Raw genomic sequence first — 144,179 nt, 5'->3', positions numbered from 1 at the left:
TTGTTGAGGGTAAGTTCTTTCCCTGATGTCATCTTCAAGATCACTTTTCCTTGTCCAGCCACAGTAGAAGTAGAAGAATTTCCCATGAAAAGTTGTTTACCGTTTGCAGCCTCATTGTAAGTTGTAAATATCTTCTTGTCCGCACATATGTGACGAGTTACCCCAGTGTCAACCCACCATTCCTTGGAATTTCCAACCAAATTAGCCTCCGACACCACAGCAGAGAGATTGATGTCATTTACCCCGTCAGAGATGCAATCTAATTCTGTCACATTAGCTTGATTGGTGGTCTCTTTGCTTGTACTTCCACGATCCTTCTTAGGGCGGCGGCAATCAGAAGCTTGATGTCCGGTCTTGCCACAATTATAGCATTTACCTTTGAACTTTTTATTGCCATTGTTGTCGCCTTGTTTAGGACCATCTCCAGTAAATTTCATCTTTTTGTTATGTGGTTTGTGCACTTGTTCAACCACATTAGCCTTAGACTCAATGGGATTTTTACCATTCCTCTTTTCAGCCTTTTGGTTATCTTCCTCAATTCTCAATCTTACAATCAATTCATCCATGGTCATCTCCTTGTGTTTATGTTTTAAATAATTTTTGAAATATTTCTAAGCCGGTGGTAACTTTTCCACTAAAGCAGCGACTTGGAAAGACTCGTTAAGAGACATACCTTCAAAATGAATATCATGCAAAATTATTTGAAAATTTTGAACTTGAGAAATTACCGTTTGGGAGTCTATCATAACGAAGTCTAGAAATTTATCGACAACAAATTTATTTGTGCTGGCATCCTCTGTCTTGTATTTTTTCTTCAAAGAATCCCATAATTCTTTTGCTATTTTCAAAGGGCTGTAAACATTATACATAGGGGTGGGCGCGGGTCGGTTGCGGCCACAGAATCTCCAATCCACCATCCGTCCGTCAGATTGGCGGATTGGAGAAAATCAATCCGCATCCGTCCGCCAATCCGGCGGATGTGGATTGAGCGGATTGGCGGTTTGGCGGATGGATGCGAATCGGTTTAGCAGTTTGAAATTTTATAAATTTTCAACATAGTTCAACTTGTATACTTCCTTAACCAAAAAAAAAAAAAAAAAAGTATTACAGTTAATGACTTAAAAAAGTATTACAATTACTGCATGCCTCATCCAAAGAAAGAAAGTTTGAAACTTTAGAATATCAAAATCACTACATGCCTTATCCACATATTACAATCACAGCATGCCTTATCCACATAAAGTATTACAATATGTGGTTCTTAAAATATAAAAGCAATTCAAACCACCAAAACCATGAACATAGCAGTAGTAGAGATTGTATGTCTTTGTATTGTTACATTTATATATGTTTTTGAAAACAAAAACCAACCAACATATATCATATTTTCTATTTATTACTTTTAGAGTTAGATTTAAAAACCAAAAATATAAATAAATAATACGTTTATTTTTTTCAATTCAAAAAATATATTCAAGTTGAAAACTTTTTTTCAACAGAATATTTAAACTCTTTTTCAATTGAAAACACAAACAAAATATTTAAATAAATTGAAAACACAAAGTCTTATAAATTATTAAGGGTGCTTACGGTTTGGCGGTTCGGTTGCGGCCAAAGGGACCTCAAATCCGCCATCCGTCCACCAAATTGGCGGATTGAAGAAAATCAATCCACAACCGTCCGCTCGTCATCACGCATCCGTCCAAAATGCGGCAGATCGGTATATCCGCTGCTCACCCCTAATTATACAGCATGTTGTCAAGGCCATTGAGGATGTAGTTTCTGCACAGGAAATCAGAATAATTCCAAGCGTCTACAGCGACAACAACTTGCCGATCACTTTCATCCTCTCTAACTACTGGAGTCTCTTCATGGAGAAACCGGGCCAAATTTAGAGTCATAAAATAAAACAGCATTTTCTGCTGCCATCTCTTAAATTCATACCGTTAAATTTTTTCAGTTTTTTTCCATGATTTATTGGAACTTGAACGTGGTTCTGAATAGAGACCGGAGTCGGTATAACAATTGGAGTACCACTTCCAGTTGCAGTTTCAGTTGTAGTAGCCATAATATCTTATTACAAAAATCAAAAAAAAATCCAAAACACAAATTAATTTTCTAGTTACTAAAATCAGAAAATAAATTATAACACAAAATAATTTTACTTTTCTTATTACTAAAACTAGAAAAATAAAATACCAAAATAATTTTCTGTAACACAAATTAATATTCTACAATTGTTAATGATACCAGTATATTACTACTAATTGTCAAAGAAAATAAACAGTATATTACTACTATTTGTCAAACAATATATTACTACTATTTGTATTTTCCAACAAGAATATCACTTTGTGAAAGTACAGAAAAATAAATACAATGAAGACACCAAAAATTAATCTGTCTTAAGATTGTTGGACAATCTTCACTGTATTTGAAAAATAAATTTTGTTTGCGTACTTAACAACAAATGGAATACAGAAGAAATAAAGGAAATGAGAAAGCTTGTTTGATTACAAAAATCAAACCATAAAATAAAATAAACAGATTTTTATTTTGTTACAAAAACAAAATGAAAATCTAAAACAGAAAAAATAATAAAACAAAAAATAAATTAATTACTTACCAAATTAATTTCTTGAACAAATTTTCTGATCAAGTCCAGTGTTTAACATTGTGTCCTTAAGGCAGATTCGTCCTCTCCACAGTGCTTTCTGAATGTGGACGTCTATCTCTCAGGATAAAATGATCAACAGTAAATAATAGCAATACTACAAATTGTTTGCACAACGAACACACTAATAAGTATATATGCTCTTTCTCACAGAAAATTAATGTAGTTAATGCAGCAAATATGCAGAAAGCAAAAGCAAAATTTTGGACGAAAATTGGAATGAAAAACCAAGTGAGGGACTGCCTATTTATATAGGAAAATGGTGGCTCTTTGGTTTGAATCCAACAGGTATGGTACCTATTCGGTTTAAATTACACAGATACAAATCTATTTGAATTTAAATTAAACAGGTAAGGGTTTTTTTTTTTGAACTAAAACTGTTCTGGGTTTGAAAAGATTCGGATCTGTTGGATAGAGGTGCAAACTAATTTGAATTCAAAAGCTGAAATTAAACTGGACAGAAATTCATAATTAATTTCAAATTATAGACAGATTTTATTTTACCAAAAAATTAAATTAAATTCAAATGTTTTTTGCCCAAAAAGATAAGTATTGGGTCGGACAAGCCCAACCCAACCTCACACCACGCACTCAAGCCTATGCCCACCCGACCGGACGGATGGTGACCACACACGCGTGTTTATTTTTAGGTCCAATGGATCTAGCCCAATTTACTCATAACCTCTCCCTTCTAATCCCAAGCTTTATAAACCCATAAATTTCTTCCCACCAAACTAATATGGGACAAACCTTTATTCAAACCTTAAGGAATTTCCACAAAAAACTCCATTTCCATGGAGCTCACTTTGGTTTCAATTTCTCATTCACCCGATAATAGTTTTAAGCAAACAAATATACCACGTGAATCACAACGCGGCATAGAACACGTTACCACTTAAACCCGCCAACTTTGGCGAATGGGTCCACCTAAAAAATAGACCAAATTTAAGGAAAAATCAGATTTTTCCAAAACTCCATAACCTTTTCCAACAATAAATACACACAAAAAGACTAAAAGATAAAGAAACAAAGAGGAGTATGAGGATAATTTTGGAAATTTTCCTGTAATGTAGAAAGAAAGAGAGAGCTTTCAAAATGAAGACTTTGAGAGAGAGAGAGAGAGGTACCTCAGGCTCAGACAAGGGTTTGCACTGCATGAGCTGTACACTCATCTTCTGGATTATATACAAGAAACGATTTCAATGAAGAAAACCAGTGATGGTTTTATTGATACCTAAAAAAATGGTGTAGAAGAAGATCTAATCACCAACCTAGATTTGGGTCAATATGCGAACTGCAGAGAAAGAGAGAGAGAGAGAGAGAGAGAGAGAGAGCTCGCAATCAGTGCTCCAGTTATCGGCAACCGTGAGAAGGAGTGGCGGAAGCATGGCTGTGGAGCGGCAGTGAGAGAGAGAGGGGGGAAGAGCAGCGAAAAGGCAGAGGGAGAGGTAGAGAGAAACGCTGAAGAGAGAGAGACAGGTGCTGGTCTGTTGTTTGGGAACCAAATATATATATATATATTGCACCATTACCGACTAAATATTTTTAGTCGCCAATTCATTTTATAAAATCCCTCCAAAATTTGAAATGTTTGGCTCCAAAAATTTTTGGTTTTTGGCGACTAAAATAATTTTTGGTCGTTGAAAATAAGGTTTTGATGACCAAACTTTTAGTCGCTAAAGATAAATAATAATTTTTATATTTCCATTCGAAATAATTTTAGTAGCCAAAAATTCAATATACAACGACTAAAAAAAATTTTTATCACTGAAACTAAAGTTTTTGGCAACCAAAATTTGGTTGCCAAAGATAAAAAAAATAATTTTTTACTTTCCATTCAGCGACTAAATGCTTTTAGTAGTCAAAACTCAATATACAATGACTAAATTTCTTTTTAGTAGCCAAAACTCAATATACGGCGACAAATTTTTTTTTTTTTGTCGCCAATTCTGGAATTTTTAGCCACTAAATTTTTTTTTAGTCACCAATAATCAATATTAGCCAACTAAAAAAAATTAGTAGCTAAATATTTTGCTTTTGCCAACTAAAAAAATTATTAGTCGCCAATTCCCCAACTTTTGACAACTAAATTTTTTTTAGTCACTAATTTTAGTCGCCAAATGTACATTTTGTTATAGTGACGTTCTTTTGTATAAATATTTTTATAAATTTTCAAGTTGTGGATCACTTTCCGTTTTTCTTTTTGTCTTTAATAAACAAAATAAAAATAAAAATAAAAAATTGAATTTTTTTTATGAATTTTTATCTTCATTTTTTATTGTTTGAGAGTTTCAATTTGAATGTCAGTGTAGTTTTATTATAGTGATATGCATGAAATTAAAATAATTTTAAAATATTGATAATTATTTTTTTTGTCAGTTTTGTCCCAAAGAAAAAGTACGACAATATTGTGCTAAACACCCAAACCGCCTTGTGTTAGGTTAGCAATTAGGGAGAGCTTACAATGTGCTCTTACACATTGTAGGAAAAATTATATTTTTTTATAAGAGAAGTTATATATTTTGTGAGATAAAAATTATGATTTTTGTGATGAAAATTATAAATTTTGAAGTAATGATGTGCACCTAAAAGTCATGTATAACTAAGGTTATACTTTTTATGAGAGAAATTATACGTTTTGAGAGAAGCAAAATATTAAATTTTTTGTGAAGAAAAAAATAATATTTTTTATAATAAAAGTTATATATTTTGTGAGACAAGTTATATTTTTCGCATAAGGTGCATATAATGTGCATATTTAAATATTTGAGTGTTTTGACGAATAAGGAAAACTTTTAGCAGTTTTATTGATTTGATGAATAATAAAATTTTTAGCAGTTTTAGCAGTTTTATTTATTTGATGAAATTTTGTAATTTGTTTATTTATTCATTTATTTTTCTATAGATTTAAAATTCAAACACAATTTTAAAATAGAATTGTATTTCGGGCTGAAACCCAGTTCATGGCCCAATCGTCCAGCCTCGGACCTAGTCCAGATTTACGCTAACGCTTTTGTTGGACCCTCAAATTTTGTCCCACTACCTTTTTTTTCTTTTAATAACAATAAAAAAAATAAAAATAAAAATAAAAATAAAAAATTGGGATAGTATATCATATTCTGAAATTTGGGCCTTACAAACTATGGGCCTTAAAATAAATGTATATGGCTAAACAGAGACGTTTATCTCAGCCCAATGTTAATGATTTGAAGGAGGAATATGCCTCAGTGATACCAACTATACAATTCTTTCAATTTTTTTATTAAAAGAAGAAAGTTTCATAACTTAATGGCCAAGTTGGGTTGGGAAAGGGACAATGAGTTTATCCAACAACATAAAATAAATTAAATTTAAAAAAAAAGAGGTTACATATTAATTAGTTTTGGCACTAACCATCTTCCCTCACTCATTTTTTATTTAAATAAAAATTTGAATAAAATCTTTAATTGATATGAAACATTTTAATAAATAAATTTGTATTTAACTATAAATTTAAAAATTATATTAAAAAAAAAAACGGTATCAAAAATTTTGAATAAATATGTTTTTCTCTTAATTTAAGTTAAAAATATATAGATAAAATTCAATTTGATATAAGTTTTATACATGAGGTTTATTAATAAAAATCCTTTTGATGAAAGAAGTATAGCTATTTTTTAGTAATTTTTACCTAAATTCAAATTTAGGACAAATTTTACTTCACTTAGCACCCTTGTGGTTTATCCAATCTAAAGTGCCCCATTACACATCGTCCAAATTAACAAAGTGTAAATCACATAGTTATATGTTCATTTTTAAATGTTAGATAAGTAAATTGTTATAGAGTAAAGCACAAGTAATCGATGTGAATTTACCTTTCAAAATACAAAAAACATGTCTATGATTTGTGCAAGAGAGTTTTTTTGATAAATCCACTTTCTAAGAACTTTATTCCATCCAACTCATATTCTTTTTTACTATTCCATTAGGTCCTATTTGAGATAAGAAGACCAAAATATCTTTTTCATCTACTTATGTTCTATTTAGTTCACATTTATTTTCTTATGTTTCAATAAGCCCTATGGGTGACATAATTACTAAAATACCCTTAATGTGAATGTTCACATCGTTAATATCAATATTCATATCGTCGATGTGTAGGGGCCCGGTGCATGTCGATCCTCGTGGGTGTCCGAAAAAATTCGAGTCAAGCCGGAGCGGGCCCGGAGCGTTGACAATGTAAATATTCACATTGACATGTTAACATTCACATTAATAGAAAGTGTAAAATTGGCCCACATGCCGTGGCAACGCAAAACCCGCCCACGGCCCATGGACGGCCCAGGGCAGGCCCGGTCAGGCTCGTTGACAATGTGAATATTCACATTAACATGTTAACATTCACATTGATAAGAGTATAAAATTGGCCCGCGGCCCGTGGGCGGTCAAAAGCCCGTCCGCGGCCTGAGGCGGGCCCGGCCCATTGACAATATGAATATTCACATTGACATGTTAACATTCACATTGATAGGAGTGTAAAATTAGCCCGCACCTCGTTGCTACCCGAAACCCGCCCACGGCCCGTGGGCGGCCCAGGGCGGGCCCGCCCCGGCCTATTGACAATATGAATATTCACATTGACATGTTAACATTCATATTGATAAGAGTATAAAATTGGCCAGAGACCTAGGGCGGGCCCAACCCGACCCGTTGACAATGTGAATATTCACATTGACATGTTAACATTCACATTGATAAGAGTGTAAAATTGGCCCGCAGCCTGTGGGCGGCCCGAAGCCCGACCGCAGCCCGAGGCAAGCTTGGCCCGACCCGTGACAATGTGAATATTCACATTGACATGTTAACATTAACATTGATAGGAGTGTAAAATTTGTCCGCTGCCCGAAGCTTGCCTGCGGCCCGGGGTAGGCCCGACCCGGCCCGTTAACAATGTGAATATTCACATTGACATATTAACATACACATTGATAGAAATATAGAATTGGCCCGCGACCCGTAGGCTGCCCGAAGCCCGCCCACGGCCCGGGGCAGGTTCGTTTGGGTCCGGGCCTGAGCATGTCCGAGACCCTAGGCTAGGGCCTAGGCCATCACTTTGAAGCCCGGCCCATCACCCCACTTAAGGCCCATTCAAGGCTCAGTCTGAGACCTAGCCCGCCCGAGCGCAATGTCTATTTTTGTGGAAAATAATAAAATTTTGGTAGAAAAAATTAAAAAAAATGGCCAGGCCCGCCTAAGCCCGACCTAAGCTCGAGGCTAGGGGCCCACTGGCCCGACCCGAGGCTCGATCCATCGGGCCGTCCAAAGCCTGAATACCCTTGTGCTAGGGCTAGGACCTAGGCCTAATTTTTTGGCCTGTAGGCCGGGCGGGGCTGGCCCGAATTTTTTCGAACACCCACGAGGCTCGATATGGGCCGGGCTAGGCCTCTACTCATTGACGATATGAATATTCACATTGACGATGTAAACATTCACATTATGGGTATTTTGGTAATTCTGTCTCCCATAGGACTTATTGAAACATAAGAAAATAATGTGGACTAAATAAAATATAAGTAGATGAAAATGGTATTTTGGTCTTCTGACCTCAAATAGGACTTAATGGAATAGTCAAAAAGAACGTAGGCTGCCCGAAGCCCGCCCGCGGCCCAGGAAAGGCTCGTTTGGGCCTGGGCTCGAGCCTAGTCCGAGACCCTAGGCTAGGGCCTGGGCCATCACTTTGAAGCCCGGCTCGGCCCATCAGCCCGGTTAAGGCCCATTCAAGGCTTGGTCCAAGGCCTGGCCCGCGTCTAGGCCTAGTGTCTTTTTTTGTGAAAAATAATAAAATTTTGATAGAAAAAATTAAAAGGAATTAAAAAAAATGGCCAGGCCTGCCCAAGCCTAAGCCTAGGCCCAAGCCCATCGGCCCGACCTGAGGCTCGACCCACCAGCTCAGGCCCGGACCCAAACGAGCCTGTCCCGGGCCGTGGACAGGCTTCGAGCAGCCCACAGGCCGCGAGCCAATTCTAGATTCCTATCAATGTGCATGTTAACATGTCAATGTAAATATTCACATTGTCAACGGGCCGGGCCCGCCCTGGCTCGCGAGCGGGTTTCGGGCCGTCCACGGACCAATTTTACATTCCTACCAATATGAATTTTAAAATATGAATGTTCATATCATAAAATTGCTAACAGTTCAAAAAATATTTATAAGGGTATCAAAATTAAATATAAAGGCATAAGTGTCCAAGAAAATAATGTAAATCAAGAAAAATGACTTTATGGAACAAAACTATACATACATGGGACTAAATGAGTTAAAAAATTTCTTCATGGATTTCTTGGATTAAAACACTTCTAAATGGGATTTATCAATAATTTACCCTTTGTACAATGAAATTATTTATGCATAAAAATATTTTAAATTTAAGGAAAAATATAAGTTTAGTATATGTTTTGAATTTTTTTTAGATCAGTGATAAATATTATTAATAATTAAAATTTTAAATTTTTTTTATGAATTTATAATTATTTTGTATTGTAATTTTTCCTAAATTTAATATTCAAGATTGAACACGCTTAGTGAATTTACACTCCGTTTGGATCGTGAGAGGAAATGAGAAAAGAAATTATTGTAATTTCTCACTTAGACAAGAAATGATTATGATTTTTCACTATTATGTTTAAATAAATAAAAGAGAAGAAAATGTGATTTCTCACAATTTTTTGTTTGGATAGAATAAATAAGAGAAAATAAAAGAAAGTATTGTACTTCAGTTTACCAAAATAACCTTTTATATTAATAAATTATATTTTTCTATAATGATAATTTTAATATTTTAGAAAACTTTCATTCAATCCAATTTTTTTTCTCACTAAATCTCACCATTTTTTTTTATGAGAAACAAAATATAATTTTGATAAAAATCATTTATCACAATCTCTCATTATTTTTCATCATTTATCACTTATTTAATTATCCAAACAAATAAAAAGATTTTCCGATTCTCACTATTTCAATTTCTTGTCTTTTATCACCAAATTCCTCCAACGAAACGGAGTGCTAGGGGGCGGCGTTTCACATACATACATACCAATACACAGAAACGTAACAGAGACTTGAGGGACGAAAGAGAGAGAGACTTTGAATTTGATTTCTGTAAAGGTCGATCTTCTTCCCCTTCTGATGGATCTAAGCCCTGTAAGTTCAATCAATTCTCTATTACTCTCTCTCTCTCACCTGTGTTGTGTGTGTGTGTGTATATATATGCGCATATTGTGTATATCGAATCTGCGTGATTTCATTTCCTGCAAATTGATTGCACTTTTACCTGATTTTATCTGAGTAAGAATGGTTAGGGTTAGCACAATTTGTTTTAATCTTCATATATCGGTGATTGTTAATGGTAAATCTCGTTTTCAATTCCAGTGTTTAGGTATTTCGATTTTCGTTTGCATACTATAGATCTGTGCCTGGGATTGCTTTTTCGTTGTCCTTGTGATACTTGTTGACCCTGAATATGCTGCCCCTGAACTAGACAGTGTTTTTTTTTTTTTTTTTTTTTCTTTCCCATTTAGTGCGAATGAAATCTTGAATTCTTGCATATAAAAGTTTGTAATTCAGATAGGATTGGGATGGTAATTAGTTTTTGGGTAAATTTTGCTGGAAATACTTTGCCCATTGTCATTTTGGTTCTTGGAGTTTCAAGTGACTCGATTTTGATCTTCAATTTCATATTTTGTTTCAATTTAGCCCATTCAAAAATAGCTGTTAGGGTTTTCGATGAAAAAAACACACGTGAAATGCCATATGTTGTGTTTTCAAGGGTAAAATAGTCCATTTTCTTCCATAACACATCGAACTCAATGATTTACTCTATCTCACTCAAATATATATACTAAAAGGTGTGCACACCCACATGGTTGTGCTAGAAATTGCAGTTACAGTTCTGCAGTTACAAAGCACATGGATGTATGTGAATTGGATGTTACAGGAAGGAAGAAGGGAGTTTAGGAATTTAAAAAACTATGACATTCATACTAACTCAAATGTTTGCATTATATAATAGAGAGAAGTAATTGGTTGGGGTTGGGGAAAGGAGAGGGTTTCAGGCCACTGGATTGCAGATTGAGAGGGCAGTTGATGGTGATTGGGAGGGCGGTTGATGGTAGTGGAGGGTGTTGAGATTGTTAGATGATAGTGGTGGGATGAGTTTGGGGCTGTTGGAAAGGGGTTTGGGGTGGTTGACAGGGGTTTGGTGGAGAAGGGAGTTTGATGGTGGTAGGGAGAGGGTTTGGGTAGGGCTATTAAAAGAACCAAGCTACTTGAACTTGACTTATGTTCAACTTGTTAAGAACTTGTTCAAGATTGACTCGTTATAAAAACAAGCTAAACTTAAACACATTTAAAGCTCTTCAGGCTATCAAATCAACTTACTACTCAGCTTGATAAACTTATATGTATTATAAAAAAACTAAACTACTTGAGCTTGACTCATTAAAAACTCATTTGAGATCGTCTCGTTATGTAAATAAGTCAAGCTTGAACATATTTTGAAATTCATTAAGTTTTCAAGTCAAGCTTGAACAACCTAATCTTTGGCTTTGCTTGATTCGTTTATAGCCCCAGGTTTGGGTGGCGGAAGTAGTGGTTTGAGTGGTGGAAGGTAGTGGATGGTGGTGGTGGCAAAGGTGGCAACAGTGTGTTTCCAGAGAGAACATAGACAGTGGTTTTGGTGGAGACTAAAACATTTGAATCTACCATTATGGGCTTGTGCCATTCACTTGCTCAATTTTTGTCCAAAACCCTTCCAATCATTTTTCATTGGACTAAATTGACACAAAATCGAAAATTAAACATCAAAATTGAGCCAATTCAAACAGTTTGGAACCAAAATGACACATGCAGCAAAGTATAGGGACTACCAGTGTAGTTTGCCCTTTGTTTTTTTTCCAGTTTGCAATGTCAAAAAATTGGAGTTAACAAACTCAATTATGCCATATTGCATGAGAAATTATGAGATTGCAGTGTTAAGAAGACAAAAAAATATTCTCCATCCTGACCAAGCTACTTTGTAAATAAATTAGTGGGGTAATTTTACCTAGATATCCACATTAATTGCAAGATGTATAGTATATTGATTGGTCATTTGTGCAATTTTATGAAGCACTTTGTTTTGCGGCCTCAATGGTGTTTTTCTTGGTTGTTTAAAAAAAATAGTTTTGGATTTTCCATTATGAATCACTCCAATGGATTCAATTTTTGAACTTGTGTCATCATAAAGCAAATAGCGTAGTGCTTTCTAGTGCACTTCTTTCATATTCCTGTTAAACTTCTAAACCATAAGTTTATGGAAGTCAAACTAGAAAAAACAATAGAAGGAATAATGTTCCTATAAAAATGCGCCATAAAAAATATGATAGCTAAAGTATTGATGAGTATGTCATCTAGTGAAGTAGGTGATAAGTTCAGCCATCAGTTTCTAAAACTAGTCCATTGTGGCTAATAAAAAAGATGTGGGTGGATCACAACACTATATGGTCAAGAGGGTGGGGAATGTATTGGGATCTCTTATTGTAGGAGAGTCAATGGCAAAGCAATAAATGGTCATGCAATTTATCCTGATAACCACATTGGAAAATTTATTATATTATGTTTTTCAAAGTTGAGATGGTATTTTCTCCATCAAATTTTTTTGTAGTTATTTTAGAGCTTTGATTATTATTATTATTATTATTATTATTATTATTATTATTATTATTATTACAAATGGTTGGATTTTGTGCTTCATCTAACGCGGCTTACTTTGTTTGGACGATGCCTTGAAATAAATGTTTAACTAAAGAGCATCATCTCATGGTTGAGTGGGTGGTGGATGAATGTGAAGATGGTGGCTTGGATGATTTTGATAGAAGTCTTTTTGTGCTAATCTCACTAATATATGGTGGATTATCTCTTGCTAATTGCTATACCGTAGTTTGGCCAAGGCTTTAGATTTCTGTTTCTAGTTGCAGTTCGTTCATGCCAAAGACCAATTTTAGATTTGTATAGTGACATAGGTGGTGGAAAAAGGCGAATGGTGTTTTTTTTTCTCTTTTATTTATTTATATATATATATATATATATATCTTTGACAACTTAAAGGTAGATGGTGGAAATAGCCAAATTATTTGAACATAGATCCTTTTTTGTCCTAATTGGTGTATTTGACACAATAGACTTTGAAAATTAAATTTTCAATCTTAGTTCGCAAAATAGCCTCTGATATTGTTCAGTTGACAATTGTGAGGAATCTTTTAATCCAAAATTATTTAATTTAGATTATTTGCAAGTTAATTTAAAACTTCAAGGTGCCAGTATGAAGCAAAATTTTTTTTTTTTTTTTGGTTCTTTCATTGTTAGAAAATAATTACATTGTCTCAAAGGACTGGATTTTCATTTTAGTAAAATGTAATGTTCAAATGGACTGTTACATTACAGCTATCTATTTCAAATGAATTTTCTTGTTTTATTTTTCTTCTTCCTTTTCTTTTTTAGATAAATTACTAATACGTCCTAATAGTTAGATTTAATTCCCATCAAGCCCTATTGAAAATAAGTCCTAGTAAAATGTTCTTAAAAATAATTTTTTGTGACGATTTTTTACACACGTCACTAAAAATTGACAATTAGTAACTTTTTTTTTGTCACGGTCGTTATAAATTGTTGCTAAAACTTACAGTGAGTGACGTTTTTCTGTGACGAATTTTTCAAACAATCGCTGAAAATTGAAAATTAGTGACTTTTTTTGTGATGATTTTTTTAAGCCGTCGCTAAAATTTATAATTATTGACATTTTTTGTAACAATTTTCAAATTGTCATTGAAAATTAACAATTAGTGACTTTTTGATAGTGTTTGATAAAAAATGTCACATATTGAACAGTAAGTTCACCTATTAGGACCTACACGTGAGGCCCCCTTTCTCATTTTTCTTTTCTTAATTTCTCAATTTTAAATTACTTCTTTGCTCAGCCTGCAGGGGAAAACTATGCCCACCCGAGGATATGTTTCTTTCATGTGATCTTCAAGGTATGTTGCATTGTATGTAATTATGATTTATACTAGTTTTCCTTTTCAATTCCATTTTGCTTCGTAATATTGCACTTCTTTGATTTGGCAGGCAGCAGCTTTGGCATTTTATATAGTTTCAGCTCTCTTTGTCGATAGCTTTGTTATCATTTTTGTGGTCACTGTTCTTCTTGCTGCTTTTGATTTTTGGGTAGTCAAGAATGTGAGTGGTCGTATCTTGGTTGGTTTGAGGTGGTGGAATGAAATAAATGAGGAGGGTGAGAGCGTGTGGAAATATGAATGCCTTGACCAAGAGGTTGGTGATAATGTTTATCACATTCTCATTGTTCATCTCAGAATTCTTTGGTAGAGATCTTCAGGCTGTCCTCGTGAATTTATCTCTAACGGTTAAAATATGTTTTATCCTTGTTTCTTCCAGTCATTGGCTAGGATGAACAAGAAGGATTCCTGGCTATTCTGGTGGACCCTTTACCTTACAGTAAGTAAATATGATTGAATTATATCATATAGATAGGGACATTATCCAATCTTGGTCTCCCTTACCAATTATAGCATAGGCATTTATTAATTAAAAGAATTAAAGGAAACACATGATGATGTGTAGGCTTTAAAAAGTTACATACCATGTTGAAGAACCTGGGACCTGGAAACTTGGTTCTGACTTTCCTTAATCTTTACTGTGTAGTATCATATCAAAATTGCTTTTAATAAAAATATTTATTTACTCGGACTCATTATGTCTAAGGCTGTTCTTTTGTTTTGTAGGCAGTTGCATGGATTGTTCTTGGAATATTCTCTCTCATAAGGTTTCAAGCTGATTTTCTTCTCGTAGTAGCAGTTTGCTTGACCCTCAGCATTGCAAATATCGTTGGCTTTACTAAATGTCGCAAAGGTTTGCATACTTTTTGTTTCGACCTTATGAATTTAGTTGCCTTCTGATATTTTCTGCCTAAGTCTCTTGTTTAGGTCATTGATAGTTTGATCTTCTATATAATTAGAAACCAGCTCTTCTTATCCATATGAGTTTGATTCTGATTTTATAGTAATGTGTATTCATATTACTGATAAATTTATCCACACACTAAAGAAAAGATAATTGAATTGATCTTACAGATATTCTATACGTTGGCTGTTTGTAACAAAATGAAACAAGAGCCCATGCTTCAAAGTTGAGATTTCTAATTATTTGTCTATTGAAGTAAATTAAAATGCTACAAGATAGTAATTTTTCTACTTTTGGGAAAAGTATTGAATTTTTCTCAGTTATGGTGTGTCCCATAATAGCTTTGGTGTCCTCTCAATTTTTAATTTTTAATTTTTGTGGGACAAAACTGTTTTGCATACCTTGTTTAGTTTCCTATCATGGTTTATACTGGGTTAAGTACTTATCATGGTATGTATGGTATTATTCATGGATATCCTGGTTGTTAAGTACTTATCAATCTTTGATGGATCATGTAGATATCAATATTGTTTTCCATAAATTAACATGTAGGCAATGCTGAATGAGGAATAGCATTCCAGATTTTTAAAAAGAATTTCATGTTTGTTCGTTTGGCTGTAAGGTTTAAAAGCATCTAGTTGCGTACCCACCATACTTAAGAGCTCGCAAACTAAAACTTTCCCTAGGTTGGATAGCGAAATAATCTGGCAGAGTCACAAAGACGAATTTGAGGTTTCAGTTAAAAGATATATTAATCATTAGTTCTATCTGATAATGTTTTAGGGATACTGTGATGATCTATGAAGCACCTACACTTCAAAACAAGTGTCATATCCGTGTCGGACACATGGACGCTTTATTTAATTAATTTATTTTAAGGGACATGGCAGGGACACACTAGAGACATGTCAAGTTGTCTTTTCTCCCATTTTATGTAGTGCTTTTGATGAATGTTGAATGTTTATTATTATTTTTTTTTAGATTTAAATTCTTAATAGATCATCCATAAAATATATATATATATATATATATATAAACTATAAGTGTTAATTTAAAAGTTTTTTTTTTAATAAAAAAAAAAATAGAATTAGAATTAATTTTTGTTAATATTGATTGTTTGTAGATGTAATATTAATCTAGGTAACAAATAAAGATATATGAAAACATATTTTATTGCCATGGCCGTGGCCGTGTCCCCATTTATTTGAAATCGCTGTGTCCTGTGTCCTCATCTGTATCTGTATCTGCGCTTCTTAGGTGATTATATTAGGAACAATTCCTGTAGCTTCCAGGGGTACTGACAATTTGAACACTCGCCACCTGGACAACAAGACTGGAAAAAAAGAAAAAACCCAGGCCCTGGCCCATGGTTTCTGTTGCTTTTGAAGGCCTACATATCATCCTTTTGAGTGAAATTGTTAATAACATAGTCCTGAAGTTAATTAGGGTTTAAATTTTGAAGCAAGTTCTGTACATGAATTCTGAAAAGATAAAAATGAAAATCCTAAAACCATAATAAGTAATTTCAATCCAAATGCTATAGAAACGCTATTCATCCTTATCATTTCACATGTAAGATGTCGCAACGCGATCACACTGATGTCAGTAGAAACAAATGACGTATTGCCGCAACATGACTTCTTTTTTTTTTCCTTATATTTACATGTACACAATTTTGTGCGTTTGTATGCACATATATATGCTTCGCTTTTAAATTTTTGGTGTTTCTCGTCAGATGCTAAAAAGCAGATTCAAGCATTTGCCTCCCAGACCATTGCATCTCGATTCTCAACTACACTACAGTCGGCATTTAGTGTAGTCTGAATTGTTCTTACAGAAAGATGTAAAATAGTGAAGTTGAAGAAATGCAGGCAGAAACACAGAGAACTGGTTGTGAAATATGTACTCATTGATCCCTTTACAGGATAAATATTAAAGTTGGATCTTGTTAAGCGGAGTTCATGCTCCGCATGACGACTTGAATTTTTGTTGGTTTTTACTTTGTATATTCAGAATACAAGAAAACACCTAGAAATGCCTCTCTTTTTTGCTTTTCTTTTTTTGCTGTCTTGTTTAGGAATTTAATTGTTTGGTTTTCTGTTGGCTCTATACTAGTTTTTTACGTGTTTGTTTCCCGCGAAAGTTAATTCGTTGGGAACTTCCTTGCTCTCCATCAGCATAGACAGAAGTTTGAAGTGGAAAAGATTCAGAAGAATTCTTGTTTCGACAGGAGCCTAAAGCTGTCTTTAGATCATGAATTTGCAGTTGGAAAAAATGAATGAAGCTAAACTTTTTTGTTTTTTGGTTATCCACTAATCTATTTAAGTTCTAAACACAACATAAATTTGTTTTCACTCCACTGAAAAATCAACTTATTTCATCAAAAGCTTGCCAACTTTGTGAAATTTGAGAGATTCTTATTTGGCAATACTAGAAATAAGTTGTTTATTTGTTTATTTGGGTTACATCACCTCGTTATTTTTTTGTATATCTTTTCGTAATAAGTAAAAAGGTTTAGTCATATTCAAAACAACCTGTGTTTTTTTCTTTTTTCTTTCATCTTTTTTCCTGAGAAGTTATTTCAAGTGACTTTTTTGTTGTGTTATTTGGACATATCTAATGAAAAGCAAAGTATAGATAAGTTTTAGCCATTCAAGTGTTTGGCTAACCGAAGCTAAGAAATGGAACACATAGCATACCATGAATTAGCTAAAGAACGTGGGTCAACATGTCGAAAGTTAGTTAAAGTAGGGACGGACAAGAAGGCACATAGACATTTTACCAATATCAAACCAAGCTCAAGCTTCCAAATCATGCCAAACCTAATAGTTCTTGTCATTTTCATGTTCAACATATGTTCTTGTTGCAATTTCCAAATTAGAATCTCCAAATTTCATTAGCTCCTAGCTAGTTTGTTCAATTTTCAAATGCTTCACCATACTTGGCCTGTTGCCTTGTGAGAGACGATCTGTCGAGCTGGCCTTTTGATTTGTGAGAGGTGATTAGTTAGGTCTTGAGCCTAGCAAAATATTGAAATAAAATTGAAGAAGAAAAAGGAAAAAAAATTAAAATTTTTGCCCGTTGGATTAAGGTTGTTAGCCAATTGAGCTTAAGATTGTTGGACAAGGTTTAAGCCTCATGTTTTGACGTATGGATCAAATGACTTGACTCATCAAAAAGTCTTCTAGACTTAGCTTACGGGAGAGCTTAGCTATTATTTTTACAAACTATTCCGACCTAATTTCAATCCTTATGTGGGTCTCATTGTGAAAGAAAATAATTTGAGATAAGCAAATATAAAATTTGACAAAGCTTACTTGATCATTGGAGAGTTCAATCTCAATTTCATGCTAAATTTTAACAACAAACCCTTCAATTTTTGAGATAAGATGGTAATTTTTCTACTTTCGAGAAAAGTAATTTTTGAGATAAGGTACTAATTTTTTTACTTTCAAGAAAAGTATTGAATTTTTCTCAGTTATGGTGTGTCCCAGAATAGCTTTGGTGTCCCTTCAATTTTTATTTTTTTCATTTTTGTGGGACAAAACTGTTTCGCATACCTTGTTTAGTTTCCTATCATTGTTTGTCCTGGGTTAAGTACTTATCATGGTTTGTATGGTACTGTTCATGGATATCCTGGTTGTTAAGTACTTATCAATCTTAGATGGATCATGTAGATATTGTTTTCCATAAATTAACATGTAGGCAATGCTGAACGAGGAATAGCATTCCAGATTTTTTAAAAAGAACTTCATGTTTGTCCGTTTGGCTGTAAAGTTTAAAAGCATCTACTTACATACCCACCATACTTAAGAGCTCACGAATTAAAACTTTCCCTAGGTTGGATAGCGTAATAATCTGGTAGAGTCACAAAGACAAATTTGAGGTTTCAGTTAATAGATATATTAATCATTAGTTCTAATTGATAATCTTTTAGGGATATTATGATGATCTATGAAGCGCCAACACTTCAAAACAAGTGCCGTGTCCGTGTCAAACACATGGATACTTTATTTAGTTAATTTATTTTCAAGGGACACAGCACGGCAGGGACACTTTGGAGACACATTAGAGACATGTCAAGTTGTCTTTTCTCCCATTTTATGTAGTGCTTTTGATGAATATTAAATGTTAAATCTTTATTTTATTTTTTTTAGATTAAAATTCTTAATAGATCATCTATAAAATATATATATATATATATATATATACATACTGTAAGTGTTAATTTAAAGGTGTTTTTTTTTTTTTTTGAATAAAAAAAAATAGAATTAGAATTAGAATTAATTTTTGTTAATATTGATTGTTTGCGGATGTAATATCAATCTAGATAACAAATATAGATATATGAAAATATATTTTATTGCCACGGCCATAGCCATGGCCGTGGCCGTGTCCTCATTTATTTGAAATCGCTGTGTCCCGTGCTATGTTACCTAGAACGTGAATCGTTCCGGTACGCAGAAAGGGAACAGGAACAGGAACGGAAACAGAAACGTGATACGCCACATGTTTTAAAATATGGAACGATAGGAGTAGACTTATATATATGTATGTTACTCTTAAGAATTTAAGGTATTTTTAGAATAATTTTCTTTTAACTATTAAGTATCCAATATATATATTTTCATGTAGCAAATCATTTTTATGAAAACTATGACCCATTTTTTATATTTTTGTCTTATCAAAATTTAATTCACTGTAAATTTTAATTCATAAATTTGATTTTTTTTTTCTCCTAAGGTAACATTTAAAGAAATATATTGGGAAAAAAAAAAATTTGAGATCATTTCGGATCACTAAATTTACCGTTTTAGAACGAAAGTGTAACCATGTTTCGGAACGTGCGTACCAATACGTAATTTATTAGGGTATTAACATTTTCTGGTAACATAGTTCCCACGTCCGTGTCCACATCTGTATCCGTATCCGTATCCGTATCCGTATATTCGCGCTTCTTAGGTGATGATGTTACGAACAATTCCTGTAGCTTCAAGGGGTACTGACAATTCGAACACTCACCACCTGGACATCACGACTGTGGAAAAAAAGGAAAAACCCAGGCCTTTGACCCATGGATTCTGTTGCTTTTGAAGGCCTACAAATCATCCTTTTGAGTGAAATTGTTAATAACATAGTCCTGAAGTTAATTAGGGTATAAATATTGAAGCAAGTTCTGTACATGAATTCTGAAAAAATAAAAATAAAAATCCTGAAACCATAATAAGTAATTTCCATCCAAATGCTATAGAAATGCTATTCATCCTTATCATTTCACATGTAAGATGTCCCAATGTGATCACACTGATGCCAGTAGAAACAAGTGACATATTGCCGCAACATGACATTTTGTGTTCTTGTATTTACATGTACACAACTTTGTGTGTTTGTATGCACATATATATGCTTCGTTTTTACATTGGTTCTCAATAAAAATTTTGATGTTTCTCCTCAGATGCTAAAAAGCAGATTCAAGCATTTGCCTCCCAGACCATTGCATCTCGATTCTCAACTACACTACAGTCGGCATTAGTGTAGTCTGAATTGTTCTTACAGGAAGATGTAGTAAAATAGTGAAGTTGAAGAAATGCTGGTCAGAAACACAGAGAGCTGGTTGTGAAATATGTACTCATTGATCACTCTACAGGATAAATATTAAATTTGGATCATGTTAAGCGGAGTTCATGCTCCGCATGACGGCTTGGATTTTTGTTGGTTTGGACTTGGTATATTCAGAACACAAGAAATGACCTAGAAATGCCATTTTTTTTTTTTTTTTTTTGGTTTAGGAATTTAATTGTTTGGTTTTTTGTTGGCTTTATACTAGTTTTTTCCGTGTTTGTTTCCTGCAAAAGTTAATTGATTTGTTGGGAACTTCCTTGCTGTCCGTCAGCATAGACAAGAGTTTGAAGTGGAAAATATTCAGAAGAATTCTTGTGTAAATCAAAACACAAAACATGCAGCGGAATAAAGTGTTTAGATCATACCTCGTTTGATCTAAAACCTCGTGGATAAATCACGTGCTTCCATACTCAATCAATCAATCCCAGCAGTGGGGTGATATTACAATGGTGAATATCACCCACACAAACCACAGTGCAAAATGACTTTGATCGTTATTTTTGGGAGAGAGTCAGTATCATGGGTAGAAACAAAACATACGTTGTTTCTCTCTTGGTTACCCATAACCATATATCAGATATATATTATATTTATCTCATTTATCCATTGGTTAAATGAGATAATATCTGATATCTATATCATCTATCCATATCATGATATGATAGATATATATCCTGAGTGGCTCATCCAAATAGGTTTGAATTTAAATTCAAAACCCATTTGGATGAGGTTCAAAAGGTTCTAAGGGTCATGCCACATGGGCGCCCAATTTCTAACATCTCCCACTCGGACATGAGTTGGCATGACACTGCCACGTCTCAATCTCAATCTCCCCAAAAATAAACAATCTCATACTAGCCACTGCACCGTGCGACTGCTGAGAACACCTGCATGTGGGAGCTCTATACTAGAAACTCAAAATGAGCCAGCATAGAGACATCAACCCAAAAAGAATAGAAATAGTGTCTCATATACCCCAGACCCATCTAATTACACCGGTCCAAAAAACATCTCTAATCCCTCAAAAAGAGCATGTTTGACCCTCTCAATTCTTGCAATATATTCACACTCAATTCGCCTCTCATACAGAGCGATGTGAGTTGCCGGCAGTGAATATACAACAGTGGTGTAATACTAGATGATCTTCCCTTTGCACTCATGCCATTTAGTTTAGGATTGACCGCTTTCCCAGTGATGTCCCTTAAGGCCGAATCATGCATGACCGCAGGCAACATACCAAAGTAGCAGAACATCAACCCCTTACCTTATGACATAGTCAAAAGTCACAAAAGGGTACATAAATGAAAGTCATATCAATAATGACTCGTAAGACTCACACGGTGAGGAAGCAGGGATCCATTCTCTCACCTCATTACTCGGTCGCTAAGCACATATAGTATGAATATATGTTATGGTGGAGTAACTCTTCCATAAAGAGTGACGTCATACTCGATACACCGTACAGATATTAGTCTAGTCGCTTTCTAGCGCCTAACCCGAATTCTCTATTTGCTCGCCTTCTAGGCGCCAAATGAGATCTCGAATCTGGCTAATCATAACAGGCACAACATGGAAAGTGGGTACTAACATCCATGTTTGGTCCTTAACACGACCTCATCTTGGTTATAACCAAGGCGACATACATAGTGGATGATTTAAGCCTCTCTTAGCTCCGAATAAAAATAAACCACCAGTCTCATCCTTGCTCGCTCCCAAGCGCCAAGGGCGATTGCTCGTGTGAGTGAGCCAATCTTGCCTGCTGACATCATCATTTGCTAATCATTATGACACAAACCATAATAGTGTCAACATCCCATCATCTCAAAATAAGTGATCGATTTAAAAAAAATTGACCACAGCTTGCGCAATTATAGATTCCAAACATAAGCCTTATCAGCACCTCTTGCGATAAGTATATACAACGGAATCCACCATGTGCGCCTCACATGAAATGATTTAAGATCACTACCTCTTGCGCAATAACCTCTCTAAAGATATTTTTGGTGACCAATTTGCGTTCATTCTTAATGCGCCCAACTAGCGCAGATGCGCCCAACTAGCGCATTGAATTTTACAAGGAGCAAATTAATATGCTTCTAATAAAGCATTTTATCCACAGTCTAATGAGCAAGGTCAATGTCTAAACAACTCAGTTAACCATTTATCAAAGATAAAACTTATCATGCCGAATACGCCCACATAGCGTACTTTAGGCTCCCACAACAAAGAAAAAATCAAGGAATATAGGTCATCTGTTTCTCCCAAAGACAATCTGAGGATTCACTCAATAGCTAAGGCTCTGGCTTTTACCGATAGGTAAGTCAATGGGTTTGCAATTTTGCATCTAGAATCGTTCTAGGATATTCCTTATGTAAGTCATCGAAGACAAACCGAGAATTTTCCTAAAACAATCCCTAAGGATCGTACATCCGAGCATATGAATTACATCACCCATGTCCATCATATCTAAAATGGAGGACTGCCCACCCTAGGTGGCGACAACCTTATAAATTCCTGGCTCATAATGACTAAGTAAGGAAAAACTTCTTTTGGACCATTGATCATGCCTCAGTGGTCTTCATCGATCATCGTTGCCCTATCATGGCTTGACGAAATCTAAGAACCACTGTTTGGATAACTGCTTTAGGCTGTAAAAGATTTATTGGAACTAGCAACCTTTTTGCGCTCCTAACTTTTCACCATAAAAGCAGAAGGTAAATCCCTACGGATCTACTTATCCAATTCTCTAATGAGAAATCGGGTCACAATGTCCACAAATCAATGTTCCGAACTTATGTCAATTATAGCCTAAGTCAAAATAACCTCACTCCCCAGGAGGAAGTCTTCTCATGGTCTACACTTTCCTCAATGGTGCGACCATTCGGTATCTAGCGAGCCTTATGCCTCAAAAATGACTATCCAAATTACGCATAACTTTATAACAGTTTTGCGTCATAATGGAAAGTCAACCAAATTATAAAAAATGGTTAATCCTCAAAGACTTTGTCTTAAACTGCGCAACATTGATCCACTTTCTAAAAACAGGAGACTAGAGCCTTTGGCATTATCCTAGGCTCTTTATCATCTTGCGGAGCAATCATGAATGTTTCCCTCTCAATCACCCAGTGATGACGTGGAAAATTTTCACATTTGCTACCACGCAACTAAGAATGTAGAGTATTCTGCTCTAATGGAGTAATCCATTAGTAGACACATCGCTCCCACTGTCCCTAGGATATTGGAAATTTCTTTCCATTCTCAACTAGGCTACATAGAGCGCTATGCTTGGAATTCTCCATCTTATAGAGTTCCGAAAACTCTATTCACGTCACCTTTACTAATAAAACTTTATGTGACTTAGTTACACTACCACAAAGCTGCTTACCTATATGCACATGACCCGGAGGGTTTGCATGACCGCATACAATAATGCGCCACACGACCCTTTGTGTTTACAAGACAGCATACAATAATGCGCTATAGAACCCTAGGTCTTAACTTCGCAATCTTATGAGAAGTAGAATAAAGATAAGCTGCTTAATGGTTACAGATCGCCCATAGATGGCTCTCTGCTAACCCATTACTCAAAATGGAGTGTAAAAACTGATATGGAGGGCACTTAGTTAGGGATATAGGCAACAAACTAGTGCAATTCCCAATTGGGAAACATTTTGCGCCATTATCTACCTAACATTAACAATATTTAATTCCTTATCTCTACTACACCAGTGTGTTGTTGAGTACTAGGAATAATCAATGTTCTAAGCATCCATCTCTCTTCACAGAGTTTTTCTGAAAAAATAACTCAAATAGATACTCGCCACCTTGGTCAAAACTAAAAGCACAAAAAACTCTTATCTAATTGATCTCGACCTCATATGTGCAATGTCAAAAATCATCTCAAAACTTTTGACTTATGGGAGATCAAATAGTCTTGACTCAGATGCGTATCGTAATCTATAAATGTGTCGAGATTGAGGCTTAGCTATTGTACCCTCACACATATCTAGTCACAAAATATCATAGTGGACTAAATGCGCCAAAACAAATGACCTTCTGCGGCTTTCCTACTTACTTGTGCGCACCCATTGCGAACAAAGTTACACATTCACATGAGAGTAGGATGTCATAAGCGAGTGGGCCCGAGAAGGCCTACTCAAACCATCGTGTCATCATCTCATTAATGTGATTAAGTATAATAAGCCACTGGTTCATGACCAATGTCATAAACTAATTCCAATCATCTTAATGTGTGAGTTCTCGAAGACAAGTTTTAAAAGTTTAGGCCCAACTAGGTAATGACTCACGACTAAGTCATATTCACTAGATCATAAAAAGGATGTCATGGAGATATCAACTGCGCCTAAGTCGCAAATTTAACTAGTAAGTGCTAATCCCCTGCACCTTCAAGTCAATTTTATTCTCCATACACTTTAATACATCTAGTTGAAAGATAACGATACTCCTGTTGCCATCTCTATTTCTCGCTTCATAGTTACTTGCAATTAATTCTACTATCCACAAGAAGGAGAGAATAAGCTATCAACTATGATAGCTCCTGAAGTAACTTAAGCGCGAATTAGGCTAAAGAGTCTAATTCAACACAATGCTCTTACAAGCGATGCGTTAAATTCTTAGAGTCATAACAACCTTGTCAGCCTTAACCTTTTCATTACTATGCTGCAACGTTTGCGCTTAGTGGTAAATGTTATTCAAAACGTTAGCCTAGTAAAGGAATCACACAAAGAAGCACCTCATCCATGTTTCACACTCAAGTGTGGAAACAGTAAGTGTCCACACTTAGACAAGTTGGCAATGCTAATAGATTTTGCAGCCACTAAGCGCTAATCTTTTCACTCAGTGTTAATAGATTTTGCAGCTTCTAAGCGCTAATCTTTTCACTCAGTGTTAATAGATTTTGCAGCTTCTAAGCGCTAATCTTTTAACTTCACGTGATATTTCAACGCACACTATTATAGTGCATGAAATTTCGCTCAATCCACTCCCAATAATTGGGTAGAGAGCAAAACACTGCTCGTACTGGCTACTCGTCTTACACTTAATGACTAATTTATTTAAGCTCGCATTTCTTGGATGACGTGACTCTTGAATGTTACTTCATCCAATGATGTAACATTATTTACAAGTCAAATTACAAAGTCAATCCGCGCAGCTCATTAGTCAAGATCATATACAGATCTATTGAGGGCTTACTAATTTCATAACTCCAAAACTCGCCAACCAAAACTATGTAGCGTGCCGCTAACTATAGCGCACACATTAGTTTTTATTGTGCCAAACAAGGCAACAAAAACACGGCGACTTTGAGTCATGTTTCCTTACTTTGGCTCAATTAAGGTTTGACCTAAAGTCTCCAAGACTTTTTCTCATCTAAAGAATGGGATTAGTTTGTTCACATTTGAACATCTCTACTAAGTTTAGGTCAACCAAATTAACTTCCATAAGCTAAATCAATTTAGAGAGAAATTCGCATTGGGATTAATTTGATTAGCATAATATAATTTTGCCGCAAAAATCTAAATTAAATAGTGACAATATTACACAAGTCGCAAGATCGAAAATCCGCTATGCTCGTAATCATCTCTTGCGCCACAAGTGACAATTATCCAAAATTTAGTTTAATTTATGCGCAAAATATTGGTTTTCGGGAGTTAATCTACAAAGATTTCTCTCAACCGAATAACCTCCCACTGACTATGGCATATACAAAGCATGATAAATTCTATACAATAGCATTTTAATGTAAATCTACAAATAACTCATGCTATATTTATTTAATAATGGAATTCTAATAAATAAATAAATAATCATGCTCTTCTAATTACAACATATTACAAACCCAAAAAAATATGCTGTATTCAATATTTAAATTATGCCATAACAGAAAGTACATCATCCTGAAATTTTCTGGTATTTTCTGGAATTTTAAATAACTAATTAAACACACATAAAATTAGAAATAAAAAATCCAGAAACTAGTAAACAGAAACAATATTCAGATTATGCCATAATTAAAATGTACATTGTTCTGAAATATTCTGAAATTTTTCTGAAATATTCTGGAATTTTAAATGACTAATAAATACACATAAAATTAGAAATAAAAAATCCAGAAACTGATAAAATGAGACAATATTACCAGTAGATATTAAAACATTTCAGAAGTCCACAATAAAAATTTCAACCCCAGAAAATTATTTATGCAATACCAGCATCATTTTAAAGCATAAAAAATGAATTATTAACACAGAAAAAATATTTTTTTATTTTCGTAAAATTTTCAAAATTTTATAGAATGTAGAAAAATTAATTCTGAGTCTAAGGGTACCAACCATGCTTAAAACAAAGCTATAACGAATAAATTATGGCCAATTAACGCAATTCAGAATTAAAAAACAAACAAACAGAGCCTTAGAGCCAAGCCAGGCGGGAAAAACGGCTCGGCTCGGCTCGCGGCTCAGCGCAACTCGGCTCAAGGAGCGGCTCGTCGCGCGGCTCAGCCATCGGCTCGGCGCTCGGCTCCAGCACGCGGCGCGCGTGCGGGCGCGGACGGCGCGCGTGCGTGGACAGCGCCGCCGACGCGCGCGTGATGGCGCGTGACAGCGCGTGCGGGGTGCGTGACAGCGCGTGGGCGCGCGTGGCTGCGGCGTGGTGGCGCGTGAATGCCACGCGCCGCCTTCCAGGGTACTGACTAGTCCGATTTTTGTACTTTCGGACTCCTTTTTCCAAAATAAAATCATTTATGCTCTTAAAAATGACATTAATGATCATAAAAATGAAATATTTTGGATCTCACTATCTTTTATAAATATACATATGATAAAAGAAAGCACGAAAATATCCATTAATGGCTCTGATACCAATGTAAATCAAAACACAAAACATGCAGCGGAATAAAGTGTTTAGATCATACCTCGTTTGATCTAAAACCTCGTGGATAAATCACGTGCTTCCATACTCAATCAATCAATCCCAGCAGTGGGGTGATATTACAATGGTGAATATCACCCACACAAACCACAGTGCAAAATGACTTTGATCGTTATTTTTGGGAGAGAGTCAGTATCATGGGTAGAAACAAAACATACGTTGTTTCTCTCTTGGTTACCCATAACCATATATCAGATATATATTATATTTATCTCATTTATCCATTGGTTAAATGAGATAATATCTGATATCTATATCATCTATCCATATCATGATATGATAGATATATATCCTGAGTGGCTCATCCAAATAGGTTTGAATTTAAATTCAAAACCCATTTGGATGAGGTTCAAAAGGTTCTAAGGGTCATGCCACATGGGCGCCCAATTTCTAACATCTTGTTTGGACAGGACCCTAAAGTTGTTTTTGGATCATGAATTTGCAGTTGGAAAAAATGAATGAAGCTAAACGTTTTTGTTTTTTGCTTCTCCACTAATCTAATTAAGTTCTAAACACAACATAAATTTGTTTTCATGCATTGTTCCACTGAAAAAATCAACTTATTTCATCAAAAGCTTGCCAACTTTGTGAAATTTGAGAGATTCTCATTTGGTAATACCAGAAATAAGTTGTTTATTGGTATATTTGGGTTATATATATCATATCGTTACTTTTCTGTATATCTTTTCGTAATAAGTAAAAAATTTAGCTTATAAATCATATTCAAAACAACTTATATGTTTTTTTTTTCCTTAAATGTTATTTCAAGTGACTTTATTGTTGTGTTATTTGGACATGTCTAATGCAAAGCAAAGTATTTAGGTAAGTTTTAGCCATTCAAGTGTTTGGCTAACCAAAGCTAAGAAATGGAACACATGGCATACCACGAATTAGCTAAAGAACATAGGTCAACATGTCAAAAGTTAGTTAAGTAGGGAAGGACAAGAAGGCAGATAGACATTTTACCAATATCAAACCAAGCTCAAGCTTCCAAATCATGCCAAACCTAATATTTCTTATCATTTTCATGTTCAACCTATGTTCTTGTTTCAATTTCCAAATTAGAATCTCTAAACTTCATTAGCTCCTAGCTAGTTTGTTCAATTTTCAAATGCTTCACTACAATTGGCTTGTTGGCTTGTGAGAGGCCATCTGTTGGGATGGCTTGTTGATTTGTGAGAGATGACTAGTTAGGTCCTGAGCCTAGCAAAATATTGAGAAAAAAAAAAAAAAAAAATTGAGGAAGTAAAAGGAAAAAAAAAATTAAAATTTTTGTCGATTGGATTAAGCTTGTTAGCCAATTGAGCTAAGCTTGTTGGATAAGGTTTGGGTCTCATGTTTTGATACATGGATCAAATGACTTGAGTCGTCAAAAAATCTTCTAGACTTAGCTTTCGAGAGAGCTTGGCTATTATTTTCACAAATTAATCCGACCTGATTTCAATCCTTATGTAGTTCTCATTGTGAAAGAAAATGATTTAAGATAAGCAAATATAAAATTTGACAAAACTTACTTGATCATTGGAGAGTTCAATCTCAATTTCATGCTAATATTAACAATGACAAACCCTTATACTAACATTTAGAGAAACTCTTAATATTATATATATATATATATTTGGAGACATCTAGATCCTAAAATATATCAAATTAATGGATAAGCCGCATTACGAGGGGAATTAAAAAACTCAAAATGGACGAGATCCACATCACAAGGTTTGATTCTATTTTAACTCTGCAATTTTATTTTTTATTTTTTTCATTACTGCATTGAATATCAAATTTTAGATTCTATTTAACAGCATCATGTGATCCATTAACAAAAAGGGAACCTATAAACAAAAAAAATCATTGCGAGGCTATGTTTGACTACGTTTCCGTAATGAGACTCATTAATTATTTTCTCTATTTTTTTATTTATCAGCTATTTATCTAATTTTGTAAAGGAAAAACGTGATTGATTTTTTTTTTAATAATTATAATTTTAAAAATTATTGACGTGCTTTCGTCATTTTCAATTAATCAGTGAGTTTGTATATAGTGTTGCTATTTGTGCCCACTTAATTTCTTGAGAGATTTCCGTGTAAATTTTAATAGATAGACTTAGTATCTAATAGGCCAAATGATAATTAATGGTATTTTTCATCCAACACTGTTAAATAGAATCACTAATTGTTAATTTTCAACAACAGTTTAAAAATTGTCACAAAAAATGTCGCTAATTATAAGCTTTAGCGACAGTTTAAAAATCATCACAAAAAAGTTACTAATTTTTAACTTCGGCAACAATTTGTGAAAGTCGTGAAAGGATCACTAATTACCAATTTTTAGCGACATATGCAAAAAATCGTCACAAAAAATTATTTTTAGCAATGATTTTTTTAGGACTTACTTTCAATGGAATTAATAGAAATTAAATTCAATTATTAGGACTTATTGATAGTTTATTCATAATTTCTTTTAGGACACTTAGGCCTATGATTCATTTATGAAACTTTATTGGTCGAAAAGTTTAAATCTTTTTGGCTAAAAGGATATTAATATGTCTAAAATGACATTTATATGATCAAAACTTACATATCTATTTATTTGTCCAAATGTCACATATATGTATAAATGTAACCTATTTATTCACTTATTCAAAACTTATATATGTCTATTTATTCAAATATCATCTATATGTATTTATTTATTTAATGTCACCTATTTGTCTACCTCACCATCACCTACCAGCATTTTTATCTTCTTTCTAACGCGTGTCCTCTTCATCAAAAAAAAAAAATTATATCCCGGGTCAAATAACATATGACCCCACCTTATTTCCAATTCTATCTTCATTCTTTTGACCCTAACCCTAGCCCCACGTTTGCCTCCGATGTCGATTTGCCCTTCAATGACTCTTTTCCTCTAGTATAACAACCCTTTGTTTTTTTTTTGAACAAGACCCTTTGTTCACTACCCCCACACTGCAACCTTCCTTCAATGACCCCTTCTCCTATTACCATTGTGATGCACCTCTTGTCACTTCACCCTCATATTTGTGGCGACCTGTCCTTTCTGTTCCTTGCACACCACCGCGACTTACTAAGGTTAAGTTTGGTATATTATAAAAAAATTAAAAAGTCAAAAAGTTATTAAAAAGTTAAAAAATTAACATTATTTATCAAAAGTCAACAATTACGGCTGTACAATTCCCAATTCTGATTTTTCCCTACAAATCAATTTTTACAATTTTTTATTACACATTTTTTCATAAAAAGTCAAAAAGTTAACCCAAACATCTATATTTTCTTCCTCAATTTTTTAGTTTAAAAAAACAAAAAGTACACTTATTTAAAACACCCTAAACAACCCCTAACTTTTTTCTTTTTCTTCTTCGCAATCTCTCACTCTCTCTCTCTCATGGTTGATTCCGCTCTCTCTCTTCTCTCTTTATTTTAGTCAAATGCAAGATGGCGAAGAGAGAGTGAAGAATGTTGAAAGAATAATGTTTGAGGGCCACAATTTTTGTGGCTCAAATGGTTCAAAACTGTCAAAACGACGTCATTTTGACATGTTTTGTACTCAAAACGACGTCGTTTTGATAATTTTAAACCATTTAAACCACAAAAATTATGACCCTCTACCATTGCCCATGTTGAAAAGAGATGACAGTAACGAAGGTAATTGGAGCTGAAAGTACAGAAAGAGTATCAATTATAGTAATAGGTGAAGGTGGAAGAAGAGTTTGGAAAGTTAAAATGGAGATACAATAAAAATTTTATATTAAGGTAATAATAAAAATAATAATAATAAAAAATAATGGGAGCTCAAATATCAAAAAAAAAAATTAAAAACGGACACTTTTTTAAGCGGCACTGTGTAAATATTTCTTTTCCAAGACAGTCTCTCTGCTTATAAAAAGGCACGCGCCATGAAATTCAGCCATTACTCTTCTTCTTCTCTCTCTCTCTCTCCCCCTTCTAACGTCAAAACAAAAAAGCTTAAAAAACTCTCGAATTTCCCAGATTATAATCACCTTAATGTACACAGATTTTCTGTGTATCTTTCTCCTCCTAATTCTGATTCTTTGTCATGCACACAACCACCTTCATGACCATGAAACCCTGTTCCAGAATCCTCATCCACCGCCGAAACACTGCTTTTTTCGCCTTCCCATCTCCCAAATGCCACCATTCCACTAATGTCCCATCAAATTCTACATTCAATTTTCACCAAACCCGTAAATTCCATCCCTTCTCGCCTCAAATTTTGCGTTTTCGATGCGTTTTCGATCGAACCCAGAAACCGTTTTGTGCCTGTTGGGACCAATCTAGTGTTTTCTCTAGCACTTGTAATGGTGGTATTGCATTGAATTGTAGAAATTTTTCAAGTTCAATTGGTACCCATGTGAATGAAAAGAGTTTTGACAGGATATATGTTCAGGGTGGTGTGAATGTGAACCCTTCAATAGTTGAAAATACAGAGAGAGATGAGGAATTTAGGGTAGAAAATGATGGTCAAAATGTGACTAATGAGAATTCAAAAGGTTTGAATGATGGTAAACAAGAGTCTGATATTGAGAGGGAGGCATGGAAGTTATTGAGGAATGCGGTTGTGACATATTGTGGGAGCCCAATTGGGACAATGGCGGCGAATGATCCGGCTGACAAGCAACCGCTTAACTACGATCAGGTCTTCATTCGCGATTTCGTTCCGTCTGCCTTGGCTTTCTTGCTTAAAGGAGAGGCAGAGATTGTGAGAAATTTCCTTCTTGATACCTTGCAATTGCAGGTAAATTATGTTGTTTGAATTCTATATTGTTATCTCTATGTATGTTTTAACATTTGGTGATATTTCATCATTTAAAAGCCTTGTAAATCTCTAGGTTGTGCACTATGTTACCCACAAAAAAAGAAGAAGCCAATATTGTTGTGATATATGTTTTGTTTGGAATGCACGTTTCCAAAATGTGGTATACTTATGTTCTAAACACTTTCTGGCCGAGTCCCATTAATTGATCATAACGGTATCGTGGAAATGTTGCATGGACCCATACGTATAGAAACCAACAAAGAATCACCTTGATACTAAACCGGATCAAGCCTGTGATCTTCTTAAAAATGGGAAGATCCAGAATAGGTGGCCAACCTTCTGGAGAGAGCAATGTGCATGGACCAGGTGAGTAGGGATGTAGCTCTGGGGACCACTCTCGTTGGGCCTGATATGTGGTCCGTTCTGCAAGGAACCGTACATGACACTCTTGCGACATATCCCGGAATAAGGATCCCCTTTCCTTTTGTTAGAATATTGTATAGTGTTTGCTTTCGGTGTTAGAATAGCTTTAGCATAGCTTTAGCATACTTCATTATATTGTTAATTGAGTAGTGTTTGCTTTCGGTGATAATGGTGGTATCCAATGCCCCTTTCTCTCTCTATAAAGAGAGCCTTCATCTCTTTGTAAATCACACAATATAATAAAAACATTTCAGAGTCTCTCTCTCACTCTATAGCTTCTCTCACTCTCTCAAACTAATCTTACATGGTATCAGAGCCCAGTGTTACATTTCTGGCAATTTTCAATTTTTGTGTTTAGTCCCGTACACAGTGGCATACATCAAAACGCTCGGAATTTTCTCACGATTCCAACGGCACCTAGCCCGTTCTCAGAACACCCTCCACGCGCCCACACGCGCCGCCTTTACCTTCTGCGCGTCACCAGCTCCGCCACCACTCTCACACGCGCCCGCACGCGCCATCTGTTGCCACTCACCTCCGCCACGCGCCTCCACGCGCCCACACAACCGCGGCTGACGTCAGCCCTGCCACTCCCGTACGCCGCGCCTGCTATCGTGCGCCTTTCGTGCGCCGCTTCACTACATTGCACCCGCGTGCGCCAAAACGGCTATTGTGCGCCGCGCCTGCGCCTGTTTCGCTACCGTGCGCCGCCGCCTTTCTGCTAATGTGCTCCTCCCTGCACTCTGCTAACGTGCGCCGCTGACATCATCGCTGACATCATCTCTGTCCAGCAGCCTTTTCTGGCTATTTTCGACCTTCCGGACTCACTGGTACACTCTGTTTTACCAAATTTTGCTCCTACAGGTCTCTTCCTGTTGCTTTAATCCTACTTAACTAGTATTATGGATCGTCTTGACACCTCCCATCCCATTTCCGTTATTCTGAATGGTTCAAACTATGTTCTGTGGGCCCAAGCCATGTCTTCCTTTCTTAAAGGCAAGAAGCTCTGGCGAATTGTCACCGGGGATGTGACTAAACCAGTCAAAGACAGTGCCACTACTGAAACTCCTGTTCTTACTGCTACATATGAAGACCGACTTGAGGAATGGGACAGTAAGAATTACCAAATCATTACCTGGTTTCGTAATACCTCTGTTACCTCTATCAGTCTTCAATTTGGCCGGTTTCAGCTTGACTCTGTAACTACTCCTGCGAAAGACATCTGGGATTTTTTGAAAGAACGATACCAGACTACTGGTCTTGCCCATCAATATCAACTTCAGAACCAACTTCACCGCATGCGTCAAGAATCCACTCAGTCCATTAATGACTTCCTTTCTCAAATATACTCTGTTTGGGATCAGCTTGCTCTTTCAGAACCAACCTGGCATGACCCCGAAGATGCAGTTTTATTTACTAACCATCGCAACCAGCAGAGGTTGGTGCAATTTCTCATGGCTCTTACCCCCTCTTTTGAGCCCGTACGTGCCTCTCTGCTTCATCGCCATCCCTTGCCCACTCTTGAACAAGCCATTTCTGAGTTGCTATCAGAGGAGACTCGTCTAGGTACTCTTCAAACTCATCATGTGGACTCTGTTCTTGCCACTCCTCCGTCCCGGCCATCATTTACCCAGCGGACAACTGCTTGCCTCTATTGTCAGAATCGGGGCCTTCCTTCAACCCATCTCCTGGTCAATTGCCCCGTCAGATCCTGCCGCTACTGCAACAAACTTGGTCCTGGACATCTGCAACAGGATTGTTTTCGCAATCCATCTCGCTCATCCTCCAATAGCCACTCCTCTCGCGGTGGCTCTTCCCGGGGAAGTTTTCATCGTTCCGGCAACCAGTCTCATCACACTGCTACTTCTGCTTCCGGGAATCAGTCTTATCACACTGCTGCTGCTGCTTCCGGGAATCAGTCTCATCACCCTGACACTGCCCCCTCTGTAGGGTTCTCTGAGTCACCTGCTCCATCTACCCCTCACTTTTCTCCAACGGATGTAGAGGCCATGCTCAAACAACTTCTCTCCTCATCTGGTACACCTCCTCCTACTGCTTTGTCTGTCATCCCAGGTAACTCTTCTTGGTATTTTGACTCTGCCTGTTGTAATCATATGACCTCCAGTTCTACTATCTTTTCTTCTTTATCTTCATCTCCTCATATTCCCTCAATACATACTGCTGATGGTTCCCTCATGTCTGTTCGTCATGTTGGTACTGTTTCCACCTCTTCTTTATCTCTACCTCACGTTTATCATATCCCTGCTCTTACCTTAAACCTTATTTCCATTGGTCAATTATGTGAACTTGGTCTAACTGTCACCTTTTCTGCTACTGATTGTTTGGTACAGGACCCTCAGACAGGGCAGACTATTGGGATCGGCCGTAAGCGTGGACGTCTCTATGAACTCATTCACCTTCATGTTCCTGCCTCTCCTCAGATTGCTGCTCCTACATCTACTTCCTTATTATCTCCCTTTCATCTTTGGCATTGTCGCTTAGGGCATATTTCTGTTACTCGTTTAAGGTCTTTGGTTTCTAGTGGACAGTTGGGTCATGTAATTCCCGATAATTTCGATTGTATACCCTGTCAACTTGCCAAACAACCTGCTTTATCATTTAATAAGAGTACTTCTGTTTCTCTTGCCCCTTTTGATCTTATACATTCGGATATTTGGGGGCCCTCCCCTACTACTACTATGGGGGGATCCCGCTATTTTGTTGTTTTTATTGATGATTTTTCCCGGTTTACTTGGCTTTTTCTCATGAAAAATAGGTCTGAACTTAAACACATTTATTATCGATTTGCACAAATGGTTCACACCCAATTCTCCAAAACCATCAAAATTTTTCGCTCTGACAATGCTATGGAATATCGGGATTCAGATTTCCTTTCCTTTCTTCAGCATCATGGTACACTGCCTCATCGTTCTTGTGCTGGCACGTCCCAGCAAAATGGCCGCGCTGAACGGAAACATAGACATATTCTTGACACTACTCGCGCTCTCCTTCTCTCTTCTTCCTGTCCTGAAAACTTTTGGGGAGAAGCTGCTCTCACTGCTGTTTACACTATCAACTGTGCTCCTACCCCTGTCATCCATAATCAAACTCCCTTTGAACGTCTGCATGGCACTCCCCCTCCTTACGCCAATCTCCGGGTTTTTGGCTCTGCTTGTTTTGTTTTACTTCAATCCCATGAACACACCAAGCTTGAACCTCGCTCTCGTCTTTGTTGCTTTCTTGGGTATGGAATTGAACATAAAGGTTTTCGCTGTTGGGATCCTCTCTCTAAACGTCTTCGTATCTCCCGCCATGTCGTTTTCTGGGAACACCAAATGTTTTCCTCGCTATCCTCCTTTCACTTACCCGGACTTTCCACTACTGCACTGTTTACTAATCCTTCCATCGATCTTTTCTCTGCTGAATTTGATACAGGTTCCTCCTCCATCGAGACGCCCTTGCTCACCCCTGATCCTGTCCAGCCTGCTCTACCTGAAGGTCTACCTCTGGTTGCCACACCTCCTTCTCCACCGACTCTTCCTCCCACCGATCCTCCTACGGGTCGACCCCGCCGGGTAACTCAACCCCCTATTCATCTTCGTGATTATATTGTTGGATCTGCTGCCTTCTCTACTTATGAACCTACCTCCTATCGTGAGGCTTGTACTAATCCTCTTTGGCAGCAAGCTATGACTGATGAACTCCATGCCTTGGACAAAGCTCATACTTGGGATCTTGTTGATCTTCCTCCTGGCAAGACTGCGATTGGCTGCAAATGGGTTTACAAAATCAAAACACATTCTGATGGCTCTATTGAACGCTACAAAGCTCGTCTTGTTGCCAAGGGTTTCAACCAAGAATATGGCATTGATTATGAGGAGACATTCTCTCCTGTTGCTCGGCTTACCTCTGTTCGCAGTTTACTTGCTGTTGCTACTGCTCGCCACTGGGGGCTCTTTCAGATGGATGTCAAAAATGCTTTCCTCAATGGTCATCTTCTTGAAGAGGTCTACATGCAACCCCCACCTGGGTCCACTTTTCAACCTCATCAGGTTTGCAAACTACAGCGTGCTCTCTATGGTCTCAAGCAAGCGCCTCGTGCTTGGTTTGCTAAGTTCAGTTCTACCATTCATGACTTCGGATTCACCTCTAGCTCCTATGACTCTGCTCTTTTTATACGGACTACTTCTCATGGTACTACTCTTCTTCTTCTGTATGTGGATGATATGATTATCACTGGTGATGATCAAGCTGGTATTCTCCACCTCAAACAATTTCTCCACCAACAGTTTGAGATGAAGGACCTGGGTACTCTTAACTACTTCTTAGGCCTTGAAGTCTCTCATGATTCTACTGGTTCCTATTTGTCCCAGGCCAAATATGCATCCGATCTTCTGGCTCGAGCTGGTCTTACTGATTGCAAAACTGCCTCTACTCCGGTTGATCCCCAGATTCGTCTCACTCCTCTCGATGGGACTCTTCTCTCTGATGCTACTCTTTATCGCCAGCTCGTCGGCAGTCTTGTCTATCTCACAGTCACTCGTCCTGACATTGCCTATGCTGTTCACATTGTCAGTCAGTACATGTCGGCTCCTCGCACTCCCCACTATACTGCTCTACTCCGTATCCTTCGCTACCTCAAAGGCACTATGTTCCATGGTCTTCACTTCTCGGCTTCTTCCTCTCTTGACCTACGTGCCTTTTCTGATGCTGATTGGGCTGGGGATCCTACGGATCGACGCTCCACCACGGGCTTCTGTTTCTTCTTAGGGGATTCTCTTCTTGCTTGGCGTAGCAAAAAACAATCCCTCACTGCCCGCTCTAGCACCGAAGCTGAATACCGAGCTCTTGCGGATACTACTCAAGAACTTCTCTGGCTTCGCTGGCTCCTTGCTGATATGGGTGTTTCTTCATCTGCTCCTACGCCTCTCTACTGTGACAATCAGAGTGCCATTCAGATTGCTCACAATGATGTTTTTCATGATCGCACCAAACATATTGAGATTGATTGTCATTTTATTCGCCAGCATGTCACCTGTGGAACTGTTCATCTTCTTCCTATTGCTTCAGTCGATCAACCCGCTGATATCTTCACTAAGGCTCATCCTCCTGGCCGCTTCAATGATCTTGTTTCCAAACTCAACTTGGTTGATGCTTTCCCTCCTTGAGTTTGCGGGGGGCTGTTAGAATATTGTATAGTGTTTGCTTTCGGTGTTAGAATAGCTTTAGCATAGCTTTAGCAGACTTCATTATATTGTTAATTGAGTAGTGTTTGCTTTCGGTGATAATGGTGGTATCCAATGCCCCTTTCTCTCTCTATAAAGAGAGCCTTCATCTCTTTGTAAATCACACAATATAATAAAAACATTTCAGAGTCTCTCTCTCACTCTATAGCTTCTCTCACTCTCTCAAACTAATCTTACACCTTTGACCAACAGGTCCTCAAACCAACCTATCCTCCCTTTCTTGCTCGTTTGCACCAAAAAAATCTCATTCTGAACGGTCGTAGGCTCTCAACATGTCCAACTTAAGAATGAAATTTCCTCAAAAATTTTTACCATGACCACAAGTGATTTATTGGGCAATAGAAATGTTGTCTGCAATATTTCTACCCTTGACAAATGCACTTGCTAAATTTAATTTATTTGAATTTCTATCCATATAAGAATAAGATTTACCTATTTATTTAGATGTATATCTATCAGACTGTGGCTTCATGTAAGGATCCAAAGCTATTCCAATATTTTTTTCTCCAATATACTTCCATTAAACATTTTCTTAGGAGGATAAAAATCAAATATAGTCATCTAAAATCTATGGAGTGGATTGTGGCATGACAAAATGTAAAAATGGGTTATAATAATGCTCATAAAATGTGTTGTAAAATGATTAATTAAAAAAAAAAAAAAAAACCACTATATTTTGTTGGATGTCTAATTGTTAAAAGAAAATTATTCTAGAACTACCTTAAATTGCTACTCTTATCGTATCAAATTTTAGATCATGTGGCAAACATGTTCCTGTTCCCTTTTCGTTTCACATACTGGAAATATATTGCTTCTATATTGTGTACTACTAGCATAGGTACTTAGTTGTAGTTCTTTAAGGACTTTCATAAGAATGGTAAGTTGGTCTTGGGGCTTAATAGCTCTTTTATCTCTCTAATTCCTAAGGTTGAAAATCCTGTTGGGCTTGCTGACTATAGACCTATAAGCCTTGTTGGCGCGGTATATAAAGTCTTAGCAAAAGTTCTGGCAAGCAGACTAAAAGTAGTGCTTTCCCACATCATCAGTGATGCACAATCAGCTTTCATTGGTGGTAGAAACATCTTGGATGGTATTTTAATTGCTAATGAAATTGTGGATGGTTGGAGAAAAACCAAAAGGAGGGGTGTGATTATAAAGCTGGATTTTGAAAAGGCCTTTGATTCTGTTAATTGGTGCTACTTATCATCTATGCTCTTGAATTTTGGGTTTGGAGCAAAATGGATTAGTTGGATTAAAGAATGTGTCTCCTCTGTCAAACTCTCTGTGTTAGTCAATGGGACACCAACAGAGGAGTTTTCCTCTCAAAAGGGCTTCAGGCAAGGTGACCCTCTATCTCCATTCTTGTTCAACATAGCGGCTGAGGGCCTCAATATTCTTATGTCAAGAGCTCAGCAGCATGGCCTGATTAAAGGGGTGAAGGTGGGTTCTAGTGGAGTGTTGCTAACACATCTACAACTTGCCGATGATTCGATTTTGTTTTGCGAAGCTGAGGAAATAGAGGTGTGCAATATTAAGAGGGTCTTGAGGTGTTTTGAATTGATCTCTGGGTTGAAAATAAACTATCATAAGAGTCTGGTGTGTGGGGTCAATGTTCCTGTGGAGTCTTTATCCACATTTGCAGCAAGATTACATTGTCAACCCAAGGCTCTCCCTTTGAAGTATTTGGGGCTGCCTTTGGGAGCTAACCCAAATAAGAAGTCAACTTGGAAGCCTATTCTTGATAAATTCAGAAGCAGACTTGCAGGCTAGAAAAGGAAGCTGCTATCATTCTCAGGAAGGCTCACTCTTCTAAAATCTGTGTCTGCTGCGCTGCCTTTGTTTTATCTATCTTTATTTAAAATGCCTGTAGGGGTAGCTAGAGATTTTGAGAAGCTGCAGGCTAATTTCCTTTGGGGAGGGTCAGAATCAAGAAAACCAATTCACTTGGTTAAATGGGATGATTTAACAAAGAATGTGAAGCAAGGGGGATTAGGTATTAGGAGAGTTAGGCTGGTTAATGATTGTATGCTACTAAAATGGTGGTGGAGATTTGGCTCAGAGAAAGACACGCTTTGTGGAGAAAAATTATCTGCAGCAAGTATAATATGGATGATAACAGTTGGTATCCCTCTTCTTTCCCTACCAGCAGGTTCTCTTGTGAATGGAAAGGTATCATATCTATACCACAGAGGAGGAATAGTCTGATTGTGTTCTATCTTAATAATGTTCATATCAAGGTAGGGGATGGTAATAGAACCATTTTCTGGAAGGATAAATGGTGCAGCAATTCCTGCTTGAAAGATGCATTTCCAATTCTTTACAGATTTGTGGTGGAGAAGGAGGAAACCTTGAGATCAATGTATGACAGGAGGGTACACTCAGGGGCTTGGAACTTTCATTTCAGAAGAAGGTTGTATGAGTGGGAAGAGAGGGAAGTTTGTAGGCTCAATTTGCTCCTGGTTCCTGCACCTGATCCATGTTCTGTTTTGGAGGACAAAATAGTCTGTTTGGAGGACAAAATAGTCTGGTTGGCTGAAGGATTTGGCCTATTCTCTGTCTCCTCTGTTTATAAAAATGAAATTGAATCCCTCAGTCCCTCTCTTATTTCTTGTTAGTTTGTTTGGAACTCATTTGCCCCTCCAAAGGTTCAATTTTTCTGTTGGCTAGCATGGAAAAACAGAGTTAAGTCAGCTGAATTTCTACAGAAAATTGGAGTGATTCAAGCTACTGCTCCTGCTCTCTGTGTTTTCTGTAAAGCTGAGCCTGAATCATCCACTCATGTCTTGCTGCATTGCTATTTTGCTTGGAAGGTTTGGGCTGCTATGATGGAGTGGTGGGAGTTGCAGGGAGCTCTTCCAGGTTCAGTCGAAGATTTACTTCACTGGTGGGATTGTGTGAGTTTGAACAGGAAAGAAAAATGGATATGGAAGGTCATTCCCTTGGCTGTCCTATGGTCTCTGTGGAAGCTTAGAAATGAGTGCATTTTCGAGTCTGCTATGCCTCAGTTAGTGGACCTGTGTGAGTTGATTAAAATCAGAGTTGCACTTTGGCTGAAACATAGATTCAAGGATTTTCATTTCTCTGTACAAGACTTTTTGACCAATCTGAGGCAAATAAGATCGAGTTTGGGGAGTAGATCTGTTTTGGGCTGCTGATAATGATCTGGTCTGGTTATGTTTTGGGTTCTGTTATGGGTTGCTGTTCTGGGTTGTTGTTCATCTTTATCATTAAAGTTGCTCTGGCCTGCTGCTGGGATGCAGTTGGGGTTGTAAATCTTGGTGTTCCATGCTTTCTTCTGTGTTTGGCACGGCTGGTCCCATCTGTCATGGGATGGTTCTGTTCTGTCCTGTTCTTTGCTGTCATGGGCTGGTTGCTGTTGCTGGTTTTGTTCTCTTCGGGGCTGCTTGTTTGGTGTTTTGGGAGTCTAGGTGTTCTTTGCTTTCTTCTGTGTCGGTGCCTTACCAACTGCTCTCTGTCTTTTTATTGATTTTGTCAATGTTTTTGCTTGATCATTATCAATAAATTTCATCTTTGGCTGTTTCAAAAAAAAAAATAGGTACTTAGTTGTAATGTTACATGAGCTGCTATTTATTCTATTGCTTGTGGGATATGCCATCTATTCATTCTTCATATTTGCTTGTGGGATATGCCATCTATTCATTCTTCATATTTGTGGAACTTTAGTGTTTTCCTGTTTTTTTGTTAGAGTTGGGAGAAAACAGTGGACTGCTACAGCCCAGGGCAAGGGTTGATGCCAGCAAGTTTCAAAGTTAGAACTGTGCCTCTTGATGAAAATAAGTTTGATGAAGTTTTAGACCCAGATTTTGGTGAGTCAGCTATTGGCCGTGTTGCACCTGTAGACTCTGGTAAGTATATCTTTCCTTTATAAAAAGCTACCAATTAACTCATCTCTTATGAAGTAAAAGTAGATGCTAATTTATTTATTTTTTATTTTATTTATTTTTTGTGCTGTTCATTTCATGTTGTGCATCTATAGGGTTGTGGTGGATTATCTTATTGAGTGCTTATGGGAAGATCACTGGTGACTATACTCTACAAGAAAGGGTGGACGTCCAGACAGGCATACATCTCATTTTAAGCTTGTGCCTGTCTGATGGATTTGATATGTTTCCTTCCCTATTAGTCACTGATGGCTCCTGCATGATAGACCGACGGATGGGTATCCATGGTCATCCGCTTGAGATTCAAGTGAGTTGATGTTTCCTTAGTTGTGTAAAAAAAATTGCCATATATAGCTTGTATGTAAAAAAGTCAAGGATTACTATCTACAATTATGTGTTGTAATTATGTATATGCCATTTGCATAAAATGGTTAGTTTCATTTTTTTCTTTATTTTTTGGTTGCTTCAAATAATTACCAGTTTGTTTTCTATGTTTGAATTACTGAGTTAAGTATATATTTGATTTGTTGGAAAAGTTGTTAGGTCTTTCACTCTAGCTCGGCTTCACTTTTTTGGCTTGTCATAAAACTATATCACCATTAGTTAACTAGCTTGCCCTGCATTTTTCTAATGTAATACGAAGAATATTAATGGGGTTTCTCAATTTTCTTTGAGAGTTCTTTCAAACTTTTGTCTTGTCTACTTTGTTAAAAATTGAAGGTTGGGACAGGCTGTAAATCATGACAGCATGTTTACTATGTTGTATCCATATATAGTTTTGAAGCAGTTACCTACTTTCTAAATATACTTGCGCTCCTTTTTAGATTTTAATTGTTTTATGTGCTCTGGATTTATCTAATGCGTGCCAGCTTTGATTTCACAGGCTTTGTTCTACTCAGCTCTGCGGTGCTCCCGGGAATTGCTCTCCAAAGATGATGGATCCAAGAATTTGGTGACAGCCGTAAACAATAGACTTAGTGCGTTATCATTTCACATTAGGGAATATTATTGGGTTGATATGAAAAAGGTCAATGAGATTTACAGATATAAGACGGAGGAATATTCCACTGATGCCACTAACAAGTTTAATATTTACCCCGAACAAATCCCTCATTGGCTAGTGGATTGGATTCCAGAGGAGGGTGGTTATATGATTGGCAATGTACAGCCAGCTCACATGGACTTCAGGTTCTTCACACTTGGAAATCTCTGGTCCATTGTTTCGTCTTTGGGTACTCCAAAACAAAATGAATCTATTTTGAATTTGATTGAAGCCAAATGGGATGACCTTATGGGGCATATGCCTCTTAAGATATGTTACCCTGCTTTGGAACGTGAAGAGTGGCATATAATCACGGGCAGTGACCCAAAGAATACGTGAGTTCTCTATACAACTTTTATGCTCTCTCTCTCTCTTTCTCTCGCTATATATTTATATGACTAATGTTATACAAACAGAATTTTCATACAGAATTATGTGGCACGTCATTTTCAATCAAAAAACCACCATTATTCTTATAATTTCACAAATACCACTGTCACATCATTTTTGTTATGAATTCTGTACAGAAATTCTGTATAAGCATATCATTTTCCTATATATATATGCATGCACCCTTATGGAATCGTGTAAATCATTAATATTGATTATCATTTCATTGACTCTTGCAGCCCTTGGTCTTATCACAATGGGGGATCTTGGCCAACCCTTCTATGGCAGGTAATTTTGGATTTGATGCTAGTTTATATGTATGGTGGGATTTTTCATTGAATGCTAATCTTTTTTATATTAGGGAGTTCACAGCAACTATTATGGTGCCCCAATAATTAATACACCTGTTTTCCTCATTGGGTCCACTTTCGTTAATCTATCTTTTTGCTTTTGATATCAACCTCTTGATGGAAAATGATTCATGCTCGAACTCTGCCCTTCCATTTTCGCGGTAGTTTGTCTGCTGTATGATTCATTTTTATCATAAACGAAACAGGGGCCCAATATTGAAAAGGGTCATGTTAATGGTTCGCTGATTCCAACTTTCTGGCTTACTAAAGTAAATAATGTGATGAAATTTAGGGTAAAAATGGAAATACATTAGTCTCAAAGAATAATCATGTACCTAAAAAATAGGAAATAATGAAATTTAAGAAATATTATATTCTTTAAACATTGTGAATTTATGATGTTTGGGATAAAAGTATGATTATACAGGAAATTAACCATTTTCAGGTGCATGTTTGTATATACCTATGTTACATGGACTCGAGTATCAGCATCGGGTGTGGGTGTGTGTTCAAGTGTCCGATCTTTATAAACCCAATTTTTAGGATATTGGGATATGCATCAAAAAGTTGGATATGGTATGGGAATACATGGTGGCCACATATATTGTATATTTTATAATAGTCATGGATAAGATGTTTTAAATTATATATAAATGTACTTGAAATTAAATAGGATTTTGAAAAAATATAGAATTTCTCTCTCATTTAGGTGAGAGGCTCGAAATGTTTATTACTACAAAATGTAAGTTTCTTCTCTTTTAAACATTGTAAAAACTTAGACAATGAAGTGTCTAAATTGGGTAGAGGTGTCAGACACATCTCGCGGAACCTTCCTTACATTGTCATATCCAGTAGACATGGGTACTTTGAAAGAAATATAAGAATCCATGTAACACAGGTCTATACAGAGAAGGGATGAGAATATAAAAAAGAAAATGCATTTTCAGTCTATTGTGACATGCCAAATTTGAACCAAATAACTAGTTAAACCTAATTAGAGATGGACATTAACCTGCTTAGTTTAAGAAAATGCTTTCTTTTCCGCGGGTAGGTCTTGGGGTGGCAGGTTCATTAGCCCTGTTTTAGCTCATAATTCTTTTCTAACTATTCTTTTTTCTTTTTCTTTTTCTTTTTCCTTTCAATAATTATTTTCAGTTCACATTAGCCTGCATGAAGATGGGCAGGCCGGAACTTGCAAGGAGAGCACTTGACTTGGCTGAGAAGAGGCTTGTGGTGGATTGTTGGCCTGAATATTATGACACAAGAAACGGAAAATTTATAGGAAAGCAAGCTCGACTTTACCAAACATGGTCAATTGCTGGGTACCTGACTTCAAAAATGCTTTTGGAAAATCCAGAGATGGCTTCTCTTTTATTCTGGGAGGAAGACTATGAACTTCTAGAGATTTGTGTATGTGCTCTTAGCAAATCTGGCCGCAAAAAATGCTCTCGAGGTGCGGCAAAGTCTCAAATTCTTGTTTAAAATTCTTTTGTACAAACCCCACTGCATAAACATAGGGAAATAAAGTTTGTCGATAGCATTTTCTTAGCAGAAAATTTCACATAAAAACCGTCTGTTTTTGTAACATTTTAGTGTAGAATATTCATTGATTTGTTGCCTGATCAATTACACAAGTTGATCAGTGCTAGAAGATTGAATAACTGTTTTTCGGAGAGCCAAAAAATAGTAATGTGGCTCCTTTTGATCATCTGTATGTATAAATATTACGTAACAGTTACTACACATTTACATTTTCTCCAAAATTTTGATGCAGCTTCTGCTCTTTTTTGATATGTTGTCTAGCAAAGTAGTTTTTGTGGCCGTATTATGTTTGTGGATAATTTTGCTTCATTTTATTTCTCTTCTGGATAAATGTTTTTTTGTTAGTAGTTTCTGATTTAATTGGTGGATTTATTCCACCTCTACCTCTGCAAACTCTTTACCACCGATACTGTCGCGAACCCTATTCCTACGGAACCCATATTGGTTCGATGATTGATGTTCGAGCAAATCCTATCCGTTCGATAGTTGGCATCTACGCAAATATCATTACACTACAAAATATAAGAGTTATAGAAATCAAATTTTTTGGTCTCTTTGTTGTAAAAGACATTTAAGGATTAATTTTTATCATTATGAGGATAGTTGCTAAAAGATCATTCAGAAAAGTCAAAAATAAAGCTTTTAACAACAAAATTTTGAAAATGTTACTAATGAATACACTTTTAGGAACAAAATAATTTGATCACAAAAGGGTTTATTTTTTGAGATAAAAAATTTGGTTCGAAAAAGATAATAATTCATCACGAGTGTCCAATTTTCGTTGCTAAAAATATAATGACGACACTTTTTGCAACAAAAATATTTGGTCACTAAAAAATAATTTTATCCCTAAATTTTGGTTTCTAAAATCTTAAATTTTTGTAATGTTGGTTTAGTGATTGATATTTGAATCGGGACGATTCTTTCAACGCTAGTAGTTCTAACAGTGAGAAATTGAGTCTTTCTCCTAGGTCTTGAAACCTTGCGAGGGTGAGAAAGGTGGTTGGATCATTGTAGTGGAGGCTGGGAAATGAGGGGTCATGGAAGGGCAGGGCCAATGGATTGCGATGTGTTTAGGGTTAGGTTTGAAGTTGGTGGCTAGGGTTAGGGTTTGAAGTTGAAGATAGGGATATTTTTGACCTTATTGGTTGTGTTATTGAGCAAAACTTGATGATTCAAAATTGTTTAGTGTGTGCATAAAATTTTTGGTGTGTAGAAATAGAAGATTGTTTAAATGTTGGTTGTTGGACTTATGTCTCTACTTCCAATATGTAGTTATTGAACACTAATTCAATACGTTGGTAGGGTGTTTTTAAATTAATACGAATAGTAATCATGAAATAAGTAGAGTTGAGCTAACTTACATTAGTGAGTTGAATAAAATAAAATAGAAGGTTTATTTCTTAATATGAAATAGATATTTTCTTTATAATAATAAATAATAGTTCTGTTTATAATAAAATAGAAAAGTATTGTTATTCAAGACAAAAAATTATATTCAATTTTTAAGCCTAATGATGTGGTAATCAATTAAGATATTAAAAGTAACATTCTTTCTCATATCTACTCTAATTATCAACCAATTATGTCATTTACACGTCATTAGGTCTAAAAATATATATATAAAAAGTAGACTTATATATCATTTTTCATGTTAGAATATATATGAGACTGGTTACCTAATATCAAAACCTTCATGTATATGAACGATAAAAAGACCAATAATTTTGATTTAAAAAGAAGAAACATTATGTCGTATCAAGAATTTCCTAGTTACATAATGGCCCCGTTTTGTAGAGCTGTGAAAAAGTGATTATAGCTTATAACTTAACAGCTTATAGCTTATAACTGTGAACATAAGCTGATTTTTGACTAATAAATTAAGTTTCTCCTCCCCCACTCAAAGAATAAGTTGATTTTATAAAAAGTTATAAGCTGTATTGTTAAGCTGAACCAAACACATCAAAATAGCTTAAATTAAGCTAAAAGTTAAAATAAGCTGAAAATAAGTTCTACCAAACAGGACCAATATCAACTTGAATAAATTCTAAGCTGTTTGCATCAGATCATTCTATTAAAAAACTAACAAATAATCATTTTATTCTTACTCAAAATCATTTCAACTAATTAAACACTAGCTTATAATTCAGTAATTGGAGAAAACAGGGGAGTTTGCAAATAGAGTGAGCCTATTGAGTGCTAGATAAGGGAAATTTTTTTAACATAACATGATAATACAATTCAAACCATATATAAAATTAGTGGCTTAAGATTGACTATTTCTTAATACAAATACATATATAATACGACCTAATAATGTAAATATTAAATATGCTAGGCCAATATTGAATTTGTATAATACAATATAATTAAGAATTAATTATATATTTTAATATTATTTCGATTAAGGGGTGCCACCACATTTTTGAATCTCTTATTTAACTTCATCAAACTTATTAAAATAGTATGTAAAATAAGATTTTAAGGCTAATACATGTATTGTTTTTATTTTTAATTGAAGATTATATATATATATATATATATATTTTTGTCTACTATGTGAGTTAATCTAGTAAATAATAATAATAGGATATAACTTTTTATACATTAAGAAAATAAAATTGAACTAAAACCAAATGTTCTTATGAATTAATAAATATTAGTTTCATTTAATTTAACTTGTAAAGAAAAAATTTTAAAAAAGTTTCATACACTTACATTTTTGATTAATGATGAAATTTGGAAATGATACGTTAACACGACAAATCGAATACGAATTAAAAATAATATAATACAATAAAATGAAATAATTGGAACACAAATTTAAAATGACACCACACAAATTTAAAATGACCCACCCACTCTTGGTGGTAGGTGACGGTGAAGGGCTGAGACATTAAGGCTGAATAGTCGATGCGAAGAAAATTCATTTGGTTGTTTAGAAAAAGTTTGATCGGAAAGTATAGGTTGCCGGATACAATTTTGGCAAGCATTGGAATTCGCATCGATAAAGTGTTTCAGTTTGACTGAGCAAATGAAGATTATGAAATTTAAAGCATTAATTACTGGGATTGGGTTGTGAGTTACCCGTTTTTGATAATCTAAATTATTTATTTTATAAAAATTTATATATATGTTATTTATAAAAAAAAATTTAGTTGTATATGATAATTGTAATACTATTTATTTTATTGAGTTTGTCTTAAAAAAAAAAATGAATTCTTATCATCCTTTTTTTTTTAAGATAAATTCGATAAAATAAAAAAATTATAATAATCAAATTATTTGATTTTTTTATACATAAAAATTTTACAAAATGAACAATTTATATTATTAAAACGAGATTCATAGTAAATCTCACGTACCCCACAGGTATTTTCAAATTCAATCCCAAACTGTTGGGATAATGTAATAAAGATGCTCAAAGCAAGGGCAGGGACTGAATGTGCCCAGACTTACTCGTTTGGGAATAGATTTTTTAATAATTTTTGGACTTTTTAACTAAAATATGATATAAAAAACATTAATATGTTTATGATGATCTTTTAATTTTTTATGAAAAATTTTGTAAAAAGTAGAGAGAAAATAAAATCTTTGACTTTTTAAAATAAGTTATTAGCTTTTTGATTTTTTTATTGACTTTTTAACTTTTAGATTAAAAAGTGATATTGCCAAAGGAAGCCTTAGATGAAAAAACTTACTCAATTAATACATAACAGTTACACATTAATCATTGCATAATTGCAATAATAATTTTGTAACCGCCTTACCAAAAATAATTATAATAAAAATTTTGTAACCGAAATGTTTGAAATTAATATTAATATTGTAATGGCAAACAAATTTAATAGCAATAATAATTTTACTTTTATTAAAACTGTCCAATATCTTGTTTGATGCCACCTTTTTTTTAAAAAAAAATTATTTATTGTTTTTTTGCATTCAATACCCTTTTTTCTGAAACGTCTTGTTAATTGCTTTAACTCAATTTGTTAATAAAATTTAAAATAATTATATTACATTGGCAAAACTGTTCTATAAAATTTCAAAAAGCTTGCCTAATTAACAAACCTTGCTAAAACATTGATCTGTTAATTCTAGCACCAATAAAAAGACAAAATTAAAAAATTAAAAAAAAAAAAAAAACCCTTCTAAACTCTAAAATTAATCTTAATCATATTAGGAGTAACACATAAAGGACGAGAGCATTGGAACAACACACCATGAAATGGAAATCATTTAACCACTTAAAAACAACCTCTCATTACTCAAATCAAACTTTTCTCACAAGGATATAGCCCTCTAGTAGTTGGTATTATTAATGCTGATAAACCTAAACACAGAAAGATTTCACAGAATAAGACAGAATATTTTGTAAAATCTTTTCGTGTTCCTAGAACTGCTGTAATAATAACGTTTACACCTAGTTCACCACCACATTAGCTTCCTTATTCACCTCCTCCTTCCCCTTGGTGGGTGGCTCCACCTCCTCGACTTCAAAAGCCGACACCGGGAAGGTCTTCGACAGACCTGCAGGGGTCTGGAAAGTGATCTTCCCGGTGGGTGGGTCATTGACATAGACGTCGCTGGGCGAGACCCAAATCAAGAGCTCCTTGGTCTTGACACCTGTCAGTTTCTTGATCTTGTTTGGCTCAACAACAGCTGTGACCTCAGTTGCATAAGTGACTGGTTTGCCAATTTTCTCAAATTTGTGCTCAGTCTTCTTCTTCTGTTTGAGCCACACAAAGCCAGTCTCTTTGACATACCCACACTCAAGCATGTCCTCCAATGGCAAGAGGCCATTGGGCAACTTCATTTCTTTGAGCAAGAACTTTGATTTCTCTTGACAGATGTCATTTCCATAGTATACCTCTGCTTTGGCTTTGATCTCTTCTGTGACTAGAGACATGGCTTGGCTTTGTTTTTTTTTTTTTTTGCTTCTATTGGGTCATAGCTGATGAGACAGATCAAATGGGGAGAGGTGGTGGTGTTTATATAGTTGTGATGATATGTATTTGCCCCTTGAATGTGGGGAAATTGCCAAAATGCCATCAGGAGGGGAAGTGGAATGGACTTTGAGTTTCTTTAATTTATTTTAAGATAAATTATAAAAATAATTTTTTTTAAATTTATTTAAAATACAAATTAATTTTTTATAATTTTAAAAAATTACATTTCACCCTTTTATGTTTCTAATTGCTAACAAATTAATCTTTTTATTAATAAATTATTAAGTCAATTAATAGTTTTTAATGATATAGGAAATATATTTTAATTAATAAATTAAATAATTTTATTCTTGTATAAAAGACTAGTTAGAATTTTATTTTTTTATGTTAAATAAAAAAAATTGACAAAGAGATATTTGTAATTTTCAGAATTACAGAAAATAATTTATATTTTAAGTAAATCTCATAAGATATATTTATAAATTATCATTAGTTTTACTAGGGCCACATACTCTACAAAACTCAATACAATCCTCCCATATGGAAAATTATATATATATATATATTTAATGGTTCTTACTTTATGTAAAAGAATTATATTTAGAAAAAAAAATACACATCTTTAAAAAAGTGTGTATCATATATATAATTATCATCTTTGTAGTATTGATGATGACCTATTAAAATATTAGTTATAATTGAGTTATAATTCATTGTGGTGTTATTTATAACTTAAATTCTTATAAAGTATTATTTCCTCTCATTTAAAAAATAACTTCAATGCATTCATAATATCATTGTATAATAAAAAAAATTATCATATTTACCGTCAATTTGAACATTCTTTCGTCTTATTCAAAAAGTAGTTTGAATACATTTATAATTGGAAAATTTTCATGTCAATGTATATTTCACAAAATATTTACAAATTAATGATAAACTTTACAAGTGTAAGAGATAAACCTTTTCATTAATTAGTAATTAATTTTTTAAAAACCCACAGTAATTTTCCCTTTATAATTTCACTATTTAATAAAAAAAATTACCATGTGGAACGTTTATTCCATTAGTAATAGCAACTTGATGTAGCAAACCACTCAAGTTTTTTTTACGAGGAGTGGATTTAATTTTTACTAAATCTTATTAAATATTTAATCATATTCTGTCGTGTGTATATGAATATTCTTTCTTTGGTTCAAAATAATGACTTTTCCATATTTTGGCAATTGTTTTTTTTCTTTTTTTTTATTTTGCTTTTTAGCAAAAAATATTAATGATTTTGCAATAACTTTATTTTTTTTTTAGCATCTTGTCACAACAAAGCATTAGCCTTTAAGGAAAGATAATAAACACCTTTTTGGTGCCCTCAAAAGAGTTCAGCTTGTCTTAAGTTAAAATTAAGATTGGACTATTCAATCCGATTTATAGACTTATTTTTACGTTTCGTTTTAATAATTCGAACCGTTAATGTGTATAACTCGCTGAGTACTATATCTTTGTAACCAATCACGTTGATTGGATATCGATAGCTATTTGATCGGATCAGAATTGTATTTAAAAACATGAACAATAACAAATAAATGATTGACAAAATTCTGGTGCGATCAAATAGCCATCGATATCCGATTAACGTGATTTTTTTCAGAGATATAATACTCGATGAGTTCTATATATTGAACGGTTTGAATTATCCAAACGAGACTTAAAAATAAACCCATGAAACGGATTGAATAAATCTAGCCTTGATTTCAGGTCAAGTTTGACAAGTTGAAAAAAGTCAAAAGTCAAAAAGTTACTCAAAAAGTTAAAAAATTATCACTATTCACCAAAAGTCAAAAATTACGGTTGCACAACTCTCAATCCTAATTTTTTCCTACACACTAATTTATATAATTTTTTAATACACATTTTTCCATAAAAAGTCAAAAAGTTAACCCAAATAACCATATTTTTTTCCTCAACTTTTTAATCTAAAAATTCAAAAAGTACACTTATTTAGGACATCTCAAACATCCCCTCAATATAAGATATGCTGAAACCCAGAAACGGAAAAGAAAAGAGAAAGAAAGTTGTAGTGGAGTGAAAGTTGTAGTGGAGTGAACCAACCAAAGGAAGCAGTATATTGTAATTTTGGCAAAAAAGGGGTAATTTTAGGCCTTGTTTGGTTTGTTTATCAGAAAAATTTTTAGGAAAAATTTTCTATAAATAAATTTTTAAGAGCAATCAAATCAAACAAATTTTTTTAAAAAAAATTCAAAATTTTGTTTGGTTATCTACTTTCTAAAATCACTTTCTCTCTCATACACATTAAGGCCAAGTTTGGCAACTTGAAAAAAACTCAAAAAGTCAAAAAGTTACTCAAAAAGTTAAAAAGTTATCACTATTCACCAAAAGTCAAAAATTACGGCTGCAAAACGCTCAATCTTAATTTTCTCCTACACACTAATTTATACAATTTTTTAATATATATTTTTTCATAAAAAGTCAAAAAGTTAACCCAAACATTCATATTTTTTTCCTTAATTTTTTAATTCAAAAAGACAAAAAGTACACTTATTTAGGACATCCCAAACAACCCCTAAATCAATCATTTTTTTTAAAACTCTCTCTCTAAAACAATTTTCTAAAACTATCTTTGAAAAAAGACAAACCAAATAAATTTTCATACTTTTTATTTCAAAAATTACTCTACAAACACAAATCAAACACACCCTTAGGCCCCGTTTGTTTGGGTTTATAGGAAGGGGATTGGGACTACTAATATCTTGGTATTACTAATGCCTTATGTTTGTTTGGGTGGACATGAGCTTGGGATTGGACAAATAGTCCAATAAAATTATTAATCCGATATTTGGTTAAACAATTGAAGTACGGACTAATTTATTTTAAACTTGACTATTAGTTAAGATAGGATACATAATTCAACGGATTCGTAATCCTAAGACTATTAGTCATGGGAATGCTAATCCAATCCGCCCAAACAAACATAGCTGAGAGATGGCCTTGGAACTATTAATAACTTGGTATTACTAATACCCTTGGAAGGGGGATTCATAGTGAGGAAGTAGAGATGGTATTAGAAAAATAGTAAGAGGATTATAATTTTTTTTACTTTTTTTATTTTTTATATATTAGGAAATTTTTTTAAATATTAATGTTTAATTTTTATATTTTTTTATTATTTTATATAAAAATAATTTAACAATTTTTCACTATCAACCTCCTCCCTTCTATCTCTGAAAATAAACGGGACCTTAGCCTCTCTCCTGAACTGAATTAATAATGCAGTTGGGTGGGGTGGTATTTATAGCAAACTGGTGGTTGGAAGGAGCAACCAATAACCACTTCCTATGTAGTACGTCAAATAAATTTGGTTTGGGAAAGTACGATGTAATCACGGTTGATATTTAGGTAAATAATTATATGAAATTAATAATATTAATTTTATTATTTTTAACATTGATATAGATCGTTTCTTTTATTAAATCACATCAAATTGAATCTTTGTTTAGAATTTTTTAAACTTAAGTTACTTTTAAATATATTTATTAATTTATATAAAAACATTAAATTAGTTATTTGTCTACTATTTTAAATATATCCAATTCATCCATTTAATACATACTTTTCAATTTTTAAATTAACAAAAATAAAAACAAAAAATGGTTTGAAAATATTAAGATTTCAAGAATAATGAATTAGAATTAAGATTATATATAATAAGAGTTTACAAACTTAGGTTATAAAGATGATAAGGTTAATTAATTAAGATTAATAATTTATTATACTTATTAATATCATTATATTATTAGATTTTATATATATATATATATTATAAATACAATATATGTTGAAGCGGTTGGTTTCGGTTTAGATCGGTGCACAGTGTGTTTAAACCGATACCGAACCGAAAATTGAAAAAAAATCAAATTTAAAAATTGCATAGACCGATTCTTGTTAAAAAATAGACCAAATATAACTGGTTGGTCCAGTTTAATCAGTTTGGTCGATTTTTTCGATTTTTCTTACATCCTAACAGGGAAGGGTAACCATCCTAAATAAGTATGGTTATTAATTAATATCTATAGGTGGTGTTGAGGTTTCATATTTAGGAAAAAAAAAATTATATGTTAATAGGGTATCACGTAATACTATATTTCACCAATCACAAATACATATGTCATTTATTGTTTACCAAACATCCAACAAACATGTTGTAGATCCTACTGTCAAAATTAATTATAATAATAAAAGGCATCTCATAACATATATCCCATCCGTATACAAAATTTACTCCGTATTTAGGTTTATATCAAGGTTGTTGACTGTGTTCACATCTCATATTTAGGATTTTTCAAATATTCTGATATTAAGAGAAAGATATGACTCGAAACTAAGATCATGTGTTTAACAAATATGACATGTACCTCTTGAACAATTCATACTATTTTTATTTTATTTTTTTGTCATTATTTTTATATTATTATCTTTTTTTTAATTACACTGTTTGTGTCAACCGTTAGTATATATATATACACAGAGTAGCTGTGCAAATGTATGTAAAATTTTGAGGATTTGAATAAAAAAATTTATAAAAGTAATTTTAAAATTGTCGTGGGCATTTTAATAAAGGTAAATTATGTCACATCTACTATTTGAAATATCATACCATTTTCACCTAGCTGTCTACTAACCTATCCTGGCCTTGTGTCCATTTATTTGTTTACGTATTCACCTGTTTGTTCGTAAATGTTTTGGCAACTTTTCGCTGACCAACGGCGATGGTGAACCACAATTGATAGTAGGGTGACAATAAATAGTGAAAATAAAGATAGAGAAAGTATAAGAATAAAAATGAAAAAAAAAAAAAAAAACAAACAAACAAACAAGTTAAAACAACGATTTATACATCTTACCAATATATTTCATTAACTATTTTTTTAACCAAAACAAATCAATTGCTGGACTATATATCCTATTCGCGGAATTTATCACTAGTTTTTTTGTTTTTTTAATAAGCACTAAAACGTTTTCGTTTGAGAAATTAGTTGACTTTTTGGCTTTGTGACTTTCTGGTTATTTTAGTCTGTGACTAAAAAATCTCATTTGGGATAGATTTTTTTAATTTTTTTGACTTTTGTAAGAAAAAAAATAAAATAATTGTAGGTTAAATGTGATGTTTTGTCTTATTGGACTAAAAAGTCTATTTTATTTTTTTCTGATTAAAATAGTCCCAAACCAAACCCAACCCAACCCAACCCAACCCTTCTTCCCAAACAAGTGCAATAGGGAGAATAGTAACATCTTTAACCAAAATAATTGCTACTGTGATTAGTTTACTACAAATCTTATGTACTTAAAAAAATATTCAATTTATGATATAGATTTAAACAGTGGTACCTGTCGCACTGAAAATTAATAAAATTGATATATTTTAAATTTTAATTATTTTGTAAGAAATATTTTTGTGAATACATAGTGCCATTTTGGAAACATAGTAAAAAGTCACGTTTTTGGACAAAATGTCCAAAAACGTGGCTGCCAAAAACGCAATAAAATCCCTTTGGAAAGTGCCAAAAACGCAGTTCTAAAATTACAAATTAGGGCCAATAAAAAAAAAATAAATCTCTTATGTTGGGTAAGGGTATTTTGGTCATTTTAATTTGATTTGATACCATAAATAAATATTAAACTAAAAAGCAAAAAGTCAGGTTTTTACCAACTTCCCAAATCACTTCCAAAAAAGCCAAAAAGCTTGGTAAAAAGTCAAAAGTCAACTTTTTACCAACTTTCCAAAACAACCCATAGTATGGTTGTTTGTTTACACTGTTTTAAGTCCACTTCTTTAACAATACAACAATGATAGAGACCACTAATTTTAGAACTCTAAAAATACCACTAATGACATGGCACTCAATAAAATAAAAAAAAAATACAACACCAAGGCCAAAACATCAAATCATTCATGGTGAGACCCACTGCCACATCATTAATAATAGCACTAATTAGTGCTCTCACTCATTTTCCTTAACAATAATCATAGCCATCTTAGTTCTTTTCTCCCCTTTTTCCTTTCACATCACTTTTCAGATTCTACCTAAAATGTTAACCACAATTGTTGAAAGAATTTAGAATTATGAAGTTTAAATGAATAAAATTAAAACTATGAATCAATATAGCCATTAAAATTTTGCAGACATTCAATTTGAAATTTATTGACAATAAGTGAAAGGACTTTTACACTATATCAATCAAATTCATGACAATATGAAATTCTAACAATGGTCAGATAATATGGAAATGAGAAATGAGAGAAATAGACTGGTGTCTTAGCCAGTGAAACCACCCAGAACTGAGTTTTGATAGAAAATCTTGAAGATATCTAATTCAAAATAAATTAACAAGTTTAAACAATATAAATCAAGAATGAAGGACCTAAAGAAACTATACAAAACAAATTTCTTTTTTCTAGATGCGCATAATGAGATGTGGAGGATCTTGATGGGTTCACGGATCCTAGCTTGAAGAAATGTAAATGTCTTGTGACATTCGGCAGAGTATAAATTTGAAAGCCATATCTGTAATCAGTTGAGTGTTGAAAGATATCAAGTATGAGTTGGAGTACAAGTAGCAAAGGACATGAATTACATCATTATTCTCGATGAGATTTATTTAAAATTTAAATGTGAAAAATTATAAATATTTTATTGTCAAAAAAAATTATTTAACAAAATTAATTGAAAAAAAAATAAAATTTCTAACTTTTCTCCTATATAAAAATAAAATTACATAAATTATTAATTAAATAAATTTATAATATTATTAAAAACTGTTAATTGACTTGATAATTTATTAATAAAAATAACAATTTATTAATAAAAATAACAATTTATTATGAAATTAAAAACTTCAAGGTGAGGAATGTAATTTTTAGAATTATGAGGGATGATTCGTATTTTAAACAAATCTCAAAGGTATATTTATAATTTATCCCAAAAAAAATTATTCTCATTTATATGGAATGTAATTTTGTTTCGGGGTACCTGTAATTTTATTTTTTTAAAATTATTTGGTACAAGTATTCTACGGATCTAAAAAAAAAAATTACACAGGAGGTACCCATTCTTTTTAATTGTCTACTGATAAAAAATAAAATAATTACATTTCAGTAAAAATATAATTACACTATAGATAAAATCTTTCTTAATGCAAATTCCATATTAAACAAAAAAAAACAAACAAACAAACAAACATACTATGCGCAAAAAAAAAAAACTTACATGTGTTTGAGAAGGATTTTTTTGGTTTTTTTTGGTTTTTTTTTACTAAAAGATAAATTGGTTACAAAATTAAAAAAAACAAATTCAAACAAAATATCATATCAAACCTCATAATCATTTCATTTTTTCTCTTACAAACATCACATCTAACTACAAAAAAACCTAACTATCTTCTCAAACACAAAAAAAAAAAAAAAAAAATCTAATAATATCTTAAAATTAAAAAAACCTACAAAAAAATTCACTTCCCAAATACCTACATTAAAAAAAAAAAAAATTGTAGAAATTAATTGCACACCTACTCACGTCTCATCTCACCATCAAAAGCTAACACGCAACTAACTAATAAACATCCTAACCCACATGAATCCGGATCACCTGTCGCCCTTCCCTGTCGCCATCCCCTGTCGCCCCCAAAACGACGTCGTTTTGGGGGCAAATTTTCAAAAAAAAAAAACGCAGAGAAGAGGGAGGAAGGAGAGGAAGAGGGAGAGGGAGGAAGGCGAGGAAGAGGGAGAGGGAGGAAGGAGGGAGGAGGAGGAGGAGGAGGCTGTGAGCTCGCCGTCCTCGTCCATCGCAGCCGCCGTCGCAGCCGCCGTCCCACCTCGTCGCAGCACCTGCGACCGCCGTCGCCTCCGCCTCCGCCTCCGACCGTCTCCACCTCCTCCTCCTCCTCCCCTGTATTTAAGGCCCCCTCCAGTCCGGCCCTTCCTCTCCTCCTCCTCCTCCTCCTCCTCCCTCCTCCCTCCTCCCTCTGTCTTCCTCTTCTGCGTTTTTTTTTTTTTTTGAAAATTCGCCCCCAAAACGACGTCGTTTTGGGGGCGACAGGGGATGGCTACAGGGGAGGGCGACCGACGATCCGTTTCCCTAACCCACATGGGTGGTGATCATGTCATTTGTCCTGTCACCTCTTTCTAAATTAGATTTTTTCTTTCTTGGAAAAAAAATTAGGAAAATGCCTTAGACCTCTATTGGGGCGATCTCAGGGTCTCCAGTGAATTGTGATTAGTCTATTTTTTTTTTTTTTTTTTCCAATGACCAACCCCCACGTGTGTGTAGAGGTGGTGGGAGTGGTTGGCAACTGAAGATCTCAATCAAAGTTGAAAAAATTATTTGGTACTCTTTGAGTATCACATGCATCATGACTATTTTATTCACCTATCATCAAAAATTAGAGAAAATTGATCTAGGGTCCCTCTCCCACTTTTCGTAATGGAAGAAATTCACAAAATTATTTTTTGATGTCTAAAGTCCCTAAACATATATCAAAGAAATTTGACTCTTTGTCTCTACTCTACTCTCTCTCTCTCTCTCTCTCTCTCTCTCTCTCTTCTCTTCTCTTCTCCTCTCACCCACTGTCTTCCAGATCCAAGGCAACAAGCTCTGCTCCTCCACCCTTCTTTCCACCCTCCTCTACGACCTCTTCCTCAACACCTTCTCCTCCAACTCCTCCCTCCGCTCTGCCACCGTCTCAGACCTCCGCACCGTTCAAATCCTCGACCCGGCCTCATAACAGGTCGCTACTATTCTCTAAACCTGAGATTCATGCATATATATATATATATATATATATATATATATATATACGCATCTAGTTGAGTCTTGAGGTTGTAAAATTGAAGCGATAAAATATGCAGATCTGGTATTCTTCTTGACTTCCAAGTTCTTGAAGACAATTCCTCAGGTAGTGTTTATTAATCACTCACTGAAAATTTTGATGATATACACTTAATTTATATATCTTATTGTAAGTATTTATAGTAGGTGCAAGTGTGTTAATGAATTTGAATTTTTGTTCAGGCTGCTGCGACGACTTGTTACGTTGCTACGCATCCGAGGCTTGAAAACGTTTCTGAAAAGTACTTTGCAGACTGCAACGAAGCTTCAACATCCAAATTGGGATCCAACTCTACTGAAGCTGCAAGGTTGTGGTCTGTCTTAGAGCTCATGCCCCAAGAATTTCTCAAATTTCTCTGGATTCAACCCAGAGAAATTTGAATTTTCTCTAGATTCAACCCAAAGAAAATTCAAAGGATCATACCAACATTCATGTTTATCCTGATTGGGCAGCCATGCAAGTTTTTCATTTGATGCATGCTCTTATGGAACACAAAAAATTAAGTTATCATGTTCCAATGAATTTTATGTTTAAGTAGTGATTCAAGATAGTTTGTTACATCTACGTTGCTACCCCGAAGTCCTCTTGGTGTGGTTTTGCATTGGAGCTTGGGGCTAGCTTTTAATTTATATATATATATATATGTGTGTGTGTGTGTGTGTTGCTATTGTTGTTTATTCACTCAATGGAGTGAACTGTTGATAACTTTTATCTTGCTTTTAAATCTAACCTGACAATAATCCCAGTCATAAACAAAATTGACCAACCAACTGCTGATCCAGATCATGTTAAAGCTGAGCTAAAATTAGAGAATTTCTCTAGATCAACCCAGAGAAATTTCAGTTCAAACCAGAGCATTTCTCTGGATCAACCCAGAGAAATTTCAGTTGAAAGCAGAGAAATTTCAGTTCTAACTTGTGATGCAACTTTAATATTGATTAAGTTTACCTTCTTTTCTAACCATGCAGCCAGAGAAATTTTGAATTTCTCTGGAGAGAAGGGTGATATTGCCTCGTCGGCATGTTAGCTGCTCGGATCATCCACCAACTGGTCTGTTCATATAAAGAAGGAAAGAGAAAATAAGAAAAACTAGCAGCCCGCCAAGAATACATCCAACCATAATCAAGGTAATCTTCTTTGATGATTTTGGGTTATGTTTCTTTGGTGGCAAACTAGCCACAATCTTTTTTGGGGGATTAGGCCCAACAAGGTTTCCATCATAGTTGCTTAATTTGAAGATTTCAGCTCCATTTAAAATGACGTTATAGTACTGAGATTTTGTTTTCGTGTTTGGGTGTAGCTCTAGCCACAGGTCTTGCTTCTCCCCATTGTTTACTTTTGGAACAAAAACAACATAGTCTCGGTACACTGGAACTGCGTACCCGTTGCTCCAAGCAATAACATCAGCTTTAACTTCGGCTGTTTCATTGTTGATGAATATGTCAAACACCCTTTGATTTACATTTTTAATCCACCGATTCACCTCGCAAAAATGCAGCTGAACAAGGTAGAAGAAACCAGAATCAATGGGGAAAAACCAGCTCAAATTGTAAAGCACATTGACGTTGGAATATAGCCCCATGGCTCTAGCTGTCTTGTAGACCATCTCAGGTGCAATGTATAGCAAGGAAGTGAGTTGAGGTAGGGGAATTCTTATGTTAAAAAAAAAAAGGGCAGAGAAATTTATAGTGGGAAGTTTAGGAAAGTTCAGAGAAAATTTCTCTGGAAAGTCTAGAGAAATTCTTCTCTGGACCAATTTTCTCTGACTTGAATTTTCTCTGGACTAATCTTCTCTGGACCAATTTTCTCTAGATTGATGTTGAGGGACCTTAGATATCATAAAAATATTTGATGTCCTTTATATTATAAAATCATAATATCAGGGACCTTAAAAAAAATACCCCCAAAAATTATGTCTTTACTATTTCAAATTTTTTAATACAAAATTATAAATCTTACTCTTTTTACTGATTACAACCTAAAACCACTAAATTATTTCTCATTTCCAAGTGAAATCACAACTCCACTCCCACAAATTTGATTCTTCAATAAAAAGTGGCATCTTTTTTTCTTTTTTTTTTTTACCTGATAAATTGGCATATCTCTCTTTTTTTTAAAAAAAATATGAAATAATTTATCAATAATATTAGGTATTATCTAAAGACAACCTAAGAGAGGGAGTGAATGAAGTTTTTACAAATAAAAATAATAATACCCTAATAAAAATTATGACTAGCACAATAGATAAAAATAGTTAATGAAATAAAAATAATTAAAACAAGTGTTCTAACAACTATGTTAGTTAATGATTTTAACACAGTGAAAATGTGAAATATAGCTATAACAATTTAAATAAAATAAAGAGATAAGGGAGAGAGAGACAAATAAATTTATAGTGGTTCGGTTTCAACTCGGCCTACGTCCACTCCTCAAGTTTCACTTGAGATTTTTCACTATACTCTAACTTCACAGGATGCTAGCAACCTTTTCACAGATGGAGCAATCCTCCACAGATTTTACATAGACTTTCTAAGTTAAGAATACTGAGTGTACTACACTCTTACAAGGTTAAAAAGAAGATGTTTTTGCTGTCACAGAAAGTTACAAGAATTATCTCTCAAAGATAGATATAAAAATGAGACTTTGATTTTTCTATAATCCTCACACAGGAAAGATGGGCTTAAAGCTATACAACTTAATGTATAATTTCTGAGAGAAGATGTAAACAAAAATTGAAGAACACTTCTCAGAAAATTTTCAGAGAATAGATGAGAGTGATTTTAGATCAAAGAATATTTTCTGGTTTCTGTAACTTGTTTGTAGTTGCTGTCACTTGTTCACATCAGAGGCTTTAGTATATATAATGAAACTTATAGCCGTTTATAACCGTTGTATTCATTTGAATATCTTCCACTCCATCATTACAAATTTGAATATCTTCCACTTGAACTTTTTGAACGGCTGCTGTGTTGGGCTGTTTGAATCTCTATTTTGAGCTATTTGAACTCCTGATCTTATCAAATATTAAATACATTCTAACAACATTTAGGATAAAGGTTTAGGTGAGAAAGAATGGGACAAAATAAATTTTGATTCTATTTTTTTCTTTCAAATAAATCATCAAAATAAATTTTGATTCTATTTTTCTCTTTCAAATAAATAAAAACACAATTAAATAAATCATCAAAATAAATTGTAATTCTATTTTTCTCTTCCAAATAAATTAAAAATAATTAAATAAATTATCAAAATAAATAAGTCTAACATTAAGAATACAAAAACTAAACACAGAATTGATTCCCTGTGCAATTAAACTTATTGATAAATTTATGTCTTTTTGTGACATTTTTATTCGTTGAGATGGGACAACTTTTATAATTTTTCGGTGTAACATAATCAGAATATTTTTATTAGCCTAATATTATCTAGAATCAAATACGGTGTAATTCTGTGTCACTCCAAATTAGTTGGTTGTCAATATTTTCTCCGCAATGAGTGGTCTTTTGGGAATCTTCACTTAAAAATATACATATATATATATAAATCATAAATAAAAAAAACTCCCCTTAAATAAAAAAATATAAATTCACAACTTTTTTTATAAATTTAATTATTAATATTTATAGAGTTTCTCATTAATTTGTAATTACTTTTTTTACATTTCACTTACTCAATATTTTTCCTTAATTAAAAAATCAAATATGCTAACGTGTGCATTTTCTCCCCCCCCCCTATTTTTCTAATGTATTTGATGAGACTTAATTGTTATAATTAAAAAATAAGGATTAAAATAAAATTTAAATAAAAATTAGACGGTAAAATGTGTAATTTATCTTTTGATTATTATTCCATTTAACATTTGAAATTCAAATTGCACACTTTAATAATGGAATTGACCAAATTAAATATTAAATAGCACAAATAATGCGAAATGCATACTTCAAGAAAGTCGTATTTTGTACTATCATTGAGATAAATTCATAAAATTAACAGGTTAGCTCGATTTATCAAAACTTTTGTACCTCATTAAAAAGTTAGGGTAACTTTATTTATATACCAAAAACTGTCTCAGTACACACTAATTACTTATTGCACATCACACTTAATTTTGATTTTCTATTTTTGGGTAAATTACACTTTGCCTCTTAAAATTTCACCCATTTTCCACTTTGGCCCTTTAAACTTGATTTTTTTCACTTTGGCCCTTTATGTTTAATCCTTCCCACTTTAGTCTTTTATGTTTGCAATACTTCCCACTTTAGCCCTTCATGTTTGTAATCCTTCTCATTTTGGCCCTTCATGTTTGCAATCCTTCTCATTTTGGCCCTTCATGTTTGCAATCATTCTCACTTTACTCCTAAATTAATTTCCATAAAAAAAAAAGTAACAAAATTTGTCACATCACTAACCCATCAGCTCCATATGTGATGTAAAAAATTCACTAAAGATACAAAAAAATAAAAAATAAAAAACAAAAAATTTGAATTTTTTTTTAGTCTTTAGTGAATTTTTTTTTTCAAATTTATTCATAAATATTATTACATTATAGATGCATCTAAATTATATGCAGCTAAAAAAATAAAAACAAATTTAATTAAAAAAATTCACTAAAGACAAAAAAAAAAAAACAATAGTAAATTTTTTCTTTCAGAATTGACAATAAAGGTGTTTGAGTCAGTATATTTTCATTTTTTTTATCTTTAGTAATTTTTTTTCTTTTTTTAGTTAAATTTATTTTTATTTTTTTAGCTGCATCTAATTTAGATGCATCTATAATGTAATAGTGTTTATGAATAAATTTGAAAAAAAAGTCCACTAAAGATTAAAAAAAAATTCCAATTTTTTTGTTTTCTATTTTTTATTACATCACACATGAAGGTAATGTATTAGTGATGTAGCAAATTTTGTTATTTTTTTGGATGGAAGTTAGTATAGGAATAAAGTGGGAATGATTACCAATATGAATGGCCAAAGTGGGTTGGGATGGATTGCAAATATGAAGGGCCAAAGTGAAAAAGATTGAAAACATGAGAGCCAAAGTGAGAAAAATTAAACTTAAAGGGCTAAAGTGAAAAATGAGTGAAACTTTAGGGAGACAAAGTGTAATTTACCCTCTATTTTTCACCTAATACACACTATCAATTTTTAAATATTCCCAAAATATCATCGTCTTTTGTAACCATAACCTTAACTCCCCTAACCCTAACCCTAACCCACCGTTGCCACCATCAACCGTTGTTGCCAAGCCTCCCACCTCCTTCTGTCACTGCCACCCTCCGACCAACACCATCCCCCTCTTCTGTTTCCCTTCATTTCCATCCCCAATCCATTTTTCTTCTCTTCAAATTCCACCATCATCAACAACTACCATCGCTTGCCATCACCAACAACCATCGCCACCACATTTTTTCCAACCACACCATCACAACCTCCATCTCCAAGCACTGGCACAGCCACTAAACCCCCACACTCATTGCCTCATCCCAACACACACTCACTCTTTTCTTCTTCTTCTTCTTCCAGCCTTTGTCGATCTGAAAACCCTAGGCTTCTCTCTCTCTCTCTCTCTCTCTCTCTCTCTCTCTCGCTCTGTGCGATGAAGGAAATATGGATTGTGATGGAGAGATGGATCATGATGGCAGGGTTGGTCATGACGATAAGGGTGGAAGGTGAAACTATTGGCAATGGCGTCGGCAAAGAGAAACGGGGTTGCAATGGTGGCTGGTGATGGTGGTCTGTTAAGAAGAAGTTTGCGATGGAAGTAGAGGCTGGCGATGGTGAGGGAAGAGGAGTGTGGAGAAGATTAGCTGGAAAAGGAGGAGGCAACGACAATGGACTATAGGCAGCAATCAGCGAGCAACGACTGCTAGGGTTAGAGTTAGTGCTGTTGGGGATGGGGTGGCGTGAATTGAAAAATTTATGTCGATGTTAAAAATGTAATTAACTAGAAGGATAAAGAAGTAATAAAATTTTTTAAGGAAATGATGTGTATTGAGATGATTGATGGTATGTAAATAGAATTTTTCAAAAAGTTAGGGTGTGTTAGGTTTGTGTTTTGAGATAAATTTTTTTTAAAAAAAATTTGGAGAGAGAGTTTAGAATTTTTTTTAATTTGTTTGGTTGTATATTTTGAAAATAGTTTAGAGTTAGGGAGTTTCGGATGATTTTATATTTTGTTTGGTTTGTTTGGCTATGTTTGGTTTATATTTTAAAACATGCTTTTGGAAGGAAATTTCTAAAAACATGGTTGGTTACAAATTTTCTCAAAAAAAAAAATTCAAAATTACTTCTTTCTCTATTACACATCAATCAATCACTTTTTCTCTCACATATATTTACTTAACTACAACAAAATATTAAATCATCCTAAACTCCCAAACTCCAAAACTATTTTCAAAATATACAACCAAACATACAAAAAAAAAATCTAAACTCTCTCCTCAATTTTTTTTTTTTTGAAAATTTATCTCAAAATATATACCAAACACACTCTTGATATTTTGTTGTAGTTGAGTAGATATGTGAGAGAGAAAAAGTGATTGAAAATGAGAAAGAAGAGAGAAAAAGTGATTGATTAATGTGTATGAGAGAGAAAGTGATTTTAGAATTTTTTTTTTAATTTGAAAAAAACAAACTTTTCAAAAAATTTCTCAAAAATTGAATCTTGAGATATAAACCAAACAAGCCCTTAATGTTTTGAATCTTTTCACTTGAGTGCGAGTCTTATTCGGGGTATTTATTGAAATTTCTCTCTATCCTATGGAATTTGAAATATCATGGGTCATTCTACAATACACACCCCTTTTTGGAGTGTAATCATAACCAAACATCACTTCAAGTATAACAAAAGACATTATAATCAAAATAATAATTATAATACATCATAACTAAAGGTTATAAATAAATACTACTTAAAGTATAATTAAAAATATTTTCAGTCATAACCAAAATAAAAACAAAAAGAGGTCATAATTAACACAATAAGTCATGACCAATCTAATAACGGTAAATCATAACACAATATCACAAAAATTATAGCCGAACATATGGTACCCACAATTTTAAAATGTGTATTATAATTTTTTTTATTATATTATGATTGTAGCTTAATAAGTTTAATTCTAATAATATATATGAATCAAATAAATAAATAAGCAATTGAGATGAGTCCAGGTCTCTTCTAAGAGTGTTTGAAAAATTGATTATGTTGGAGAGAGGGATTAGAATAGAGACTAGAGAGGAAGAGAAGAGGTTTCCAGAAGAGTAATGATACGGTGGCTGGTTGGAGTTGGGGTGCCCCCAACGACAATCCTTTTGCCAGAGTTTTCAATGTTTTTTTGTGACTGTCTCCAAAGTGAACTTGGTTAGGCCAACAACCCCCAACCTTCCAAATTCAAGTTCTTTGTTTTTAGTCATCTATTGTTCCATCCATTGCCCACTTATGGTTTTCTATTGTGATAATTTAAATTATTTATTTTATAAATAAAAAAATTCAGTAAAATATTTATATAAAAAATTAAATTAAATTAATTGGATAACCAAAATTACATAATTATATCACATTTATTTTTAAAAAAATAAATAGTCCACTATTAAAATCGTATTTTTTTTTCTATTTTTAATAACATATTTGATATGATTATATTGTTACACTTCTTAACAAACCAATTTGATTTTCCTGTAGATAATCTATTCATAGGGCTTTTCAAGATGAATAGTTCGGATTATCAAGATAGAATTGCATAGTTCTAACGAGAGGTAATCATGCAATCTCTAGCCAATTGTATTGTTTCAGATATGTTAATGTCATATTTTAGTATGTTACCATATCAAAATGTTATATTTTGATAAATCCGCGCTAGTAGTGTATATATATTCTAAAATGATTGAGAGTTTTAATTTTGAAGTTCTATGAGAAGCTCTAATTTTGAAGCTCTAATAGAAACTCTAATGGTAGGACCCACCATATGATGTGATGATTATGCTTGCGAAAAATGATTTAGACCTCTAAAAAAAGACCTCTAATGGAGTTCTAATTTGTCTTTTTCTTCTCTCTTTTTTTGTCTTTTACTTCACTGTTTTTTTTTTTTTTTTTTTTTTATTGCTGGACAGCTCATTGGAGCTGTACTGCAGAAGCTATAATTAGAGCTCTGCAGCAGCTCCGTTATGCTTGTTTATTTGTTTATTTATTTATTTATGTCACATCACTAGAGTTCAAATTAAAATTCTAGTTTTAAAACTCTTAATCACTACTCATATATATTATAGTTAGCACAATTTATTTTTTACTATACAATGCGATTATATGTATTTACAATATATTTGAATAATAATTTTAATTAAAAAAATTCTAATTCGATAATTAATATGTTTAAACTTCAATTCATTAGCTTAATTGAAAATTACATTAGATAAATTAAACAAAATATGATGGTTAGCATTTTCTAATGAAATTTCCATTTGTATTTTGAATTAAAATTATTTTAATTTGACGGTTATTATTATTTTTAAAAAGTGAGTAATATTAAATTCTTTACTAACTAATTAATTTTACTGAATTTGTATTTTAAAAAATGCGACATTTTTGGATGACAATATAATAAATTTAAAGAAATTAATGATCAAACATTCATTATTTAGAAATTTAAGATGATGCACCTATAGCGTGAATTTTGGCATGATGGATAATAATAATATTGTGATTGTAGGGACATATTTTTAGGTCGTCACGTGGCCGAGGCGATTTGCCGAGGTGTCATGTTGTCGAGGTTATTGTGATATTACCGAGATATGGTGCGGTAATATTAAAATTCGAGATATTTAGATTGAGAATTACAGTCCTAGATAAGTTGAGGTGCTTAATTCGGATATAGATGAGACTCTTTAAGGGGATCATTCTTGTTTAATATGCTTGAATCCAATGAAGTGAGACGGGACGAGGGCACTAATTATTGTAAAAGCAAGGCACCTTGAGTTTAAGGTATGTTTTTTTGGGTGAAGTGTTTACTTGAGTTGTTATTTTGTGAGATAAGTTTACTGGCTTCAGTATCGGAGTGTCCCCAGGTGGACAAGCCACCGTAATATTTTTACCTTATTATATGTAAGTGTTTGGCTTAAGCTATTTTGTCGCGTACTCTCCAACTAAATTACCTAAATCTCTACAAAATGATCTATTTAGTTGTGAGGTCAGAAATTAACACTTACAGTGATAAAATTCTGTGAAGTTTCAAAGAAATTCAACAAAGTTTAGTCATAAATATCATCTCAGTTCAGCTTAAATTTAATCCACATATTTCCTCTATTATGTCATATTGCAAAGTTGCCTTTCGTTTTTGTTATTCGTTTTTTTTAAAACCAAAAATAACGAAAAGTTCTAAGAAACACCTCTGTTTTTATTTTTATTTTTATTTTGGAAAAACAGTTTTTGAAGATTCATAAAACAAATTGAAAGTGTTTCCTAAAAAACGCGTGGTTTTAGAAAAAATAAAAAAAATAATTTGTAAAACAATATTTTAGTATCAATTTCTGTTTTCAAGAACAGAAAATGAAGAAACACGCTTCATCTGCTCTCTTTTTAAAAAAAAAAAAATGTTTAGTAGTTTGAATTTGAGTTTGTTCAAATCACCCGAATTTGTGTATGCAGTTCAATCGCTCGGATAATCGGTGTAACACTTGTCTACTGTGATTATCATTCTTGTCGACTGCGGCTATTACTTTGTTGCTGGTTGACAGACCGGACAACCGGTCAGATAATAGGCCGAACAACCGGCAAGCCAAAACTTAGGCCATTTGGACAAATACAAATTCAAATTCAATCTACGTAACATTATTGTTGTTTTTTTATTTTTTCTCTGCCTATTCTGGCATTCTTGACACTAACTAAAATTTAATCTCTCTTCTGTAACAATTTTTTCTTAACAATAGCACGGTTAGTCAAAATTCTTGAGTGATAATTCGATAATATTACCAATCAGGGACGGATCACTGCCCCCTCTAAACTTTCAACATTTACTATTACCCATATATATAAAGATTAATTATTGTTTATCCCTTATAAAATTATAATATTATCCCTCCTTAAATCATGTAAAATTTCTTGTATTCTTAAAACTTTAAAAATGCTCTATTCTACTTTTTTGGTTATTCTTATACACTTTTAACTGACAAGTGCAGTCAAGAATTGAATTAATTGATAATTCATTTTCCATTTAAGATCTGTTTAGTTATTTATTTCTCTTCATTGCATGGCTCTTTAGTTAATATGATTGAACTTATTAATTATAGATTTAGTTATTTGTTTGTCCATATTGTGGGTTAATAAAATTTTAGTTATTGATTGTGGATTTAAAAGTCACGTTATTGTAAATTTCAGGATAATTATAATATTGTACTTTACGAATTGAATAAAAATAAAAATAAAAATGTATAAGTTTAATAAAATCTCATTATTACTTGGTATGGGAAAAAAATTTAATATTGTAATTAATGTGTGTCCCTCTACGTTGAATTTTTGGTTCTGTCACTGTTACCAATCCCCCAACAATGTAAAAAATCTAGGCAACTAAGTGAGCAATCAGTGATTTGAGAAATGAAGGAAAATTTCAATTAATCACTCAAAAAAGTAAACAAATTAATGAAGACTTATATCATCATTGAAGCAACACTAGAGAGATATAATTTCACTTTCATACTATAACAATTCTCGAATAGAGATATAATTTCACTTTCATACTGTTAATATCGGTTAATATTTATAATTTCACTTTCATACTGTTAATATCGGTTAATATAATAAGTAATGTATTAATGTATGTATACAGCTAGCTCAGATAGATAGGATTCTTTAGATAGGATTCCTTTTTTTTTCTTTTCTTTTTCCTGCTTTTGGTCGCCCGTCTTCTTTCGGCTTCCTTTTCATTATTATATTACATTGTATCATAATGCTGTTTGTTGTTGGACAATCTTCACTGTATTTAAATAGATTAAATTCTGTTGTGTACTAAACAACAACCAGAATATAAAGAAATAAAGAAAATGAGAGAATTTGTTTGATTACAAAAATCAAACTCGAAATAATAAATAAATAAATAAAACCACAGATTTTATTTTGTTACAAAAACAAAAATAAAATCTGATTAAATAAACAAATAAAAACAGAATAAAATTAAACAACTTACTTGGTTAATTTATTTGAATAACTTTTCTGATCAAGTCCAGTGTTTAACACTGTGTCCTTAAGACAGATTCGTCCTCTCCACGGTACTTTCAGAATTTGGACGTCTATCTCCCAGGATAAAATGATCTTATCAACGAATGAAAGCAGCACTACAATTGTAATAACCCTCACGCTATCCTAACCATACTTATATGCATTCATGTGATTCTGTCTTGTAAACTTGCATTTCGAGTCTTGTCCTTGTTCGTTTAAATGTTACAGCATGTTTTGTACCCTGCTTGGTGTGAGTTTAGCCGATGGCGTCTTTAGTCTAGAACTTCCTTGGAACCACTTTGTCTGACCTCTACCTTCGCTTTGACATACTAGCCGAGATGTCATTATCTAGGCCGAGGTGTTCATCACCAAGACCGAGGTGTGAATTATCTAGGCCGAGATGTTACCTTTGCACCAAAGTGATCTTGTCCCGGAGAGGTATGACCTAGATCGAGGTGTGGTACATCTAGGCCAAGGTGTGACACAGCTTAGTCAAGTATTGTCCTTCCTAGCCGAGGTCATTGTTCCCTATTTGCCGATGTCTTGTTCTTAGCCGAGATCATTACTTGCCAGAGTGCCTATGTTGTCTTGCTTGTTGAACACACTTTGTCATAGTTTTGTCTTGTCACTCAGCCATCTTTCTGTGTAGCACCAACCAGCCGCTACCACGTGCCTCTGTAGAGGGTTAAGTCAGCCAGCAGACTTAGAAATGTATCATTTTACTATATGCCTTTGTTTGTGAGGAGAGAGAAGCTCTAGAAGAAGAAGAAGAAGTTTAGAGTGAGAGAGTGGGTTTTTGAGCTTGATTCCTAGAGATCAAACCATTAGATTCGCGTATTGAGGTTAGATTCTTGATTTACTCTTGTCATTCTTATTGATCATCTAGCTGCATTGCACGATCGAACCCGTTTTGCATGTCATACATCGATTTAAAAGTTGGTTTTAGAAAGAGAAAATGGTGTTCATGTGTTCTTGAAAGAAAAGGTCTTGTTTGATCTGAAAGTTTGCATTAAGATTCATGTTTTTGTGTTTGTTCTCACAAGATTCTTGAATATGGGTACCCAGGTCCATGTTTTTGAACTCATAGCATGAAATCTCAGATTTTGTAATAGCAAATCACGATCTTTGCATTCATCTTCCTCATGTTCATGTTCTTCATGTTCATCATGTTCTTCAAGAAAGAGAAACCCAGATTTTTCCCCGACTTCATTCCTTTGACTGTGGCCATCGAGACCACACCTCGGCAAGGGGGTGTGGAACCTCGGCCTAGACCTGGTAGTTGCCCAACATGTTTCCCCGAGATAAAGAACTGTGTTTGTTTTGATTTGACTTAGTCTTGAGGAACGCCGAGATCATCTGCATGCATGTGAAACTTGTTTGAAAGTGCATTTAACAGACTTTGCTATGTGTTTGTAGGGTTTGGACTTGCCTTGACCCCGACGTTTGAAGAACTAAGTGAGTGGTATTTTTAATAAAGCTATGTTATAATGCTTTGATAAAGTCTTGTTTTGCTTCGTTTTGGAAAATATTTGTAAGCATGAATGGTTATTCCTAATTGGAAAATATATATATATATATATATATCTTGTTTTGATGACATTCTTGGAAAGTCCGTACGTGCTAAGGGACTATAAGCATTTGTAGCACAAAGTTTGGAAGTTCGTACGTGCTAAGGGACTATAAGCATTGGTAGCACAAAGTTTGGAAGTCTGTACGTGCTAGGGGACTCTAAGCATTAGTAGCACAAGTCCTTAGTGTCCGGGGACTATAATGCAACGACACCATCGAATTGAGATATCTCCCTTGTCTTGCCTTGTCTTGTCTTGTTTGCCACTAACGGTTTACCGCGTGGGTTTTGTTGCCGAGATGTCATCACTTGTATTATAATGATGTTAGTAAGCATCCTTTGGAACTTGACAAATTTGCTAGATGGACTTGGTTCATCCTTTGACTTGCACTAATTATGTATGTATTGTTTGATAAGGATCTTGAATACCAGTCATGCAAACCCCTTTATTTCTTATACCATTCACTGAGTATCCAAGCTCACCCTCTCTATATATATGTAGGTGATGAGCAGGAAGGCGGTGACGCCTAGGTATGACTCGCGAGCTTGTTTTGGGTTTTGTTTATGTCGGCCTAACTTGTATTCATGTCGTCAGTCTTGAAAACTATGCTTCTCGGCTTATAATGCTTGTAATTTACATATGTCGGCTGGAGAAGCCTTTTGATCAAGATGTAAAATGTATTTTATACTTTATTGTATTTTTGTATCCAAGTTGTAATATTATGTAAAGTTGTATGCCATTCCATGTAACTTACGCACTGCTCTTATAGACCACTTGTATTTTAGGATTATTGCTTCCGCACTTGTGAGCCCCATATATAATTATACTCTGTCTGTGTGTGAATTTTGAAAGTTGGCCTTCGGTAATCTCGGATTACTGGCCATCACGACACTAAACTACTAGGAGCGGTTTGGGGTCGTGACAACAATTTAATCGTTCGTCGAACACACAAAGTGTTTACACTCTTTCTTTCAGAAATAAAATGCAACAAAATGCAGAGATTTAAAACAGAGGATGGAGTACGAAAATTCGAGATAAATCCAAATGGGAGGCTAGTCTATTTATAGATGTAAAGGTGGCTCTTGGTTTTGAATTGAACAGGTATGAAACCTGTTAGTTTCGAATTTAAACAGATTTTGAATCTGTTAGGTTAATAATTCAAACAGATAAACGGGAAGGGCTCTGTTTGGATGAACAATAAATCCAAACCAGTTTAATTCTGTTTGAAAACGGGAAGGGTCCTATTTGGATGAACAGTAAATCCAAACCAGTTTAATTTGAATTCTGGATTTTATTTTAATAAAAAATAAAATTAAATTGCCCAAGCCCAGCCTGGACGGCGCGCGTGTGTGGTGATTTTGGGTCCAATGGGTCTAGCCCATTTTGTCCATAACCTCTCCCTCTAAAACACTTGGGTACCCCTTGGGGCACACCCCAAGTATCTCACCCAAGTCTTATAAACCCTTTCAAAACTTCCCACCAAATCAATGTGGGACAAGCCAATTTACAACCTTAAGGAATTTCCACCAAAACTCCATTTCCATGGAGCACACTTTGGCTTCAATTTTCCATTCACTCGGTAATGGTTTTGAGCAACCAAATATACCACGTGAATCACAACGCGGCATAGAACGCGTTACCACTTTGACCCATGTAAATCGATGCACGGGACCCACCTAAAAAATAGACCAAACTTGAGAAAAAATTCTGGCTTTACCCAGAATTTTTCTACCATTTCCAACATTTGTAACACAGCTCCTATATAATGGAGCCTCTATTTGGTTTCTGATATATATTGAATCAAAGAGTTTGTTCTCTGTCAATATCCCTATCTCAACTTGTTTTACACATACTATAATAATACTATAATAATTCTCGAATATAAATATAAAACATATTTACAGACGAAAGAATGGTAAATGATCTTTAGCCACTCCATGTGTTTATTGTCAATCAGAGGAAAGATCTATGGAGAAGCAAAAAGAAAAGGAAGCTAATTATTTTTAACCTCTAATAATTAAAATTCAATATTTATTCATTAATATTTTATATTTTTTTGAGAAACAAACTTCCTCCTATGGTAGATAATTAATAATTGAATAATTTAATGTGTAATCAAGTTTTGAAAAAAAAAATATTAATATTATTATTAATTATTAGGTGTGAAAAATACACATAAATGTCCACATACTTATTAGATATTGGTGGTTGGGTCTGTGCATTGCAAGTAACACATAATTTTTCATCAACTGTTAGTATTGTAATTATACGTGTCTCTTAAATTAGTATGTGATATGTATGTAAAATATGGATATTTGTAAACAAATCTTTTTCTATCAACTTTCTACTTTAATTTTTCATAATCCGTACCTGTAATATAATTGAAGGTATGATCTCATAACACAAATTCATTGAACCCACTAATGCATATTATTGGTAAGAATGTATTAATATCGATATGTAATATCTATATAATAAGACACAATAGATTTTGAAAATGTATAAAATGTATAAGAGATACATTTGATATTAACGGTACAGATCTTTCCAAACAAAAATAAACGGCTGAGATGATTTTTTTTCCCGCCCGTCTCTCTGTCTCTCCTCTTTCATCTCTGTCCCCCCTCTTTCATCCATCCTCTTTCATACGCTCTTCTCTCTCTCTCCCTCTATTCTCTACCTCTCCTCCCACGACGACACTGCCACTCACCGACTACCGACCACCTCTCCTCGCCTCTTGCTGTCCTTTCTTCTCTCAACCACCGACTCTCTTTTCTCACCCTCCTCCTTCGCTGATGCCCTGTCCCGTCGCCGCCGACAACGAAGCTGTTCTTTAACGAAGCTGTTCTTCATAAGGTAAAAAGCCCCAATAATAGATTTGAAGAAAGTTAGAAGGTTGTTAACAAGTTGAATTTGTTAAATTTTTCAAAAAATTTGTTGAATTTGTTAAAAAGCCCCAATAATAGATTCTTCAACGAATTTGCTAAATTTTTTTTTTTTGGTTATGTTCTTCAATTTTTATGTAGCTTTCAGCTTAATGTATTGGGCTTCCCAGTGATGGTATAGTTAACAATGATTTAATATTTCTGTTATTTTTCTTGGTTTGTATGACTTCAATTCCTGGTTTTCTGCTTGAAAGCTAGGTAAAAATTGTGCATTGCTGCCAATAAAATAGTGCACACAAGACCCATATTGTTAAAATTAATTGTTGCCATAATAATAAGATAAATGGGTAGCCCTGGATTGAACAATTGGCATAAGGTGCAACGGTTACAGAACCAATCCCTTGGAGTGGACCCACAGAATTTGATGTAATCAAGACCCACGAGCTCGAAAAGGTTTTCTTTCATTTGTCTATACACCACTATTCTATTGCTTGCATTAGTTGAGTGGATACCAAATTAACAAGTTGGGTATTCAGTAATTGGCAGTTGTGGGATTGCATGAGAGCCAAGAGGAAGCAGTTAGCAGGGAGGAAGTTAATAAATTTATTTTAAAAAGTTGAATTTGTTGAATTTGAATTTGTAGTTTAACTTTGTAATTTGAATTTGAATTTGTTAAAAGTTAAATTACAACAAGTTAAATTACAGAAAGTTAGAAAGTTAGAAGGTTGTTAACTGCTAAATTAACGAAGAAAGAAAGTTTGAAGAAAGTTAGAAAGTTAGAAGGTTGTCGCAGGAAAGTTAGAAGAAACACCATATGTTGTTAACTACTAAATTACAGAGAGAAGGTTGAGAAGCATTTGATTCTATGTGGGAAAAATATGAAACTTAGAGGAAATGGGTTATATTGGCATTCTGGAACTATTAGGAGTAATTTTAAACTTTATGACTTTAGAGATTTGAGTAAAAATTCAGGTAGTCCTCCAAAATTATAACTCACATACCCTTAGTTAGTTTCCTTTTATTTAATTTGTTCTTTATTACTTTCTAATTTTTCCTTGATACATTAAATTCATTTATAGAGTTCCAAAATACATTACTTTTTGAGTTAAAAGTAAGTATAATATACTTCTCTTCCAGGTTTAAGCTAAGTGATTAGATAAGACTGACGCTTTGCTTAAAATACCTATAGAATGTAATCTAAATGTAGACCAAGACTAAGATTAGGTTAATTTCCAAACATGCTATTCCAAGTTTGGTCTTACAATGCTCAATTTGGGTCTAAAGTGCCTCTCTAATAGTTATATCTGATACTTGAGATTGCATAAAACTTTCTTCATAAGGTAACAACATAGATTTGAAATAAAAAGCCCCAATTTAGATTCAGTTTAAATGGGCTTCATTTTTTAAATGGGTGTTTATTCTAGTTTGATTCCTGACATGGTTTTGATTTATGAAATGTTTGATTCTTTTATGGGAAATGGGTGCCAATTCATGAAATGGGTCCTAAATACTTTTGAGTTTTCTAAATATTGATTCTTTTTGTGTTTTTCTATTCTTTCGTTCTTTTTTTCTTTATTTGGGAGTGGGGATTGGTAAGCTATGATAAAAAATAAATATAGTTTCAGCATTGCCTATTACTTTTTTAAGACCCTGTAAACAATTGTCCCCTTACTGTATGTTGTTCATTTGTTGTTTTATCCATTGAATTTTATTGCATCAATTTAGTCTTATAGTTTATTTAGTTTAAATCAAAATTTTGTTTTTGTTGTGGCGGGGGGTTGGCTACTGCCCATGAGCTAACCAAATGGATTCAAAAGGGGGTTGATTTGATATTTTGCTTATGGTCATATATTGCTTAACAAATATTCCAAATTTATTTAAGGTTGGAAGCAAAATGAATTTGAATGGGTGTAGGTGAAGATTGAAGAAGATGATGGAGTGTTACATACACAAAACTGATGGGACTAAACTGATATAATAAATGGGTTTAGAGTTCCAAGAAGGAAGAGTTGAAAAAAATAAAACCCAAGAAAAATATGGATTGATTTTTGTAAATTAATGTTTTTATGAGTCATTACTTTGTATCTGTATTGACAATGTGTTGTGTTTGTTGGTAGTGTTTCCATTGGGTAACCTATTATTATTGTGCAACAATGTTTGTGTTTAGTTTGAATTGGATGGTCTATGAAAAACCTTTTATTAGTGTGACAATGCATGTATTTGTTTTGAATTGGGTAGTCTATTTTAATTTTCATATCTTTTCTGTATTTTATAGGTGGATGAAGACTAGAAGCAAATTGTAATATCGGCTCCCTTTTTACAGGTCTACATTATTTTAAGTTTTTTTCTTATCTCTCTAAAGATTTTGTATTTATTGTTGTGGGAGTTAAAATATTGCTAGAGATGTCTAAACTAAACGTGCACTTTGTGCATACTTTGTCTAAAATATTGAAAGAGTGGAAATCTCGAGTGAGCAACAAATTGTGCATACTTTGTTCAATTTGTTTGAAAATATATGATAACTAGCGTATGCCCGTGCCTAAAGGCATGGTGTAAATAATTTTAAGATTAAAATGTAGTTATAATTTATAAAGTTTGTGTCATTTTTTGTTAAAGATACTGAAAAAATATATTGAAATATTTTTCTTCTTAAAGAACTTATAACAATTTTGTTTGTATTACACGCTCTAGAAAACTCAAATAAAATAACAACTCTCCCTAATCTTAATGCAAATTAAGAAACTCACATATAAGATTTAAAGTTATATTGCATATCAAACTATAAAAGGCAGTAAAAAAAAGTGTAAACACTGAATAAAAAACAGAAATAAAGTTATACTGTCATACACCAAAAAGGTAGGTTAAAACTTTACAAAAAGTGGGTTAAAGCTTTACAAAAGATATGTCACTAACATGTCATACACCAAAAATTATATTCTCATACACCAAAAATATGTATGCTTTACAAAAGATGTGTCAATAACATGTCTTTAAATATGCGTTTGCCCAAACTTCCTCCTCATTACTTTCCAAAAAGTCTTTGTATCAACTTTTATGTATCCCCAATGAGGAATATGCACAACAATCTGGTAATTTGTGGAAACAAAAAAAAAATATAAATTAGTACATTTGTTGGAAATATACATGTAAAAATACTTTCAGATTGAAATTACCTTATTACATCCCCATCGAAGCAAGGTAGTCGTATTTCTCCTTTTAAGCTCCATGGATTTTTCGGTCCAATCCTACAAAAGTCCAAATTTCAAATTATTATTAAATTGAAATTTTTTAAAAAGTTATATAATCAACAAAAATAAATCTACGTGGTTACCTTCTAAAAAAACGTCATTTAATCTGCATAGAATACTACAGCAATACTTCAGGATAAACAATATTTGTAGTAGAATCCAAATTATCTTTCGGGAGGAGAATACTTATACGATCAAAGGATGTACATCTAGACAATGCCACATATAATTGCCCATGGCTAAACACTGGTATACGCAAATCAACCCCAACAAATTTCACAGATTGTCCTTGAGATTTATTAATGGTCAAGGCATATGCCAATCGGACTAGAAATTGACGTCTTGTCATTTGGAAAGGCATTTTTGAAGAAGATGGTGTCAAAGATATCCTTGGTATAAATGCCAAATTGCCAAACTTTTCTCCAGTTAAAATTTGAGCTTCAATTATGCGAGTGCCGCACCTAGTAACCATCAATCTTGTACCATTACATAGTCCATCTTTCGGTGCAATGTTTCTCAACAATATTATAGGACAACCCACTTTCAACTCTAACTTAAAAGTTGGCAACCCAGGAGGATCCAATGAATTTAAATATTCATTAGGATATCTATTTGTAATGGTAGGATCAATTTCATTATCTTCGGACATTTTATCTGCTGCAAGATAAGTATATAATCTCCCTGGAAAGATATTCAACGCAGTAGTATTAATGTCACTGACATCATCGTTACGCGCAGACAGAATTGTGCGTTCAGTTAAAAATGTTGAGGTTGACGTCTCTATCATATTCAATTGTGGATAAACTGTAGAGAGTAATTCATTCAAATCTTGACATTTGTGTATTGTTGATGGAAGGTTAACGATTTCTTGAGGATTAGTCCCAATCTAAAAAAAAATGAAATCAATAAAAAAGTAAGTGCAAACACTGTAACGCCCTCAAAAAAAAAAAAACATTAAACCCATCAATATAAACATACATTTATATACATAAGATCCACATTTCCTCAATTCATCAGAGTACTTCATTACAAAAGTATTACACGTTAACAACAAAAGTAAATGCCCTACGGGCTTACAGCTTTCCAAGTTAACACTTGGTTACAAAGAGAGTATTGACTCGGTTACACATTAAGCCCTTGGCATTGAATTTACATGTAACACATCAAACGGAGATAAGAGAACAAAAGTCTATCCGCCTCTAGCCTCCCAAGCTATGTCCTTGGAGGTGGCATGCTACCTGAACCTGAAATGATGTTCCCATATAGGGTGAGCCACAGCCCAGCAGAGATATACTAAACCAACTATGAACAATGATTAAAAGATTAGCAACTGATAGATGGTCGATACTTACACTTCCATGACAACCAAACCTATGTTACAATTCACTTTTCATTTCTTATTCAACTTTGAGCTTGAAAACAGGGTTCAGTACTCTGGCCAAAACATTTTGATGAGATTATAGTTCATCACTAGAACACCTTCGAAATTCACGGTGGATACCCATTTTGATGTTATATCAATAACACACAAACTACTTCCATACTTCACAAACGATGATGATATACATTTTAGTGTTATATCAAATCAACAGACTTTTCAATAGATAAGCATATGAGCTATATCACTACTACAACAGATAAGCATATGAGCTATATCAACATTCCAATAGATAAGCATATCACACATCAACAGATAAGCATATTAGTTGTATCCACACTTCATTAGACAAGCATATGAGCAGTATCTACACTTCACTAGACAAGCATATGAGCTGTATCTACATTTCACTAGACAAGCATATGAGCTGTATCTACGGAGTTCATCCCCCATCTCCTCCCAATCCTATCCGGTTTAGAGGTACATCCCCCATCTTCCCCTAAACTGCGGAGTACATCCCCCATCTCCTCCTCTACACAATGCATATAAACACAAAGGTTCTATACACAATATAACGTATGTAAACACAGAGTCACATATGCAATCAATCAATACATAAAGTTAATGTATTCTACCAACCGTCTACACATAATGCATATAAACACATTGGTCATATACACAATCACTCAATACATAAAGTTAATGTATTCTATCAACCGTCATACTCTATGACACATCTGATTGATTAGTTTTAGTTTGCCTAATCATCATGCATTGTCTACAACAATCAACACTACCCTCCACCGGTAGCCCAAAGCAATTATTTCTAAGCAGGAAATAAATGCACAAATGGATAATATATCAACATTTCAACTAGATGAGCAATAAAAGATTCATCTACACTCTTTAGTCACATACATTCCCAATTTTAACATTCTCAATTCAATTCCTCATTTTCTTCAATTAATCGTATGCATTAATTAATTAACCCAATTAGGGCAAATCACCATAGTTCACAAAACAACCCTAAGGTTCCATTTCCATCAATGTCCCAACATTAATCTCATTTCTCTATGCCTAACATGCATATAGGTTTATATATTTAAAACCCCAACTTTTGTAAAATTACACAAAGGCCCAAACTTTCTCAAAATTACCCAACAACCCCCAACATATCAAAATGCTAAAATTCAAAGACAAAGCTCATAAGATGGAGTAGGTTATCCCTACCTCGAATGATGGGGCTCAACGAAGGAGATGAAGAAACGGAAATGCTCCAAATCCCGAAATTTTCAGATTAGAAGATAGCCCTCGACGATCAACACAACTTTTGTAAAGGCCCAAGGTGAGAAAATAACTCCTACTAGATCAATCCTAAGAGAGAAGTTAGGGTTTTAGTGAGAGGAGCTCTCAAAATAGCTTTTTTGGAAAAGTAAGAGAGAGAAAGGATGTTGAAAAGTGAACAAAAAGGTGATTTCACGAACTGATATAAAACAGGTCCACTCGAGCATACAACACCCCGCTCGAGCGTCAGACACAGGTTCACGCTCGAGCGTCCCAAGATCCGCTCGAGCGCCGGATGCACTCTCCCAGAATTTGCTGCAGATGTCCAAAATGCTGAGAGAAGGAAATTCACGCTCGAGCGTCCCAACTGCCGCTCGAGCGGAAAGGCAACAACAAAAACCCGCTCGAGCGTCAAATCGCCGCTCGAGCGTAGAGACCAAAACCTGGGCAAAAATTCTAAGTTTTAAAACACAACCAACTTATTCCCAACTTGCCCAACACAACCCAAAACTCTAACACAACGAGTAAGGGATAGAAATGAGAATAAAACAACAATGAATCCACGGAACCGAGTCCGGATTACGGTTAAACAATAGCAGGGAATACCGGGATCGCTATAAACACAATTTATTAATTTAAAATAATCTATATAATACAGGTTAAAGTAGTGTTACCTCCATCAAGAAATTTGTAAAATTAGCATTTTCATGGCCTTCATGATTCAAGCGCATATTCAAATCCAAAGTCAAGATATATATATGCTTCCATAGAACAGAGTGTCTTAATGATGCATTCACAATTTGCTCACGAACTCCTTTGGGTATAACTGGTAAGATTTGTCGAAAGTCTCCTCCAAGAACAACAGTAATACCCCCAAATGGCTTTTCACTATCACAAATATCCCTCAATGTACGATCAACCGCCTCAACACAATGTCTATGTTGCATAGGAACTTCATCCCAAATTATGAGTTTTGTTTCTCTAAATAACTCAGCTTGTAATGATTGTTTGCTAAACCCACAAAGTGAATTTTCCAATACATCTAACGGAATGGAAAATGTAACGCCCTCAAAATAATAACATTAAACTAACCGCATTCCTTTCATTCATTAGAATTCCAAGACATAAGTATTACATGTTAACCTCATAACAAAATGCCCTACGGGCTTACAGCTTTCCAAGTTAACACTTGGTTACAACAAAGAGTTCTAACTCGTTTACACATTAAGCCCTTGGCTTGAAATTACATGTAATACATCAAAAGTAAAACGACAAAACTATGCCCGCCACTAGCCTCCCAGCTATGCCCTTGGAGGTGGCATGCTTCCTGTACCTGAAAATGATATTCCCATATAGGGTGAGCCACAGCCCAGTAGAAATACACTAAACCAACCATGGACAATGACTAAAACATTAGCAATTGATAGTTGGTCAACACTGATTCAATCACATAAATTACATATTTATGTCAACGACTTACAAGTCCCAATTACTTTTCATTTTCCCTTTTTCAACAGATAAGCATGCTAGCTCTATCATCATTTCCACAGATATGTATAAAAACTATATCTCACATTCAGATAAGCATAAAAGCTATATCCACATTCTCAACAGATATGTATATCAACAATATCCACAGATAAGCATACAAGCTGTATCCACACTTCACAAAGATAAGCATATGAGCTCTATCTTCACTTCTCTAGACAAGCATATGAGCTCTGTCTACGGAGTACATCCCCTATCTCCTCCAAATACCTATCCGGTTTAGAGGTCCATCCCCTATCTTCCCCTAAACCGCGGAGTACATCCCCTATCTCCTCCTCTACACATAACGTATATAAACACATTGGTTCTATATACAATCACACAATACAAACAATTAATGTATTCTAGCAACTGTCAAGTTCCATAACACATTCCATTGATTAGTTTCAGTTTGCCTAATCAACATACATTGTCTACAACAATCACGACTATCCTCCACCGATAGCCCAAAGCAGTTATTTCTAAAACAGAAAATAAATGCACAATTGGATATTCAATCAACATTTCATTTCCTCATTTCTCATCAATTAATTATCCCAATTAATTAAACAATGCAATTAGACCATTTTCCATAATTACCATTTCAACCCTTAGGTCCCATTTTCTTCAATGATTCAGCAATCATTCCATTTTTTTCATGCTAAACATGCATCTAGGTTTATTATGAATAAAACCCCAACTTTTGTATAATTGCACAAAAGCCCCAAACTTTCACAAAATTACCAAACCAAGCCCAACATCTCAAAATACCAAAATTTAAAGACAAAACCCATAGAGAGGAGTAGGTTATCCCTACCTTGAAGTTTTAGCCCAAAAGGAGATGAAGACTCCAAGATCAACTTGCTCCAAATCCAAACTTTTTCAGATTAAATCGAAGCTCTCAACGCCCTCTATCTTTTTAACAAAGGCCCTAGGCTAGATTCACACCCTAGGGAGATCAAATCTTAGAGAGAGTGCAAGTTTAGAGAGAGAGGGTGTCGGATTTAGGGTTTAATCAAAGAAAAGGACTGAAAAAGTGATGTTTTAGACGCTGCTGTCCGCTGATATAAAACACCCTCGCTCGAGCGAAGGATTGGTCGCTCGAGCGACCAGACACAGAAAACTCTCGCTCGAGCCAAGAAGTTCTCGATTGAGCGAAGAAAAACCCAGACCGCTCGAGCCACGAAAAGCTCGCTCGAGCCAGAAACTACAACTCTCAGGTCCAGAACCAGGTGCAACACAACGCTCGCTCGAGCGACAAACTCCTCGCTCGAGCGAAGGACCAAAAATCTGGGCAGCAACACTAGGCTCCCAAGCACAACCAACCTGTAACAAACCTGCCCAACACATCCCATAACTCAATATACAAAGTAAAGAGGATGCAAACTAGAAAATAAACAACTACCAACATTCACGGACACATGTCCGGATCATTGTACAACAAGGGTAAACCCGGGATCGCTATAGAAAATGTTGAATGTGCAGTGCGACCTCCTACCAGTAACAGTGATGCAATTCCAGACGAAGCCACCGTAACAACGATATGCCCAAGGCTACGACATTTTAATGCAATCGTATTGTATAGAAATGTTTTCCCTGTTCCTGCACCCCCATTCAGAAAGAAAACAGTTCCATTATTTTGGAAAACTGAAGAAGTGATTGTATTATAAGCATTTCGTTGTCCATTATTGAGACAATCAATAGTAATTTGTGGATCTGCATGTTGTGCCTCACTCTCCAGTTGTTGATGTTCAACTATCAATCGATTACCAACTACTGCACTCCAATTTGCGGTAGGTTGTGGCATGGGTGGGAAGTCAATTAAACTTTTGCCTGATTCATGAAGCATTTGATTCAAAAGATGGAGACCATAATCTTCAATTTGAGCCTCAGTTGGTTTAGAAATGACAAACAATGTACAAATCTTATGTGCAAGATCATCACATATATGCGTTGAAAATTGATTCCATAATGCACATGGATTTAGTGGAGAACACTGGGTGAGAATAATACTAAACAATCTCCTCAATTGATATCCAGTTTTTATGACTGCAGCCTCTTTCAAGCATTGTATCCATTCTTCATCATCTTCTAAAAGCCCCCTTGCAACACATGCTAATTTAAATGTATCATGCACAACATTATCGACCGTGCGTAAAGACTGAAACGACTTTGGTCCTTTGACAACGGTTAGTAACAAACGTAGATAAAATCTTTCGCCACAATTAGGGCTTGCAAAGTACATTCTACCAATTGCATATCCCCTTTCTCTTAATTTCCATCTCTTTTCTGACTTGAGCCAAACAAAATGTTGTTGAAATTCTTGATAAGTGAATGGACATTCATCTTCACTGGCAGCACAATATGCAAAGAAGCCAGTAAGAGTTGACATTTGTTGACCAGCTCTAGATTGAATCGTTTGTAATGACTCTTCTAGGTTAAAAACAACACGATGCATTCCAGGTAAATGAAGTGCCAATCGTACAACTGTTGGCATCTCTGCATGCAAAGGATGACCAAATATTCGCCAAGCAGCTTCTGGAGGTCCAATATACCTTGCATCGAGATATTGTTGAATCTCATTTATCATTCCTAACACCATCGTTGTACGATCATAACCCTTATAAATGTACTTATGTATGTACTTGACACATCTCATTCCGGCACAAACTTCCACATTTATATGACAGTTGAAAAGTTTTGAAAGATATGCATTGTATGGTACGACATCCCTGTTATCAACTTCTTGCCCTCTTACAGTATGTACTTGACCATTATTGCGACGACGATAGATAGGGTATCCATCTTGATCCATAGTTGTTGTTTCTGTGAAAGCTCGAGGGTATCTCTTAGTGCATCTACCATTTTCCATACATGGTGCTTGTGGATTTCGAGCACCACATGGTCCATGTACCATACAACATTTGATAGTTTCAAAAAGCATTGGATCGTCTTTTGGGTCTGGAAATTCTGCACACACCAATTTGTCTACTTGAGCACATGTCCGAATTTTGTCTGGACCCTTGAGAAATAAAAGTGCATGCATATGAGGGAGGCCTCGTTTTTGAAATTCAATTGTAAAAACATGTGCAACTTTATTTCCAAACACTTTATTTGTTTCTATCTCCTTCATCAAACATTTTCTCTTCAACTCAAAAACACGGGCAATTAAATCAGGACGATCAATAGGTTTTTGATATGGTAATAATGCTGAAGTAATTTCTGGCCAATTGGGATTTGCAGTCATGGTAAGAAAAATATCTGGGTGTTGGTTGTATCTTGTGATAGCCATTGAATCTTGAAAGATTTCAAACATATGTCTAGGACTACCAGTAAATGAAGATGCAAAACAAACCTTTGACCAATTTGTCCAGGTCGCACACAATCTGGATCCATATCTGACAACTCTTGGTAAAGCTCAGCTCGAAGTTTCCCTTGATTAAGCTTGTAATATGTCAATCGATTTTGCTCAGTTGCAGCCCAAGCATCTACCAAAAACTCTTGAAATAGTTTCCCACCTCGCAAAATTGTTGAATACTCTGTGGGTCGTTCAAACAAATGATAACTATAAAAATTCATTTGAGTAAGTCGATCAGTTGAAGGTCGATCATACTGAACATTCCACAATTTCAACTCAGGTTCCCATCCAAGCTCACCATATGGAAATAATAGAACATAATGTAATGGCAAGTATGCTGGGTGACATTCATTAATTTGCATCAACTCATTATTTCCTCGGAAATGTAAAATAATATCTCTCATTCCATTTACCTCTGTTCCATCACCTGGTATTACAATTGCAATCTCATCTGTAGTTGGTAGGTTATACCGACGTCGATCAGTTGTTGAACTGTAATGAAGATGAGCAGGTAGATTGTGTCCTGCCGAGTCTAATTGATGTAAAATGGCATGAGCCTGGCGATATTTATCTACAAATGCATTGACTTGCAACAAACTATCCTGAATAGTTTTGAGAACATCCCTTCTCAAGTTAGGATTTCTACGATTACGAATTTCTAAAGCTGAATAAGGGTCATAGATATACAGCTGAGCATAACTCGCATCCTGCCCTAGTTGTGGTTGTAGTGATCCTGTTCGATGTCGCAATTCTCCATGAATTGTGAATGATGTAGGGCCCCTTCCACGGAGTACTCTAGGATCCAATATAGCACCAAGACTCGTAAAAGCATTGGCTGCATTGTACACTCAAGTATAACTTCGAAAAGATTTTGATTGATCATTATTCCCATCATACAATGCCTGAAGTGGTGGAGGGGGTGTAATAAGTAAAGGTAGCCTAATCTTTCCTTCCAAACAGCAAGTTCCGAATAAGGGACGCTTTATAGATGATTTTGTCAATTTTTCATCCATCCAATGTAAGGCTGAACAATAAGGACATAATACATCCATCTTGCCAAGATAATGGCGGCAAGAATCTTTGTGTGCCCGGGCCTCAATTGATATACTCGTAGGCAAATCTTCTAATTCATCATCAGTACATAGATCTTGTTGAAAAAATCGATTTATAGGAGTAGACCTACGAATATTTGTGTATAAATAAGATTTTGTAAAACAAAACGGTATGAGTAAAAGTATATATTTCAAGATTAGACATAGTAGTTTACCGATTCCTTTGTGAATTTGAAGATGTGCTTGGCATAGAAAACGAACATGTAGAATGATGGGTAACCATTGATCGTTTTTGTGCCGACTGAGAATCTTCAGTTATTGTTTCCCACTCCAAGTGAGTGCGATCGCGACGAATTGGTGTTAAAGAATGTTGTCTTAGTTGAACACATTCTTCTAATCCCTCTTGCTCTCGTTGCAAGCATTGAAATTCAATTTTTTCACGCTCTCGCCGTGCCCGTTGGGCCAATGCAGCTTTTGATATTACATTATCATTTTGTGCCTAAAAAGAAAATTTTTTATCATTGAAGCAAAAGATGTGAATATTTTATGCTTAAAATGAAACTATCTTCTTATTTCTTCCTTTTCTCTTAATTTTGTTTTCTATTTTATTTGTTTTATACCTTTAATAGTGTTATCTTTATTTTTATTTTTTTCTTATTTCTTCCCTTTCTATCTTCTTATTTCTCCCTTTTCCCTTTCCCTTTCCCTTTCCCTTTCTTTGTTTTCTATTTTATATATTAAATAAGAATTAAAAACCTATCTTAGTTAGTTTCTCCTTTCTTTATATATATTTTTTTTATTTCTTCGTTTCTTTTTTCCTATTTTCTTTATATACGTAGCAACTTATGGACGGTACATTATAAATGCACATGTATCCATGCAAAATGAGAATAAATAAATTTGAAAGACACATACAAATAATAGCAAGTTACAGGAAAACATATTACAATCATTCTACAAAAACAACATAATACAATAAATTCATTTTATACACTCATATATTTTAACTATTCAAAATTTTGATTAGTTTTGCATCATATTTTTAAAAAAGAATATATACCACATGACATGTATTTGTCATTCTCTTGCCGGAAGGAGCCATCTTTTCTTTTCCTTTAGACATCGGGTTGACATTTTCTTTATCTTTTGCCTAACAAATATAAATAAAATATTGAAAAGATTAAAAAAATCTTATATAAATAAAATAAATATAATGTTTGACTTGATTTTGTACTTACCACACGAACACGGATAACATTAAGGTCGTGCTCATCACGGATGACCACACCAACATTTCTACATGGAGTTGTAGGAGGAGGCCTACAGAAATAGATTGTGAAAAAATTAAAATCTATATAATAAAGTGGTAATAGTAAGAGTAAAAAATTCAAGATTGTCTTGGGTAAAAAATTCTTTTTATTTTTACCAATTTGGTGTTAAAGAAGGTTGTCTTGGGTTAATACATTCCTTCGATCTTTCTCTTTCTCGTTCTCGTCGCAGGCGTTGTCCCAATTGGTATGCAGAACATGGCTTTTGATTTTTTTCACGTTCTCGCCGTGCACGTTGGGCCAATGCAGCTTTTGATAACACATTATCATTGTGTGCCTAAAATAAGAATATTATAAAAGAAGGTGCATCAAATGTGAATATTAACTAACTTGCTTCCCTTTCATCATGTATTTTTTCTTCCTTTTAACTAACTTTTTCTCTTCACTCGGTTAAGTTGTTAGTCATATAAGAACCAATGCATGTATTTATGAAATTTAAAAAGGAAGGGAAAAATAATTTGAAAACACATTAAGCACACAAAACTGCAAACTCACTATGCACGCACTTATTGGTTTTAAGACACTACCCATCTCTTTACAAAATGTACGTTAAAAAGGTAAATATTAGATCATTGGGTACATAAAATATGAATATTAGCGTGTAATGTCTTGTACTTTCCTTTTCTCTCTTCTTGTTGTTTCTGTTATATTAAAATACATTTTTGTCTTTTTCTTCTTTCCTTAAGAACTTCTTATAAGAAAAATAAAAATTAAAAAAAAATTATATTTTGTAGTTTCCTTTTCATCACATATTTGTTCTTCTTCTTATTTTCCTTTTTCGTTTTCTTCTATTATATTTTTATTATGCTATGTTGTAGATACAACATATTGTACAAATGCAACATATTTTTATCATACAAATAGACAAGCATATTAAAAATTCAAATGAATGTTCATACAAATGCATTAGCATGTTGTACAAAGAATTGACACTACGCAATAAAAAGAATTGAATAAATTTTTGAAAAACATGCTTCAGAAAATACATGCATTGGTTTAACATGCTTCAGAAAAACATTTCACATTCAATAAAAAGAATTGAATAAATTTTTGAAAAAGAAACTTTTGAAAAATGTACATAAAAAATAGTATATGACACTACGCAATTCCTAAAAAAATCTATATAATATTCGAAAAAGAAACTTTTAAAAATTGTTGAGAAACCATACCATGGGATGTGCATTTTCCTTTCCTTTGCCATAAGGAATAGCTTTTTTTGTTTCATTTAATATTGCTTTGTCTTTTTCCTTTGCCTTTGCCTGTAAAAAATAAGTAGAATATATTTATAAATTATTTTTAAAATGATAAAAAAATACATGTCCAATGTTTAAGTGACTTTTATGCTTACCTCATGAATGCGAATAGTATTAAGGTCACGCTCATCGCAAATAACAACATTAACATTTCTTTCTTGAAGAAATCGAACCTATACATACAAAAACTTTAGAGTAATAAATAAAACTTCATACACATAAATAAGAAAATTAGTAAAGGGAGGAGATATTACGGTTCGGTGTAAGTCCCTATCCACCTATAAAGCATAAGGAAAAAAAATAATTAGAATAGTGATGTTGTCCATAACTGTTGTACTTAAATTTATTAGAGAGGTACTTAAATTTATATTAAGAGAAAAAAGAAGAAAAAAAACTTACTTAACCAAAAATAGTGATATTGTTCATAACTGTTGTACTTCAACCTAAAAATTTTAGACACAAAGAAACAAAAAATTAGCAATAATAAAAGTTAACATGGATTTCATTGGCAATGAAATGTTATTTCCAAATATGTTGCTACCAAATCGAATAATAAAATTCAAAATTTTATTTAAATAAATAACTGCCATGAATAGAAAACACTTAACGGGTTACAATCAAGAGGAAAAAAAAATAAAAATAATAGCAAAATTAGAAGGGTACAATTTAGAAAAAGGTACGTGCCTTCTCTATTTAGAAAAATAAAAATACTCGGTGAATTTAGAAGGGTACAATAAGAGCAAAAATAAAATTAAACTTCTAAGAAAAAGAAAAAGGTCAACAGATACCAGAGGCACGTGCCTTCTCTATTTAGAAGGGTACAATTTTTTTTAAAAAAAATTTTATAACAAAATGTTAATACATTTGTTTGGGTTAAGTTAAAAACTCGGTGAATTTGATTCAAAACAAAAATCCTTATGATAAATACTTGTGTTAAGTTAAATACTTGTAAGTTCAATATAGATTTTTTTTTATGAAGACAACTAAAGTAATACGCACACACATAAGGATTGACCAAAATTATATTCCCTTAAAAAGGTGCAAAAAAAAAAAAACATAGAATGTTAAATGAAAAATAGAATATTACACATAGAACATTCTATGTTGTGTTCATGAAGAATATTATGTTGAGTTTATACCAACATAGAATACTATACTCCCATAAAACGGTGCCAAAAAAAAATAAAATAAAATAAACTCTCTCGCCATATTACACATAAATGTTAAAATGCCAAGTCTTTCAAATTTTTCTTTTAATTAGGAACTCTAGATATTCACAAAAAAATTAAATGAAAAATATTTATCATCTATACATTAGAATTACACAGCAAATAAATATTACATTTGAATGGTACAACTAAATAAATATATTACACAGCAAATAAAATGTTAAATAAAATTTTCTAAGTGTCAGTTTAATTTTTTTGTTGCAGGAAGATCAATTAAATAAATCACCCTTACTTTCTTTTTAAATAGCTCCAAACGAACAGTCCGTTCCCCCTCCCCCTCTCTCTCTCTCTACATTCTTTGCGAAACCCATAATCAAACTCACATTTTCTGAGTCAAACCAGCATTTAGAATAGATGTTTTTTAACAGTCACATTAAAATGATAAATTAAAAATGGAGCACAATAAAATGGTCTAAATTTGAACTTTTCTCTTTGTTAACTGACTTCAATTTTATAAAGATGAAATTAAAACCAAAATCACACAACAAATATATTACATTTGAATGGTACAACCAAATAAATATATTACACAGCAAATAAAATGTGAAATAATTTTTTTTGAGTGTGAGTTTAATTTTTTTGTTACAGGAAGATCAACTAAATAAATCACCCTTAATTTTTTTTTTAAATAGCTCCAAACAAATAGTTCCTTGCCGTAATAACCTATCTCTATATCTATCTCTCTCCCTCTCCCTCTCCCTCTCTCTCTCTCCCTACATTCTTTGAGAAACCCATAATCAAACTCACATTTTCTGAGTCAACCTAGCATTTAGAATAGATGTTTTTTAACAATCACATTAAAATGATAAATTAAAACTCGAGCACAATAATTGTCCGAATTTGAACTTTTATCTTTCTTAACTGACTTCAATTTTATAGAGATGAAATTAAAACCAAAATTAAAACCCATTATAATCATAAATATTTTGAAGTTCACCATTTATGACTTGGAAACTCCAAACATAAATTTATGCCAAAAAAAAAAAAATCACCACATAAGAAAGCCATTTTATAAGCAATAAAGTAATACACATATATGCATTGACCAGAATTTTTGAAATGCAACATATTCAATTATACTCCCTTAAAAAGGTGGAAAAAAAAAAAGAAGGAACATCTACTCTCTTGCCATATTACACATCAATGTTAAAATGCCAAGTCTTTTTAGAATGGTACAATTTTTTTTTTTTTTTTACATTTGAATGGTACAATTTTTTTTTTATAACAAAATATTAAATGCTTGTGTTAAGTTAAATACTTGTAAGTTTAATACATTTTTTTTTCATGAACACAACTAAAGTAATACACACATATATACATTTATCAAAATTTTTTGAAATACAACATAGAATACTATACTAAACATAAACTCTCTTGCCATATTACACATAAATATTAAAATGCCAAGTCTTTCAAATTTTTCTTTTAATTAGGAATTCTAGATATTAAAAAAAATATATATGCAAAAAACAGTCTCTTTCTTTTTATAATCACACAACAAATATACTACATTTGAATGGTACAAATTTCTGCTTAATAGTTCAAATAATTGACAGTAATTCTTTGATGAAAAAATAATTTCTGCTTAATGTTTTTTTTTTGATTAAAAAAATTGGCAATAATTCTGATTAAAAATTGACAGAAATTTGGAGATGAGAGACATTTCCTCAATGTTTCATAGGTCTGAGAGAAATTTGGTTCACAATAATTATGCTCAATGTTTAATCAAAATTGACAGAAGGTACGATGTAAATAATTTTAAGATTAAAATGCAGTTATATAAAATATATTTATTTATTTTTTCTTAAAAAACTTGTAACATTTTTGCTTGTATTACATGCTGTACAAAACTCAAATAAAATAACAACTCTCCCTAATGTTAATGCAAATTAAGAAATAAACATATAAGATTTATAATGTTCACCAATATTGCAAATCAAAATATAAGAGCAAGTAAAAAAAAAATTATAAACACTGACAGAAACTAAAGCTATTGTATACTAAATCTATATACTAAAGCACATCAGTATAATGTAGGCATTCAACTCATCTTGGTAATGAAAAAAAGAAAAGAAGCAGAAATATGTGATATTCTACCAAATTGCTATCAAAATGCTAGCACATATTATGTCTATGATACCAAGAACCCTTTTATTTACTCTCCATTTGATACTGTCAAGTGTATTAAGGGCCTGAAATGCAGAAAAATTTGTAGAGTAATTCCAATTTCAAGTGTAAACATAACAAATTGGTTAGACCAACTCCCCGAAGCTATTTGAAATGAAAATCATCCAAAAGCACACAACCCATTTAAAAAATAAAACCCATCAAGTATTAATTCAAATTCAAAACCTTTTAAAAAATTAAATCCATTTAAGAAACATAATGTTAAGATTAAATTGGATAAATTACATTTTAATCTAGATTATAAATTACATTAAACTGGATAAATCTATTATTGCAGATTAATCTATCTATTATTGTAAAACATTTACAAATGATAATATTAATTTTTTTTTAAATAAATCGTAAACTAAAAGCAAATTGAATAATTTAATTCCCAATGGAAGGCAATTTTCTATGAACAACAGCTGATTAAAAAAAATAAATCAAATAGATCTTTGTGTAAGATCTATGTGTAAAATCAAATAGAGAGAGGAGCACTAAAGATCTTTGCAATTTTCTTATTTGTATAATCAATTTTACTCCCCAAAATTACTATATGTGAGAGAAAGATTTCAGTCACCACTATTACAATGAGCACACAACAGGTTCTAATTTCTTATTTGAAGTCCTTTGCTGTTCTAATTTTACGTGCACTGAACATATAATGAGCTAAATTTATAGCTAGCTAATTTCTTATTTCAAGCATCTCCTTAAATATAGCTAGCTATGAGACCTAGGATGGTTTTGAGTGGATACTATCATGAGCTAAATTTATATTAAAGAACTGGTAGTTTTGGGTCCAAAATATAAAAATACCATATGGAGGTGGAGTGTGATCATAGAAAGGGAAAACATTATGGAGTAAACAAACAAATCAAATTAAGTAAACAAACAAATCAAATTTTTTAAAACTGAATTTATGCACAATTTGTATACAGAATCTTTTTATATAATACACCTAATATTTTCTTAGTTGATGATTCAAATTATTATTATTATTATTATTATTATTATTATTAGTGAATAAAGATCAAATACACCCATATTGTAATAAAGATCAAATCACATGGTGCATTGTAGCTAAGGGGCTGGGTGACTCATCATGTTTATTACCTACATGATTCTCTCGGTAAATTAACAAATCTTGGGAAATTAATAAAAAATAACACACATTAATGATTATTTTTTCTCTCTCAATTTACTTAACAATGGTGAGACCCTAGACTATTTTAAAAAGATAATTAAAAGTCATCTTTTAACTTTTAATGCGTTTTGAATCATATAATCTCTCACAACATAAAAATAAAAAATATTGTCAAATGTCATAAAAAATGTCATATTTTTTCAAAAACAACATAAAAATAAAAAATAAAAAATGAAAATCTAACTTTTAATCATCTTCTCAAAAGAACTCTTTATTACTTGATTAAGAACTTTCCATAAATATTGTCAAATGTCATTTTGAAACCACTGAATAAGGGCCTTTGGGTTTTTCAAGCTCACTAAAAGAGTTGTCCTCCAACTTCTGAATCTTTTGGATGGTGAATATCAAAGTAAAAGGAAAGCATTTGAGTAACCAAAAAAAATAAGCAGGTGTAACGCTGGATAAATCTAACGTACTTATTTCACTAATCCCTCAAACTTATTTCAAAATACATAAATATCAAAACCGAAATCATACAAACCCATTTCAAAATCAAAACCAAAATCATTCAAACCCATTTCAAAATCAAAATTAAAACTGAAACCATGTCATTGGTATTTATGGTGGATTGATCAGCCAAAATTCTGCAGAAATCATATGGAGAATTCATATGCAGAATTCTTCTTCAGTTTTATTCAATAGCAAAGCAATATATATTAGTTGGCTCAATATCAAAGCAAAAGTCAAACGTTACCAAAGCAATAACAAAAGAAAAACAAAAAGAACCAAAGTAATAAACTAACCGAGCAGCCGAAGTGAATAGCCGAGCAGCCAAAGTGATGAAGGCAAAAGCTCTGATGAAGGCAAAAAAAATTCAAGAAGAAGAACAATTACCCGAAGAAGAAAAATTCAAGAAGAATACTAAAGTCATGTTTTCAATAACTCTATTGAACCCAGCAATATCATGTTTTCAACACTAAATAATATCATGTTTTCAAAACTCTATTAAAGTCATGTTTTCAAATATCATGTTTTCAAATAATATCATGTTATTGAAATTCTGAAATTAACATGAGATAACACATGAGTTATTGAAATTCTAAAATTAACATGAGTTATTAACATGATTTATTAATTGTCCATGAGTTATTGAAATTCAATTTCCTTTATTTTAGCATGAGTTATTAACATGAGTGATTTAACAGGAAATCAACACCTTACACACCATGTATCGAGCAACAATTGTATAAATACCCTTAACACTAATTACACACCATCTTGAAGAGAAAAATCTACAGATGATGGTTAGTTTGTTACAAAACAATTACTTACCAAGTCAACGTGTATTGTTTTATTCATTGTTTAATTACTAATTTTATTATTGGTGCTTTTTTGCACTTGCATTGTGAAAGGAAAGCACAAAATAAACTCACTTGTAAAAATAATTGAACAATTTAGCAAATATAATAAACGTATGTTCATCCAACTTCAAAGTGGAAAAAAAAAAGAACACTTGTTATATGCCAGCCCACCAAAGTGGCTCATACACTATACTTTTATATCTATACTTCTATCCTATCTATCTATCTATCTATGGTATGAACACTTTTGTCACAATTTTTCTCACTTCTAAACTGTCCTTCTATAACTGTAATTGTCAAATTCAAACAAACCTATGAATTCTTTTAATATTTTATATATATGGGAAACCATCTAACCTAATACCAGTGGTGATAGACTCAGATAACACACAATCAATCAGTAAAGAAACATAGATGGGTCATCAAAATCACCATTACACTTACAAAGTGGACAACACTTTCTTGACAGAACATAAATATAATACCATAGATAGATAGATATAATACCAGTGGTCAACACTTTCCTATTTTTTTTTCATGGCATGCTAAACAATAATGACTAATTAATCTATCTATGGAAAAGAATGGAAAAGAATAAGCAAAGTGATGATCAACACTTTCCAGAGCAAAGTGATGATCTAACATAAATATGACAGAACATAAATATGACAGAGCAAAGTGATGATCAACACTTTCCAGATTTTCAAATTATATATAAAATTAAAATAGACAGAACATAAATATAATCTATATAAAATTACACACAATAATTACACACAATAATTACACACAAAATTGTTATATATAAAATTCTGAAACACAGATTTTCAAAAATAAAATCTGCATTTTAGTAAATAAACTCTGCATTTCCATACAAATTTTCCACACAAATAAACTCTGGATTTTAGTATATAAACACAAATTTTCCACTCAAATTGTTATTAAATAAACTTTGAGAATTTGCTAATTTACTGCCCTTTTGTTTGGCAGATTTGGTGGGATGTTCAGGGTGCTTTACCAAGTTTGGTGGATCAACTATTGGTTTGGTGGGTTGGAGGGATGATGAAGAAGATGGAGTGGAAGATCTGGAGCTGCAAAATGAATGAGCTGCAAATCCAAATCTGAGTGAGCTTTGTGAGTTGATTAAGATTAGGATTGCTTTGTGGATGAGTGCTTTGCTTTCCGTTAGTTGTACTGTGGTCTGTTCCGTTATTTTCATTCTAAGACAAATCAGGAAGTGCTTGGGGAATTGGCAAATAGTTAAGATAAATCAGGTAAACTCTGAAACACAGATTTTCAATATAAAATCTATATTGAATCAGATTTTCAAATCTATAAACTCTAATTAATAACATTTATCTAAAAATCTGTAGTTATAATTTTAAACTCTGATTTTTTAAATAGTATTTGATGATAATGCAAACTATATATTTAATAGTATTTTTTAATAGAACCTACAAACTATATATACAAACTATTAGAACCTACATGACCTATTTATCGCAAGCAACGCTCCATGTAACGCCCTCAAAAATAAACCCATTATATATATCATCGACATGCATTATTTAAAGAAAACACTTTAATAATTCATTATAATATCCATCAGAGTCTTACTAAACAAAAGCATTACATGTAACATCAAAGTAAATGCCCTACCGGCTTACATCTTTCCAAGCCAACACTTGGACACAAAGTATGAGTTCTAACTCAAATATAAATAAAGCCCTAGGCTTGTGTGTTTACATGTACTAACAATGAAAAACAAATAACTAAAATAGTCTTCAAAATCCAAGTCCTTCCAAGCTAAGTCCTTGGAGGTAGCTTATCACCTGAACCTGAAAATGATGTTCCCATAAAGGGTGAGCCACAGCCCAGTAGAAATATACTAAACCACATATAAGCAATGAATAAAGCAATAGCATTCAACAGATGGTTAACCAAGGTAATCAATTACTTCATTTTACAGTCTCATGACACTATTGTCTAAGACACGTTTTACTTTCCAATTTTATCAACATGGCTCAGAACCTGGCCAAACTTACAACAGTGAATTACATATATCATATTCACATCCTTCCAATATCAACAAACAAATGAGACTCAAGCTCAAATCAAAACACTTCATACTTCCAGATTGATACACATTTTAGTGCTGTATCAATAAAACACTTCTATATAAATAAGAACACATAAAAGTGATGCTAATGGAGTCCATCCCCTATCTCCTCCCAAACAAAATCCGGTTTAGAGGTCCATCCCCTATCTTCCCCTAAACCGTGGAGTACATCCCCTATCTTCTCCCACACAAAACAATGTATGCAAATGCAATGCTCAATCAATACACATATTTTCTGTATCAATGCAATAGTCAAAATTAATGACTTAACCAATGTGATTAGTTTCAGTTATTCCTAATCCACATGCAATGTCTACAACAATCACGACTATCCTCCACCGATAGCCCAAAACAGTTATTTCTAAACTGAAAATAACTATGTCAACAATTCAATAGACAAATGATTCAAATTATCCAACTACGCCATTTAATCCATAAATTCCCCAATTCCATGAATTTAACCATCTTTTCCCAATTCCATGAATTAATTATACAAATTAATTTAATAATACAACTAGGGTTTTTCCCAAAATTTTCCAAAGTATCCCCAACATATCAAAATACCAAAACTTAGAACAAAACCTATAAAATGGAGTAGGAAATCCCTACCTCGAAGAAAACAACCCAAATGGTGAAGACAGAGATGAGTGCCCAAATACCAATGTGCTCCAAACAACCAACAATTCAGATTAAAACGAAGCCCTCGACTCACACACTCTTTTTAATGAAGGATCTAGGGTAGAAACACACCCTAAGTAGATCAATCCTAAGAGAGAAGGTGTGTATAGGGAGAGAAAACTCGTAACTAGGGTTTTGGAATATGAAAGTGTATGAAAAACAGATCTGAAACACGCTGCTGCCTATTTAAACCTGACAGCCTCGCTCGAGCGAAGACTTGGTCGCTCGAGCGACCAGACACAGAGAAGCTACGCTCGAGCCAAGGAAGCCTTGCTCGAGCCAACAACCCAAAAGCTCGCTCGAGCGAAAGAAAACTCGATCGAGCGAAGAACTCAAACCCTCAGGTCTGTAACCAGACACACGCTCGAGCGAAGGAACTATCGCTCGAGCGAAGAACGAACTAACACGCTCGAGCGAAGAAAAGCTCGCTCGAGCCAAGAATGCACAGCTACAGGTCCAAATCAGACGCAACCTCTCGCTCGAGCTACCAAACCCCGGCTCGAGCGAAGAACCGAAAATAACAGCTCGCTCGAGCGACAAACTCCTCGCTCGAGCGAAGATCCAAAATTCTGGACAGCAACACTTGGTTTCTAAACCCAACCAACCTGAAACAAACCTGCCCAACACATCCTATAAGTCCAAATGAGCAAATAAGGGACAACAACAACAATTATACAATGACAGAATCTATGGAACCTAAGTCCGGATACAATAATCAAATGGGAGAAGACCGGGGTCGCTATACTCCACAATCATAATGCAAAATTTAAAAGTAAATATATAAAAATTTCAATAATTTAACAATTATATATTTCACTAATACAAACTAAATAATTCAATTTAAAAGCAATATTCAAATATAAAGTTTAGAGAAATTCTATTCATCACTATTTTTTTCACTACTTTGTTTCACTTCTTAACTATATTGATACAATCAAAGTCATGTACATGTGCAGGATCCATATCTATTGTAGTTATTAATTAGAGTCTATAAATCTAATTCCAGAAGGCACAGTTAAAATATTTAACAAATTAAGATAAATCAGGTAGTTATAATTTCCAGAATTTATCAGCACAGTGCAAAAGTCAATGTTGATGATCACAGTGCTGATGCTCATGAATCAATTTTTCAGAATGATGAATCAATGTTTTAACAGTGCAAAAATGAAACATTGATTTTATCATCTGATGAATCAATGTTTCATTTTGGTCAGAGATCACAGCATTCAATGTTTCATTTTTCAGAATTTAACATTGATTTTTGCACTGTGATAACAAAACATCTATCAAAAACATGAAATCTCCAGGTCAAAAACAAAAACATGAAATCAAAAACAAAAAACTAAAACAGAACCCTAAAATAACAAAACATCTATGAAATTAAGATAAATCTAATTATAACAAAACATCTATCAATCAGTTAAAATCTATAAACAATCTGAAACACAATCAGTTAAAATTATGACTACAGATTTTCAGATAAATCAGGTAAACTCAGTAATGGTGAATGAATGCTATGGTTTAAGTCTGGTGCTCTATTTAGTTCTGTATGAAATTGAGAAGGTAAACTTTCTTAAACCATAGCACTTTCTTAAAACAGGGCACTTTCTTAAAACAGGAAACAGTGAGAGTGAACTAACCCAGCAGCCAATAAGCAAAGTGATGATCTAACCCAGTTGGCAAAGTGATGTCGAGCCGGAGTGATGAACTAACCCAGCAGCCGATAAACTAACCCAGTGCCAAAGTGATGAACTAACCCAGCAGCCGAAGTGATGTCGAGCCGGAGTGAACAATGGTGAGAGTGGAACGGTGTAAGCTCTGATGAAGGCTCTGTGTAAGCTCTGATGAAGACTCTAATGAAGGCTGTGTGTAAGCTCTGATTTGAACAACGGTGTAAGCTCTGATGAAGGCTGTGATGAAGGCAAAAGCTGAGATTTTCAAAAAAAATCAAGAAGAAGAACGGAGAGGAATAGAGAGGGTAGGCAGAGAAATAGAGAGGGAAGGTGGGTAGACAGAGGGTAGATGGGGAGGCAAATCAGATACAGAGGTCAGATACTGAGAGAGGAGTGGAGAAACAGCCATGTTGGGCGGGAATTTCTGTTTTCTGTATAACCTCAGCCATTGGATAGATATTACAATTGATCTAGACCATTGGATCAAATGTATCTCACACACATTTTTAACATAAATTCAAAATCCTTCTTGCCTTATTATATAGATATCTGGATGTACATTTCTCTTTCATCTTTATCCTAAATAGCATTCTAAGTGACACAGTTGTCTTAGTAGTTTAAATGAATTTTAATGTGTACTATTTGGATGTTGTTTTTATATATTTTTGAAGGGTAACACTTTTGCTAAGTAAATTTTAAATTTTCTACTTTTTTTCCAAGAAAATATGTGATGTTCCTAAATACTTCTATCTAGACTTTATATTCTTAAGTAATTTTTTGAAATATGTCATGTTCCTAAAGTAATTTTACTTTTTTAATCTTCTTCCTTATTCATGCTAAATACTCAACCATTGTTGGTTGGATATGCTCATTTTCTTTGGAAAAATTCACATTGATTGAAGTTTGTAATTTTTTATTTACCAGTGTCAGCACTTCCAAGTTGAGGGATGAGTTATAGATATAAAGGTAAATTCATTATTTCATTATTAAGTTACGTTGGAGGGTTTATTTAATATGATTTGAATTAGGACCATAAAATGATTGCTGATGTCCTGTAGCTATATTTAATTTTACAGTTTAGATTGATGGCAGTTAATTTGTGTATTGCGTCTATTCTATATGTGAATTGATAGATTTAGTGTTAATACATTAAAAATTCACACCAAAATGGCTGTTTGATTTTTGTACAAGTGTAACATTTGAATATGTATTCTGAAATTTTATTGGAATTCAATTGTGTGATTTGACTTAGATTATCATTGTGGGTGTTCTTTGTTATCTTGCTACCATATTTGAAAGTGGAGTTTGGTTTCACGTTTTGCTTATGGGTGGATTTGAATAGTTTGAGCTATTTTATTGTTTTATTTATTTATTTTTATTTTTTTTTTGCAGCTGCTCTTCTCGGGAAAGAGGTTGCAGTCCACCTGATGAATTTAGATTCAATTTTGGAACTAAAATATGGCTTCGATGGCTTCTACTGGGAATCATTTTTTTTTTTTTTTGGTGGGTGTGGCAATGGGTTGGCTGCTTCCCATGAGCAAATTAAATGGATTCAAAAGGTTCGTTTCATATTTTGCTTATGAGTGGATTTCAATAGTTTGAGCTATTTGATTGTTTTATTTATTTATTTATTTATTTATTTATTTATTTATTTATTTATTTATTTATTTTACAGCTGTTGTTCTTAGCATTTCAGTGCACCATGTTATCCCATTAAAGGTATCCTAATTCTTTTATAGGATGCTTGGCTTCCATTGGGAATTAAATTGTTCAATCTGTTTTTAGTTTACAATTTTTTTTTAAAATTTAATATTGTTATTTGTAAGTTACTGAAATAAATTTACTCATTTTTAATATTGTTAAATTTACTCATTTCTTATAGCAAGTTTGTTTATGTAGTGTTGATTAAAAAAAAATTTCCTTCAATTTCTTTATGGATAACTGAAAGAGGAGTGCAGAGAAGTTGGGCATAATTGTTTGTGTTTCTTTATAGTTTTGATTTCATTTATATGAATATGAAATAGGTTACTATGAGATGACATAAGTCTCTTTCAATGAAATGAGTTTCTATGAATGGGTGACTTCTATTTGTTTTTTTGCTCTAAGATGAGATAGGTCTTTTTTTATGAATGGATCTTTCATGTTCAAAAATTGTCACTCAGTATGGAAGGTTGAAACAATGATTGTGCTTAATTGTTATTTACTACCTTCAACTTGGTTTGCTTCTTCATATGTTCATAGAAATGATTTTTCATGCTTTTTGGCACTCACATTTATGGATTGAAATGTCACATTTGTTTGGTTACTAATTGATAGTTGTAAAGAGCATTCATTCGTCTATTCTCTCTCAAATTGGCCCCTCTATAAAAACATGTATATTCAAATTGGTGAATCAAACAGTGAGAGTTTGATCTTATTTTTAATAACAAACAATGGGCAATTTTTAAGGGATTGATTTTGGATAATGGAGCTTGCTTGTTTGCTTATATTTTCTATTCTTCCTTTTGTTTCAGGTACATATGCCTTGGCTTGAAGGAGTGTTTGATTAGCTCATAAAAAGTTGTTGTGACTTTGTTTCCCACAATGGTTGATTAGGTAATTGGTCTATCTTCCATTGATGGATTTGTCAATAATTTGTTGCTTATCTATTGTTCAACTTGGCTTCATTTTACATGTTGTGAAAATTAAGAATCTTAAATTTTTATTAGATAGGCTTCATTTACATGTTGGCTATCTTCTGGATTATTAGCTAGGTTCAGAACCAAGAAGAGCGAGTACTTGAATTTTTTTATGGTGATAATTTGGGTCTTCTATTTTAATTTTTAAAGTTCATACAATTTTGATGATAATCATTGTAATAATTTTTACTATAATTTTAAAAATTAGCATTGTTTAGAATGCCTTTATGTTTGATTTTGCTTTGTTTTGATTAGACTTGAAAAATTCAGGTTATACAATGACTGGAAGTGTTGTGTGGGTCTATTAGTGAATGTTTCAAGAAATGGAGACCAATGGCACAGCAGCCCATTAAACAAGTGAGCCTTTTTTTTTTCCTTCATAATTTTATATCTTTGTTTGGGGAACTAGAAGTTTATTTATTGAGTTTCTTTTTATTGTAATTTTTGGGGGTCGAACGAAATTTAGATCCTGTTGATTCAATAGAATAACTTTGCTTATTACTTTTTCCACACCCTATTACTCTACCAGTGCTTATAATCAATTAAAATTTTCATTTTAAAATTTAAACACTGTAGGCACAATTGTCTATTCATTTTAAAATAGATGTGACAAACAAATATGATTATAATAAATTAAAATTTTGATTGGATAGGTTACAGTCAATTTTTTTTTTTCCTTCTTCCCTTTACCCCTGTAACTCTTAACTCAATATATTTTAGTTTTGTTGGGTGAAAATCATCTGTTATTTTGTACAAGAGTTGAGCCTGTTCTTTCCTTTCTTTTTTTTTCTTTCTTTCTTTCTTTCTTCTTCTTCTTCTCCTCTCATTTTTTATTTTACTTTTACAGTGAGGATTGTAAGTTGTGATAAATAAAAAAAAGGTAAATTACAAACACACCCCTTGAGGTTTACTTAAATTACAAATTACCTCCTGTGGTTCTAGAAATTACATTATGTCTCCTAAGGTTTCTAATTTCATAACAAATAAGTCCTTTTATTAGTAAATCATCAAGTTAATTAATAATTTTTAATAATGTTAAAATTTTATTTCAATTAATAATTTAAATAATTTTATTATTGTATAGGTGAACAATTAGAAATTTTACTTTTTCAATTATTTTTGTTAAATAAAAAATTATGACAGTGAGGTATTTGTAATTTTTCAAACCATAGGAGATAATTCGTATTTTAAGCAAACCTCAGAGGTGTATTTGTAATTTATCCAAAAAAATTATACATTCAGCTTTGCCAGTTATTTTGTAAGACTCTATAAACAATGCTAAGATTGGCTCAATGAGGTCTAGAAAGAATTTGTAAAAGAAAACCAGTAAAGAGGTCTAGATTAACAGAAGCCACTTTTAAGCCAATTGGTTGTTTCTTTTTTTTCTTCAAATATTTGGTTTTGGAACTAAAGTAATTCAGTAGACCATCTATATTATTAGTTAGTCATCCTAGAGTAATAAGTGATGGCATAAACTTACTTTATGCTTGAAGTAGTTTAAATATACTTTATACTTTTAATTGGATGATTATGCATAATAGTACCTCATAAGTGAAGAAGAATGTGGTTTCACTTTGAATCCTTAATGTTGGTGAAGTGCCCTCTTAAATGTTGTGGGCAAATTCTTGGTGATTGATTTGGAGTATACAACATGTTATCAATCACCTAGAAAGTGAAAAGTATGTAATCCCTTTTTTTTTTTTAGTAAGCAGGTCAATTGATTGGTTTGAGGCAAATGTGGTGTTGGGTATGAGGTGAGGAAAAGCCGTGAATTTCATATAATGATTTTTTGAAATGGTTTAGATTTTAGAAATCCATCGTCATGTAATGATTTTTTTTAACATGGGTTAGATTTAAATGTGTTTATAAATGGTTTTGATTCCAAAAATATTAAAATGATAAATGAACCAGCACAATTATTAAAATGGATTTCTGAATAGGTTTCTAAAATCAATTTTCATGTATTGATTTTCAGAAACATATCTTTATTTTGTTTAATTTAGTTCCCCTATATAACTATTTTGTTTATATCATTTGGAGTATTAATTATGTGTTTCTCATTCTCTTTTTAACTGTTCTGTTTCCCTACTTAATTAAGTTTAATTCAGTTTCATTCTCTCTCTTTCGTTTTTTAGTTGTGGTAAGTATCTTTTATAAGTATTTGGTTGTAATCTTTGTTTAAAAAAATAGTACACTTAATTTTATTTAATGAACATTGGGTTTAATTTTAGTTAGATTTGCCCATTAACATTGATCTCAAGTTTGATTCTTTTTTTGTTGCCTACTAATTGTTATACATAATGCTTCAACTAGAAAATGAGTTATGCATTATCACAGGGATGGAAACTCAAAGGAGCATGATCATCCAAAAATAAATACTTCACACAAGGTAAGCTTTAATTGTTTAAAATTTTAATTTTGTTTGGTTTTACAACCTTCAAAAATTCTTCTTCCTTATAACAAGACTTTCTTAGTCTTTATAAAGAAAATTATTCGCACCCTTTACAAAATTTGAGTTTAATTCTATTTGGAGGTTTGTATGATTTATCGGCATTCTCAATTGATCTATCTATACTATTATTTGCTTTTCTATTCATTTGTTTACTTTAGTAATGCATACATATGCCTATTCTCACTTCGCCATTGAATGACATAATTCAATTGACCATAATAGTTATGTTCAATTCTTCTTAATTCATTGCTATTGATTTTCTTATTTCTTATATGTATTTTGATGCGATTTTTCATGTTACAGTTTCTTTTGATGCAATTATTCTTCATTACAATTTCTTCCGATTTCTCATATGCATTTTGATGTGATTTTTCATAGCTATTGGTTTTTTGGAGCGAATTTAAGCGAGTGATTTTGTTGCAGATCATTGATCCATATTAGAAGCATTGGGTTACGTTGCTTCTACCGGTGTGTCATTGGTTGGCTCTCTCATGTTAAATTATTTATTTATTTATTTTCAGGTTAGCTAGGGTGATTCTTTTGTATCAAAATGTTCACTGACCTTTATTTGAAGGAATTTAAACCTGATAAAGCAAAAGGTTTACCAGTTATGATACTAATTCAGTAACATTCTTTTATTGAAAGTTATCTCATTCTAACTTGCTATAGTGTATAAATGTGTTATTTTGACGTGGATAAAAATCTAAAATTTACTATTTGGACTTTAAATTTAGCAAATATTTCTAGATTCTTTGCATATGCTACATTCAAATATATAATTCATTTTTTGGACTTTCATTTTGAAATTTATAAATGCTTTCGCTAATTCAATATGTAGAAGCAATTTCAATTTCTTATATGTGAAGTTTTAAGTCGGAGTGATATTACCATTTTAAATTGATTTATTACCATTGAGTTTCGTAGCACGTGATACCAAAAAAATTGTTGGCAGTGCCTTCAGGCACGGGTCATCCCTAGTATATATATAAGATATCACAAAAGTAATATGTGAAACTTTTTGCAACAATATAATATATGTAACAATGAGAAGTTAATTATTCATAATTAAATAATTGGTCATAATGTACATGTTTAGTGTTATATTTTTGTGTGTGTGCACTATTTTGTAATTAGATTATTAAATTCACATAAAATTGAAAGAAATATGTTAATAATTTGTGTAAAATTAGAGATTAGTAAAAAAAGATTTGAAAAAAAGAAAAGTTTACAGTGTTTAATTTGGTTTGTTTTTTCAAACTTTTGTTTTGAATTTTTTGGTTTTCATGTTTTTTGTGTTTGACATTGTTTTTTTTTAATAATCCTTTTATTTTCTTTTTAGATTCACTTAATTTAATAATAATTTTTTATTTTACTTTTAAATTTAGATTCACTTAATCTAAATACACTTAGAAAATAATTTGGTGTTTATTCTTTTTGAAAAAAATTATTAATATTAAATAATAATAATAATAATAATAATAATAATAACAAAAAATAATTAAAAAATTAGTTCATTTTTTAATTTATAAATTTTTTTACCAATATTTAAATTTTTAATTCTATTTAGATTATTAGATATTAAATATTCATGTAAAAGTATAATTTAAATATAGGGTAAATTACATTGACACCCCATGAGATTTATGTTTATTACAGTTTCCTTCCCTCACCTTTTAAAAATTACATCTCTCCCCTTGAGGTTTAAAGTTTCATTACAGATTCCCCCCTCAACAATTTTATTTTTTTAAATACCAATTTTGCCCTCATTGGGTAAATTACATTGACACCCCTCACATTTTAGAAATTACAATCCCCTCCCTAAGATTTAAAGTAGTATTACCAATTGCCCCCTCAGTTAGTATTAGTTGGAAAAAAAATTAATTGAAAAAAAAATTAATTAAAAAAAATTAATTGAAAAAAATTTTGTTAGTAAAGTTTTTAAATATTTGTTTAAAAACCAACGTAAACTCATTTTTTGAATTTACTTTTTTTTCCTCAAATTTAAAAACTGAGACAAACATTTATAAACCAAAAAAATTATCAAATAAGTTTTTATGACAGTTTTTAAAATTTTTGTAAATGTAAATTGAAAACTGAAAACGAAATGGTTACCAAATAGGCCTCAAATGATAAAAATATCGTAAAATTAACAAATAATTAAATAAGTTACCAACGTTAGAAATAACTTATCAAAAGATTCTTAGACTATGTATGGTTTGATTTTTAGAAAAAAAATTAAAAATTAATTTGGTTAAGAAATAAAAAATAAAAAATAATTATCATTTTAACTTTTGGACAGGTTATATACATATGTATGACTGTTTTAATTTAATTTGTAAAAAATTATTTCTAACCACTTGAAAGATAAAAATTATATAAAAATGATAATTATTTTTTATTTTTTATTTCATAACCAGATTAATTTTTAATTTTTAAAAAAAATCTAAAAATCAAACCATACGTTGCATAAGAATCTTTTGATAAGTCATTTCTTACGTTGGTAGCTTATTTAATTATTTGTTAATTTTACAACATTTTTACCATCTGAAGCCTATTTGGTAACCATTTCGTTTTCAGTTTTCAATTTATATTTACAAAAATTTTAAAAACTATCATAAAAACTTGTTTGATAAATTTTTTTGGCTTATAAATAGTTGTCTCAGTTTGTGAATTTGAGGAAAAAACGTAAATTCAAAAAATGAGTTTATGTTGGTTTTTAAACATAAATTTAAAAATTTTACTAATAAATTTTTTTTCCAAATAATTTTTTTTTCAATTTATTTTTTTTCAATGAATTTTTTTCCAACTAATACTAACCGAGGGGGCAATTGGTAATGTTATTTTAAACCTTAGAGAGGGGATTGTAATTTCTAAAATATGAGGGGTGTCAATGTAACTTACCCAGTGAGGGCAAAATTAGTATTTAAAAAAATTAAATTACTGAGGGGGGAATCTGTAATGAAACTTTAAACCTTAGGAGAGAGATGTAATTTTCAAAAGGTGATGGGGAAACTGTAATAAACACAAATCTCAGGGGGTGTCAGTGTAATTTACCCTTAAATATAAAATATAAAGAAATTTTAGTATTTTTAATCACTACAACTGAGAAAATATAAAAAATGAACAAAAAAAATATGAAAAATCAAAAACTAGAAAACATATTTAAAAAATGAAACCAACGAAAGTGGTTCCTGTTAGAATTTTGACATCATACATTGGTTATTAAAGTATCATGTAAAATATTACAGTTCAAAAAATCTAATCTAAACAAAAAAGAAAGTGTATAAAGATAACTTACGAATTTTTGAGATATAACCCAAATCTCTGTTTTAAAAATGCATTCGTTTTCCTATATTTAGATTCAAACGGAAACATACAACTTTAAGATTCAATCAAAAAATTTCAGAGCGATTTGATTTTATTTTTTTTTCTTCAATCATTATCAATATAAAAAATAGGCAGACGGTTTATTTATTATTATTTTTTTTCAATAAAAAGTGAGATGGTTTGTTTATATTTATATAGGACTCTTGAAGTAGATATATCATTTTTGAGTGTTCAACTCTAAAAATAAAGAGATAGTTTATATAAGATTTTTTAAAAAAATAAAATAAATTTGAGAAGTTAAAATTAAAATTTTAAAAATCAACCCCATTTCGTAGCTCGAAATGGCGTGGGTCGAAAGGCCCGAATTGCTTTGTACACCCACCCCTTTTCTTTGTACACCCACCCTCCCTCTGTTCATCCCCTCCTTCTGGAAAACTCACACACACACACACAGCTCCGTTCATCCCCTCCCTTTGGTGTCATTTTTTTTTTTTTTTTTTCAGAAGAAGTAGAAAATCAGAGGAGGAGGAGGAAGAAACAAGGAGGAGGGAGGAGGGAGAAGGACTGGAGGGGGCCCAATTATTAGGGCTGGAGGCGGAGGCGGGGGACGGAGGCACAATCGGGCGGAGGCGACGAGCTGCGAGCTACGACAGCGAGCGGAGGCGACGAACGAGCTGCGAGCTACGACGAGGACGACGCGCGGAGGCGACGAGCTCTTCTCTCCTCTCCTCTCTCTTTCTCCCTCTCTCCTCCTCTTCCTCTCTGTTCTCCTGTGTTCAACAAAGTTCAACGAAGAAGAAGAAGAAAATCGCAAAACGACGTGATTTTCAAATTTCGGGCCATTCGACCCTCACCTATTTCGAGCTACCACCTATTTTTTCTTTAAAAAAAAAAAAAATATATATATATATATATATATATATATATATATATGCGCTCTTAATACTTTTAAAATAGTAGTTGATGAATTACCAGTGGCGTTAATTTTCAGACAAGAAATCAGCGGATGAAAGGCTGCCCAACTCGCATGATAACTTAAATAAAATAATAGGACACTCAACCTTATAAAATATTACATAATAACTCAAATTAAAAATATTAAATATTATTTATAAAAACGAAGGAAAAATATTACATAATAACTTCATATGAGGATCAGACACTACTATTTTACCGATATATCTGTTTCCAATAATTAATTCTTTAATAACTCATCTAATTGACATTTTTAATCTACCAAAATTATTAACTATTAAAAAGCCAATTGTACTCTACCAAAATTATTAATTATTTACCAAAATTATTAATTATTAAAAAGCCAATTGCACAAGAGTAAACAAAGCAAAACTAGAAGGGATAACTATGAGCCGGTTCTCTCGACTGTCCTTATTTATCAAAAAATTCTAATCCAATTTTTAGCGACAATTTATCATTATAAAAATATTTTTAAAAAAATACAATTCAACTATTTATACTGTCGACATCATATTTCAATACAAATAAATCAAAACTCACAAATTAAAATCAAAATAATCATTTATCATTTTGATAAATTTTGACATCATATTTCAATACAAATAAATCAAAACTCACAAACTAAAATCAAAATAAACATTTATCATTTTGATAAATTTCTCAATATCGCTACTAATACCAAATGATCATTCCTCAAACACAACACAAAATGTCTCAAAAAATTCTCAATATCAGAACAAGGAACACATGTACAAAAAAAAAAAGAAGAAAAAAAACAGGACTTGTGAGTAATTAAGTACAATCTAGGACCTACTGATAATTATCTCAAAATGGAAACCACTTGTGGGGTAATTTATTGAAGACTGATTTTTTAATATTTTGTCTTTTTGTGTATAAAAATTATAAGAAGTGATGTAACTCAAAATAAATTAAAAATTAAAAGTTAACTTTTAACTAACTTCTCAAATAAAAAAATTAGAGACAAAATGGTACATGCAAACCATTATATTATTTTCTTTAAACAAAACTAGGTCAACTTGCAAATTTGTTTATAATTTCTTAATTAATCACTACATCATCATAGAATCAATGCACCAAATGATTAACAAATATCACATGTGAAAATTAACTCATTTCACATAAAAACAAATCATGGTTATATTTTCCGTCACATCAATATATAGAAAATACAAATGACTATGAAAACCACAAGTTAAAAAAGCCTTACACTTCACAAAAAGTTCCATGAAACAAATTCAACCTATCTGCCAGACCAAAAATCCTGGCTGACCGTTGGAAACAAGAAAAACAAAAACAAAGTTTAAAAACTCCTTCAAACAAAAGGAGGCCTACAAAACCCGTAGAACCAAGAAATCAGACACAAAAAAATACCCAGAAAAACAGTGTGGTACAGATTCATTCTAAATATTGAATCCACAATACAACAGTTGAATGTAGACCACATTGTTTTTTAAGATATTTTTCTGTGTCTGAGTTCTTGGTCCCTAGCATTACTCACAAAGTCCGAAAACATACTCAAAATTTCCCCTTCTAACCAAAGTTGAATCCACCAGGAGGAAGATTGGGCTGGGCATTTCCAAAATTGAAACCCTGTTGATTTCCATTGATTCCGTCTTGAAGAATTTGTTCTTCCTCATCCTCCTCGGCCCAGTATCTCTCTAAGATCTTCACAGCCTTCTCATAGATCTCGTTGTTGTCATGGGTTTGGAGATTTTCAATCTTATCCAATCCATCACTTTCATCAATTGTTTGTGCATATAAATTAATTCCATTGTTCATTCCCCCTTCTTTGTCAGCCTCACCCACCTTCAAAATGTTCTCAAGCCCCTCAAGGCACACAGTCACAATCCTTGGGTCTGGACAGATTAGAAGATCGCAAAGTGGCTTAATGCAACCTTGATTCGCCAAGAATCTGCAATTGACACCGATAGTGTATGAGTACAGGCCTCGGCCCAATGCATTATTTTGCCAAATTTAGGTGGACCCTTATCATGTGGATATGATTAAGTGAAAGGACCAAAAGAATCTTGTTTATTCAATGAGGAAATTACTTGTAAGTTCAATAATCAATTATCATCAAAAATCCAACATATAAAGTAATTCAAGCTATTGCTTTGACATTTAATGACAAGTGACCTACTACTATGATGCTATTCTTTGTGATTTACCAGAATTATGGCTCTGGATAGAACAGGATGGGAAGATTACTACTGTAGCAGGCACCAAGTAAATAAAATTTTTGGGCACTGCAGACTTGAAAGATTGTTACTTAGATTGTAGTTTGAAATGAATCAGAAATGGGAAATGGAAAAAGGGTAGAGGAAAAGTTTGAGTGAAGAAAAGCTAAAAACTAGGTCGAACATAAATGCAGATAAACAGCCAATTTAACCATACTGGCTACATATGCAGAAATCGAGATGAGAAACAAACCGAATCTGATCATGAGATCCTCCAGAGGTAGCATTTGAGATAGCCCACGCAGCCTCCTTCTTGATGTCAAATTCTGCATGTTGAAGAAGGTGTACCAGAGGAAGGATAATATTTGCTTCAATAACAGCCTGTTCCCATGCCAAAAATTAAAAGAAAAAATGCAACAGATTAATTAGGATTAATCCATGCAAACAGAACAATAACTTTTTTCACCACTAGCTAATATGCAAAAGTGTATGCGATTGGCACATTATGCCTTTTCCTACAGTTTTTCCAATTCCCAAAATGTCACCCATTTACTCCTTTTGGCAACTTTGTAACAGATTGCTTCCACCATTATAGAAAAAGACAGCACAAAGATTGCTACAGCTGTTGGCTTTTGTGTCCGATTCACCTCATGACGTTTTATAAGGGAACTATGTAATTACTTAGTAGCAACAAATATAACATATTAAACTCTTTTCAGGCAAAACAGAACAAGAGTGGTTTCATACAGAAACAGCTATGATGAGCGTGTGTTCCTCTCTTCTTACCCAAATTTCTATCTCAAAATCTCCAAAGGCAAATCATGATATAACTAGGAAAAGATTAACAATAAAAACAAGTTTAACCAACTGACCCAGATGGACTAGAAAACCAGATCCTTTCTTACAGAACCATTAGTATAAAAATGATTTCAGATTAAGCAAGAGCTATATTGAAAGGATTAAAAAATGCACCATCGCTCACCAATAAATTGAGGGTGTTGATACAACACAAAAGAATCATTGTTAACTAACACAACACAGGCAAGGAAAGAGAGAGATTGATACAAAACTGGTAATATATTCATAGTTGGCAACATAAATTCTTCTGAATGAATGGATATGCAAGGGAATCCATATACCTGAATTTGACTTCTATTCCCAGCGGTGATATTTGAAATTGTCCAGCAAGCTTCTTTCTTGATGCTTTTTTTGTGATTTTGTGTGAGAAGTTGGTAGAGACAAGGGAGGACATGGTTCTCAATCACAAACTGGAACAAATAAAGCGAGTTATTTCTCACTGTGTGAGGAAAAGTATATCAAGTTTGCTGATGTGTGTGTGTGTGTGTGTGTGTGTGAGAGAGAGAGAGAGAGAGAGAGTTTCAATTTCCTCAGCGCTACCATTCCACTAAAATGCAGTTGTACTTGCTAAATACATACACAAATTTCATGACAGCATTCAGCATTTCAAAATTTCAGTTTCCTAATTAATTCTTGTTAGAATAGGTATTCCATAAATCTTTGTGATGACATCTTTTCAGATACATCTATATATGTATATAAACACATGGCTAATGTACCTTATCATTCAAGAGTAAAGAGTCAGAGACTTTTATAGGATACTCTTAAAGAATAATTAAACATAATTTCTTCCCACATACAGTACAATGTATGCAAGGGCTACTGCCCCACAAGAATTAAAACTTGTCCATCATCCTCTACATTCATCATCATTTCTGAAAGACTGTATAACTGCACCATCCAACCTACCAATCCCTACTAACTCTAAAGAAATTCTCAATCCTAATCCTCCCAGATTTATTTAGCACCGCATAGCGAAATGTTATGTAAAACACATCATGTACTATTTTAGCCAAATTCGCTGACTGACATATGGAATTCCTATTTGACGAGTCCCTAACCTCCATGAGTAAAGACTCAAGGCAGTAATTAACGCCTTAGCACTCACCGAGTGAGGAATGTGCAAAAAGAATTGAGCTTGTGACCTTGGCAGAAGAAAAAATAATCTCATCATTTAGTTACCTGCTTACACCTTAACAAATATGGTACTTTTTTATTTACTCTTAACAATCTCTTGTACAGATTGTATTTCAATATTGATTATTAGTTAATTTCATAAAAAAAATAAATAATAAATATAAATAAATACAAAGTACTTGAAAGTATGTATAACATATTTTATATGTGTGTGTGTGTGTGCGCGCGCGCATTTATATATATGCTCATAGATACTATTGCACTTCCACTCCACGAATCGGTTACTTAAGGTAAAATATCTAACTACACCACTGATTGCCTCCTTCAACAGACAAGGATGTCTCAAAAATGATCATGTTATGCCTTTATTATTTTTTATTATTGTGTTTATTGATGATATCTTAATATACTCCTGTAATAGAGAGAAACACATGGATCATTTAAGTACAACATTACAAACTTCGCAAAAAAAGCGGTTGTTTGCCAAATTAAGTAAATGTGAGTTCTAGTTGGATAGTGTGATAGAGTCTAGCTCATAGAGGAAGAGTACATGTGCTAGCATGCAAAAAACCCAAAAAAGCCTTTAAACGAGCTCCAGCAGAAAGGATCAATCTCGCCATAGAGGAAAGAAAGAATCTCTTCATACTAGGACCGGATAGCCAGATCTGGAAGGTAAAACCCTGGTTGTTTTCTTGGGGCATGTGATAACTAGGGATGGAATTGGCATTGATCCTAAAAAGGTGGAAGCCGTAACAAAGTGGAAAGACCAAACTTTAACGCTGTGTTTGGTTGGAAAATTTGGGAAGGAATTTGGAAAATGAAAGGAAAAAGATGTGTAAAACTATGTGAAATGTAGGTATATTTTATTCACATTTCACCTACCTTTTCTCTTTCCTTTTCCAAATCCATTCTCGAATCTCCCAACCAAACACAGCGTACAGAGAGAAATTTTGGAAACCTAGGTAGTACTAAGATGTATTACTATCTAGGGAGCATTATTGGTGGAGTGGAATGAAAAAAGAGATGGTTGAACTTGTTGCTCATTGTTTGGTGTGTCCACAAGTAAAAACGGAGCATCAATGTCTCGCAAGTTTGTTGCAACCTCTTCCTATTCTTGAGTGGAAATGGGAGAATGTCACAACGGATTTTGTGGTTGGACTTCCTCGCTTGCTCCCAGCAAGGCTATGATTCTATTTAGGTGATTGTGGATAGATTGACCAAATCAACCTATTTCTTACTTGTTAAGGCTAAGTATTCTATAGACAAGTATGCTACATTGTATGTTGATGAGACCATTCTCTCGCATGGGACTCCAATATCTATTGTTTCAAACAAGGATCCTAGATTTACTTCTAGATTTTGACCCAGTTTACAGCAAGCTATGGGGACTATCTTGAAATTTAGAGTTGGTTTGGAAATAAGCTATTTTAGTAACTTTTTGACTTTTTTGCTAAAATATGAGGTGAAAAAAATAATATGTTTGGGATACTTTTTTGTATAGTTCTTTGATTTTTTGGCTTTTTTAGTGGCTTTTTGGCCACTATTTGATGTTGCCAAACTTACCTCTAGTTCAGCTTTTCATCCTCAGACAGACAGATAGTTTGAAAGGACTACCCAAACCTTGGAGGATACGTTGTGGTCTTGTGTGTTGCACTTCAAAGATAGTTGGGATAAGTATTTGCCACTGATAAAATTTGCCTATAATAACAGTTATCAAACAAGTATTGGTATGGCTCCATACGAGGCTTTGTATGGCCAGAAGTGTAGAACTCTAGTATGTTGGAGTGATGTGGGGTTGGGACCTGAAATGGTTCAAACAACTATTGATAAAGTGGAAATAATACAAGATCGCTTGAAAATCACACAAAGTCACCAGAAAAGTTATGCAGATAATCGAAGGAGAAATCTAGAGTAGGCTATTGGTGACAGGGAATTCTTACGATGTCAATATGGAATGGGGTGACGTTTGTTAAAAAAGGTAAGTTGAGTCCGCGGTATATTGGCCCTTGTGACATTATTGAGTGAATTGGGACTACAACTTACCGGTTAGCATTGCCATATGAGTTGTCTTGGTTACATGATGTATTCCACGTCTCAATGTTACGAAAGTACATTCCAAATCCATCACATATTTACTACTCAGCCTATTGAATTGAAAGAGAACTTGTCATATGTTGAGGAGCCAGCTAGTACAGATTTTAGATCATCAGCATCAAGTACTACATAACAAGACCATATCATTGGTGAAAGTTTTATGCAGGAGATACACATCCGAGGAGGCAACTTGGAGAGCAAGGAGAGTATGCGGACTCAATACCCTCATTTGTTTAAACATGGTATGTTACAAGACGAAATTTTAATTAGAAGGGGAGAATTGTAATATTCACAACCTAAATTTAGAGGTTTATAATTTAATTAAAACATCAATTATGATTATAAAATATTAAGGATGGTTATTATAGTTGTTATGATAAACTATGATTGGTTTAAGTGTAATAATTTAAATGAAAAAACTAGGGATCAAGAGATTTCCAAAATATGCATTTAAAAGCCAAAAATGTGCTAGAATGATCTCCAACACAATTTTAAAAAAATAACAATAAAATGATCTCCAACCAAGGGTCAAAATTTCATTTTAGTGTATTGTTTTGGTTAGCTTGGAAACATATCAAAAAACATAAGAATGGAAATGAAAAAAGAATTTGGAAACGTATGAAAAACATTTGGAAACAAAAACTAAAACCTATATAAATATTAATACATTCTCAAAAATAAAATAATTGAACATATTGAGGTCTATGAATATTAGAAGCTCCTCTCTTTTAGTGATGTAATTCTGACCATCTCTCTCTCTGTCTGTCTATGAGGAAGTGATCAAATAGGAGGCCTAGCTATGTTACACGGACTTGGGTACGGTGTTTGGTGAAGGTATGAGCCTAAGTGTCAGATTCTTCTAGTTTCGATGTCTAAAGACACTGTCCACGGCTACACATCATATTTTCTTAATATTATACTTTTACCATTTAGGGTAAGTTGGTATTTTTTGTTTTTTATTTTTTTGATTGGCACTGGAGTGTCTAGATCGAAGCCTAACTAATCCCTAAGGGTGCAGCAGTTTCCCGCAAGTCCACCACAGTTAATTCAAGTGTAAGTTGGTGTTTACAAAGTAACATAGATGACAGAGCCGTTGATGCAAAATATGAGAGTTTTATGCATTGTTGTAGAGTAGAATCAATGGCAAGACAAACTTGTTGCTTGCATAATCAACTAGACATGTTGGACACATATCTCATACCCTAACCCACATGTCAATTGCATTTATAATAGTCCATATAACAGAGGGGCCTAGTTTGGTTAATGTGTTTTCAATACCACAAGGACCGATGGAATCATTTCCATGGAGAAAAATGGAACGTATAGAATTTGTCGTCTAAAATTTTCATTACTGATGGTATTGATGTCCCTGTTTTGTATCACAATGGCATTCTCTCTAAGCCTGGTTACAAGAAGAATTTAAAGCTTCCAAATTCTTTCCCCGGATGGGTTTTATGGTTGTTGATTATAGATGTAGCTTGTGTCTATTTTTTACTTTATTTGGGGAATTGGTCTACAACAAGAATCATTTAAACTCAGCAATTTCTTTATGCTAAAGGTGTTTGTGACCATAACCATAAAATATTTGGTCTGGTTTTTATTTTTTCCTCCTAGATTGCTATAATTCTGTTCCGTCTTTCTGTAGCACTTTCATAGTTTACTCCTTCCTTTTAGTACCCCTCTCTCCCTCAGAAAAGAAACACAGCCAGAAGTTACCCTTCTATTCATTACAAAAAAGAGAATGCCAAAAAGCTTGTCTGAAAATGTTATGGGAATTTGATCAAACTAAGAAGTTTTTTTTAGCATAATTTTTTCATATTTAAATGATATTCTATTTGACGCAATAGCCCATTTGGTACAACTTATAAGTTAGCTTTTATGATTATTGCTTTTTAGATTATTATCTTAGAATAATTAAAATAAGCTGTAAATCTGTTTTGGGTGGCCTTTAATAATCTGTGAAAAACGTTAAACATGTTTGGTTAAATAAGCTGTCACATAAATTTTTTTGTTGTGCAAATATCTAGAATGCCCACAAAATGTTTTGTCTCTATGTGTTTAAGGATTTCAAATAAGCTCAAAAAAGCAACAAATTGTAGTTTATGAAAATCTCACCTATTTTGGCTAAATAAGCTAAAAAAGTCCGATAAGCTCTAATTTACAATTGCAACCAAACACTAATAGTCAACTTGTTTAAAGCAAGTAAGTTAAATAAATTGAATTTTAAGCGTTACCAAACAGGGCCAATATAATATATTTCCGTACACCATTGACATCAGGATTCAGTTCCAGCTGATGACCATGAGGTTAAACCAACGAACCTCATCTCGGTCTCTTTTCTGGTTTTATTAGATAAACCAAGTTTTAAAACATTTATAAGTAAACAAGACTTGGAAATTCATTGACTGTAAATGATGGTTTTCTATTTTGATACAATATAAGATCCTTCCATACATCATTGACATCAGGATTCAGCTCCAGCAGGCCATGAGGTTAAACCAATGAACCTCATCTTTCTCTTTTCTGATTCATTAGACAATCCAAGTTTCATAACAGTGATAAGTAAATCAGACTTGGAGATTCGGATGGAAATGTATTGACTGTATACAGGTCACTAGCTTCTGCCTTTCTGGTAAAAAGGAGCAAAATAGAGAACTTATATATATATATATAAATTTCTGGAAAGAATGATTAACTATTGCATACACAGGAGCTCTCATATTGAAAAGGTTCAAGCATTAAGTTTTACAGAAATCAAAGAAAGGTCTCTGTTTATAGGTAGAAATAAATGAAGGGTCATGCACATAGTAAAGTAATAAACCAAAATACGAAACCCATATTTTCTTTTTCATCCAGATGAAATCAGAATCCTTAGATAGGAAGTATTTTGCCTTCCACCAATTTCACTACAAGAATGCCAAAGGCCCAAAAGAAATTTCTATACTAATAAATTAGTTATTGTATTGATAATTGCAAGTGAATATCATCTTTTTGTATTGGTATTAGCCAATACAATGTAAATGAACAAAGAAAAAAAATGATGATACTGCATCAAGCTGCAATGATGGTAAGAATTAATTGCATGGATGTAGAAATCATTAATACCTGAGTTTGGGTGTCATCACCCGTAACAATGTTTCCCACTGTTCTAAGAGCAGGTATAAGAACCGTAGGCGATGGATGACTTGTGGAAAACAAATTTTAGTTAGTACCACTAAAACAAATCTGGCAACTATTACATGAAAATAAATAAATAAAATAAGAGCACAAAAATTCAGCCTAGAAAAAAAGGCAAAATGTTCCAGTAATTTGCAGAAAGGATAATTTTTCTGCACAACTAATTCTAGAAAACTAGAAGAGGAATCCAAGTTAAATCAATGTCATAATTTAAAAATTTAGAGAAAATAGGAACATACAGCAGAAGCTCCACAAGTCGTGGACAGACACCTGCCTCAATCACAGCTTGAATTTTGTCATTTGGGCCATCAGAAAGATAAGAGAGTGCCCAGCAAGCATCAGTTAAAACTTCTTCATCATTCAAGTGAATAAGTTGCCGAAGAACTGGCAATGCAGGTTTCACCTGAAAAAGTCAAAAAGAAGATAACAACCATAACTAAGGGATTATTTGGGAAGTGCTATATTAGTATACCTTTTGACTTTTCACGAAAAAACGTGAAATATGGGTTGGGTTTGAAATGACGTGGTAGGGAGGTGATATGACTTAAATAAGATGATTGTGACCTAAATAGGATAATGTGCTAAAATAGCATGTACTATTTTAGCACATGCCAAACAACCACTAAATTTGCCCACCTTAATACAGTCAGGAAGGGAGGCCAGTTATCATTAGGGTTACAAATGAGCCAAGCCAAGCTTTGAGGTGTTTAGCGTCGGGCTGCTAGGTTCATGACTATATCATGAACTAAAGAGCCAAGATTGGCTCAGTTTGGTAGATTAATTCTAGTGACATGTGTTACATTTTTTTTTCTTGCTTCATTTTTTTTTTTTTTTTTTTGATAAATAATCCGACTTTATTGAGAAAGCATCAAGATGATACAAAAGAATAGAAAAGAAACACCAAAAACAGCTAGAAAACAACTAAAAATACCTAACCAATAACATCATCTACAAAGTCTAAAAAAGCAAACAAATCCGGATCCCCCCTCCTCTCCAACCAACTATACAAAGTAACCAATAACCAGTTTTCAAGCCACAACACAATCCGAGATAACTCTTGAAAAGTGCACCGATTTCTCTCCAGCCAAACCAACCACAACAAACAAACACAACAAACAAAATGGCACTAACGACTAGACCCAACACCGATGACCCCCTATTCGAACCCCCCTCCAACTCCACAATAACTCCAAAACCCCCCTCAGCTACACCCAAGCAACTCCAGACATAGAAAAAATAAGGCCCCACAACCTCGAAGTCACGGAACAATGAAGATACAAATGATTCATAGACTCCACATCAGCATAACACATACAACACCGATTAACCAACACATGTCCACGGCAAACCAAATTATCAATAATAAGATTCCGTCCCAATGCAACTGTTCAAAAAAAGAAAACCATCTTAGAAGGAGCACCTGATACCCATATACTCTTCCAAGGAAAAACCTCCGCCAACTCCCCCTCCAAACTCTGATAAAATGACGAAACAAAAAACTGGCCTTTGGTACCCGCCACATCCCAGACTACCACATCTTCCCCCCTACCTATAATCCCCAATCCATACAAGAAGCTGAGCAACTCCTCCAATTGGCCCACCTCCCAATCCTGAACCTCATAGCGCAACTGGACATCCCACGCCACCACACTGTCCACCTCCAAACAATCCACAACCGTAGCCTCCCGATCCATAGCAATACTAGAAATTAAAGAGAACCACACCTCCAACGAAACATCCCCACACCACCTATCCCTCCAAAAAGCACCTTCTCCCTTGATCCCACCCGAAACTAGACCCTATCTCAAAACTCCCCCCTCTCCAACCAAATCCCCTTCCACAAACACTGACCATGAGACCCAACAACATCCCCCGACCACCAATCTCCCCTTCCCACCCTATACAACAACCATCCTACGGCACAACCGATCCCTCTCCCTAGCAAACCGCCTAAACCACTTCCCTAATAACGCCCGGCACCAACCTTCGCACCCCCAAACCACCCACCTCCTTTGGACAACAAATCTGCCCTCAAACAACCAAATGATATCTAAACTCCTCCCCTCCACCCCCCAACAAGAAATCCCGCTGAAGCTTCCCTAAGTGAGTCGCCACTGAAACAGGAATGACATACAATGACATAAAGTAGGTCAGAATACTACTCAACACACTCTTGATCAACGTCAATCTTCCTCCCTTCGACAAATATTCCTTCTTCCATCCCGCCAACTGGCGCTGCACCTGTTCCACAGCCCCTTCCCACACTCCTTTTGCCTTGTAAGTAGCACCCAATGGTAACCCCAAATAAGACACTAGCAGTGCCGACACCTTACAGCCCAAAACCACTGCTAACACCGGCAACCTACCAACCTCCCCCACTAGAATCAACTCCAACTTACTCAAATTAATCTGCAAACCCGACACCACCTCAAAGCACAACAAGACGCACCGTAAGCGACGTGTTACATTTTAATTGTTGCAAGTTTTTTTTTTTCTTTTTTTTCCATTTTTTAAAATACCAAACCAAACCTTAAATCCTATCAAATGGGGTCAGCTACATGAATCCTTCTTCTCCACACGGCCCTATCAAAGGCCATTTCGTTAGTCAAATTAAAATAATGGACCAAAATTGCAGAGACTTCGGAAGAGCTGGTTAAGTGCATGATATGCGGGACCACCTCTTGTATTTGTATCATATTCTAAGTAAATCTTTCAAATGCCAAGGATGAACCTGCATAGATTTTGAAAAGATGACTGGACAACTGACTACATGCAGGGTCCTCTTTTTATCTTTTGCATCATACATACCATATTTACCTTCAACAGTCAAACTTCAAGTTACCATATAGGCACATAGTTTTTAAAGAACTACCAAACAGTGAAACAATGCCTATGCTCTCAAACATTAAAAAACTGAGCATGGGTCTGCTCGGGCTTGGTTCATTTATGAAATAAGCTTCAAGTTCAACCTCAACCTTGGTTCATTTAATGAATAAACGAGTTTGAATGAGCTCAATCAAAAATTCTTATCCCGAGCATTTTATGAACAATTCAAATCATTTGGCGCCCTAATTAATTATCATTAAAAATCTATAACAATCCTTCTGCAAGATTATTGTTAAAAATAAAACAATACTTTGAGATGTCTCACAACCTGCTCAAATGGTGTTGGAGGCTTGCCCCGACAGAAGTTGGACAGAGTCCATGTAGCATTTCTCAGCATAGAAAGTTTTGAGTGTTCATTCAACTGAGCTAGCAAAGGCATAAGTGCACCATTACCAAGAACAAGATCCCTACAACTTGGAGAGTCACCAGCAACATTACCCAAAGCCCATACCGCCTGCTTATACATTATAAAAATTAAGAAATGCAAATTCATTACTAGTCACAACCAAAAATAATTATCGTGTCAACAAACAGTTAGATGCATTACTCAGAATTTAGAACAACAAAGATTATGAAAATTCTGGAGGCAAGGGATAACATTAAAATTCAGTAAGACATTGGGAAAATTGAAGAAAAACAAAACAATGAAGCATAATGGAACGATACCGTTGCAAGAATTAAGAGAAGTTAGGTGAGAAAAGGGGCTGAGCACACATTGCTATATTAAGAGAAGTTGGCAATAAATTTAAAAGTTTCCAAACATTTAAAAATAAAGAATCCAGAAGTTTTAATCAGCAAATCACTTTAGAAGCATGGTTAACAAAGTCAAGCCAAACACTTTGTACGAATTTTAACAAGACTTCCAAAAAGTTTAGAAAAGTTTGTCACACATGAACCTAGAATAAAAAGAGCTTCAAAGCAAAATGGGGCAAGAGTTTACCTGCTCACGGACATCATCACTGGCAGAGCTCAAAAGTAGCACGAACTTGGGGACAGCACCATGTTCAATGACAACTCGAGTATGCTCTGATGTCCCAGATGCAACATTGGTCAAAGCCCATGCTGCCTCAAACTGCGAACAAAGACAAAATCAAGCTTGTGCTAGATTGATTACATCAATCAGAAATAGAGCCAGTTCAGCGAAAAATAAATAAAGGTAAAAATATTCCCTACTTGCAGTTGAGGCAGATCTTGCCTTCCAAGAAACTCCACAAACCGAGGGACTACACCTGCTTTGATCACTTCATCTATTGGAGGGCTCCGTTCTACACGCATCACAAACCAAAAGTCAACACTAAAAACAGGTTCATTGAGGTATTCCTAAAAATATTATCAACACCACGACTCCACCCATACCAATTGATAATAGCTTTCTGAACTGAGTAGTTGCTTCTATTTGTGCTGCAGGATCTTCAGACCATACACCTTGCACCATCAAAGGAATACTTTCCAACTGTTACACATCAGAAAGAACAAAAATCAAAATCAAAATCAAAATAGAATTGTTAAACCAAAAAGCACCAAGTGGAAAAGTATTTGAATAAATCTGAATTGCCTTTTGGAGTAAAACATTGAAATTGGTTGTTCACACTCACACCTAATAAGTTGACCCAAATCTATTCATGTTACACTTCAATTATATATTCCATTGCTACCCTCAAAAATAAGGGTAAAACTGAAATCGGATAAAAAAGGCTCAATCAAACTCTATTAGGAACTGCATTTTATGACATATGGGTGGCATAACTAAATCAAGAACATTCCAAAAAGCACTTCAGGCTCCCCATTAACTTCAGGCTTGTCATGGACGATTTTTATTTACAATGGTTACAAATTTAACCTATTGACTGCACTGCAGTCACCAGGCTTCTTTTGTAAAGAAAATCTTCACTACAGAAGCCACTGCTGGTTTTGTTTTCAAAATTTTTACATCAAGCAGAAAGATGAAAAAAAATAAAAATCGTCAAGGATTCAAGCGGATAGGTAAAATACTCGGTACATTATTCAATGCTTCATGTATCTTCTACTGATTACAATGGTCACAACTTTAACCTATTGACTGCAGTCACCAGGCTTCTTTTGTAAAGAAAATCTTCACTACAGAAGCCACTGCTGGTCTTGTTTTCAAAAAATTTATATCAAGCAAAAAGATGAAAAAAAATATAAATCATCAAGGATTCAAGCGGATAGGCAAAATACTTGGTACATTATTCAATGCTCCATGTATCTTCTACTGACGTATTCTTAGTACAAATTCTTGACACAAGCACAGGCACAGTCATGGACACGGCAAAGATACGATAAAAAATATATATATTTTTATATAGGATAAGGCATTGATACGATAACTAATTGTAAGAAGAAGTGAAAAAGTATGTATGATAAGGCATCCTATCAATCGAATCCACAAATAAAGCAACACTTGGAAAACAAATAGAGACAAACTCTGAAATGCCCTTCAAGGAGTTTGGCAGTTCCCCTCTGGAATTAGCCTTTAAAAACCCTTCTTTCAGCCAAAAATATTCTCCTCCATGTGTCTCGTTACTAACAAGGACATAACCACCTCTGCTTGAATTACACACTTAGAACTCCCTTAATTCATCTGTTACACATATCATATTGGAAAATACTCATATTGCAAGTTTGTAAACTTGCACACTTAGAACTCCCTTAATTCATCTGTTACACATATCATATTGGAAAATACTCATACATTAACCCCTTACATTCTAAAATTGGACTTTAGCCCCTCCTTGTCTCGATCATGTCTAGTTTTCCAACAAGCATGTCACTACCATCTTTGTCGAAAAAAAACATTTAAAATAGGGATATGTTCCCAAGCATGTCTAATGTGTCAGAATCCTTGCATGAATATGGGTTGTGCACAAGAGGCTGTGAATCGCACTGATACGTGAGGCAAAATCAAGCGTCTATGCTTCATAGATTAGAGTAAAGTAAAATTTCGATAACAACAAAACTCCCTTCAACGAAGTCTAATTTAGCTTTTAACCAAGTTCAAATGAAGTTTACCAATCTTGGATTTAAAATAATAATAATAACAATAATAATGAATACTTCATAATCGTGTCTTTTCCTCAATTTTTAAGGCATCCAAATGGAATAAATTTAAAAGGAATGAATGAAGAACACAAACTTTGACGTTCTAAGTTCTAAGATGCACAGTTTTCTACCACTGACAGTCAAAAGGACTGTAGCACTCATAAATCATCAAGCATCATCACATAAAAATTTATAAAACTATAAAATAAACCAGAAGCAAGATGTACCAGTAGATTCAGCAGCTACCAAAGTAATAAACCATATGGTTGGTTACCAATAAAACAGAACAAAGGAACAGAAAACTAGAAAGTTCTTTTTTATTATTATTATTATTATTATTATTATTATTATTATTATTATTATTATTATCATCATCAATTTGATCTTTTTACCTATAATTCAAACAGCAACCAATCCAACCCCAACAAAGGTCCATGCATAGACAGCAATTGAAGATCAGAACAGAGATCAAATTCTAGAATTTCAGTGAGGGCAAAATGGCCACAATCTTTAATAGCTATAGGGAATTATGAAGCATCTACAAGTCAATGAGACTGGAAATGAAACCTTTAACTGAGTTTCTTTATAATTTAATTTCCTAACAATTTGGCATCTAAAAAAGTAAAATTCAACTAAACTAGTTTCCCAAATGGAATGTAATAAAAATACAAGGCTCCACTCATTGATCTGTATCCCTATCCTACAATTTGTCTGGAAACAAATTTAGAAGGGCAAGAAGAGTAAGATCATCTGAATTGGGCTCAATTGACTAGAATTTTCAAATATCTCAATTACCAACTACAGAAAAACTCAAAAATCCAAAAGCACAAATCTTTCCAATTTCCCACATTTTCTCAGCAACCAAACACAATTCAACAGAAAAGGGAAGGAAACCCATCAATCCCAGATCGCGCAAAATAGGGATGACAAGAATTACCCTCTTCTCGATGGCGGCGGGGGTTTGCGAAGCATCTGAGAGTTGCTGAGACTGAAGAAGAAGACCTTCTCTTCGCTTCTTCAAGAGATTGTCCTCGCGCTTGTTCTTCCTGATCTCCACCAGATTGTCCTCTCTCCGACGCCGAGCTTCGTCGCCATCGACGCCAGTTTTGTAGGATTTCTTGCGGACCTCTGTGCGAGAATTGGGTCGCAGAGACATTGCTGAGTTCTCTCTCTCTCTCTCTCTCTCTCTCTCTCTCTCTGTGTAGAGGTGTTCGACGAAATGTCTGAGAGCAAAAAGACTGATGACGAATTGGATTCGAAGAATAGAATAGTATAGAATAAACTGATGTATATGGGTAGAATACAAAAGGCTAGGTGGGTCTCTCTCTCTCCCCCTCTCTCTCCGGTGCGAGGTTAACTTGCCCCCTGGTTTACGATTGGATTCGAAGACACATGGCATCGCCAACTCACCAACGTGCCTTTTGCTTGAGTTTTCAAAAATATTTTAAAATTAAAAATTATTTCGGTCTAAAAAATTAAGGTCTTGTTTGGAAAGATTAAATAAGTTCATACTTTTTATCTTTTTATTTTTTTTAAATCACATCAATTAACATTTACTCTCTACTTTTTTACACACCTTTTTATAAAAAGTCAAAAAATACATTTATTTAGAACATCCCAAATAACCTTAAGAAAAATTGCAAGTAAATGAAAGAACCAAAATAAATTACAATTGAACGAGGGAATTAAAAAAAGAAAAAGAAAAATTACTCATAAATCTTATTTTGAGAAAAGTTATTCAATTTAATCTTAAAAGTTTTCTTTCAAATCAATTAGTCCCTTTTATTTTAGATATGTTGTATTTCCTTAATTTGGGGTTTGAAAGTTTACTTGCTTGCCCTTGTGTGTGATTTTGTTTAAATTTTTTCTTAATGTTGGGTGTGCGTGAGTAAGATAAGCTTTTACGTTTCTTTTTTTTTTTTTTTGCGGGGATTTAGTGAAATGATTTGTAGATGGATGACTGTTTACGGTGTTATTGGTGTGATGTTCGTTCCTTTTTTATAGTGTTCGTCCCTATTGTAATATTGACATTAATTAACATTCAAACGTAACACTAATGTAACATATAAAAAAAAAAATTTACTGTACCTTTCTCAAATGTAACACTCTAAAAAACTTCTTAGTGTAACACTCTAAAATAACACAAAAAAAATTCTTATTGTAATACTCTAATGTAATACATAAAAAAACTACTTAGTATATTTTTTCCAAACGTAGCACTTTAATATAACATAAAAAAAACTCATTAGTATATTTTTTTTCCAAACGTAACACTTTAATATAACACATAAAAAAACTCCTTAATGCAGCACTCTAATGTAACACACACAAAAACTCTTTAGTGTAACACTCTAATGTAACACATAAAAAAACTTCTTAATATACTTTTTTCAAATGTAACACTCTAAAAAAATCATTAGTGTAACACTCTAATGTAACACACAAAAACTCTTTAGGCCTCGTTTGGGAACAGGCTAATTTAGTAACTTTTTGACTATTTGGCTAAAATATGAGCTAAAAAAAACTAGTATGTTTGGGATGACTTTTTGACTTCTTACGAAAAGATGTGCAAAAAGTAGAGAGAAAAGAGAATCTTTGACTTTTTGGTATGGGTTGTTGGCTTTTTGGCTAATTTAGTAACTTTTTGGCTTTTTGGCTAAAATAGAGGGTTCCCAAACGAGGCCTTAGTGTAACATTCTAATATAACACACAAAAAACTCCTTAATGTATTTTTCTAAACGTAACACTTCAATATAACACTCAAAAAAAAATTAGTGTAACACTTTAACGTAACACACAAAAAAAATTCGTTGGTGTACTTTTCCCAAACGTAGCACCCAATGTAACACACAAAAAATATATATATACTTAGTATACTTTTCCTAAAAATAACATTCCAATGTAACACTAAACAAAATAAAAAATAAATAAATAAAAAGAATAAGATTCTTGAAACCATTCCAAAATGAGTAATACTCTAATGTAATACATAAAAAAACTCCTTAATATATTTTTTCCAAACGTAACACTTTAATATAACACATAAAAAAACTCCTTAATGTAACACTCTAATGTTACACACACAAAAACTCCTTAGTGTAACACTCTAATGTAACATATAAAAAAACTTCTTAATATTTTTTTTTTCAAATGTAACACTCTAAAAAAATCATTAGTGTAACACTCTAATGTAACACACAAAAACTCCTTAGTGTAACATTCTAACATAACACACAAAAAACTCCTTAATGTATTTTTCTAAACGTAACACTTCAATATAACACTAAAAAAAAAATTTAGTATAACACTTTAACGTAACACACAAAAAAAATTCGTTGGTGTACTTTTCCCAAACGTAGCGCTCCAATGTAACACACAAAAAAAAAATAAACAATACTTAGTGTACTTTTCCTAAACATTACACTCCAATGTAACACTAAAAAAATTATAAATAAATAAATAAAAAGAATAAGATTCTTCAAATCATTTCAAAAGGAGTATAAATATTCCTTAGTAAGTTTTGAACAAATGTATAATTTCAAACTGTGAGTGTTACGTTTAAAAAAAGTACACTAAGAAGTTTTTTTTAGTGTTTTTATGTGTTACATTGGAGTAAATTACATTGAAGTATTACATTTTGGATTACACTGATTGAAGTGTTATGTTTGGGGAAAGTACATTAAGAATTTTATTTTTATTTTTTTTATATTGGAGCGTTACATTTGAAAAAAGTATACAAAAGAATTTTTTTTTCAGTGTTACGTTATTACATTTAGGAAAAATACACCAATAAGGTTTTTTTAGTGTGTTACATTGAACTGTTACGGTATTGGAGTGTTACATTAGAATGTTATGTTATGTTTTTGTTCGTAATGTGGGATTTGCTATAGAATGAGGAAAAATCCAAAACTTCTATAGTTTAAATTGCCCAAATGTGTAATTTTACATTTTGAGAAAATCGCCTTTATCCCTTGAAAAATTAAACCCAAGCAAGTAAGTGACTGCCCTTTTATGTAATTTCCACTTTAATGGGACCTTTGGGTTTATAAGAAAAAAGGGAGGAAATCGTTCACAAGATTACGTTTTAAGACTTATTGGTGCTTCACCCAAAAAAAAAAAATTGCAATATTCACCCAAAAAAAAATTCAGAATGTGTGGGTACTTGGAAAATAATTACAAATTAATGGATTGAAAAAAAAAAAGAAAAAGAGATCAAAATACATTTTCTATATAGATTCAATCCATTTCTCTATTTCACTATCTCTTCTCGCTTTTTCTCAATTGCTACAGCCATTGGCCACCACTATCGTTAATTCTGTTGGTCTCTTATCTGTGTCACCACCACCACTATTATCAGGGATGGTCACAAGTCAAGTTTGGGACAAGTTTTTCGTAACCCGCCCTTGCCCTGTATCATATCAAACCAAGGCAAATTGGTGGCGGAGCGAGATGGGTTAATTTTATAAATTGAATAATGAGACTATGAATAAAAATTATAAATAATATGATATATTATGGATAATAATTTATACTTTATGAGAATTATAAGATAGGGTTAAATTCATTTTACCCTCTTGTGGTTCGAGACTGGAACACTTTACCCCCTATAATTCAAATATAGTCAGAAAGTTTTCATGTGATTTTGGTGTTAGTTTTTCCATCCATACTAACGGAAGGTGTATTACACACGCCATTTTTTTAGTGTGTTTGGTTTTCTGAAAAATTTAAGTAAAATTAATACGACAAAAACATAATTTTACCCTCATTTTCTCCAAAACTAAAATTAGATTAATATGTTAATTAAAATTAATTAAAATATAATTAAGAATTAATTTAAAATATAAAATATAATTTAAAATTGATTTAAAATATAAAATAAATAATATTTAGAATTGAACTAAAACATAATTAAATTAATATGTTAGGAATTATAATAGATAATTAAGAATTTAAGATTAATTGTGATCTAAAATATTAACTTAAAATTAGATTAAAAAGTTAGTAATTATAATAAATAATTAAATATTTAGGATTAATTGCGATATAAAATTTAATTAAATTAAAATTAGATTAAAAAGTTAAGAATTACAATAACTAATTAATAATTTATAATTAATTGTGATCTAATTAAATTAAAGTTAAAACTTATAAATTTTGAGAGAGAGAGAGAGAGAGAGAGAGAATAACAAAAAAAAATATAGGATTTGAGGGTATTATAATCATTTTACATTTATAATTAACAGCGTTAACAGTTACACTTTGGTCCAAAATTACATGAGAGATTGAACTGTGCGATTGGACTCCATGTCCAATATCTCACATATTCCGTTATTTGGTTAAAAAATTGTAAGCTAAATTAATACTATTAGTCCCCCGTATGTAAGACTATCTTGTCCTAGGGAAAGGGGTGGGATACAAAAGTGTTGGACTAGCCCTCCTCTGAAATAGTTGGTAAAATGGCAATTTTGCCCTTCATTATTTTTTTCCCTAAAAACCTAAAAATTAGTTTCGTGAAGAAAATAAAAAAAATAAAAAATATACTTAAAAAATTCAAAAATATATTTTTAATATTTATTTTTGCCAAGCTAGTTTCCATTTTTTCAAAAAATTCAGAAAATATTTTTCTTGTGATATGATTCATTTGAATTTCTGTTGTTGTTGGATAATTAATTATAATTTGTATTGGGAATTTTTTTCTGTTTCATATTTAATTTAGATTCTAACAATTGTAATTTTTATTGACGTTCTTTTTAATGTAGTGTTATGCATTGCACTTAGTAAAATAAAAATAATAAAAATTAAAAGTCTCAATTAAAGAATAAAATAAATTTATTTTAATTTTTATTGATGTTATATTTATTTAATTTTTTAGAAGTTTTAGCCAAAAAATTAAATAAATTTTATAAGTTAGATTTAATATTGTTATTACTTACTAAACAACTCAAAAGGATAAAATTAGTCTTTTGAGCATTTTTTTTTTTTTTCATAATATCTCAAACATAAGATTCAATAGTATAGTCTTTTTCTGACATCTAATTTCATGACTAAACAAATATAGGATACACATGTCACGCCCCAAAATTCGAGACCGTAAAAAAAATGTACAAAATACAACTCAAACAAGATAGATAACCAAAATATTTTAATATGCACATATAAGCAGAGTTAATAGCATAACTGATTCATTTGTGTTCCGCTATAGGATTACAAAACACTGTCAAACCAAAAGTCAAAAGAAAAAAAAAAAAAAAAAAAAACTACTAGTCATCTTCAAGTAAACTACGACTCCAACACTTCATTTTGATTGCCTTCGAGATAACCTTCACTATCGTAAACTACTTCCTCACCTAGAATGACATGCCATGAGCTTAGAATGCCTAGTAAAAACATACACACCCCCATTCTTCTATCAACCAATCTACCATATACAGAACAAATCGGGTAACATAACATACAATATTACAATAAGGTTCTGTGAATTAGTAATTAGGCTAGACATCTAGAATCCCCCAAAGAGATCCTTCTACCCAACCACAAGGATTGAACACCGGACTATTCAGAACTCCCCATTTTGCTGCTTTGCAGACCTTACTTCCTATGCCCACCTCCCGGTTATTTATCGGTTAGCGACACTAATGGACCTCAAAAGGGACGGTCAAACAAGTGGGCTCGCTTATAGCCAAATCGTGCCTGGGGCTCGCTTACACCCTACACATACCATGCCAAAGGGCTTGCTTATACCCTGAAACCACCGCATAGAGTCTGAATACATCTGTGTCATCCTAGGGGTTCGCTTAGATCGCTTGCGCAAGACTTAACTCATTTGGTATAATTCCATTACAATTCATGTTATTCATATATATAAATTATTCCGAAACATTAGTGTGAACGTCACCCATTGCCAACTCCTTTTCCTTTCTCGTTTATTAGATATTTTAATAAGCGAGTTAGTCACATTCGGTAATATGAAAGAGCATGAGTGTAAACACTCTATTTTGACAGCCCTTAAGACTTGGACACCTCACGTTGAACACTAGTTGATGAATTGTTACGCTGTACTATCGTTCAATTTTTTCAGCGAAAGGCTTTGATTTTTTCGCTTCAGAACCTAGACTTTCCACCCCCTTTGGACCAAAATCTAATTTTTTCTATCCTAACCACTCAGAGATTTGCTGCCCAATAAGTGGCCAGCAGGCCATTTTTGGTTGGTCGGCTGGCTATGTTCAGCGACAAACATTTATTTTTGGCAGCCAGCTGTCCTCATGACCATGCCTTGCACCAGCTGTCTCATTATAGATATTTCCAGCATGATAAGGTATTTTTCTATAAATAAAAGGCCTTTCCTAAGGGTTTCGGGTTAAAAAAATTTCCCAAAAGCCAAAACTTGTTCAACACACTACCTCTCTCTTTTGAAATATACATACACTATCCATACATTTCCTATGCCTAAACTAGAGGCCTCTTGCTGAGATTATTGAACACAAATTTTAGCTATTGAGAGTGATCACCTTGTGGTTTGTGAACTAAAGAGCATTCAGCTTGCTTGTTTTCATTGTTCAGAAAACAGTATTCAAAAAATTCTACTTTCTTATTTTTTGTATTTTTTTGTTTTTATTGAATTTTTTTAATATTTTAAGCATTTTTTTTTACTTTTTAGAAACACCTAACATAAATACACCTAAAAAGTAAAAAAATTGTAAAAAAAATCTTTTAAAAATTCACAAAATACCAAAAATACAAAAAAAAAAAATACAAGAGTTCAGTATATTTTTTATATTTTTATGTATTTATTAATTTTTTAAAATATTTTTTCACAAATTTTTTACTTGTTAGATACATCTAACTAAGGTGCATCTAAAAAAGTAAAAAAAATGTTTAAAATTTTAAAAATATTCACTAAAAACAAAAAAAAATATGAAAACTAAAAAACTCAGTTTTCAAAAAACTTAATCCAGAAAACTCAAACCAAACACACTGATTATCTTTTCAAGAGGTACAATCTTTGCCATCTTTTGCCTTGTTTACATTACTCTTCTCTTCTCTTTTTCTTGTTGTTTATACACTATTTTGGTCTGGTTTTAAGTGCTGAAACTTGTAATTTAAAAGCTACCCAAAGGTGGAGGGGTTAACCACCCTTTCTTGAACCTTATTCCATAGCTTATATCCTTATTCTTCCCACTTATTTCTTTGATTTATACACTATTTTTTAGAGTTTTCAAAGGCTAAAAATATGTGGTTTAAAGGTCCAAAAAGTGAAGGATTAGCCACCCTTCCTTAGGCTTGTTTCCTAGCTTTGTTCTCTTCCATTTTTGTCTATATTTTCCACACCTTTCAAAATGATTTTAGCATTATTTTTTTTAGTTTTTTGGGGCTGTTTTAATTGCTTATTTAATTTATGCATTGAATATTATGCTTGTGGTGTTGTAAGTCCTTATGGATTTTGGTGTATAGGCCATAGCCACCAATCCATTTGAGTTGATAACTTTATTTGCATAGTTTTCACGTAAATAGTCTCACTATTGTTATCACCTTTGCATTACATCTCTACAACCTCCCTCCATTCTTTGTTTATTTTGATTAAAGAATTATGTTTACCAAAAGATTGTTGTTCAAGTATAAGAAATAGACTCTCCATGCTTAATGGTTTAATCTCTTCGGAGGTTCATTACTAAGGCATCACATCTCTCTCATGCTAAGCACAATCTCTTGTTTGACACTTTTCTTTATCGCCGGTGTATTTACTTTTAAGGGACTAACTTTCTAGTTAGACCTTTGGAAATCACCAAGGAAAGTGTCATTATAGCTTATTATTAAGTTTGGATTTAGAGTCATTATCGCTCATTTTGGGTTTGACTTAGAATTCATTATCGCTTGTAAATGAGTTTGACTCTTCCTTTGTAATTTTCGCCGTAGTAATTGGCTTGCAAGGCTCATTTTTCGAGTTAAGTCAATACTTGATACTCTTTATTGCTTTTGGACTTAATGGACATAATTATCACTTTTGACAAAAAAGAACAAAAAGATAAGAAATGAAAAAGTAATGTAAAAAAGACTAATAAAATTGGAGTAAAAGAGGTAAAAAAAAAAAAAAAAAAAAGGTAATAAAATTAAGTTGGGTTTAATCGGACGTTATATTGAACCTATTGCGTCTTGACTCATTACGTACTCTTTAGTGGTGTTTAATGATTCAAGAAGCAATGCCCACCCATTCCCTTGAGGTAACTCCATGATAAGGAGGACGTGTTGGTGGTCTTCCATTTTCTTTTATTGAGCTTTTGTCGTATCGGTTCTAAGATCATTACACAACAAACGTGCGACAATTGATGATTTGTGAACTGATTCTACTCCTTCCTTGATCATCTTCATGATATGGAAGGGCAGAGAGGATAAACATCTCCTGAAAATAATCAGCTTTTGCTTTGTTTCAGCTCTGTTACAACAAGGTAATCTCCAAAAACAACGTCCAGCCGACCACTTTTCAAAGCTAGCTAGCCACATTTTTTTGTATAGGCAATGGCATTTTTGTGGCAGAACAGAGCAGAATCTGAGGCCAAAACAGAATAATTTTCTGACTGCAAACAAAACAGATTTTGGCAGTAAACAGAGAGGTTTTCGGGGAGATATTCTCGGTTGTGCAAATGTGGCTCCTCGCCCTCCATTTGTTTAAATTAGCACTTTAATATTAGTATGTTGTAATTAATTAATTGGTTTCATTTGAATTTGTAATAGCTAGTTAATGTAGTTAATTCATTCAACTGTGTTGTAATAATTAGTTAATTAGAACATTTATTCGGACCCTCTTGTGTGAGGGCAATTTGTAATACTTGTAATATTTTGTATGTTTTCCAACCCCATTCTCTCTCCCTTTATTTACTTACTTACTATGGTTACATGTAGTATCATATTTTTGGTTTCATATCATTACTATGACTTGCACCCATTTTTGCATACATTAGGATTTGGCTTATCATACTTGATAAACATTGATCATTTCTTGCTTGAATACTTGCGCTACCATATGCCTTGAATTGATTCATATATTATTGAATTGATTCATATGTCATGTTAAGAAGCCGAATCCGATAGTTGTATTTTGTATGCGTTGCATTAGTCATTTGCATATTAGAGCATGCATTTTTCTAATTATTTTCTTCTCTTTGGCTTACCTCGGTTGAGTACTAGGTGAGCATTCATATTGCTTGTGTGTTCATGTTGCTATATCAAGCATACTACCATGAGGTTAAGTGCTTATTTGGAATAACTCTTTGAATGTTGTGGATGAAAGCTATTTCACTTAAATTGGAATGATTTTAATTAATGTACATATGAGTTCGTTTTTTCAAAATAACACATATTCAAAATAAATAAATAAATAAAAAATAACAAACATGAAATCAAAGCATTCCAAAGTGGGTGACGTAGTCTATATTTGTGTGTCTCTCATAGTAAGTTAGCATAATAATCAGAACAAGAGTATATAATGTACATAAAAATCACATCATGATTAGTAAAGGCCGATCCTTGATCGAGTGAGGGGGGTGCTCAATTTACGACCTTCCCCTCTCATACCTAAGTTCCCAAGCCAAGACACTTTAGTTATGATGAACAAATGGCCTTTAGCATGAGTCACAAGTTTCTTAAATTTCTCAAAAATATTTAGGTGGCGACTCTGAAATCTAGCAATGCAGTATATTTTTGGTATCTCTGATGATAAATGGATTTTCTAAGATTTTCTGGATTTGGATTTTCATTTGTTCAAATTTAGTTCACATTGCACTTGTAAAACCAGATTCAAAACCACGGGAGTCCGAATTGTAGGGCTATCGTATCTAAGGAGACTAAACCTTTCAGAGGAGCACGAAAAGCAAGTTACAATGAAACAAACGTAAGTAATGAAATATAACCCATGATAATCATATACAAGTATGGTAAGGCAAGCAAACAACATCGAGCATGCTTTGTAATTTTTAGAGACAAATAACACCATAAGACACAATTTCCAACACTGTTTAGAACTGCAGGGTTAAAAAGAATACATTGGAAAAAATACTTCCAGGTATATTAGGGGTTGAAATTGCACAGAAACAATAAACAACCTGTCTATTTTTAGTTCCAATTTTCAAAATTTGCACAACACATCCAAAAATTCATTTACAAGCTATGTTTGAAAACCTGTCCAAATTTGTTTGGAAAACTAGTTTTCCTCTCACTCTACCCGATGATTTTCACCCAAATAAACTCCGTTGGAAAGAGGACTCCGAATTCTAAATGTTGACAGAAGAACCAACATGAGATGATTTTTCTGAAATTTTATAAAATTGCAAGAAGTGGATTGTTTTCAGAGACTCAAGACCAGATTTTTAAAACAATATATCCAAGCCCTAAACACACACAATGAGGGATTAATAAAATATCATAAGCTCTAAACACACCAAATATCCTATATTAAATTCAGATTTGAGAAATAAATAAATTTGATATTTCTTTTAAATTAGAGAAGTTGCAGTAGTGCAGAGTTTGACAAAATTGAAAGGCAAACTCATTAGATCATATCTACACTTTCATACACACCAAAAACTCTAGTTACCATTAATATGCAACACAAGAGGGCATACTAGATAATAGGATGAGATGGGTGAAAGAATTAGAGAAGACAAGGGAGAGATGTGTTCTTATCTTGACTCAAGAAAGCACATTTTCTTCATTTTCTTTTCTACTTCCCCTTATTCACACTCTCCTTCTCTCACTCTCTCCTTGGCTGCTAAAACGTGAGTAAGGAATTAAGGCAATGCTTTCAATTAATAGGCAGTGAGTTTGGGTTGAAAAGACCATTTTATCCTCTAGCTTAATGACTAAGGAAAGTAGTAAATATCTAGATATTTTTCTCAATCAATTTTTCCCAAAATAATATTTATAATACCTATGTAAATATTCATGTTCAAATAAATAATAAATGAAAGAACAAAAAAAATAAAATTTATGAATTAATTTAGACACTAGGTGGTAAAAAAAATAAAAACCAAGTTTTTAGGGTATTTCCAATTATAAAGTGGTGTTCTAGGATTTAATTATGATAACATACAGAAAAATTATTCTTTATTGGGCCATTTTGCAGACTTTTACGAAACTAGGAGCTAAAATGTTTTTAACCTAAGCCTTAGGATTTCACGTGTAATTACCAAAAATTAGGGTCTCTACAACACATCATTTCTAACCAAATAGTCTAGGAGCTATATATCCTAGGATTAATAGCCCGATAGATTACAATTCTCTCTTATTCAGTTCGTTCAAATAAATGTGGCCTAAGTGATTTGACCTCAAACCATAAGGGGGTAAAATGAATTTAACACTATAAAATACAAGATAAAATATGAATGAGTAAAAATTAATATTAAGTGCCATATTTTAGTGTTTTAATTTTATTATAATAAAAATATTAAATTATATATTATATACATATTAAATAAATATAATCATGGAGGGGGTCGAGTAGAACGAGGCAAGGAAAACAAAACCTGTCGTTGCCCCATTTTCTCATTAGGGCAGAGAAAATTCGTGCAGGGTGAGACAAGGGCCCTGTTTGGTAGAACTTATTTTCAGCTTATTTCAGCTTTTAGCTTAATTTAAACTATTTTGATGTGTTTGGTTTAGTTTAACAATACAGCTTATAACTTTTTGTAAGTCAAAAATCAACTTATTCTTTGAGTGGGGGAGGAGAAACTTAATTTATAAGTCAAAAATCAACTTATGTTCACAGCTATAAGGTATAAGCTGTTAAGCTATAAGGTATAATCATTTTTCCACAGCTCTACCAAACGGGGCTAAGGAATGCAAGAGTGGAGAAATATGATCATCCCTAACTACTATCACCACTGCTACTTCCCTTCTATCTCCCTTCTCCAATTCTAACCTCCACTACCCCCTCACCTCTACTCCTTTTTCCAACCATGACAATCTTCATTGCCTTCATCCCACCATTGATGGATGGTTGCCACTATTTATCTATAAAATGAACAATTCGAATTATCAAAACGAAACTCGTAATGGACTCCATGGGCCTCTCAACTTGTTGAACTTGAGAGAAACTCAACTCTAATAGTAAACCAATTTACAATGATTAATAAACAAAAACATAAACACTTTAGGGTTGTTTCATAATGTTTATAGGTTATTACTTTTAATTTATAGAAAATATTAAATATGTTTATTTTTATTTTTTTAGTAAAAACAAAATAAAAAACATATTTGATATACAAGTATTTTAAAAATTTATTTTGAAAACTAGTGAAAATAGTGGTTGGCGAGGGTTAAAGATGGTGGTCATGTTAGGTGCAATTCCTTTTGGGTCAGACGTGGTTGTTGGCCGCTAAAAGTGGTTGCTAGCAATTGGAGGTGGTGACCGAAGGTGCTTAGTGGTGGCCGAAGGTGATTGTTGATCTCAGGAAGTAGTGGCCAAAAGTAGTTGTTGACAATCGGAGATGGTTGGTCACTTAAGTTGGTGGTCAAAGGTGGTTACTGTCGGTAGGTGGTTGTCGCAAGTGGTTGGTAGAAGAGGTCATCAGTGATGGTGGCCGATGGTATTGATGAACTATGGATGGTTTTTTGAAAGGGTGGGAGAAAAATGAAATAGGGGGAAAAAATTTAAACAAGTAAAATTGACTTTTTTGTATTTACAAAATTTTATAAACTATTTATAACTTTTAAAAGATGAAAAAAAAAAAATCAAACCAGTTTTTGTTTAAATTTTTTAAAAAAATTATAAATATAAATAAATAAATAAAAATTGTAAATATAATGTGACCAAAGAGGCCATTCTATTGCCAAGTAAAATCAATATCATATAATGCCGAGGGTCAATGGGCTTGTAGAACTATTGATGAGTCTGTTAAATTGGGCCTGTTGGGCATGAATCCCCGGCCTAGACAAAGGGCTCTAAAGGGCTGGGATGGGCTTGGCCTGAAGACTATACTAAATACAGCCAGTTTTACAAGGCCCTCATCCTTTTGGGGGTGATTTTATTTGTACCTAAATAATAACCCAGTTAAAATTTAAAAATTTTAATTATTATTATATCTTATTATAAATTTACTAATAAGAACAATATAAATTAAATCATAAATGAAAATATTATTTTTTTCTCAGGGTTTTAAGGTTCATGAAAAAATTGGGTTTTGTTGTATTTTTTCCAATCTCATTTATGGTGCAATCAGCACACAAAGCAGAAGCTAGACAATGCCTAGAAGTCTTAGAGTGGTGTTCCTCCATAAGCGCGAAGCGCGAAGGCAACAAAGATCCTACCTTAGGTCAAGTTTAGCAAATCAAAAATAATTTATCTTTTTATTTTTTTATTTTTTTTTTATCATATCACCTCTTTATTTTTCTGCACATCTTTTCGTAAAAAGACAAAAAGTATACTTATTTAGGTCATCCTAAACAATGAGTAATTATCAAGATCTGATTAACAGTTCGAGATTGGATAAAGTTGTGGACGGACACTCTCAAAATATAATAGATGATATAGGCAGGGCCGCCCTGAAATTTGGGGAGACCAAGGTGAATTTTAGAAATGGGACCTTTTACATTGGAAAAAATAAAATAAAATTTATACATAAAACGATAAGTTATAATTTTTTTATTTGTTTGTAGCTACAAAAAAATTTATTTGTACATATAATCATTTAAATTATAAATAAAAATTTACTTTCATATATTAAGATAGGAAGCAATCATTACAAATACTTAAAAAAAATAAAAATCTAATCTTGTTACTTTTTTTTGAGCCCCATACTCTATTGGGCTTATAGTATTTAGGCCTTTTTTTTTTTTATATATATATCTAAAACATAAAATTATATTTAGAAGATGAAATTTGCAAGGCAATGAACTATGTTTGTATTGAAAAAGTGAATCATAATGTTGTTCAACTCATGATGACGCAAAAATTGCCTGTTTAAGGGTACCTAATTTTAATGTTTTGTTCGAACCTTTATAAATATATATGAAGTTTATGTTCTTCGAGAAAGAAAAAAAAAATTAAACAAACAAAATACAACAAAGGGAAAAGAAGATTGAGGATTTTTTTTTTTTTTTTGAGTAATGGTTGAGACCTCCTCTAATTACTATCCCCACTATTTGCCTCCTCCCCTTCACACACACGTGGCGGGTGGTGATTGGAGGAAAAGGAAAAAAATAAAAATAAAATTGGCCAATCATGTTGAGAGGGGGTTAAGGGGGTGGGGGAAAGGGGTGGTTGTATTTTTTCAAAAACATTTTTTAGAAAATTGTACTTTCTTGTTTTTCGTGTTTTTTTATTTTTATTGAATTTTTTTAATATTTTAAGCAATTTTTTTTACTTTTTAGACATACCTAATATAAATATACCTAAAAAGTAAAAAATTTGTAAAAAAAATCTTTTAAAAATTCACTAAATACCAAAAATACAAAAAAAAAACGAGAATTCAGTACATTTTTTATATTTTTATGTATTTATTAAAATTTTAAAATATTTTTTCACAAATTTTTTACTTTTTATATACATTTAAGTAAGATGCATCTAAAAGTGGAAAAAAAATGTTTAAAATTTTAAAAACGATCATGCTACGTAGCTCGAATGTCGCGGCTCGAAACGCGGCTCGACACCAAAACGACGTCGTTTTCGTGTCGATTTTGCTTTTTTTTTCTTTTTTTTCTTTCTTCCCTGGTTTTGCAGAACGAAGAAGAAGAAGAAGAAGAAGGGAGAAGAAGAGAAGGGAGGAGGAGGAGGAGGAGGAGGAGGAGGCCATAAAAACCGGTTTGAGGAGGGGGGAGGCTGGGCAGACGACGGTGGTGCTGCGACATCGGCGGGGCTGCGACGGAGGAGGAAGCAGAGGCGGCGGTGGGAGCTACGACGACGGCGGGAGCTGCGACGACGGCGGGGCGGGGAGCTGCGACGTCGACCTTCTTCCTCTCCCTCCCTTCTCTTTCTCCTCTCCCTCTCTTTCTCTCCCTCTCTTCCTCTCGAGCCATTTTCGAGCCTGATAGCTTCGAGCTACCAGACATTTTCCTTTTAAAAATATTCACTAAAAACAAAAAAATACGAAAATCAAAAAACTGAGTCTCTGTTTGGTTATGTTTTCAAAATGTAATTCTACATTGAGTTTTGAATATAGTGTTTGGAACGTGTTTTGGAAACACGTTTCCAAAACTCTGCAGAGAAGTCTATACCAGTCGCGCTTTTCAGAATTTTTTTTTTGCAAATTTTGCCTAATCGGTGGTCCGGCTGGTTGACCAGAATAGTGATTTTTTTTTTTTTTTTTTTTTTTTTTTTTTTTTTTTTGCAATTGGTATGTTAATTTTTATATAATCGAAAAAAATATTTTTTGAAAATTTTAAAATTTTTTATGTGCTTTAAAATAATTTTAAGTTGTATGTTTAGTTATGAGTTGTAAATTTTTATATCAAATATCAAATGTCACATCAATAATTTTTCACTAAAATAAAAAAAAAATTCAAAACTATTTTCAAAACTCTTTACCAAATAAATTTTTTATACTTAAATCGTAATTTTAAACCCCACAAACTCAAAATACAATTCATACTCTGAAATTATAATTACAAAACTCTTCCAAATGCAACTTGAATTTTTAAAACACTTAATTCAAAACAATCAAACCAAACGGCCTGATTGTTTTTTTTTTTTTAAAGTTTTCTTGGCCTACCCCATGTCAATCAACGCATCAACCAAGAAAAAAAAATCTTTGATATATATAAATAAACAGGGATTGTTTTTTCCCGGTTTGTTTTGCCCTTGTTAAACACGTTTGGTATTGAAAGGGAAAAAAATTGAAACCCAAGAACAAAATTTAAAACCTAGATTTTGTTATTTATTTATTTTCTTTCTTTCTTTTCTTTAGATTCATTTTAAACACCTGGTATTGAAACCCAGATTCTAAATCAAATTCTATTTGATGTTCTATTTGACGTGTCAATTGTGAAGAAAAGGAATAGATGTAATGAAATATGTTTGAGAGTTTTTAAAAAGATTTTTCAAAGTGATGTAATTTGGGATTTTTGATTTGTTTATTATTTAGGTATACCAAAAATTGTGATTTTATCTTCAAGGGTAATTACGAAAAAACATAAGGTGTATTGAGGATAAATTATAATCTTAAATAATTTAATAAATGGTATTTACAAATTGAATGTACTGAAAATTTTTTTGGGTAAGCATGCTTGGTTAGAGTTTTTCAAAAACTCTTTTCAGAAAATTTTACTTTCTTGTTTTTCGTATTTTTTTATTTTTACTGAATTTTTTTAATATTTTAAATAATTTTTTTAAACATACCTAACATAAATAGAATCCCTTGTCTTTTTGTCATTTTTTTAAATTGGGTCGGGCTCAAATTACCTCACCTGGGCCACAGAAAGGATTCCCGCCTTGGTTGGGCTTATGTATGGACCAGCCAACATGTATCTACCTTCAATTACCCACATTACAAATTTACAAGTAAATTAAGGGTGGGATGAAATTTTTAGTGACTTTTTTAATTTTATAGTGAGTTTAAAGTTTTTTTTTTTTTTTTTTTTTTTACAAATTTTTAGTTTTTTGGTTTTTTTTAGAAGTAAGAAAAGATAATAATGTGCTTGGAAAGTTATTAAAAAAATTACTTTTTCAAGTAAAAAAGTTTATATAACATTTGACTATTGAGTAATGCTATACAAATAAAAAAATTCAAACATAATTTTTATACATAATGATCTATCTCATTTTAGACCTTTCACTTCAAAAACAAAAGTCACTGAAGATAAATTTATTTACAACAATAATAATGCCACATAATTCTTGCCTAATTTTTTGTATAAATTATATATGAATAGAATTTTCCTTTACTATTATAGCTTATGACAAACACTTTAGTGACTTTTTTACCCTTTTTAGCCAAAAGTTAGCCCTTTTAGCATTTCACCAAACACCTCCTCAGTCTTTTTGAAATATTAAAAAGTTAATGTATTTTGAAAATTATAAAAAAAGGTTTTTTTTTTTTATATAAATGAAAAAGGGATAAATTACAAATACACCTCTTAACGTTTACTTAAAATACAAATTTCCCTCTATAATTTTAAAAATTACATCACATCTTTTGAAATTTTTAATTTCATAACAAATAGTCCATTTTATTAATAAATCATCAAGTCGATCAATAATTTTTAATGACATTTGAAAATTTTAAAAACTCTCGAGATATTGATTTGTGATTATGATTCAATTTTAAACAATGAATAGCAATCCCAATCATACAATCAATAACAAATCAATACAACGATACTAGTGGTAATCCGTGCTATGCACAATCAAGTAACAAAAAGTGGTAAACAACTCCGTTTGGGAAATGGGTTGGCTTTTTGGCTATTTTAGCCTGGGCTAAAAAGCTTGGTTTGTAAAGGACTTTTTAACTTTTTGGCTTTTTTGATTTTTTTTGTGAGAGAAGAGTGGAATGATTATGGGTTGTATGTAATGTTTTGTTTGTTGTGGTTAAAATAGCCTATTTTGTCTTTTGTGGCTATTTTAGCCATAAACCAACTTGCCAAACACCATATGTTAAAAATTAATATGATATTAATTTAGATAGGTACTTAAATAATAGATTTGATTCATCTCAACTGAAAAAGAAGGGCAAGAGCGAAATTCTATAAATATAAGATAAAAATAAAAATAAATTAAGTTTGAATTTGAAGATAAACTATAAGAATATAGAAAGTGAAAATTAGATAAATCTTAGAAAAAGAATAAACTTAATTGAAAATCAAGAGTAAGAATAAATCCCGTAAATATAAGATAAAGATTAAAAAACATTAAGTGTAAAATTGAAGATAAATTATAATAATATAGAAAGAAAAACTTAGATGAATCCTAAAAAAATGAGGTAGAGAGAAATTTAGTAAATATCAAATGAAGATTGAAAAAAATTAAGTTGAAATTTAAAAATTCAAAAATAAGATGAGACAAACTTGATATGAAAAACAAAATCTAATATAACTTTAATAATAGAACAATCGGAGAGAATAGTATTTTAAAAATTAGATAAGAGTGAAATGTCACCTATTATTTTTTAAAATTTGTTAAAAAAAAAATCTAGAAAATAAGGTAAGTTAAAAATTATATAAGAGTTAAATGCCATCTATAATTTTTTAAAATTTAAATTTTGTGTAGTCAAAAACTAAGGTAGCGTTTGGTAACGTTTACGTTTTCAGTTTATATTTACAAAAATTTTATAAACAAGTTTTTGTTTATTTTTTGAAAAACATAAATAATAAACTCGTTTGGTTTGGACAAAATGTTTGAAAATTTTTGAAAACATAAACTAAAAAACATGTTTGTTAAGGCCTAATTTTTTTTTATTTAATTTTTATTTAATTTTTTTAATTTTTAAATTTTTTTTTAAATTTTTTTTGACAATAGGATCATACACATTATCCATAATAATCATATTGATACAATACCAACCATAGATAAATTTAATAACCATAATAAACCATAATGTTCATAACAACTTACAAACCATAATAATAACATCTCAATTCTTCCACAAACCATAAAAAAAACATCTTCCACAATCTATTATGCACATAAATAATATTTCAATTGTTTCCGAGAGATTCCCAAATTTGACCAGTAATTTGATTCCTTACATCAGACATGTGACGTAATTGAGGTTGAGTAATGTCTAAGTCAATTGGTTGCTGAGAACTACTTCCTGCATGTGTCGAGCTGCTACTATCACCTCCACTAGGCCCATTATCTTCAACGATACGATCTGGATTGGCCCATTCAGCGAACAATGTGTCATTTTGAGAATGTGTCCTTATCCAGTTGTGTATTGTACAGCATGCAATGGGGATGCATCTCTCCGTCTTAGTTGAATACGGAGGCATGTCTCTCAAAATTGGAAAACGAGCCTTCAAGACACCGAAGCATCTCTCAATCACATTGCCCAGTGAGGAGTGTCGGTAATTGAACATTTGCTTCTTGTTTCTTGGTTGTCGACGTTGATTACGAAACTCATTTAGATGGTACCTCTCACCACGGTATGGCGATAAAAAGCCAGGCATATTTGTATAGCCCG

The 144,179-nt window shown here is 33.0% G+C and overlaps 4 protein-coding genes and 2 long non-coding RNA genes across 6 annotated transcripts; 2 read left to right on the top strand and 4 right to left on the bottom strand.

Moving 5' to 3' along the window:
- The first annotated feature begins 9,591 nt into the window (after nucleotides 1-9,591).
- LOC114303940 (Golgi apparatus membrane protein-like protein ECHIDNA) lies at nucleotides 9,592-16,722 on the top strand. Its single transcript, XM_028249115.2, has 6 exons — nucleotides 9,592-9,854; nucleotides 13,667-13,723; nucleotides 13,815-14,018; nucleotides 14,142-14,201; nucleotides 14,489-14,615; nucleotides 16,402-16,722. Exons 1-6 carry the CDS (start codon nucleotides 9,840-9,842, stop codon nucleotides 16,488-16,490), a joined length of 552 nt encoding a protein of 183 aa, XP_028104916.1. The 5' UTR covers nucleotides 9,592-9,839; the 3' UTR covers nucleotides 16,491-16,722.
- A 14,471-nt stretch (nucleotides 16,723-31,193) lies between these two features.
- On the top strand, nucleotides 31,194-45,149 carry LOC114303961 (alkaline/neutral invertase A, mitochondrial). Its single transcript, XM_028249142.2, has 6 exons — nucleotides 31,194-32,012; nucleotides 41,409-41,568; nucleotides 41,700-41,911; nucleotides 42,488-42,981; nucleotides 43,276-43,324; nucleotides 44,542-45,149. Exons 1-6 carry the CDS (start codon nucleotides 31,314-31,316, stop codon nucleotides 44,866-44,868), a joined length of 1,941 nt encoding a protein of 646 aa, XP_028104943.2. The 5' UTR covers nucleotides 31,194-31,313; the 3' UTR covers nucleotides 44,869-45,149.
- Nucleotides 45,150-49,136: 3,987 nt separating this feature from the next.
- Nucleotides 49,137-49,891, bottom strand: LOC114303942 (uncharacterized). The gene has a single exon (XM_028249120.2). The coding sequence runs from the start codon at nucleotides 49,835-49,837 to the stop codon at nucleotides 49,352-49,354; it is 486 nt and encodes a 161-aa protein (XP_028104921.2). The 5' UTR covers nucleotides 49,838-49,891; the 3' UTR covers nucleotides 49,137-49,351.
- A 27,523-nt stretch (nucleotides 49,892-77,414) lies between these two features.
- On the bottom strand, nucleotides 77,415-99,438 carry LOC145790510 (uncharacterized). The gene is made up of 4 exons (XR_014329284.1): nucleotides 99,203-99,438; nucleotides 94,208-94,258; nucleotides 77,611-77,682; nucleotides 77,415-77,523 (listed from the first exon to the last, which is right to left on the bottom strand). It is a non-coding gene; the product is annotated as an uncharacterized LOC145790510 (long non-coding RNA).
- LOC145790060 (uncharacterized) lies at nucleotides 87,519-88,835 on the bottom strand. Its single transcript, XR_014328698.1, has 3 exons — nucleotides 88,782-88,835; nucleotides 87,711-87,889; nucleotides 87,519-87,604 (listed from the first exon to the last, which is right to left on the bottom strand). It is a non-coding gene; the product is annotated as an uncharacterized LOC145790060 (long non-coding RNA).
- Nucleotides 99,439-109,784: 10,346 nt separating the features above from the next.
- Nucleotides 109,785-125,494, bottom strand: LOC114303959 (importin subunit alpha-4). Its single transcript, XM_028249140.2, has 10 exons — nucleotides 125,015-125,494; nucleotides 122,374-122,470; nucleotides 122,191-122,282; nucleotides 121,958-122,089; nucleotides 121,286-121,471; nucleotides 118,371-118,534; nucleotides 118,060-118,138; nucleotides 112,005-112,133; nucleotides 111,119-111,246; nucleotides 109,785-110,600 (listed from the first exon to the last, which is right to left on the bottom strand). Exons 1-10 carry the CDS (start codon nucleotides 125,474-125,476, stop codon nucleotides 110,219-110,221), a joined length of 1,851 nt encoding a protein of 616 aa, XP_028104941.2. The 5' UTR covers nucleotides 125,477-125,494; the 3' UTR covers nucleotides 109,785-110,218.
- Nucleotides 125,495-144,179: the final 18,685 nt, after the last annotated feature.

This window comes from Camellia sinensis, chromosome 5, assembly GCF_055761805.1.
Source record: "Camellia sinensis isolate YWXY chromosome 5, ASM5576180v1, whole genome shotgun sequence".
NCBI classification, from domain to species: domain Eukaryota; kingdom Viridiplantae; phylum Streptophyta; class Magnoliopsida; order Ericales; family Theaceae; genus Camellia; species Camellia sinensis.
This window is presented reverse-complemented; position numbering and strand designations above follow the sequence as displayed.

Coding starts and splice junctions, on each gene's coding strand:
- LOC114303940 (XM_028249115.2), top strand. Junction 13,724..13,814: donor TCTTTCATGTGATCTTCAAG/GTATGTTGCATT, acceptor TTGATTTGGCAG/GCAGCAGCTTTGGCATTTTA. Junction 14,202..14,488: donor GGTGGACCCTTTACCTTACA/GTAAGTAAATAT, acceptor TTTGTTTTGTAG/GCAGTTGCATGGATTGTTCT.
- LOC114303961 (XM_028249142.2), top strand. CDS start 31,314: ATGCACACAACCACCTTCATGACCATGAAACCCTGTTCCAGAATCCTC. Junction 41,912..42,487: donor GTCATCCGCTTGAGATTCAA/GTGAGTTGATGT, acceptor TTGATTTCACAG/GCTTTGTTCTACTCAGCTCT. Junction 43,325..44,541: donor GGCCAACCCTTCTATGGCAG/GTAATTTTGGAT, acceptor AATTATTTTCAG/TTCACATTAGCCTGCATGAA.
- LOC114303942 (XM_028249120.2), bottom strand. CDS start 49,837: ATGTCTCTAGTCACAGAAGAGATCAAAGCCAAAGCAGAGGTATACTAT.
- LOC114303959 (XM_028249140.2), bottom strand. CDS start 125,476: ATGCCATGTGTCTTCGAATCCAATCGTAAACCAGGGGGCAAGTTAACC. Junction 121,472..121,957: donor GTGATGATGTCCGTGAGCAG/GTAAACTCTTGC, acceptor ATGTATAAGCAG/GCGGTATGGGCTTTGGGTAA. Junction 111,247..112,004: donor GGAATAGAAGTCAAATTCAG/GTATATGGATTC, acceptor GCATGGGAACAG/GCTGTTATTGAAGCAAATAT.